At 42.3% G+C, this 144179-nt stretch overlaps 1 protein-coding gene across 2 annotated transcripts; it reads left to right on the forward strand.

Moving 5' to 3' along the window:
* Nucleotides 1–26818: 26818 nt before the first annotated feature.
* ST6GAL2 (ST6 beta-galactoside alpha-2,6-sialyltransferase 2) lies at nt 26819–107535 on the forward strand. 2 transcript variants are annotated; one of them, XM_059134311.1, is made up of 6 exons: nt 26819–27560; nt 68299–69303; nt 78918–79015; nt 80929–81030; nt 83558–83732; nt 102619–107535. In XM_059134311.1, exons 2-6 carry the CDS (start codon nt 68355–68357, stop codon nt 102888–102890), a joined length of 1596 nt encoding a protein of 531 aa, XP_058990294.1. In that variant the 5' UTR covers nt 26819–27560; nt 68299–68354; the 3' UTR covers nt 102891–107535. The 2 variants fall into 2 exon arrangements, with proteins under 2 accessions (XP_058990294.1, XP_058990293.1); XM_059134310.1 differs by lacking the exon at nt 26819–27560 and adding an exon at nt 27590–28234.
* Nucleotides 107536–144179: the final 36644 nt, after the last annotated feature.

Genomic DNA, 144179 nt, shown 5'->3' on the forward strand with positions numbered 1-144179 from the left:
AAAGCAGCCATCATAAAAATGCTTCAATGATCAAATATGAAAACCTGAAACAAAGTTAAAACATAGAAAATCTTGGAAAATATATAGAGGATATAAGAAGAATCAAATAAGAAGTTTAGAACTAAAAACTACAATAGTCAAAATGAAAAGCTGAGTGATGGGCTCAATATTAAAATGAAGAGGAAAGAAGAAAGAATAAGTGAACTTAAAACAAAAAAGCTTACCAAATCTGCAACACAGAGAAAAATATACACCGAAGAAGAAGGATATTGAATAGAGGCCCAGGAACATGTGGAATTATAACAAAAGATCAAACTTTTATGTCATTAAAATCCCAGAAAGAGATCAGAAAAGAGATGGGGATGGAAAAATATTTAAAGAAATAATGACGAAAAACTTGCTAAATTTGGCAAAAGTACAAAACTACAATTAAAGAAGTGAGCAATCTTCAAACAGCATAAAAACCAAAAAAAATTTATCTTAAGATACACAGGCAAATTTTGAAAACTAAAAACGGGGAAAAAAATCTTAAAAGCACTCAGAAAGAAATGACATATTATCAACAGGGGCAAACAATTCAAATGACAGAATTTCTTTTCTTTTTTTTTTTTTCAGATGACAGAATTTCTGATCAGAACCACGGAGGTCATAAGGACATGGCACAACAATTTTTCAAATGCTTTTTAAAAAGGAACTGTGAGTCTATAATTCTGTATCTAGTGAAACTATTCTTCAGGAATAAAGGGGACATCCAGACTTTCGCACAAAAATGAATGTTAAGAAAATTTGTCACCAGCATATTTACGCTGAAAAAAAAAATGCTAACAGAAGTTCTCCAAATGGAAAGAAAAATATTTAAACAAACAAGCAAACAAAGAAACAGAATCTTGAACATCAGGACAGACCAAAAAAAAAAACAAAAAACAAAAAACAAAAAACAGTAAAAGCAAAAATTAGGTTAACTACAATAGGATTTCTTTCTCTTCTTGAGGTTTCTAAACCATATTTGATAGGGGAAGCAAAAATTATAATCCTCCCTAGTGTGGTTTGCAATAGGTGTAAAGGAAATAGTTAAGACAATTATAAATGGGGAAATATATAGATGTAAAAGGAAGTAGTTTCTACACTTCACTTATACTAATAAAATACTGATACCAGTAGAATTTGATAAGTATGTACCTGTTATATAACATCTATAGCAAATACAAATTAAGTTATAAATGAGATAAACTCAAAAACACTATATGCAAATGAAAATAGAATTATTAAAAAGTGTTGATAGCTCACAGAAAGTAAAAGAGAACCAGAAGTGAAAAATAGAGATAATCAGTCAAAAACAAAATAGAAAATGTCAGACTTAAATTTTAACATGTAATCATTTCATTAAATGTAAATGACTTTTGAAAGTCAGAGATTGGCTGAGTGGATTAAAACATTACCCAAGAATATGCTTTCTTCAAGAAACTCATTTCAAATAGGATGGCATACATTGTTTGAAAGTAAATGGATGAAATATTATATACTTAATATAATAATACATAAAATAAAATATATATTATATTATATATAATAGTATAAATAAATATTATATGTGCAAATATTAATCAAAAGACAGGAAAGTTGGCTCTATTAATATCAGATGAGATAGCTTTCAGAGCAAAGAAAATAATCAGAAACTGAGAGGAATATCACATCATGAAAACAAGCTTAGTCCATCAAGAAGACATAACAATCCTAAATGTGTGTGAACCAAACAACAGAGCTACAAAATGTGTGTGAGGTAAAAGAAAGGAGAAACAGAGCAATCCACAGTTACAGTTGGTAACTTCAACACCTCTCTCTCCAACTGACAGAACAGCTAAGGAGAAAGTCAATAAGGACATTGAAGAAGTCAACTACTTCATCAACCAATAGAATCTAATTGATATTTCAAAACACTTTACCTGACAATAGCAAAACATTATTTTCAAACAGCCAAGGAACATATACCAAGGTATACCATATCCTGGAATATAAAACCAACTGCAACAAACCTAAAAGAATTAAGATCATGAAGACCAGGTTCTCTGACTACAATGGGATCAAACCAGAAATCAATATGAAGAAGATAACAGAGATATTATCAAAACATAGAAACTAAAAAACTGTTTTCCAAATAATCCATTAGTCAAGAGGAAATCTCAAGGGAAATAAAAAATATGCTGAACTGAATGAAAATGAATCTACAAAATACCAAAATTCATGACATGCAGCTAAAGCTGTGGCAAGAGTGAAAGATATACACTAACATAGAAAAGAGCAACATCCAAAAATCTGTTATATATCTATATATTAACAACAAACACATGGAAACTGATATTTTAAAAATGAATTTCTGAGTAATAACAACACTTGTATTGAAAACTACAAAATGTTGCATAAAGAAATGAAAAGAAGATATAAATAAATGGAGGGACATACCAGATTCATAGACTTACAGAAGTCTCAACATACTAAAGAAGTCAATTCCTCCCAAACTGGTGACCAGTTTTAACAAAATTCCCAAAATTTCAGAAAGAATCTTTTTTTAAAAAATATTTTATTTATTTTATTTGATAGACAGAGATTACAAGTAGGCAGAGAGGCAGGCAGAGAGAGAGAAAAAGAGGAGGAAGCAGGCTCCCTGCTGAGCAGAGAGCCCGATGCTCTCTGGGACTCGATCCCAGGACCCTGAGATCATGACCTGAGCCAAAGGCTGTGGCTTAACCCACTGAGCCACCCAGGCACCCCCAGAAAGAATCTTTAAGAGATGAGTAAGAGTATTCTAAAATTTACATGGGAGGGTAAAGTAACTAGATTAATTAAAATTATTCTGAAAATGAAAAATTAAGTTGGAAGAATTAACTCAAGTTTGAGAGTTATTATACAATACAGTAATCAAAATCATGTGGTATTAGAGTTGATAAAAACACATAGGTCAATGATTCTGATTTGATAGTCCAGAAATAGCCCTATACAATTATGACCAACTAATATTTCACAAAGACATGAAAACAATTTGATAGGAGAAGGGGGTAATTTTTTCAACAAATGTTCTGGAGTAACTGGGTAAATATGGGCAAAAACATGAACTTGGGCCCACCTCATGCTTTATACAAAAATTAAAATAGATTTAAGCATAAACCATAGGATTATTAAACTTTCAGAAGAAATGTGGGTAAAAATCTTCAGGACCTAGGGGTCAGTGAAAAGTTCTAATATGTTACACTAACAACATGATCCACCAAAGAGAAAAATGATAAATTTAAGTAAATCAAAATTTCAAAATTTGCTTGGCAAAGGACCCTGTTAAGATGACAGAGAGACAAGGTAATATTAGCATCACATGCCTGACAAAGGACTCGTCTAGATTATGCAAAGGACTCTCAAAAATCAACACTGAAAACAGAATAATCTGGTTAGAAAATGCATAAAGATGTGAGGAGAAAGATGGATGGCAAAGAAGCACACAAAGGCATATTCAAGATCATTTAACCATCGGGGCAGCTGGGTGGCTCAGTGGGTTAAGCCACTGCGTTTGGCTCAGGTCATGATCTCAGGGTCCTGGGATTGAGTCCCACATGTGGCTCTCTGCTCGGCGGTTAGCCTGCTTCCCTCTCTCTCTCTCTGCCTGCCTCTCTGCCTACTTGTGATCTCTCTCCTTCAAATAAATAAATAAAATCTTAAAAAAAAAAATCCTTTAACCATCCAGAAACCGTAAATTAAAACCAAAGTGTGATATCCCCACATGTGTATTAGAGCAACTAAAATTAAAAATTAAAAAATGGTCACAATCCTAATGCTGGAAAGGATGTAGAAAAACTGGATCACTCATGCATTGCCAGTGGGAATGGAAAAATGGTAGATCCATTCCCAAATACCATGTATTCCTTTGTTTCTGAACCATTTATTCAACCCTGTGTTTGTGAGACTTTTCCATATTGTTGCATGCAGCTACAGTTTGTTCAATTTCATTACTATATAATACTCCATAGTGAATAGACCATAATTTATGTGTGTTTTATGGTTGAAGGTCTTTGGAATGCTTCTAGATTGGGGAAATAGAAATGATACTGCCGGGGCACCTGGGTGGCTCAGGTCATGATCTCAGGTTCCTGGGATCGAGCCCGGCATCGGGCTCTCTGCTCAGCAGGGAGCCTGCTTCCTCCTCATTCTCTGCCTGCCTCTCTGCCTACTTGTGATCTCTGTCCGTCAAATAAATAAATAAAATCTTAAAAAAAAAAAAAAAGAAAGAAATGATACTGCCACACAAATTCTTTTTTTTGTTGGTATTGTCAGTCTTTTACAATGTTAGTTATTCTGGGGTAGAGAATAATTACAGATTTAAGATACATTTCTCTGATTACTGAGAAAGTTGAACTTGTTTTCAGATTTATTGGCCATTTGTATATTTCATTTTATGAAGCACCTGTTCAATTCTATTTTTTAATTTTCTACACATGCCTATCTATTTCTTGCTTATTTGTAAATGTTGCAAGTGTCTTCTCCCATTTTATGAATTTCTCTTTCATTCTCTTAATATCTCAGATAAAACTTTTTTAAAACAGAAATGTCCTATCCCAAGATTATAGAGAGGCCAATATGCTGTCTTGTTCCAAAGACAATGGCATCATTTGGGGAGAAGAAGGATGATGTCCCTAAGATAAGGGAAGGTGCTACCATGGGGCTTCCTTGGCACTGGCTGCTTGAGATAGCTAGTGCTCAGCAAGGGCTGAAACACAGAAAAGATTCATTTTTGAGCATAAATGAGATCCTTCCTTCATTCCTTCAAACCTAGGGAAACTGAAAATAAAATGGGAAAGACAGTGAGACAATTCAGTGTCTAGCAATGGAGAACTAGAAAAAGATCTGGCAAAATTCTATTTGTTACTATTGGCAAAATCAGGACTTCATAGCCTGAGGTGGGGAAAAAGACAAGGAATGAAATATTTTCCCAGATATCAGAGTTAGCGGTCTCATGACAGAGATGGATCCTTTGTACTGTGGAAAGTGGCATCACGACACCCCTTACTACTTGTGATATCAGAGCCAAAAGAGAAAGGGCCTGGTGCTAACTGAAGGCAGGGAAGAGTCAGTAAGAAGGGAGCACCAAGTTGGGATAAAAAAGACCAAATGACAATAACCTGAGAAGGGGAAAAGAAAACTAAAAAACCAATGTTCTCAAAATTTCTTAGTTTACAGTGCCCACAGTGTCTCAGACATTTTCTTTCTTTCTTTCTTTCTTTTTTTAAGATTTCATTTATTTGAGAGGGAGGGCACCTGTGCAGAGAGAGGAACAGAGTGGGAGGAAGAGGAACAAGCAGACCATGGTAAGTGCAGAGCACAACATGGGTCTCCATACCAGGACCCTGGAATCAAGACCTGAGCAGAAACCAAGAGCTAGCAGCTCACCCGACTCACCCACCCAGGGGCCTCTCAGAAAAATTTTCAAGATGCCTGTAGGCCAAAAGAAAAGTCTATCTGTTTTGATTCATGTATTCATTAATCAGGTACAAACAACTTTCAAAGTTTGTATAGTCTGACATCTTAGTCAATCCTCATTATTTGTGGCTTCCATATTTGCAAATTCATCTACTTGCTCAAATGTATTTGTCACCCCCAAATCGATACTCATGGCACTGTCATGGTCATTTGCAGACCTACACAGAGCAGTGAAAATTTTGAGTCAAAATTTGGATAATATGTTCCCTGTTTCAGTCAAACAAGGTGGCATTCTGCCTTCTTGTTTCAACTCTCATACTGTAAACAGGTGTCCTTATCATGGCCTATTAAGTACCATATTTCTCACAGTTCTGTGCTCTTTTTTTTTTTTTTTTTTTTTTTTTTTTTTTTGCTGCTAATATTGATGTTTAAAACACCCCAAGCATAGCACTAAAGTTCCTAAACAGAGGAAGGTTCTGAGGTACCTTGTGGAGAAAAGATGACGTGTGTTAGATAAACTTCCTTGGGCATATGTTATAATGTTGCCAGACGTGAGTTCAATGTTAAGGACTCAACAATGTATATTAAATAAGATTCCTTTAAACAAAAACACTAGTAAACAAGGTCATGAACTGGTCAGTTGATGAAAATGTTGTGATCAGGGGCAACCAACCCTGTATTTCTTCTTGGAAAAATGATCCAGTATTTGCTAATTCACTGTTTACAGACATTGTGGAACCACAGATAACAACAATAGCTATTTCAAAAGCAATTCATATAAATTGAAGGAAAAAACAAAAAAATTGTACTTCATTCTGAAATATCCAAAATTATTTAATAATGGGTATTCCTGTTGAGCACGACACAACTTCTCCCATCCAAGTACTAACCAGGCCAGACCCTGCTTAGCTTCCGAGATCAGGCGCATTCAGGGTGGTATGGCCGTAGACACAACTTCTCAAACTTAGAATCAGATTGAATGCTGCTGCTTTGGCTTCTAGTTCCACCTTAGTTTATACGTGGTACTTACCTTTTAGTCACAAGAAGTGCTGGAAACACTATTTCAAAGAGATGTGATATAGCAATAACAGTGTAGCACAATCTCATCCAGACTGCCAAATTGCATCATCCTACAGGTATCAAGTATTACTGTGCTTCCCCTGAAACTCTAAAATACCCTGCAACATCTCAGTGAGTTTGCTGTGGCATCCTGAGCAATTCTGCTCACATTTTGAGAACCATGGGTCTAATTAAAGAAAGACTAAAGACACAGTGAAAATGGAAATTTTTTTTGTCAGGAATATCCAACTTGGTTATTTTCCAGTATGTATAAAAATTGCATACTTGGGGTGCTTGGGTGGCTCAGTCATTAAAAGTCTACCTTCGGCTCATGTCATGATCCCAACAAACTGGGATCGAGTCCTGTATCAGGTTCCCTGCTCCACGGGAAGCTTGCTTCTCCCTCTTCCGTTTCCCCTGCCTGTATTCCCTCTCTATTTCTCTCTATATATCAAATAAATAAACAAAATCTTTTTAAAAAATGGCATACTTGTGAGAAATGATAGAAAATGAGGCTGGAAAATGAAATTTGAACTAGCAGAGGAAGACTGTGAACGCCACTTCAAAGTTCTTTAGCTGTTTATTCTCAAGGTATTAGAGAGTCAAAGATTTTAAAGAGGGCCAATTGGCAGATCTGTATATAGATATGTTTAAGTGATATGTAGCTATAGCTACGCATAGAGGTAGATGATTTCATATACATATATATGAAAGAAAGAGAGTGTGCGAGTGAGAGAGGAGGGGCAGGGACAGAGTGAGAGGGAGACCATACAGGACTTCATCTCACAACCCTGAGGTCATGACCTGAGCCAAAATCAAGGGTTGGATGCCCAATTGGCTGAGTCACCCAGGCTCCCCTCACATATATATTATACATACATATAGGGGAGCCTGGGTAGCTCAGTTGGTCAAGCATCTGACTCTTGGTTTCCGCTCAGGTCAAGATCTCATGGTTGTCTACATCAGGTTTTGTGCTTAGCAGGGAGTCTACTTGAGACTCTCTCTCCCTCTGTCTCTGCCATCCCACCCCCCACCACCACTGTCTGCTCTCTCTCTCTCTCTCTCTCTCTCTCATTTAAATAAATAAATAAATCTTCAAATATATATCTATGAAAAATATATTTTGTATGTATATATATGTAAAATTATAAAATTATATAAAATTCATGATACAAATAAATTAATATATCATATAGTTAACATAAATTATAAATATATTATAAATTAATGGATATATTTATATTTAATAAATATATATATATGAACACAATATGGTGACTATGAAGGATGGATTGAGCAGAGGAGAAATTGGAGGAGGAAAGACAAGACTGTAAACCTTTCAGCCCAAGAACATGAGAATCTGACCCAAAGCAACAGAAAAGGAAAGGAACACTTTAAGAGGTGATGCAAATTCAAGAGTTAGAGAAGTTAACTATTTATTAGGGATAAAGGTGTATGTGTGTTGTGTAACTTCCAGTTTCCTAGCTCAGGTCACCAAGCTATATTCAGATTGAGTTTGGAATTCTTTTGCCCACTGTTAGGTGAGAGGATGAATTAAAGCTCAGGTTTAGTCCATGTGCCAGGTATCTTGAACACTGCTGCTGGTCTCCATCACTGTTTCACTTTTCTGTCAATGTTAAATAGCAAGGACTGAGAGAAGGATCTACAAAGATTCCCGAAATAGCAGTGATTTCAGGAACAAGTGCTGGGGGAACCATGGTGGGCAGTGTGGGGGGCTGAAGGATGGAAGATAGTGAGGAAGAGACAGAGTTAGGACTGTTGATTCAGCATACACCTATTAGCTATTTGCAGAGAGCACTGAACACAACAGATGACATCTTGCTCTTATTTATTCAAACAGGGGGAAAAGACTGCACAGAAATTAGATTAACGGTGCTTTAAAACTGTATACTCACCTATAATATTTAGTAAATGAATAACATCTATTATTATAGTACTTGCTATTCCCTCTTCTAACCCTTCTGGTGCCTTCTCCAGATAGGTTTGCTCTTTCTCTTTCTCTGTGAGGCTTTTCCTGATCAGCTTTTTAAAAATAGCAACCCTCACACTCCCAGGATCCTCTATGTTCCTTCCCTGTTTTATTTTTCTCTAGAGCTCCTATTACCTGACATACTATATAAATGTATCTATTTATTTGCTTATGGCCTATCTCCTACCATTCTGCACCAGAACATAAGCTCCCCAAGTCCTGGGACTCCTTTTTATGGCTTTCACTGATTTGTGAAATACCAGGCCCTGGTATTGGATATTGCCATTGGATATTGGAAGACATTGGATAAATATTTGTCATATTTGAATGTGATTATAGTTTTGTTTTGTTATGTGCAACAGAATTAAATTACTATGTACTTTATGAATAAGTTTTTCCCAAGAAAATGAGATGGAAACTGAGATGTATAGGTTAGGAAGTGACCAAGCAAAGGCCTAGGGGCCAGAAGACCCCACAGGGAGGGAGCCAGGGAGCCATCTTGTGTTAGGAAGACAGATGTAGCTGGAAAAGTGGGTCATACAAGCCCTGAAGGACCAGCCCAATGTAGACCAGGCTGGGCCTCACCATATGTCAGAGCATTTTCATGGTCAAATATGTTTCAGTGCCCTAGCTTAGAAGTTCTCGACTCTTACATTTCAGGACTTCTTTCCACTCTTCACAATGACGGAGGGTCCCAAAGACCTTTTCTTTCCATGGATTATATCTATTGTATATTTACCAAAGTTAAAACAGAAATTTTTAAATATTGAATGTATTGAAAAGTAACAGTAATATAACTAAAATAAAAAACCCAAGAAACAAGTATTGACAAGGAAGTAGAGGAAAAGGAACCCTTGTGCACTGTTGGTGGGAATGCGAACTGGGGCAGCGACTGTGGAAGGCAGTTTGGAGCTTCCTCAGAAAGTGAAAATATAGAACTACCCTACTACCCAGCATTTGCTTCTTAAGTATTTACCCAAAGAAAAGAAGAAGAAGAAGAAAAAGAAGAAGAAGAAGAAGAAGAACCACATGCCTCACACTTTTGCAAACTGCTTTCATGTCTGACTGAATTCTCAGAGCTGCTTCTGCAGTCTACTGCAATATACTATGTCTTACAGCCTCTAGAAAACTCCATGGCACACTCATGATGGAATGAGAATAAGGGACAATAATATTTAGTATTACTAGGAAAATAGTTTTGACTTCAAGAGCCCTTTCTGAGAGGGTCTTGAGACCCTCAGACCTTGGGCCACACTTAGAGTAGGCTGCTCCCTCATTCAGGAAGAGGACTGTAGAAGGCAACCCAGCTGCCCCCAGGACAACCCCTGGTGAAGTCTTGGAACTCTTCCTTCAAGAGTGTTCTTAAATTATACATCCCCCCAAAAAAACGTAGAATTATGAATGTGCATTTTTTACTTTTGGCATATCTTGGTGAGTCCATAGATAGGAACATCTTTCAGGACCCATGAAAAGAAAGAAGGAAAGAAAGAAAGAAAGAAAGAAAGAAAGAAAGAAAGAAAGAAAGAAAGAAAGGGGGAGGGAAGGGAGGGAGGGAGGGAGAAAGAAGTCAAGATTTCAAAGAGCTAACCTTTTCAGAAGAATGAATTATTCATTGTATCTCATCAACAGCACAGCAACAGGGGGCACCTGGGTGGCTCAGTTAGTTTGGCAACTGCCTTTAGCTCAGGGCTCAGAATGGAGTCCAGCATCCAGCTTCATGGGGAGTCTGCTTCTCCCTCTGACCTTCCTCTTTCACTTTCTTTCTCTCTCTCAAATAAATAAATAAACAAAATCTTTAAAAAAAGAAATACTGCCACAGTAAGTTTCAACTGAATGAATAGGGCAAAGGAGTTTGATTGTGTCCCTCCAATATTTTTACATGTCATTGGATAATTGGTAATTGGTTCCCCTTAGCCAAGTCAGTCAAAAGTCCTTATAAAAATTATTTCCTGCAAGAGAGAGGATACAGTTTGCTTTGGTGATTCTTTTTACTTTTGTTGATTTTGGAATTGAGAAATGTAAGACTATCTAAAATTGTGCTATTTAATACATAACTGACAATCAGTCCTGGTCATGTGAGAATTCCTTTGGGAAGCACACATTGATTTTTAAACTGTGTTAGATGAGAAATATGTTAGAGAGAATAACTTGAACCAAACAAGAGAAATCTCAGACGACTTAGCACTTCTTTTGAAAAACTAACAGGTAGGTTTTTTAAAAGAAAAATTTGGTCCAAAGTTTCTACTTTGTATTCAAGCTTCTGATGCCTCTTAAATTAGTGCCATTATTATCCATTAGTTTCTATAGCTGAAGCTATTTTGTACCATTTCTAGCACTGACTGAAAAAAATGTAAATTGCAGTAGGATTTAGGCTCTGGAATGGAGTAGTGTTTTCACCTCTGTTGTAATTGTATGCCAGGACAGGCTGCCTCACCTTAAAATGATTCATGTTTTGAGAGAGATGTGTAACAAATTGCAAGGCTAATCAATGGGAAAATTACCCAGTAGTTGAGGTAGGTTTTAATTAATTATATTGCTAGTTTGTTACAAGAGAAGGCTTTGAACAGGTAATCAAAGAAACATCACATATGGGCATTTTGTTCCTGTATCACTATGTTTAAAAAGGAAGTTTTTTGTTACCTCCATATCCTGCCAAGGACAGGGAAAAGAATGAGGTGTCCTTCTGGCCACTGGCTGATGGGTCTTCTCTCTCCTTCTGTGGAAATAAATGAAGACCACTCAAATGAGAGCCCACAAATGCTATTTATTCAGAGCTGGCTCTAGTAAGAAAGTCAACCACCATCATATGCATTTGGCAGAGACTCCAAAGCAGACAGAGGAAGGGCAAAAGCTTTATGAAGGAACAGAGGGATGGTTTCAGGTGTGCCCTGAGAGAGACGGTTGGCGTAGAGAAGATGCAGGTGGCGTGTTTTCCTGCTAGGGCCACCGTAACAAGATCTCACAGTGTGGGTGGTTTAAACAACAGAAATTAATTAATTTTCTCACAGTTCTGGAGGCTGAAAGTCCCAGATGAAGGTGTTAGTAGCAGTGATTCTTTTGAGGCCTGTCTGTCTGGCCTGCAGGTGGCTGACTTATGACTGTGTTGTCATATGGTCTTTTCTCTGTGAGAAGGTACCCCAGCACCATGGTGTCTCTCTATGTGTCCTAACCTCTTCCTGGAGGACATCAGTCAGACTGGATTAGGACCCGCCCTAATGACTTCATTTTAATCTAATCACCCCCTGAAAGGCTCTATCTCCAAATACAGTCATATGCTGAGGTATGGGGTGTTAGGGTTTCAATATATGAATTTGGGGGGGACATAATTCAGCTGAAACCATGAGCTAACCATGTAATTGGTTAAGGGAGCATACCTAGCTTTCTACATATGGTAGTGAATTGTAAATGGGGACAAAATTTGAAGAAGCTGTCAAGCTATTACACCCTGACTGTTTGGGATGGATTGTACAAAGGGTTTCACTAACTGGTTTGGTTGCTGCTGATTGAGTCAGAGTTTCATTGTCATATAAAATCTGGCTATTGTTGGCTTATATGTTTAGTCTCACCTGGAAAAAGTAGAATGTAGTGAGAGCAGGCACCTGTTCTGCCATTGACATCTTTAGCCATAGCTCCTAGAATGGAGCCTAGTGGATAGCTAGCTCTCAAAAAATAGTGGCTGAAGGACTGGATTCAGGTCAGAATATTCTTTGGTAACAAGTATTTACACATTTCTTTACCCTTTATAACCAGATTTTCTTATCTACAAAATGGGGATACTCCCATCATTTTAATGATAGTTATTGTTTATCAAACAATTACTATATGTTCAATTGGGATAGACATTTTGAGGTCACCATCTCATTTAATTTTCTGACCAGCCCCATAATATGCTTTATTGTTTTAATTTTACAGATGAAGAAGGAGATCCAGAAACGCTATCTTGCGTGAGTGACAATTACTAGATGTGTGACATCAATCTGCTTCCCCTCTGTGATCTGTCATTTCCTCTTCTTTAGAAAGAAGGGGACAAAATATCCACATCAAAAGCTTGTTATAAAATCAATAAATAGGTAAAAGGAAAAGCTCTTCCTGTAGCAAAATGCCCATCACTAAGAGTAAAGAAAAAATGGCACCATCATCACACGTCAGAATACATACATGGCCTCATAGTATTTTCACACAAATCACTTTGTAATAAAGGAAGGAAGGTATCTTCACTGGAGAGAAAGGTGGTAGACACCACCTTAGCCAAGTAATGAAATTTAAGCCCACCACTATTGGAACAAAGGCACAGAATGTATAACTTCATAATGATGCTCTGAGAGAGACATAACACTCTGGTATTCCTGGCCAAAAGGGAAAAAAAAAAAAAAAAGCATACCTGAATCTAATCTGAATTTAATTGTGAGGAAACAATAGACAATCCTATACTGAGGGTATCTGAGGAAATAAATAGACTGAATTCTGCAAAATGTTAAGATTAAAAAAAAAATCTAAGGAAATGTTCCATATTAAAGAGACTAAAGAGACATAATAACTAAGTATAACAGATAATCCTAGATTGGATTCTGGGCATTATTATTATTATTATCATTATCATTCACTAACACCCTGCGTGAAGGAGGAGGAATACCTTGCCCCCTTCACAGGGAGTAAGAATTTCCTGTCCCTTTCAAGGTCCTTCTAGCAGGACAAAAAATAAAATCAATGAGAGACAGATTAACAGAAGAAAATCAAATGTAATAGACCTATGTATGGGGTATCAACATAAACATAGAAATTCTAAAGACAGTATAGCAAAATGAGAGATATATGTCATTCTGAATTAAGTAGAGGGGGACAGGGGTTTGGGATGTCAGAGAAAAGGAACATACTTCACAGGACAATAAGAAGGGCATATGTTTGGTAATTAGATGTTTGCCCTGTCATACAGATGGGTCCCTCACATAAAATTTATCTTTGCTAATAATCCTGTTTCTGGTAACATCCTCTAATTTAGATTCTTCTCTGTAGTTAAGGGAGGGGCAAAAGTTTCTTGGAGCCCATAGGATCTCCACTGTTTTAATAATCCACATGCCATAGTTTTACATTCTTGTGGGGGTGGGCCTGTCCTAAACCCCTTCACCTGTTATAAAAGATATTAACAGACAATGAGCAAAATGTGGATAAAATCTGAGATTAGAAAACAGTATTACAAATTTTATTATCCTAATTATGATAGCTCTACTCTGGTTATGTAAGAGAATATCCCTGTTCTTAGGAAAATAAAGGGGAGAGTTTGGGTGCAAAACAGCCATGTTGTACGCAATGTACTCTCCAACAGTTCAGAAAAAACAAATAGAAGGTGAGGGAACAATAACACAAACACAGTAAAGTGCCCATATGTAGGGAATGGTCGGGGGAAGGTATTATTTACCCAATTTTCCTGTAAGTCTGAAATTGTTTCAAAATACAAGGTTAAAAATGAAAAAAGGTTTTAAATCCCTTGCCATAAGGATTGCACGAGTTAATACTTCCAAAGAAGGTAGACCCTAAAATTTTAGTGACTACTTATTCTTATTATCACAGAATCAAGAAGTGATGGCCACTTCTCTGGGCACCTCCATACCTTCCATTCAGAGTTGTGGAGAATCCAATGAGATGATTGACAGGAAATCCTTTACATAAACTGTGAAGTGCTGTACCCTTGTGAAGGGCTCTAAGCTTGCAACGTGAGCTCCGAGTCTTGTGTGTAACTGTGAAATGGGTTAATCAGTCTTTTTCGTGAGGTAGTTGAGGTACAGAAATCTCAACCAACTTCACTAAGATGACAAGCTTGGAAGTCAAGGCCTGGCTTCCAGTCCTGCCCTTTAGATAGCAAGAAAAATTTAGGGAAAAAAAAAACTTTGCCACCCTGACATTTTTCATCCAGCTCTGAAAGGTACAGATTGGCTATGAGAGGTCAGGTTGCAACCCCTTAGCCCAGCCCTGAGGCCAACCCAGTCACCTTGCCTGGAGCCCAAGGATAGACTGGAAGTAGAGGGCACTGTGAATGGGGCAAGCCTAAGGGCAACCAATTGATTTGTATCCTCCCTTCTCTATCTGATGCTGAAAAGACACCTTTCTTAGCCTCTCAAAGATTTGGTTTTCTCTCCACCTGTAAATATTGAAGGAAAGTTTTGGGAGGGGGATAGAGGGGTACTCCTGCATATCCAGGATTCTGACCTCTATATGCATCCAAATACCCCAGGTTGTTTATACTGGTCTGTTTCCTTATTAACATTTTTTCTAAAGAGTAAATTAATTAAATTTATAAAGAAATCTAGGAGGAGGAGTCAAGATGGCAGAGGAGTAGCAGACTGAGATGACATCAGGTCACAGGAGTGCAGCTAGTTATAAAACCATTCCAAACACCTACAAACCCAATAGGAGTTCAAAGAGAAGCAGAGCAGAAATTCTAGAAACAGAAAATCACCAGTTTCTGAAAGGTGGGGCATACAGAGAAGTGAATACTAAGCGATGGGAAGATACACTGCGAGGGGAGGGGCCAGCTTCCAGCAACTGGTGGAGCAGTGGAACACAAAATCTGAACTTTTAGAAGTCTGCTCCTCTGAGGGACATCACTCCAGAGGATAAGCACAGGTGGAGCCCTCACGGGGACAGTGTCATCACAGGTCCCACGGGGTCACAGAAGGATCAGGGGTATCTGAGTGCAGCAGAGCTCTCAGGTGTCAGAGCAGGGAAGCCAACTACAGAGTCAGAGCCAAGGAGTGAGCTCTCAGCTTGGGGTTACCTTAAGGGGGGTTCCAAGGCACAGTGGGGCCACTGCTTTAAGAAGGGAGCCCACAACTGGCAGATCCAGGGAGACTCACCTTACTTCTCTGGAGGCAGGAATCTGCTGGGTTTGGAGACTCCAAACAGGACTGTCTACCAGAGATAGGAATGCTTGGTCACAGGCTAGGTAAGCTCGGAGTGCGGCTGGAGACCAGGGAGAGGGGAGTGATTGACTCCCTTTCTCTGAGGGCACACTGAGGAATGGGGCCCTGAGCTCTCAGCTTCTCTGGTTAGAGGCTGGGAGAATGCCATTATCATTCCCATCCTCCAGAGCTCTACAGAAAGCATTCAGGGAGCAAAACCTCCCCAGAGGAACCTGAGCAGATTACTTAGCTGGCCCCTGGGAAGGGTGGGGTAATTCTGGTCTGCAAAGACAATTGAGAATCACTGCAACAGGACCCTCCCCCAGAAGATAAGCAAGAACATCCAGCTAAGACCAAGCTCACTGATCAAGGAGAATAGCAGAATTCCAGAGGAGGGGAGGGCAAAGCATGGAATTCATGACTTTCTCCCCAAGATTCTTTAGTCTTGCAGTTAATATACTTTTTTTGTTTTTTCTTCTGCTAATTTTTTTAACTTTTACCTTTTCCTCTTTTAACATTTTTTCTTTTTTTAACTAGTTTATCTTAACAAAACCTTACCCCCCAAAATAATAATAATAATAATCTTTTTTGAACCTTCATTATTATATTCATATTTTATTCTCCATTAAATCTAACTATTTTTTGTATATACATATACTTTCTTTTTAAAATATTTTTTCCTTATTTGTTTTCTTTTCTTTTTTTTTTTTTTTTTTTTTCGTTTATCCCCTTTCTCCCTCCCACGATTTGGGAGTCTCTTCTGATTTGGTTAAAGCACATTTCCCTGGGGTCTTTGCCACCCTTTTAACATTGTATTTGTTCCTTTATGTATTCTTATCTGGACAAAATGACAAGGCGGAAAAACTCACCACAAAAAGAAGAACAAGAAGCAATAGAGAAGGCTAGGGACTTAATCAATACAGGCAGTGGTAATATGACAGATCTAGAGTTCAGAATGATGATTCTCAAGGTTCTAGCCGGGCTCAAAAAGGCATGGAAGATATTAGAGAAATCTTCATGAGAGAGATAAAAGCCCTTTCTGGAGAAATAAAGGAACTAAAATCTAACCAAATTGAAATTAAAAAAGCTATTAATAAGGTGCAATCAAAAATGGAAGCTCTTGGGGCAACTGGGTTGCTCAGTGGGGGGTTAAGCCTCTGCCTTCGGCCATGTCGTGATCTCAGGGTCCTGGGATTGAGCCCTGCGTCTGGCTCTTTGCTCAGCAGGGAGCCTGCTTCCCCCTCCTCTGCCTGCCTCTCTGCCTACTTGTGATCTCTCTCTCTCTGTCAAATAAATAAATAAAATCTTTAAAAAAATGGAAGCTCTTACTGCTTGGATAAATGAGACAGAAGAAAGAATTAGTGACATAGAAGACCAAATGACAGAGAATAAAGAAGCTGAGAAAAGAGAGACAAACAAATACTGGACCAAAAGGAGAGAATTTGAGAGATAAGTGACACCATAAGATGACACAATATTAGAATAATTGGGAATCCAGAAGAAGAAGAAAGAGAGAGGGGAGAAGAAGGTATGTTGGAGAGAATTATTATAGAGAATTTCCCTAATATGGCAAAGGGAACAAACAACAAAATCCAGGAGATGCAAAGAACACTTCAAAATCAATAAAAATAGGTCCACACCCCGTCACTTGATAGTAAAATTTACAAGTATTAGCGACAAAGAGAAAATCCTGAAAGCAGCCCAGAAAAAGAAGTCTGTAACATACATTAAAACATTAGACTGGCAACAGACTTATCCACAGAGACCTGGCAGGCCAGAAAGAGCTGGCATGATATATTCAGAGTACTAAACAAGAAAAACATGCAGCCAAGAAAACTATGTCCAGCTAAGCTATCATTAAAAATAGAAAGATAAATAAAAAGCTTCCAGGACAAACAAAAACTGAAAGAATTGCAAACACCAAACCAACTCTACAGGAAATATTGAAAGGGGTTCTCTAAGCAAAGAGGGACTCTAAAAGTAGTAGATCAGAAAGGAACAGAGACAATATATATTAACAGTCACCTTACAGCCAATACAATGGCACTAAATTCATATCTCTCAATAGCTACCCTGAATGTTAATGGGTTAAATGCCCCAATCAAAAGTCATGGGGGTATCAGATTGGGTAAAAAAACAAAACCCATCAATATGCTGCCTACAAGAAACTCATTTTAGACCCGAAGACAGCCCCAGATTTAAAGTGAGGGGGTTGAAAACAATGTACCATGCTAATGGACATCAGAAGAAAGCAGGGGTGGCAATCCTTATATCAGATCAATTAGATTTTAAGCCAAAGACTATTATAAGAGATGAGGAAGGACACTATATCATACTCAAACAGTCTGTTCAACAAGAAGACCTTACAATTTTAAATATCTATGCCCGCAACGTGGGAGCTGCCAACTATATAAACCAATTAATAACAAAATCAAAGAAACACATTGACAATAATAAAATAATAGTAGGGGATTTGCTCACTGAAATGGACAGATCATCCAAGCAAAAGATCAACAGGGAAATGAAGGCCTTGAATGATGCACTGGACCAGATGGACATCACAGATATATTCAGAACATTCCATCCCAAGGCAACAGAATACACATTCTTCTCTAGTGCACATGGAACATTCTCCAGAATAGACCACATCCTGGGTCATAAATCAGATCTCAACCGGTATCAAAAGATTGGGATCATTCCTTACATATTTTCAGACCACAATGCTCTGAAGCTGGAACTCAGTCACAAGAGGAAATGTGGAAAGAACCCAAATACATGGAGACTAAACAGCTTCCTTTTAAAGAAGAAATGGGTCAATCGGGAAATTAAAGAAGAATTGAAAAAATTCATGGAAACAAATGATAATGAAAACACAATGGTTCAAAATTTGTGGGACACAACAAAGGCAGTCCTGAGAGGAAAATATATAGTGATACAAGCCTTTCTCAAGAAACGGGAAAGGTCTCAAGTACACAACCTAACCCTACACCTAAAGGAGCTGGAGAAAGAACAACAAAGAAAGCCTAAACCCAGCAGGAGAAGAGAAATCATAAAGATCAGAGCAGAAATCAATGAAATAGAAACTAAAAAAACAATAGAACAAATCAACGAAACTAGGACATGGTCCTTTGAAAGAATTAATAAGATTGATAAGCCCCTGGCAGACTTATCAAAAAGAAAATAGAAAGTACCCAAATAAATAAAAGCATGAATGAAAGAGGAGAGATCGAAACCAACACCAAAGAAATACAATTATAAGAACATAGTATGAGCAACACTATGCGAACAAATTCGACAAACTGGAAGAAATGGATACATTTCTAGAAACATATAAACTATCACAACTGAACCAGGAAGAAATAGAAAACCTGAACATACCCATAACCAGTAAGGAGATTGAAACAGTCATCAAAAATCGCCAAACAAACAAAAGCCTGGGGCCAGATAGCTTCCCAGGGGAATTCTACCAAACATTTAAAGAAGAATTAATTCCTATTCTCCTGAAACTGTTTCAAAAAATAGAAATGAAAGGAAAACTTTCAAACTCATTTTATGAGACCAGCATCACCTTGATCCCAAAACCAGACAAGGATCCCACCAAAAAAGAGAATTATGGACCAATATCCTTGATGAACACAGATGTGAAAATTCTCACCAAAATACTAGACAATAGAATCCAACAGTACTTTAAAAGGATTATTCACTACAACAAAGTAGGATTTATTCCAGGGCTGCAAGTTTGGTTCAACAGCCACAAATCAATCAATGTGATACAATACATTAATAAAAGAAAGAATAAGAACCATACAATACTCTCAATAGATGCTGAAAAAGCATTTGACAAAGTACAGCATCCCTCCCTGATTAAAACTCTTAAAAGTGTAGGGATAGAGGGCACATACCTCAATATTATCAAAGCCATCTATGAAAATCCCATAGCAAATATCATTCTCAATGCAGAAAAACTGAAAGCTTTTCCACTAAGATCAAGACCACTGCAGGGATGTCCATAATCACCACTGCTATTCAACATAGTACCAGAAGTCCTAGCCTCAACAATCAGACAACAAAAAGAAACTAAAGGCATACAAATCAGCAAAGATGAAGTCAAACTCTCACTCTTCACAGATGATATGATACTATATGTGGAAAACCCAAAAGACTCCACTCCAAAACTGTTAGAACTTGTAGAGGAATTCAGTAAAGTGTCAAGTTATAAAGTCAATGCACAGAAATTAGTTGCATTTCTTTACACCAACAACAAGACAGAAGAAAGAAAAATTAAAGAGTTAATCTCATTTAAAATTGCACCCAAACCATAAGATACCTATGAATAAATCTAACCAAAGAGCCAAAGAATATGTTCTCAGAAAACTGTAGAGTACTCATGAAAGAAATTGAGGATGACACAAAAACATGGAAAAACATTCCATGCTCATGGATTGGAAGAACAAATATGTGAAAATGTCTATGATATCTAGAGCAATCTACACATTTAATGCAATTCTTTTCAAAATACCATCGACTTTTTTTCAAAGAAATTGAACAAATAATCTTAAAATTTCTATGGAACCAGAAAAGACCCCTAATAGCCAGAGGAATGGTGAAAAAGAAAACCAAAGTTGATGGCATCACAATTCCGGACTTCAAGCTCTATTACAAAACTGTCATCATCAAGACAGCATGGTACTGGCACAAAAACAGACACATAGATCAATGGAACAGAATAAAGAGCCCAGAGATAGACCCTCAACTCTATGGTCAACTAATCTTCGACAAAGCAGGAAAGAATGTCCAGTGGAAAAAAGACAGCCTCTTCAACAAATGGTGCTGGGAAAATTGGACACCATATGCAGAAAAATGAAATTGGACCATTTCCTTACACCACACGAAAATAGGCTCAAAATGGATGAAGAACCTGAATGTGATAAAGGAATCCATCAAAATCCTTGAGGAGAACACAGGCAGCAACCTCTTTGACTCAGCTGGAGCAACTTCTTCCTAGAAACATTGCCAAAAGCAAGGGAAGCAAGGGCAAAAATAAACTATTAGGACTTCACCAAGATCAAAAGCTTTTGCACAGCTAAGGAAACAGTTAACAAAACCAAAAGACAACTGACAGAATGGGAGAAGATATTTGCAAACGACATATAAGATAAAGGGCTAGTATCCAAAACCTATAAAAAACTTAGCAAACTCAGGACCCAAAGAACAAATAATCCAATCAAGAAATGGGCAGAGGTGGGGCGCCTGGGTGGCTCAGTGGGTTAAGCCGCTGCCTTCGGCTCGGGTCATGATCTCAGAGTCCTGGGATCGAGTCCCACATCGGGCTCTCTGCTTAGCAGGGAGCCTGCTTCCTCCTCTCTCTCTGCCTTCCTCTCTGCCTACTTGTGATCTCTGTCAAATAAATAAATAAAATATTTTTAAAAAAAAAAAGAAATGGGCAGAGGACATGAACAGACATTTCTGCAAAGGAGACATCCAGATGGCCAACAGACACATGAAAAAATGCTCCATCACTTGGTATCAGGGAAATACAAATCAAAACCACAATGAGATACCACCTCACACCAGTCAGAATGGCTAAAATCAACAAGTCAGGAAATGACAGATGCTGGCGAGGATGTGGAGAAAGGGGAACCCTCCTATACTGTTGGTGGGAATGCAAGCTGGTGCAGCCACTCTGGAAAACAGTGTGGATGTTCCTCAAAAAACTGAAAATAGAGCTACCCTATGTCCCAGTGATTGCACTGCTGGGTATATATCCTATATTATCGTGGTGCTCCAAAGTGGCACGTGCACTAAAATGTTTATGGCAGCAATGTCCACAATAGCCAAACTGTAGAAAGAACCTAGATATCTATCAACAGATAAATGGATAAAGAAGAAGTGGTATATATATACAATGGAATACTATGCAGCCATCAAAAGAAATGAAATCTTGCCATTTGTGATGATGTGGATGGAACTAGAGAGTATTATGCTTAGTGAGTGAGTCAGTCAGGGAAAGACAACTATCGTATGATGTTCCTGATATGAGAAAGTGGAGATGCAACATGGGGGGTTTGTGGGGGTAGGAAAAGAAAAAATGAAAGAAGATGGGATCGGGACAGAGACAAACTATAAAAGACTCAATCTCAAAAAAACAGACTGAGGGGTGCTGGGGGAGTGGAGACAGGATAGGGTGGTGGGGATATGGACATTGGGGAGGGTATTGCTATGATGAGTACTGTGAAATGTGTAAACCTGGCGAGTCACAGACCTGTACCCTGGGGGATAAAAACACATTATATGTTTATTTCAAAAATTTTTAAAAAGTAGAAATGAGACGAAAACTTCCAAACTCATTTTTATGAGGCCAGCATTACCTTGAATCCAAAACCAAAGACCGCTTCAAAAAAGAGAATTACGGACCAATATCCTTGATGAGACATGAAAATTCTCACCAAAATACTAGTCTATAGGATTCAACAGTACATTAAAATGATTATTCACCATGACAAACTGGGATTTATTCCAGGGCTGCTAGGTTGGTTCAAAGCCACATATCAATCAATGTGATACAATACATTAATAAAAGAAAAAACAAGAACCATATGATACTCTCAATAGATGCTGAAAAAGCATTTGACAAAGTACAGCATCTTTTCTTGATCAAAACTCTTCACGGTATAGGGATAGAGAGTACACACCCCAATATCATCAAAGCCATCTATGAAAAACCCACAGCAAATATCATTCTCAATGCAGAAAAACAGAACTTTTCCACTAAGGTCAGAAACATGGCAGGGATGTCCATTATCACCACTGCTATTCAATAGTACCAGAAGTCCTGGTACCAGAAGTCCTAGCCTGAGGCCAGCATTACAAAAAGACAACAAAAAGACAGACAGACAACAGACAGACAGACAACAAAAATAAATTAAAGGAATCCAAATCAGCAAAGAAGAAGTCAAACTCTCACTCTTTGCATATGATAGGATACTTCATGTGTAAAACCCAAAAGACTCTACTCCAAATCTGCCAGAACTCGTACAGGAATTTAGTAAAATGTCAGGGTATAAAATCAATGCACAGAAATAAGTTGCATTTCTTTACACCAACAACAAGACAGAAGAAAGAAATTAAGGAGTCAATCCCACTTAAAATTGCACCCAAACCATAAGATACCTATGAATAAATCTAACCAAAGAGCCAAAGAATATGTTCTCAGAAAACTGTAAAGTACTCATGAAAGAAATTGAGGATGACACAAAGAAATGGAAAAAACATTCCATGCTCATGGATTGGAAGAACAAATATGTGAAAATGTCTATGATATCTAGAGCAATCTACACATTTAATGCAATTCCTTTCAAAATACCATCAACTTTTTTTCAAAGAAATTGAACAAATAATCTTAAAATTTCTATGGAACCAGAAAAGACCCCTAATAGCCAGAGGAATGGTGAAAAAGAAAACTAAAGTTCATGGCATCACAATTCCAAACTTCAAGCTCTATTACAAAGCTGTCATCATCAAGACTGTATGATACTGGCACAAAAACAGACTAGAACAGAATAGACCCAGGGTCTAGACAACTAGACAACTTCTGGGTCTAGACAACCCGACAACTTCTGGGTCTAGACAACCCAGAAATGGACCCTCAACCCCATGGTCAACTAATCTTCGACAAAGCAGGAAAGAATATCCAATGGAAAAAAGACAGTCTCTTCAACCAATGGTGTTGGGAAAATAGGACAGCCACATGCCGAAAAATGAAACTGGACCATTTCCTTACACCACACACAAAAATATCCTCAAAATGGTTGAAAGTCCTCAATTTGAGAAAGGAATCCATCAAAATCCTTGAGGAGAACACCGGCAGCAACCTCTTTGACTCAGTTGGAGCAACTTCTTCCTAGAAACATCGCCAAAGGCAAGGGAAGCAAGGGCAAAAGTAAACTATTAGGACTTCACCAAGATCAAAAACTTTTGCACAGCAAAGGAAACAGAACCAAAAGCACTGACAAAATGGGAGAAAATAATCACAAATGACAGATCAGATGAAGGGCTAGTAACCAAAATCTAGAAAGAATGTATCAAACACAACACCCAAAGAACTAATAATCCAATCAAGAAATGGGCAGAGGGCATGAACAGACATTTCTGCAAAGAAGACATCTAGATGACCAACAGACACATGAAAAGTACTCCACATCACTCAGCATCAGGGAAATACAAATCAAAACCACAATGAGATACCACCTCACACCAGTCAGAATGGCTAAAATTAACAAGTCAGGAAATGACAGATGTTGGCAAGGATGTGGAGAAAGGGGAACCCTCCTACACTGTTGGTGGGAATGCAAGCTGGTGCAACTGCTCTGGGAAACAGCAGGAAGTTCCTCAAAACATTGAAAATAAATTTACCCTATGACCCAGCAATTGCACTACTGGGTATTTACCCTAAAGATACAAATGCATCTTTACCTTGAAGGGGTATGTGCACCCAAATGTTTATAGCAGCAATGTCCACAACAGCCAAACTATGGAAAGAATCTAGATGTCCATCAACAGATGAATGGATAAAGAAGATGAGGTATTTATATACAATGGAATACTATGCAGCCATTAAAAGAGATGAAACCTTGCCATTTGCAATGACCTGGATGGAACTAGAGTATTGTCCTGAGCGAAATAAGTCAATCAGAGAAAGACAATTATCATTTCATTTCCCTGATATGAGGAATTTGGAGAGGCAAAGTAGGATGTTTGGGGGTAGGGAAGGAAAAAATGAAACAAAATAAGATCAGGAGGGAGACTGGCCATAGGATACTCTTGATCTGACAGAACAAGCTGGGGGTTGCCGGGTGAAAGGGGGTGGGGAGAGGGTGGTTGGCTTGTGGATATTGGGAAGGGTGTGTGCTGTGGTCAGTGCTATGAAGTGTGTAGGCCTGAAAACTCACAGACCTGTGCCCCTAGAGCTAGTAATATATGTTAATTTTTAAAATTAGAAAAAAATAAAATAAGTAAGTAAATAAATAAATAGAAATCAATAGGTTGGGTAGAAAACAAATGTTTCTTCCTGATCTTAACATTGTATAATGGGTTCTAAACAAATGAGTACCTGAGATTCATTTTTAGCTGACTACATACAGATTTGTTTCACTGATTAAATATGAAGAACACATCTATAGGTGATGTTCCTCCCTGAGGGGCTCAATGCATTTTACAGAACGGCATCACAGGTAAGTCAAAACCAGAAGAGAAAATGTTTAGAGAAAACAGTCCTTAAAAAAAAAAAGTTAGCCTCTGTTTCCCCACTTGTAAAAGAATATGTGGGTTTATTGTCACAGCTGAATGGCAAAATAAACAGGAAGAAATATTTTCTATAAACAGTACTTAAGCGAAACAAATGCCCCAGATTCAGCAATGGTACCTTTAGGAAATATTTACTTTTTAGTTACCCCCCAAACTCAAATACTTCTCAACTGGGAGATTCACTGAGCCTCCTGATTTGAATGCTAACCAATAATGACTTCCTCACAGGAGTGTTTCTTGTGAAACAGCCCATCATGGAACAACAGTGGATGGGTCAGTGGGGGAGCCATGAGTTTAAAAACTGAAAAGAAAATTGAAGATGGTATGAGCAAATGGATAAGAGCAAGCAGGTTTCTGATGCAGGAATTTTCTTATTTGGAGAAGTAATTTTATTTTTATATATTTATTTGTTTGTTTGCTTTGGTCGTTGTGCTTTGTTTTGTTTAAGAAAAGGGATATAATGTGCCAGGACAGCACAGGAACGTCTTACAAATTCATAGATTAATAAAAAACATTAATAATCTGCTTCTATTTGATGTTCCTCTAAGCAATTAAACTAAAGGATGTCAAAATATCTTATTTACCATTACACTTCGAAAGAAATAAGCATCAATTGATAGCTTTATGTACATCAACTAGATTTCTGATTTCTTCAGGAAGCAATAGATTAAGCCACTCAGGTACCACTTCATTCACTAGCTCCAATCATAAATAATAAACTCCATCCACTTAAAATTTTACAACAGTGATTTGCATATTTGCCTTCAGGTGGTAATTTTTCTACAAGCATCGAGTTAATTGTTATTTGGCCACTCTTATTTAACTTCTCATTAAGATTTCTTTAATGTAGCCAACGTGTCAACTTTAGATCTTTCATGCAAAGAAACAAGAAGTATATAAAATACAAATACAAAACAAGTGTATATAAATTGTTTTTTTCCTTCACCATTGAAGTTCTTTAACACCATTATTTATTAATTACTATAATTTATTAAGCATCAGATTTCAGGCACTAAGGGAGACACTTTTAACTCGAGATCTCTACTTCTTAAAAGGAACCTTGAAGGTTGGTACTATTACAAACCCTACACAGAAGAGAAAAATCAAGGTCCACAGTGGCCTTTCAGCTGATAAGGGGGTTACTTTTCCCCTTGCACCCTTGCATTACTTCCTCCCCTTCTCCTCCCCTCCCGCAAGGCCACAGGACTCTATCCTGCCCCCCCACACACACACTTCTTTAAACTTACTTTTAGCCTCACTATAATATTTCGCAGTAGTGGAATACAGTGGTCATTGCTGTTAAATCCCGTGACACATTATCCCTTCATGCAGTTCTGGACAATTCTAGGTGTCAGAAACCATTAGCAAAACTGGGGAAATATTGAGTACGCTTTTTTAACCCATACTTTTGATTGAGTACAATGCATATTGCCCAGTCAGTTTTAGTTGAACTTCCGTGATGTTTTAAATTTCTGCAAACCTTTTGAGGGTAGGAAAGAGATTTTATTCACCTTTACTTGTCTGCTGCTGAACCCGGGGTCCCCAGCACACAGTAGGCAGTCCATAGTACTGAATGAATTGGGTATCTAGGCAATCGTTTTATTCTTAAAAAGCCTTAATTAGGTAATTGAACGTTATACAAATTTTTAAAATGGTATATTTAGTGGAGGCTTTGTGTCTTCAAAATGATTCTAGCCCCTTAAGGGACCTAAAATTGAGAGGACAGCGGGTAACTTGTCCCTCTGGGATGGATGGGCACTATGTGGTACTACTATCACCCACCTCAAGCTAGTTCTACTTGGGAGCTCCCCCACACCTGTACCGCTCTCAGTCAGGGAGAGGACCCCCGGGGGGACGGGGTAGGGGAGCGGGGACCCAGCGCCACCCCACGCACTCGGAAAGACACGTTGAAGTTCAAAGGAGCGTGTTTATCAGCAAACAAAGGGCGGCGCGGCCTTGGGACCAGCTGAGGCCTCCCGAGAAGGGCAAGAGGGCCGCGGTGACATATGGACATTCCGCACACGAGCAAAGGGACACTGGATCTGCGGCTCCCGGCGGCCCCACCCACCAGCTCCAGCTGCCGGGCCCAAGTCGCCGCCCGCTCCCGCGGCGGATTCTCCACGCGCGCAGAAGGCAGCCTCGGGCGCCACCGTCCCGAGAACTTTCCCATCCTTCCGGGATAGGGGCCGGCTGTAGGGAGGGGCGGGTAGGTGGGGGCCTCTACGGAATTCCTTCCCCGGACTTGGTGGGCGGCCCTTCGCAAGTGGAAGGTGGCTGGTCTTCAAGTCCAACCCCGACCCTAGGGCGCCCGGGAGAAGCTCCGGGGAGAGAGGACCAGGCGGCGGCGCGGGAGGAACAAAGGGAGCCAGCGGGCCGAGGAGGATGCTGCGCTCCCCTGTGCCCCACCCGGCTGGCCCGCAGGCGCTGCCTCCAGCGCAGGTAGCCCGGCCAGCGGCGCGGCGGGAGGGTGTGTTCAAGCGGGGAACACAAAGACTCACTTCCGCGGGGCCAGGCGCCCGGAATCCCCTGCCCGCCACTCACAGCCTGTTCACATTTCGCATCCCTGCCGCCCGCGGGACCTGCGTGCCCGCCGAACGCCCCGCGCGGTGCCGGTGCAGGTAACCCTGGTAGGAACTGGGGCTGGCTGCAGGCGGCGGCCGGGAAGAGGCATGCCTTTTTAGGCAACCGCGCCGCCCGCGCAGCCCCACGCAGCTCAAGTCTGCAGTCGCTCTCTGCCAGAGACAGGGTTCCGCGCGCAGTCGGGGAGCGCCCCGCCGTGCACCCCGACTGGCGGGCCAGGGGCGCGGGGAGCGGACTGTGCAACTTCCCAGCGCCCGACGCCCGGCCGCTAGGTGAGCCCAGGCCGGGAAGGGGCAGGACAGAGGCGCCGGCAATGGGAGGGGGACCCGAGGCGGGCGGAGGGGACGCGCGGAGCCCGGGGGCGGGGCGCGGCGCTAGCTCAGCTCCGGGGCCGGGAGCCACCGCCTAGCCGCGGGGCTCCGGGCCGCGGTCCCTCCCGCCGCCCGCGCCGCTGCCGCCGCCGCCGCCGCCGCGCTGCCGGGAACAATGAGGCGCGCGGCGCGGGGCTGAGCGCAGCGCGGCGCCGGCCCTGAGACCGAGCCACACGCCGCGCCTGCAGCTGCCGCCCGGCGCGGAGCGGCTCTGGCCCCGTGGAGGTGATCCCACAGGCCTCCCGGGACGCGGGCGCGGTCGTTCGGGGCCCCCGAGGTGGCGCGGGGAGGCTGCTCCGAGGAGGCGGGGGAGGCCACCAGCAGGAGGATCTTAGCCGCGCGCTCGGCGTCCGCAGACCCCAAGTTCCGCGGCGTGCGTCGGGCGCCCCCGGCCCGGGCTCCCGGCTCCTGGCTCCCGCGGGCGGCCGAGGGAGTATGGGAGCGCGTGGCGCGCGCGCCCGAGCGGCTGCCCGGGAATAAAATGTGACACGCGCGTCTTTGACTCTAGCGCTGAGCGGCCGGGGAGCGCCAAGCACCGCGGGGTCGGACGCTGAGAGGCGCGGCGTCCGGAGAAGGTTTGTCCAGGAGAGCTTGGGATCGGGCGGTAGGAATACGTCTGTCTCGGAGTCGCTGCAGGCTGTGCGCTGCCCTGTAGGGAGTTAGGCTCGGCGACCTGGAGCCAGACAGACCTTGAGAGGGGGAGGTTGAATGTTTTGGGGGAGAAGCAAGACATTCTTCGAGAGGGTGAGCGAACAGGAGGGCTTGTGCTTTGGGGACGGGCGGACACAGCTGTGCTCCTGCGGTTCAGTCAATAAAACGACAATCTTTTATTTTATTATTTTTTTTTAATTTGGCTCTGGGAAGGAATCGAGATTTTTAATTGCCTTTCTCCTCCCCACCCCCATGTAAAACTGCACTTCCTAAAGCTTGAAGTGTGTTCTATCGATCTCTAGTTTACTGTAGCTATATGTAGGGACAAAAGGGGTTCCTTAGAATCCCAAATACCCGGGTGTTCATTCTAGGCACTTGTACGGGGAAAACTCTTGCTTTTAAGTTGTACTTTTCTACGTGTATAGAGAAGATATTTGATGCATTCTTTTGGGTAAGCAACGTTAACACCCATTTCTTTAGGATTTGACGGTGCCAGGGAACCGAGCGAAGTTAAACTTGTGGCTCGCAGCAAGTGATGCCTTCCAACGAGAGCTGAATAGCTGTGTTTGGAGAAGCCCTGCTTTCCAGGAATTTAAATGAGACTTTTTGTGGTTGCCTTCCAGGTCTCTCCTCCTAGTACCATATTTGTTTTGTCAGGCTGAACTTTCAAAGCTGTTTTATAATCCGAGAAGCACTTGGGGAGAAAAGTTATGCTTGGCTGGTTTTTTGTGAACTTATTTTTACAGGGTCATGCTGAAAATTTGACGAAAAGCAAACCATATTTGGTTGAAATCTTTGTTTTCTGTGCCTTTTGCGTTCTAACAATGCAAGGGCTTGTTGATCCTCTGCACCGGGAACTGGCTGCTTGGGTGAGGGTATTGTTGGAGCACTTGCAACAGATTTGTCTTAAGCGCTTTGGGCATATTTAAAAAGCCTCATGCATGTTACTCGATAATTACTTTTTTTTGGGGGGGGGGGGATTTTGCTCAATATATTTGCCATTTTGAGATAATTGTGACCAATGAAGAATTTCAAAAATTGAAGTGCTGTGTATGTGATTGTATTGTTTGCAAACTTAGGGCTAACACTTCCTAAGAAAAAAAATGATGTGTGGCCTTGAACTTATTTTTACCCACTTTCCTTCTCCCATTATTTTTCTAAAACTGGCAGCCAGAGTTTTTGCAGCACTCCAAGGCTTGCTTTTCTACTAAAGCTTGAGAAAAAACTGTTGACAATGGTGAATGAGTATTATGATCAAAACAGAGAACAACCTAAAATAATAGGTGAATTGCCTTAAATTTTACAGTTACGTTAAAAGCAGGGGCACTCAGACATGTTGGAATCTTGATCCAGTTTTTATTGTGCTTGATGTAAATTTAGCATTTTACCTTTTGGCCTGGTGCAGTTGGACCTTCTGGAATTTTAAGTGAATTCTCTTGGCAAAATTGTGAGGTGAGCCTTGGCTCTTGGTGGAATTCTGAGCCCCACAGTTTAGACAGACAATAGAGACTGTTGGAGAGTGGTCAGAGCAAAGGCCAGCATTTGATGGGTTTCTTAGGTCGTGCAATCTATCTAGAAAGTAAAGATAATGAAATGAGGATGTGCAGACTGGAGGGTTCAAGGCCGAGATAATTTAATGTTTAAAATAAGTGAATGGGGGCACGTGGGTGGCACAGTGGGTTAAGTGTGTGCTTGACTTTGGCTCTGGTCATGATCTCAGGGTCCTGGGATGGATCTGCATTCACCGAGGAGTCTGCCTGTCGCTCTCCGTCTGCTCCTCTACCCACTCGTGCTCTTTCTCAGCCTCTAAAATAAATAAATAAATCTTCAAATTATATAGATAGATAGATAGATAGATAGATATGGACTTATTGGGCAGAGAAGGGCAATCAATCCACTACGCTCACTTTCTGGTGAGGAGAGTTAAGAAGAAAAGGAAGGGTTTATTTACTCTGGGAGTGAAGACTTAAGTTGGGGCTAAGGGTGGATTTGTGGTCAGCCAGTGAGATACAGGTTAAATAATGAAGGGGATGCTGAGAAAGCCCTGGAGGTGCTTGCTTCCAGAGCTTTTTTCCCAAGGTTCTCCTCTTTCCGAGATGATTCAAGTATGTCTCTGACCTATTGCTTATACTAACTGCAGTGGTATACTATAGGTCCAGAATGTACCCAAGCGTTTGTTTGCCAAGGGCTCCTTACTTCTTTCCTAAAATGACAAACTCATCCTGAGCTTTCTGTGTCTACTGCTAAGATCAATTAAATGCTGAGTTCCTTTCCACAAACTTGGAAGTATTTACCCTTTGAGAAACACTTGATTTTCGATTTAACGCCTCTTTCCCAATACTTCTGAATAAAAATATATTAGGCATCGATAATGAGTACAGTCTTTAAATATTCACCCTCTCTTCGTTTGTGATGTGTTTTTCCCCCTCTTGGATCTTTTCTTATATGATCTTAAATCTTGACTGATTAAGTTAAATAAAGTACTTCATCTGACTTGCTTAACTGTCTAAGCATAAAGTAGTACCCTCATGACAGGTGTTTAAGATTTTAAGCATTGAAAGCTCTTCCAAAAAGAACTATGGGATGAAGTTCACCACTGAGTGTAAAAGAAATAATTACATAGAATCAGATGCTAATTTTGGAATCAGGAAAGTGCAGGTGTACATTTACATAGCAATTTTCAATGTTCTCAACAGGTGGAGGTCAAGGTCAAGATTGAGTGTGCTGTGGAAGCTGACCAGCTACTGTTAGTGGATAAAGTCAGACTTTCAGTTTAATGTATCTGCATTTTTCTGAAAGCCCTCCTTCCTACTTTTGAGAGATTTGTCTGTAAATATAAGTAAGTACACAAGGCACAGACAGAAGTATCAGAGAAATATGGATTTGTTATGCCCCTTACCAAATCCCATCCTAATCTGCAATTCCAAGTCCAACCCCCTCCCCCCCACGCTGAATTGGTGGGAAACAGTTGCAGTGCTTGGAACCCACACCACCTGTGGGCGAAGTGGAGGCGATGCATTTCAAGGGTGTGAGGTGTGAACTGGACGTCATAAGGTCTTCCAGGCAGCGGTGGTTTGGTCCAGCACTAGCATAGGTCCTAGACCTGCTGCCGCTGTGTAAAAGCTGGTTACCAGCAGTTGCCTTTCCACTGTCTTCACTTGGCCACTGGCAGGTTCTGGGTCATCCCACAGTGAGTGCCGAGTCACTTCTGATTTGGGGAGGAATTGCTCTCTGGATGGAAATGATATCAGAGAAATGCACCTACACTCCTCGGGATTTCTCTGCCCAGAACTGTTCTTTGTCCCTTCTGGGTTCTGCTGCCCCCTGTAGTCTTCCCTAGGAAAGAATTCTGAATTCGAAGTAGACATGGGCTCTAACAAGGGGGTGCGTGGGTTGGTTTTGCAGTTCTTCCTCAGAGAGCGAAGAAACAGCAAGGAAATCTCTTGGCCAGTGCCCTCAAACCCGAGTCCTAGGGAGTACTGTCCCTGCAGAGCAGGTCTTGGAAGCAAGTCTGAGCTGGACCGGCTTCCAGGGCTGGGAAATGAAGCCATAAACAGATTAAATCCTCTCCAAGGTGGCTTCTCTTGCTGGGATTCCATGCAGTTGGAATTGTATACTCTCGCATACTTAACAACAAATTCCCATGCTCAGAGGCGAATCACCCTTTAGTTAACATGCTGGACATCCCTCCAAACACCATGTGGCCCCAAGAGAGACTAGTAACTCCAAGGATAATCACAGTGATTGCTCCAGATTGACTGTGAACCATACCCTGCCTCTTGCTCTGCCCAGCTTATCATAGTACACCTAGCCCCAACCCCGGGAGGTACAGCTATTCCCATTTTACAGGTGAACAGACTGAGCCTTACAAAGATGAGGTACCTTCCTCAAGTGTCCCCTAGTAGGAGAGTGGCAGAGCTGGGTTTGGGACCTGGGTTTGTGTGTTCGGAAGTCTGTGCGGTGAAGATTGAGCTCAGACTCCATGGAGAAGCAGGCATGACTCCTCTGGTGGTCATTGTCTTGGAGCCTGAGAAGGGCTGTGACCGTGAGATTTCATGTCTCAGACCATGACCGAGTTTGCTGGATGAGGAAAATTGTATAGGATGGAGGAGATGGCAGGGGCACTCATCCAGCAAAGCCTATGGATTCAACGGAATCTGGAAGCAGAAAGGGGCACAAAATGCAACCTAAAAATGGTCCCCATAGGTGAGACTATCTGGACAGTCAGTATTAGAATGAAAATTGGGCTTGTATGAAGGGTGTCTTAGCAAGTGAAATTTCCAAGCAAAATGTTAAGCTAAGATTTGAGAAAATTATCCCTACACTCTGAGTTATCAGGTCAGTGAAGAGAGCAAAGCTCAGAAAGTAGTCTCTCAGGACATTTAGAAGTACATTGGCTAAAGCATGAGACGATACTCTGTAAAGAAAAATCCTGTGATATCTTGATTAGAAACTGCTTTATTCGGAAGTTTATAATTCATACATTAAGTTCTATTCTAGGCTGTTCCTCGTATTTGAGCCTGAGAGGGAAATGCATTATTAAATTTAAAACAATTGGTTTTCCATGTTCAGATTATATAAATTTTTCAAGGAAAGGTTCTTGCGTGTTGGTAATTGTGGTTTCCAAAATGACTTAGCTTTCAATTAAATTGGGAAAAGGGTAAGTCTCTTAGATAATCTGAGAGCTTTCATTATTCAGAGATAAATTTGAGAAGTAGCTTCCTCGAAAGTGTAGTGATGACTTTTCTGAAAGATAAGTATGTTACTATGTGCTAAAAACCTGTGTTTGGGCCTCTGACCACAATCCAGTAGAAAAAGATATAGCTTATACTGCATTTGCTTCTTAAGTGATAGAGTCAACCCAGTTAAGCTATAGAAAGGGAAGCATGTGATTGAATGGATGAATTTAGTTGTACTATGAGAAGAGGGATCATGCTGTGTAAATTATATTTTAAAATTAGGAAAACTATAAAGAGGTCTGTCCTTAAAAAGAACATGTAACACACACACACACATGCACATGTATACACATACACGTGCAAATACAGGAGGAATACGTCCCTGCATTAACAAGGCTTGCCAGTCGTAATTAGGAGTGAGAACCTGAATTAAGATACTTATGCATTAATTTTTGGGATTCACAACCATCAAATAACTTAGAGTGAGTGGCTTAGAGTCCTGAACTTCTGACGGAGAAGAACATTCTTTTTCCTGTATTCATATCTCTGAGAGAATCGCATGTTCCAAATTATCAGTGGCTTGATCAAAGGTTATCAAAACATGCAGGGTTTCAACTTTACTTTTGATTTATTATTAATAGGATAGATATAGGAAAACACAATTTATGTGTGTGAGTGTGTGCATCTGTAACACAACAACAGCATCTTCAAGGTACTTTTAGGGGCTTGCAGAATTTTTTTTTTTTAAAGATTTTATTTATTTATTTGACAGACAGAGATCACATGTAGGCAGAGAGGCAGGCAGAGAGAAAGGAGGAAGCAGGCTCCCCAATGAGCAGAGAGCCCGATGCAGGGCTCGATCCCAGGACCCTGAGATCATGACCTGAGCCAAAGGCAGAGGCTTTAACCCACTGAGCCACCCAGGCGCCCCGCAGAACTTTTTTTTAATTAAAAATTTTTTTTAAAGATTTTATTTATTTATTTTACAGAGAGAAAGAGATCACAAGCAGGCAGAGAGGTAGGCAGAGGGGGGCGGGGGAAGGAGACTCCCCACTGTGCAGAGAGCCTGATGAGGGGCTGGATCCCAGGACCCTGGGATAACAACCCGAGCTAAAGGCAGAGGCTTAACCCACTGAGCCACCTAGGCACCCCACAGAATGTTTTTGACTGTTGACACTAACTCCCAAGGGAGGCCTCTCAGGCAGGGCAGCCAGGAGAACCCATGTGGGGCCCTATACATTAGTCAGCAATTCGATGGCCTGAAAGAAGTAGAGCTGTGTTAGGGGTTTCAGGTGGACCTGAAGTTGGCCTAACAGTGCATGTGACTTAGACTCCCTCTGAGAGAACAGGTAACTAGTTGAAGTTACCCTGAATTGTAATGTCTTCGATCTTTTTAAACTTTAGGTAAAATAATTAAGATAATAGCAAGCTCAAATGTTTGATTTGGGAAAAAAATATTGATACCATCTGGTGCTCAAGATATTTTGGGGGAACAATTGATGAATAATGGGAAGCTGACCAGTGCGACATCATTACTTTATATTATTATGTGTGTATCAGTGTGTATGTAATAAGTATGTAGGTATCTGATTTACGTTTTTCAAAGGGCAGTTTTCTTCCTTGGAATCACAGTGTAGTTAAAAACTATAGTCCTCTGCCCTATGTTCAAAATTTGTAGCTGAGAGAGTTGAACCAATTAAGTAATTTGCCCAACTAAATCCTTGATACTTTATAATAACATTCAGAGAATGCCATTAAATAGATTGATTGCTTCATTAACTATTTGAGGCAGGAGAGTTTCAGAAACTGACTTGATAGTAGTAGGAAAACGTCTACAGTGTGACTGGAAAATAATGGGAGTGCTTCCATGACTTAAACCCAAACATGTCTCTACTGGCTATACTCTGTAATTTTCACATAATTAAAACGTATCATTAATGTATTATAATCATACCCCAGAAATGCCCCACATATCGCTGTGTAATACATACACAGAAAGAGCAGAATTAATTTCTTTAAATTGTATTTAAAAAATGTGCTTCATGAGGGGTAGTCAAAAAACTCCTGGAACAGGGAATCCTTATTGTTCCTAGTGGTATGTATAACCCAAGGATAACATGGAACTCTTGTGAGTATGATCAGATAGAGGATAGACAGGTTTTACAGGCAAAACTAAACTCCGCTGACCCCAGAGAGCCCCCAGTGGGTCCCTGCCTCTCAGTTGCCCAAATTAGATGTATCTTGAACTCACGATATTGTATTGGAAATGAAAGGGGAGTTTATAATATACAAAATTATCCTGCATTATGGCCCACACGTTTGGTCTGGCAATTGCCGTATCAATGTAGAGCCTACCAGGAACCCTGGATGCTTAGTGTATTGGGGCAGCTTGCAGCCAAGGGCGAGGGTTGCCCTCCACCAAGTTCAACCTAGAAGGTGGCAGCCTGGTAGGAAGGCCATTTCTTAGAGCCATTCCTTATTGAACTGAAAGACATCCATAGATTAATTAATTGGCTTTCCAGAGTACATATTTTCTATGAACACACATAGTCTTTTCTCTCAGGGAAAAAATTCAAGTTCTGCATGTGAGGAAAGGTAGACAGAGAATGGAATCATAGGGAAAAGGTCATGTACATTTTTGTTTGTTTGCTTTATTGTGTGCGTTTTTTTGTTTTGTTTTGCTTTTGTTTTCTTATGTTGTGGCTAGAAAACAGGATTGATCGTTGCAACTATGTATTTAAACATTCCCCTTGTTTGTTCTTTGTAGTTGCTAAGCAAATCTTTTTTTCCGAGATAAGGGGAAGTCCCTTGGACTGTTCACTTAGGTGTGTACTTCAAAATGCCGTTTCCTTCGCTTGGACCTGATGGTTTGTAGAGAGAGAAAAAGTAGTGACTGGGTCAAGGACTCCATTTCTGGCATTGGTAGAATGGGAGATACATGTTCACGTTTTACTAAGAGAAGCTGATGCCATAAGCATTTTTTCAACTCGGGGATCTTGGAGTGACATCATTGAACAAAACAAGTCCAGAGCGTATCTTTTTTTTTTCCCCCAATTCATGGGACTACATTTGCTTTCATGTGACACTATTCTTGTCACCTCCCCTCATGCTCACAAATCAGATTTCATCAACCTTAAATACAATAGAGGTAGAACAATGCCACTAAACCTCCTTCTAGGATCTCAAGAGGATACAGAGAAGCAAACTTAGCCATTCCCTTGCAAATCAAATAGGTCCTCAGAGATTGGGCTAAAACATCCAGGGTTGGAAGACACTAATCAGTAAGAACTGGCTCATGTCATGTTCATCTTGAAAACAGAAATGGATGGCATCAGATGGAATCTGGGAGGAGAAAAGAAATACACAGAAACCTGCCATTTCCACCCCCCACCCCACGCCACTTACTTATTCCTCCAGAGAGGTCCTTTATCCTATCTTCTTCATTTTCTAAGCGTGTTCTTGTGCGGCACGTGCTTCTGGTGTCTGTGCAATGTGGGAGGCAGTGTCATTTCTCCAAGCTCAGTTTTACTCTGGCTTTTGGGCAACAACTTTACCTGTCTTGAGTTCTTCCGCTGTATTCCTAACCCGGGAATTGCTGCAAAGACAAATAATTATTGAATCTTTAGCCCGTGTCAACTGTGCGCAGATCGTAAGCGAAAAGTTTGATGAGTTTTCATAAACCGAATACTCCCACAGAACCAGCTAGCTCAAGAATCAAATATTACCAGTATCCTGAAGCTTCCAAATTCTCCTTCTGGTCACTGTCTTGCAGAAGGTAAACACTATTCAGATTTCTCACAGGACAGATTAGTTTTGTGTCATCTGCTTATGTTCAATTTTAAAGAAAATAACATTTTAACAATTCAGTATATATATTTTTTAGGGTAAGAGCAGCGTTACCCAGCAATGAAATACAAGCTGTGTTTTAAACTAGAGAAGTTTAATATTTGTTCCAGTCACTGAAACTTCCATGTTGCATAAAATGCATTTTGTTATTAACAATCAGTTGTTAATAACATTAGCGCTTAGTTTTGCCATTTGTTGGATACTATAGTTCTTCCTTTCCGTTTGTTGCATGACAGGATCAGAAATAAATTTTAAACTGTATTAAAGGCTAATAACCTTATGTTCTAAATCTCAAAATACATTTTAATATATTTCAGTTTATTAGACATAAAACTGAACATATGACAGTTCTATGGGAAAAAACCTTCAAAATGAAACTTCCTTTACTAATTGAATTTAATTTCATTTGGCAACTCTCGGCCCCCCTAGCTTGTGGATTGGCATACTTCAGTACTGCAAGTGGATGCTGAAAAATGGATAGTTCTAGGAGATATTTTACATAATATAGCTAGACTTTCTTAAGAGATGTTTTTTAAGGAACTAGCTCAGAAAAATTCAGCAAGACATGGACGGTTAAAGTCACATAGATTTCTTAGAGTTTTTGTCTTCATAGAGATATTCTACATCACAATTTGGAAATAATAAAAAAATCCATAAACTAAACAAACAAACAAACAAACAAAAACCAAAAAAATCTAGGGGTGCCTAGGGTGGCTTGATCATTACGCATCTGCCTTTGGCTCAGGTCATGATTCTGGAGTCTCAGGATAGAGCCCCGCATCAGGCTCCCTGCTCAGCGGGGAGTCTGTTCTCCCTCTGCCCTTTACCCTGCTCCTGTGTTCTTTCTCTCTCTCTCTCTCTCAAATGAATAAATAAAGTCTTAAAAAAAAAAATCTGAAAACTCAGTTCCAGGCTATCCCTTGCCTGGTCTGTACTTGCAGTGGGCACTGACCAACTTGGGGAGAGGTTTTCATTACACCAAGCAACTAATGTTCAAAGGGATATAAAGAAAAGGTAGAATGGTATCTCAAAGTTTACCAAAAAGGAAAAGAGTAAAAATTGGAAATGTGATTTAAAAGCAAAAATGTTAACAGGCAGATTGCTTCATAATGATCCAATGTCCTCAGATTATATTGTATCAATTCAGGATTTTCCCAAAGCCAGAAAAATTGGCTTAAACCCAAAGCCAGATGCTGATGGAACCAGTGGATAGAGAGCAGGGTATTTTGGCCGCCAAGCTCACACGGCATAAGGAGTCTGGTGATTTGGTTTCTGTCTCCTGAAAAGGAAGCTGGATCTCTTACCTGCCTGTGAAAATGCAGCTTTTGTTCAGCACGCCCTTGGGCATTTGCTACTTAAGTGGCTCGAGAGACTTGGTGATTGTACTTCATGTGACCGTCCAGAGTCTCTCTCCTGACATTGACTGTTTCTGGAAGGCAAAGTGTTTTCTCTCCTGACATTGACTGTTTCTGGAAGGCAAAGTGTTTTTTGGGTGTAAGCTTCTATCGTTTATCGTGTTCCTCACAGAAAAAAAAATGGAGGGATGCCCTGCCCGATTAGCTCAAGGAGCATTTTATAAGAGGAATTCATTTTACAGATGGCTCTATTCCCTCTTGCTCACCTCCTGAACCCCCGTTCATTGTCCATATTGGCAGAGTCTTCTTTCCTAACCCTAACCTTGATCATGTGACTCCTCTCCTTTCCTTAGATGCTCAAGTGCTGACCCCCTAATCCAGCCTACCCCCCACATTGCATAAAGGACACAGCCTGGGATTTTTAGAATATCATGTGCTTCTGGATTGAGCCCCCCTGTTTTGGTCTACGCTTTCCCACTACTAAGTTCTCTCTGACCGTTTTGGACTGTGTCTAAGGATGGACCTGCTTCTTTTTCTTTCTGTCTCTGTCTCTGTCACACACGTGCATACACGCATGCACGGATGGTGCGTGGTGTCCTGCGCTACAACACCATCTCTCCTTGTTGTACTTATTACCCCACATTATAATTAACCTTTCCTTTCTCTCTCCCCTGCTTAACTGTAATGTCCTTGCAGGCTGCCCTGTGGCGCTCTGACCCCAGTTCCTTAGCACATCTCAAGGTATTGAGCCCAGTAGGTGCATGATCAATGTTTGCTGAATGAGTGGAGCTATAAGTATTACTAGATTTGAAAGGATTACTGACTGCTCTTAGTAAACATGATTTCTAAAACTGAAGGGGAGAAACTAGGATCTTTTCTGCCTTTTTTTTTTTTTTTCAAGCTGAATCCCCATGTATATAGCTCCCCCAATTCTAGCCATGCATTTATAAAGAGGACATTCTGAAGACAAGGAACCATGGACCAGGTGGACTGTTCTGTACATGCATGATCTTTAGAGTTACTATTAATCACTCTGGAAAAAATAAACATTTACTTCCAATGTTAGGAAATCAGAGTTAAACCATTCAACCTTCTAATTTTTATGCCTCTTGTGAATCTCACAGAGAAAACTGGAAATTCACATTTCTTTTCATAAGTGTTACAAATGTGGTTGGGCATCTTTGTTCCCCTCTTTAACAAAGCATTCAGAAGTACAGGACACGTATAATTGGTAAGTGATTAGTAAATAAATTGGGTAGGAACTGCCCAGGGAGGTTTTATAAAAGCTCTTTGTCTAGGATTCATAAATGTTGTATCAAATTCTAACAATTAGAACTACATACATTATCAGCACCTGGTGTGATAATAAAGGTTGGTCTGGAGCGAATGGGCTCAGCAGCATTTTGTTATTGTGCTACCTTATTTTCTGGCTGCCCATGAATCATCTACGAATAGGTATTAAAACTTGGAAATGTGGGACGCCTGGGTGGCTCAGTTGGTTAAGCAGCTGCCTTCGGCTCAGGTCATGATCCCAGCGTCCTGGGATCGAGTCCCACATCGGGCTCCTTGCTCGGCAGGGAGCCTGCTTCTCCCTCTGTCTCTGCCTGCCATTCTGTCTGCCTGTGCTCCCTCTCTCTCCCTCTCTCTCTCTGAAAAATAAATAAAATCTTTAAAAAAAAAAAAAAAAAACTTGGAAATGTACTGCTCAGCTATCCATTAGGAATTATAAATGCAATCCCCCCATCCTGAGATCAGCCCAGCCGAGTGCAAGTAGAAAGGTATGCACACTTTCAGCTGAAATTCTGGGGAAGACACTGTGCAGTGTTCTTCCTGTGTCTGTCACATGCGTGGCCCTGACCTTGTTCTGCCAGCTCTCCCTGTGGGAGGCAGCCCCAGGGCTGAGGAGTGCCTTCCCAGGACAGAGGGTCAGTGTGCAGCCGAGGTCATTAAAGTTTTATGTAATGTAGTGTATCTTCACAGTAGCTTCCCAGATGCCTGTCCTCTTGAGTACCAAGCACTGTACATTTCTCTTCCCACTAAGTAAGAGAGTTTTGTTTTAAAGTTTGCAGTCTCCCAAAGTGTTGAGTTAGAGCTAGGCATGCCTGGGATGAGTCATTTAATTAAAGGGACTCTTTCCCTGACTCCAAATCCATACTAGAATTAAAATTAAATGTTACCAGTGGTTGAAGTTAGGGACCTCTGGCAGTTCTTGGTGATAGATAGAACATTGCAGGCATAATAACAAAAGCACAGAGAATTAAAAAAAAAAAATGCATGGGACATATGAATAAACTGTTTCCCTGCTCCAGTTACATATGCTTAAGATACAAGGGACCACTTGGGAGTAAAGAAAGAAGAACCTAACTGTGGATTTCTTCTCACCCATGGAAATAGCTTTAAATAACTTTCATAGTCAAGTTAAGTGGATTTTAATGACTTCGTGTATGTTGGCTATTAGCAGTTGTTGGTGCTACTGACTGTGGCAGTTCATTCTGGAGACCCCATCGCCACCCTTGGCTGTGGGTAAATCTCTGCATCATCTGCGCAGACTCACATCTGTCCCTGTGTTCACACACCAGGCAAAGGAAGCTGTTCAAGTAAGAAGTACTTGTATCCTGATAGATAGTGTGGTTTAGGTCCCAGAGTATCTGGCCATTGCTGTTATTTAAAGTAATATATTCAAATATCTGTGGAAATTATTTCATTTTTCCTTAATGACCTTAGATCTCTACACACCCCCAAGACCTTTTAATTTTCCTTATGAGTCGTGTTATGCCAGCTTAATAAGGCTGCTAGGCCAGCGGGTTTCCCTGCACTTTTTAATTATGTCGTTGTCCCGGACATGGTTTTCGCTAACTGGATGTGGTTAGAAAATTCTCTTACTGTGCTCTATTACTTCCTGGTGCCAGCCGGGAAGGCCTACCCCCACCGTAAAACCAATCCACCAACTTTGGTTGAACCCTCATAATCACTGGATATTGGAACTCTTTTCAAATGGATCCCAGGTTTTTGGGGGAGGCGGTGAACATGGCCTGCATCTTCAGTGTTGAGTTTGGTGGTGTTTTGCTTATTTATTGGTTTGGTTTTCTTTTCTTTCTTTCTTTCTTTTTTTTTTTCCCCCCTAGCTGCTTTAGACTCCTTGATAGGGTTTACTCTCTGGCAGAAAGCCTCAAAGTAAACACAGTTTTGTTGGCTTTCTAGAAATCGCCAGTTTTCATAATATGAATCTAATAAGTATTGCATTCACCATGCTTTCATTTCATGCAGATCTGAAATAATTCAAAATTTCAACTTTTCAGGCCCTCTTAGGGAATTACTATTAAACATTCCATTTGCACACCAAAATAATGGTCTTTATTATTTTTTAATTAATTAATTTTTTTTTTTTTTTTGAAAGCCGCCTCCCGGGAAGGGAAGATTAGCATCCTGCAGGGGGATCTCATTGAGGCCTCCAGCTCTCTCTGCCGAGGGAAAGGTGGAGATGTGACTATGTAGTGATCGGAAGGATTCCTGGTCCGAGCAGTGGCAGAGTACAGGGCTCCCCAGGTGACTGCCACACAGACCTGGCTCTCCCCACGTTCCCCTCTGGCCATCTTGTGGATGGGTCCCTAGCAGTCCCCAGGGATGCATCACATTATCTGCAGTAGGTAACGTGGAACGAGACTGGACACAGAGGTCAGCTCCCTGAGGGCCTTCACAAACAGCTGGGCCCTCTTTTCGGTCCTGCCATTACTCAGGAAGGTGTGAGGCACAGGTGTGAGGGGGAGCCGGGACCCCCACGGAGCTGGGGGAGGGGGCTTCAGCCCTGCATCCTTGCATGGCTGGACCCCTACCTGGCTGGACTCCAAGGGCAGCCTCAGCTATCAGTTAATGAGAAGGGCTTAAAAGCAAACAAATCCTTTCTTCCTTCCCCAGGGTTCTTGAGTGTTCTGAAAGGGTCTGACTGACAGCTTTGAAGACCCCACTCCTGCCCAGAGAAGGGAGGCAGCGGGAGGGCTTCTGCACGGTGTCACCTCTCAGCCTCTCCCCTCCCTAACCCAGGAAACAGGCAGGAAAAGGGTACCTCCAAGCCCCCCTTCTTGGGCAGGCTTCAAGGTTATCCTGAAGTTCAAAGGGCAACTGCTGTTTGGGGGTTTCTGGAGAACAAGGTGAAGAAATGAGACGAAATATGTTTTCTGTCTGCAGAAGGAAATTACCAAAGTTGTCTGGGGTTGGTATTTCCTGGAATATGTGAGTAGAAGACGTAGGTTCTGTAGAGGAGGGAAGCTTCCAGAGATCCAAACTGTACTCTCCCTCCCTCAGGGGCTGCACCCCCCTGCCCAAGAGGAGACTTTGCAGTCCCTGATGTCCCCTGAGGCATGACTCCCTCCCCCGGGTAGGTTCTGTACAGGAGGGGAGCTTCCAGAGATCCAAACTGTACTCTCCCTCCCTCAGGGGTCGCACCTGCCTGCCAAAGAGGAGCCTTTGCAGTCCCTGATGTCCCCTGAGGCACGATTCCCCTCCCCCTGGACTTTCTCAGCTGCTTCCGTCTCCTGCGGTGGCTGTCATCCTGGGCTTCTGGTTACCACCCACACACCTTCACACATCTCCCCAAAGGTAAGGTTTTTCTCACTTACCTTTGTGTCACAGGGGCTAGCCAATTCCTTCTAGACAGGTGTGTATAAACTAAGTTTCTGTCATGCTAGACACAGCCTTGTTGCCCTCTACCAATGGATCACTCACAATCCACTTTTTATCTCACGACAAATCCCAGGACGGAATGTGTGTGATGGCGTTCTTTCCACGAACAATGTATTTAAATTTTTTTTTTCTTTTGCACTCCCTAATTCATGCTCTTCGGTCATAATGAACACAAATGGGGACCGAAATTTATAGAAGAAAAGTACATTCTGAGGTTAGAAATTTCCTTCCTAAAAACAGAAACCCGTTGGTTTATTCTGACTGTCTCTCAAGCCCCCACCTCCACACTGATGATAGATCAATAATTTTTTTGCCTGTGGGATTCTCTCCCCACCTCTCCTCAGCTTCTGGGCTCCCATCTCTTTGTGGGGCACGTGATTTCAGGACTTGCGCATTAACAGCAAGCGCTACTGAACCATGGCTGGAGGTTTTCGGGACAGTTATCATTGCTCTGGGACTTGTACACAGATATTTCGTTTATTATGGCAGGTTCTAAAAATTTATGACCTGTGAAAAGTTTATTTTCGGTGTAACTGAGGTCAGGATTGGATATTTAATCCAAAACCCATATGGTGCTGAGTTACGCACTGTGCGAAAGTGCTTTGTAAACCATAGAGGGTGGCCTGAGGAGAGAGATGGGCCTGAACTCAACTGACCAAGCCTCAGATTCCAGGACCTCCACTTTGCTGGCGCTGGGGTGGGTGGGTGGGGGGACAGTGGGTGAGAGGGGTTGTAGGAATTATTCTCTTTTCTTTTATTTCTACATTTTTGACATTAAGACCTCCAGAGCAGTTTAGGTTTATAGAACACAGAGATCCCCCCACCAGCCCCCCTACCCCTGCAAGTAGACAACCTTCCCCACCAGCAGTCCCCACAGTTGGTCAACCCACACTGACATATACTGTCACCCCAAATTTGTGGTTCACATTGGGGAACACTCCTGGGGTAGTACCTTCTGGGGGTTTGGACACATGTGTGTTCCTGTGAACCCACTGTTGGAGGACCACACAGAGTATTTGTTCTGCCTTAAATATCCTCCCCCAACTAGCACAACCACTGATCTACTGTTTCTATAGTTTTGCCTTTTTCAGAATGTCATATCATTGGAATCATACAGTTTGTAACCTGTTCAGACTGGTTTCTTTCATTAGTAGTTAGAGCATTGAAGATTACTCCTTGTCCTTCTATGCGTTGAGAGTTCCTTTCTTTTTAGTGCTGAATAACAGTCCTTTGTCTGGTTACCACAGTTTATCTGTCCATATTATCCAATAGATTATTCACCCATTTAGCCAATGAGGGACAACTTGGTGGCTCCGGAGTTTGGGCAATTGTGATGGAAACTGCTATAAACATTCCTGTGCGGGTTTTTGCGTGGACGTGAGTTTTCAGTTCCTTCCAATAAATACCAAGGGACATGATTTCCAGAGTACATGGGAAGAGTATGTTTAGTTTTCAAAGAAACGGACAAACTGTCTTCCAAGGTGGCTGTCCAGCTTTTGCATTCCTGCCAGCGATGAAGGAGAGCTCATGTTGCTCCTCACCCTTGGAGACGTCAGTGTTCCAGCAGTTCTGATAGGTTGTTTATGGGTATCTCGCGGTGGTTTTAACTTGCGTGTCTGTAAGGACTGAGGGCTTGAGCATCTTTGCATACACTTACTTGGCATCTGTATATCTTCCTTGATGAGTTGTCTGTTGAGGTTGTTCACTTATCTTTTAATCAGGTGTTTTACTTTCTTACCATTGAGTTTGAAGAATTCTTTGTCTAATTTTGATCACAGTCCTTCATCAAGTATGACTTTTGCAAATATTTCCTCGCAGTCTGTGGCTTGGCTTCTCATCCTCTTGCGATCGTCTTTCAGGGAGCCGTAGCTGTTTGTTTTAATGAAGTTCAGCTTATCAGCTCTTCCTTTCTTAGATGGTGCCTTCCATGTTGTATTTAACAAGTCCTTTCCATCCCCAAGGTTGTCACGGTTTTCTGTGTTATCTTTTAGGCATTTTATAGTTTTGCATTTTGGGTTTAGGTCTGTGGGTTCTTCTGCTTCTTGTTCCTAAGTTTCTTCCCTTGTAAAATGAGAGTAAATCATCTGGGTCTTTTTTGACATATCTCTCCTGGACTCAAAGGCATCACCTGTGGCTGTTATTAGTAGAACCACAACACCATAGTCAAAGGCCATGGGCTTGCTGCAGGTCTAGCAAATTTTTTTGGCGCTTGCTTAATGAGCCTTCATAAAGGTTTGGGGGTTTTTGTTGTTGCGGTGGTGGTTTTGCTATTGCATTTCCTTCTTCTATAATATAATACCTTATTCTTTGAAGTAGGTTTTGGCTGAGGGAACTTAAATCCAATAAGTGGTTTTGTGGGGTGGGGGGGTGGTTTAAGATCCTGGGGTGGAAATTCCCTGACTTTGAGTTTACCGTGAGACTCGGGCACACAAAATTTTAGTCTGCTGCTTCTCATCTACATTTGGTGTTCAACCCAACATGCTGTCTCTGCACTAGAATGCCTGTTCAGTAGCAAGTGCTCATTTCGGACCCTCCTCCTTCCTAACCAGCCCAGTCCCCTAAAGGATTGCACTTGCCATAAAATGCAGCCTCTGGTTATGGAGGTAATTAAGTACTGGGGAAAAGAAGCAGAAGGACTTTGAAGTTACATAAAACTCCTCATTTATTTGTTTTTATTAAGGTTCTTAGAAATGACTTCGCCCTCTTTGTCTCTAAAATTGTGGAGACTCTGTTGGATAATAGTTACGTGTTCCTGGCTCAGAGTGAATACAATACTTGCCTAGTGAATGGAGAAAATACAGCCTAAATGATTGAGAGAAAACAAGAAGAAAAAAAGAAAAGCCAACGGGAATAAACAATTAATTGTCAGATATCCAGATTGCTACCAATGGAATAATGACAAAAATATTCTGAAACTGTGGGAACCCTGTTGCTTTTAATGAGAGGCTGACTGAGACACTGTCAAAGCGCAGAGCTCTGGAGTCAGCCCAGGTTCAGATCCTGACCTGCCACATCTTACACACTACCACACTACGTGACCCCCACAGCTGGCTGAGGGACTCCATGTGACATTTAAATGTGGCTGCGGGGGGTGGGGTGGGGGCAGCAAATGCCCTTAACAGGATCAAAACAAAACACTTTTTCCTTTCCTTCCCTTTTTTCCTCTGTCTTGACTTGTCATGGTGTGTCTAATCTTTTTTTTTTTTTTACGATTTTATTTATTTATTTGACACACAGAGAGAGAAATCACAAGTAGGCAGAGAGGCAGGCAGAGAGAGAGGAGAAAGCAGGCTCCCTGCAAGCAGACAGCCCGATGTGGGGCTCAATTCCAGGACCCCGAGATCATGACCTGAGTCAAAGGCAGAGGCTTAACCCACTGAGCCACCCAGGCGCCCCTGTTTCTAATCTTCTAAGTAAAGAAAAATTAAAATGTAGTGATCAGCACAAATTTTACCATTCATCTTTCTGTTGCACAAAGCCAGTCTTAAATGCCAACGTGAGAGCATTCAGCACCCGTGCAGAATCGCCAAGATCACATAAGGTACAGTCCTTGGTGACACGTGCTTATGTGTTTCGTTCTTACCGGAACAATGGAAACAAAGCTCAGAACGACCTGAGCTGTTTTCATTTCACCTCATGACCCACATCCATTCTACCCACTTCAGCTTTCCAGCAAGGAAGGAAGGGCTTTTCTATACCCATCATTTTTAGCATAGATAGATGGTTCATCCAAGGAAGTAAGAAAGGACATGATAGGGCCCTTGGTCCACTGTGTTTCTTATTTTTGCTTCTGAAGCCAGTTCTGGCTCTAGCAAAGCATGGCCGCTTGGGGCTGCCTGATTCCCCTACTTAATCACAGAGGTAACACGCTTACCGTGTCCTAACTGTGAGTCGCGCTAAACTCCTGTGCATTGTGGGCTCACGGGGCATCACGCATGCTGTGTGTGAGTGGCATGGGAAGGCAGGGTGGACACTCGTATCACACGCATTTTATCCCTACCTGCTCTGCTCACACACATGCTCCTGTTGTCCTATCGTCCCCTGTTCCCATCAGTTTTTACTTGAAATACACAGACTCAAAAGACAAATTTATTTATTTATTTTTTTAAGATTTTATTTATTTATCTGACAGACAGGAGATCACAAGTAGGCAGAGAGGCAGACAGAGAGAGAGGAGGAAGCAGACTCCCCGCTGAGCAGAGAGCCCGATGTGGGGCTTGATCCCAGGACCCTGGGATCATGACCTGAGCCGAAGGCAGAGGCTTTAACCCACTGAGCCACCCAGGCGCCCCAAAAGATAAATTTATTATTAAGAACTTTAAGACCGTGGCAGGAGAATGTGAATGCAGACCCGGTCCTTCAGAACATGGAGACCTATTGCACGGCACTAGTCACATGCCTGGGAGCCTGGCCCTGGTGGCTGACATCCAATGGATTTTTCACCTCAAGGAACCTGTTTCTCATGATAAAATCAAGCAATAATATGACCCAACTCATAGGCTGTATTCATGTTTCAATGTTTATGAAGTACCACACTTGGTGCATGGTATGCCTTTACTAAAAGCTCATTCTTAAGCCACTTCGCCCCATCTTCAAACAGGACAGTTCTGTTGTTGGAGAGATAAGCTAGTGAGGAGGCAAGCTGGAGTCATGAAACAACACTTCTAGAATTGAGCAGGCGGGAAAAAATATTATAAGTCACAAATACATTTTATTATCTCTTTGAAATGATTCAGTGTCTGTACAGATGCCTAAGAAAATAAAATGTGCCTTGACGGCTTTGAAGAGCAAAGTGGTTTTATAAAACCATGAAACACGGCTTCCAGCCCCACACCTCTGTCCCTGTGGGCAGCATGCTTCCTTTCTCTATGCCTGCGCTTTGTGCTGGGTAAAGTGAGTGTCAGACATCCGACACAGATACTAAAACTTGTCGTGGTGCGGTGTCTTAAACAGAAGAGACAGAAGGTAAAAACAGAGACTTGCAAATGTGTATAATAAGGACATGATGGAAAGAAGAGTGATAATAAAGCCGTTTTGTTATTACCAGCATGCTGGCCGGGTGCTGGCCGTGCACAGGACACTGTCAGCTTTCTTTCCCGACAGGCTTGTCTGGCGGAACTCATGCACCAGCACGATATCAGCCCCATACAGATGTGCACTGTTCTGTAGCCATATGTCACCTTTGAAACTCTAAGCATACCCTTGCCACATCTCTTTGAAGGGTCTTGCATAATTAAGCCTTCTAGGGGCTCCTGAGTGGGCCAGTGAGTTAGGAATCCAACTTGATTCTAACTCAAGATCCCAACATCAAGCCCCATTGCTGGCTCCCCACTCAGCGCGGAGTCTGTCTGCTGGAGATTCTCTCTCTCTCTCTCCTGCTGCCCCTCCCCCACCATGCATGCACACGCATGCTCTCTCTCAAATAAATAAATAAATAAATCATTAAAAATGAATTAATTAAATAAAGCCCTTTCTATAATCTGAAAAACCTAGTGCCCTGGAATTAATACCCCCAGAGTCCACTTTTTCTTGATGAGGTAAGATACAGTGTATGAGAGCTGGCTCCTGAATATTCAGGAATTTTGTGAGCCAATTTTTTGTTGTTGTTGTTGTTAGAGATTTTATTTATTTATTTGGCAGAGATCACAAACAGCCAAAGAGGCAGGCGGAGAGAGAGGAAGGGAAACAGGCTCCCCACTGAGCAGAGAGCCCAATGTGGGGTTTGATCCCAGGACCCTGAGATCATAATCGGAGCTGAAGGCAGAGGCTTTAACCCACTGAGCCCTCCGGGCACCCCATTGTGAGCCAATTGTTAAACTACGTTGAAAACAAAAGTAGTCCGTTCTCAACACTCATCGTTTCCTAATTATTTCTATTTCCTATCACCTCTGCTCTCGAAGTTGTTTACATCTGCTGTGTCTGGATGGTGCCTATACTAGCCCACGATGAGCTACTGTGCATCTCTTCCCAGCTCTATGTTTGTTGATGTCACCTTAGTAGTTTAAAACTGGCCACGGCGGAGGTATGTCCACCAAGGAAATGGGCAGTTGCCGAAAACCTGCTGTCCACTTACCATTTCTCTTTCCCAAGAGCCAACTTTTAGACATTTATTGGCACATTACTAAGTAGAAATGAAATTGGCATAGAAGTTTCTTTCAGAAATTTGTTACGAGCTGTGTAGGCTACTATAGACCACTGCAGAACCAATTAGAAAGTGTGCAAAAGGAAAAAGGGAAGGGAGAATCATTCTTGAATCGCCCATGCCCCGCAGTACATTAACTGATTTTCACATAGAAGTCAATTAAAATCCTCCTAAAGGCTGGCTAAGCTATAAGATGTTACCTTAGTCTTGCAATTGAAGAAACTGGTCCGGGGTTTAATAACTTAACCCACATTGATATGGTTAATAGCAGAAGAAACATATTGGAGAAGTATTTGAATGTAGTTCATTATCTTTTCCCTATAGAATGGAAATTCCAATGCCTTTTGTAAAAGGAAATAGTGTTGCTAATTATATGGTAATATTTTTGTAACTGTAATGAATCCATATTTTTTTCTTTGTTCATTCGTGTGCACATCAAGCGTTAAAGTCAGCTATTGGTCACGATAAGGTTCTTTTTTTTTTTTTTTAATGTTGTTCGTCACCATACCATACAGCATTGGTTTTTGACGTACTATTCCAAGATCATTGTTTGCATATAACACCCAGTGCTCCCTGCAATACGTCACTCCTTAATACCCATCACTGATCCAGCCCATCCCCCCACCCCTCTCCCCTCTAAAACCCTCCGTTTGTTTCTCAGAGCCCACAGTCCTTCATGGTTCATCTCCCTCTCCGATTTACACCCTTTCATTTTCCCCTTCCTTCTCCTAATGTCCTCCTTGCTATTCCTTATGTTCTACAAGTAAGTGAAACCATATGATAATTGTCTTTCTCTGTTTGACTTATTTTACTCAGCATGATCTCCTCCAGTCCCATCCATGTTGATACAGAAGTTGGGTATTCATCCTTTCTGATGGCTGAGTAGTATTCCAGTGTATATATGGACCATATCTTCTTTATCCCTCCGTCTGTTGACGTCTCTCTCTACTCTTTCCACAGTTTGGCTATTGTGGACATTGCTGCTGTGAACTTTGGGGTATACATGACCCTTCTTTTCACTATATCTGTATCTTTGGGGTAAATACCCAGTGGTACAATTGCTGGGTCACAGGGTAGCTCTATTTTTAACTTTTTGAGAAACCTCCACACTGTTTTCCAAAGTGACTGAACCATCTTGCATTCCCACCAACAGTGTGAGAGGGTTCCCTTTTCTCCACACCCTCTCCAACATTTGTTATTTCCTGTCTTGTTAATTTTGTCCATTCTAACTGGTGTAAAGTGGTATCTCAATGTAATTTTGATTTGAATTTCCCTGGCTAATGATGATGAACATTTTTTCCATGAGTCAGTTAGCCATTTGTATGTCTTCTTTGGAGAAGTATCTGTTCATGTCTTCTGCCCATTTTTTGACTTGATTATTTGTTTGTTGGGTGTTGAGTTTGAGAAGTTCTTTACAGATACATGAAGAGGTTCCGCCCGAGGGAGGAATGGATATGTACAAAATCCTGGGGAAGCGCAGGGAATGAGGGAATGTCAGAGAGGAAGGCCAAAGCTGGTTCTGAAAAGGTGAGGCTCTTCAAACACCTGTAGATGAATGTGCGTGACCCCTGGGTCTAACGTGTCATGCAGGTTGGCTTTGTTTGGTGTGACAGAATTAGGAGATTGTGGTCAGACCAGTCTCTGCAAGGAACCCAGAGAATTTCTACCAGACTGCCTCCTGCAGCACCCCTGGAATGCAGAACCTGCACTTCCCAGTCTCCCCAGCTTCTGCTCACTCACCACCCAATGCCCACTCACTGCATCCCTGGCACCACCAAGAGCAAGGACGAGTAGCCTCAGGGAATGCATCTACAATGCCAGCTCCAAAGCCCTGCCGGCTGATTTTGGTTCAGCAGGTCGGCAGTGGAACCTGGGAAGTTTCCCCTGTAAAATGCAGCCCTAGAGACTCCGAGGCTGCCCCGGCATTCGTTCTGTAGTTCCTGTGCTGTCCCCACCAGGAAGAAGGCTCACAGACGTGATGATAATAACAGCCCTTCTGGCTTCCCGTTTCTCTCATACCCAGTCTCTGCCTATCCCCACATTCACCCTATGAGGTGTTCAGAGCAGTTGATTGCTCTTCTTGGAATAGAGTTTTGAGAAGTGAGAATGGCAGAGGTTAATCGAGCACTGCGGGGTCCCACCATCAGCAAACTGAGGACCCAGACTTCGTGGGACTTGCCAGTGTATCTCCCTTGGGAGCACAGAGCCCGTGGGGGGCCCAGGGGTGACCTTGTGCTCACCCGCTCTGCAGCCCACCTCAGAAATGTGCCTTTCATGGGGGACCACCTGTGCTCTCCAGAGTATTTTGGACTCCATTGGAACAATTCCACAGACATTTACAATGTAGTCATTTTATTCTCCAGATTCCTTTCTTGATTTCTGCAGCGTTCTGTTCGGGTGTAAACTTTAAAATGTTCTAGAAGTAAAATCCGTGATCTGATCTAGTCAGTATCATTAGATGACAAGGAATGTATTGTGAGTAGTTTGCCTCCAGCTAGCTTGGCAACACAATGCACTTCATTTCACCATACCGTGAGTTCCTCCTTGGTGAAAAGAGAAAGTTGGCATCTTTGTAAGGCATGTCCCAGTTCTTATGAAAGCACTCGAGTCTCCAGCATGGAGCGAGGAAATGTCACCACTGATTTCATGTTCTTTGGCTTTCCCAAGACTAATAACATTGACATGGTGAGCTATGAACTCATGATTCTATTATTGTAGTTGCTCATTGTGCGGTTGGGGGAAAACAGAAATGCATTTTATGTGTCGCATTAATTAGGTTTAAAATAGCTCAAATATTTGTTTACTCTAACGTGCAGTCACTTTTCTTGACTGCCCTGTCTCCATCTAGAAATGCGGTTTTCTTATATGTCTTGCCTCTTTTTAAAGCCTGCGCCATAAAGCAGGGTGAAATTACACTCTTTGGCACATGCCTCTCCAATGTTTCTACAGAGAGCTGATATTTCATTCGCTTATAGAATCGGGACTGCAATTCTTACTAAAATGAGAGGAGCATCCAAGTCACAAATGCTTTCATAGCACACAATGTGATGTAGACCTACGTCGCCCACATGGCTTGACGTGAACTTCACATTCTGAGACCCAGATCCTACTTTAGGGTATATTCTTTCCTTTTAAATCAAAGTAATCATTCCACACTGTTCAGAAATGAATTCGTGCTATAGATTTTTATCGAACACATCTGACATTTTAAATAAATTTTAGACTGATGAATTCAGTGTTTCTGTGACAGAGATCATAAACATTTTCCTTTTTCCAAAGCAATGTGAAGCGCGTATATTTGTACTATAGTTAATGCTGTTAAGTCAGTGGAATATAGTTGCTGCAAACATTTGTAGAGCAAAGGAAAAAAAGCCTTTATTTAAATCTTGCCAAGAGCAGAGATAAAATGAGCAAATGCACAGTGGAGTGAAGGAAAACATAAAGATCCATACGGCTTTATTGCTGTGGTACCCTGGTGTGAGCATCTTATTTAAGCCTCGTGGAATATATGGTACCGTCACTAATAATTTCATGTCTGAATGTGTACCTTATAAGAGATGTTTGTTGAGTGAATAAGTGTTGGATCAGTCTTTCTTTTTTTTCCCCCCCGTTACGGAGCTTTCATTTCCTCAGCATGGAAATTAGATACAGACACCCTAAGTGTAGTACTGTTTGTATATTTTCATAAGAGTAAGAAATAAAATAAGCAAACATAAATTCTCTTTAATGGTGAAATGCTCTTGGCTAACACAGGTACCCTGAAGACAACTTTAGTAGTTATTTCCATTAAATTATAGAATCATGAAGGAGAAGACTGAGTTTCATTGTTCTTTTAATCTCTACCACATAACACAGTATCTGAACATACAATAAAGGTTTAACACATGCATTTTGTGTGTGTGTGTGTGTGTGTGTGTGTGTGTGTCCCCACCAAGGGCAGGTGAGAAGCCACCTAGCCATGACTTATTTACAAATTAGATAAAAGGGCTTTTTGAAGACCAGAGAAGAATTAGAGCCAGAAGGAAAAGAGGCTGGGGAGGATGCGGGGCGGTGTTAGATAACAGGGCACTGTTTAGCATAGATATTGGGCTCTAGAATTCATCAGAATGATTTATGATTCATGGTGCCAACCCAGAGACACACAGTCTTCAGATAGCCTCCTTCATCGGCTTTGATGCACTGTGGTCCTGTGTCATCCTGGTCGCTTTGAGGTCACGTTCTGATGATTCCACCATGACTCTGGATTCACCCTTCCGTCCCTCCTTCCTTTACTGTCCCTGACATTTCAGGAGTGGGACCTGGCCCCTCTACAGGGAAGGTCTGAGTTTCCAGCATTGGCAGTGGTTCCTCATTAGTGGTCCTAATGAGGCCTTTCCAAAGTTTTGTGCGATCCCTCAAGCCTGGGTGGATGTGGGCATATTATTATTTCCATGTTTCTCTCTTCTTCCTACCTAGTTCCATCCGTCACAAAGTAAACTTCCAGAACCCATATCCAACTGCATGTGGTTGAGTCTCAGCTAAAACTGTCTGTGAAAGAAGGTTTTTACGGAGCTCTCATGGGGAGGCTGAAACCCACTGCTTTTTATTTATGTCATTATGTGTGATAAAGACATTAAAATTATAGTGTTTCTCACACGTTCTGGATAGTATATTTTATAGAAGCCAGCATTTCCGTCTCACGGTGTGTTTGCAGATTAAGTAACAAGTGGTTTGATCTTTGTAAAGAGGATCTATTGTACATTTATGCACTCAGCCAAATTACAGTACAGATGTGCAAATTCCCACCTGCTCTATTGCTCCCAGCTCCTGTCCCTCCTCTTGAAAGGCGCCCAGCCCCCCAGTACGTAACTTCTCACTGTCCGTTTCTTTTCAGTTTAAATGTCCCTGCCTCCACATGACCTGCCCAGTCTCCTCAGCCTAAATTATGCCCCAAAGTCTTGTGTCTTACAGTCCCTCAATTCCTTCCCCATCTCGTTCCTGGAATGGCCAAGCCCTGACTATGTGCCAGGTACTATCTAAGGTCTGAGGAAAGATGGGTCCTCCTCCTGGAGCTTAGGGGCTGTTGGAGAAGAAAAGCACTAAACATACAACATATCAAGCAGTGAGGTGTACCAGAAGTGAAGATAAAGGCAGCTGAGTGAAGTCAAGGGAGTTTTGCAGGGAAAGCCCTTCTGAATAGAGCTGAGACCTTAATAAAGCCAGGAGGGCGACAGTCAGATTCTAGAGGATGGTCCCAGGCAGCAGGAAGGGCCTGGACACAGGCCCTACAGCAGGTGGAAGCTGAGCGAACAGGATGTCCCAGGGACCATGGGGAGGGAGGAAGGCGAAGGACCAGTGGTAGGAAATGAGGTAGCGAGATAAGTGGGGACACACCAGGTACGTGAAGGGAAGAGAAAATTGACAACAGGGACCCAGCAAGTCTGTGGGAATTAATTCCCCCTCAAAGAGTTTCACTCAGCCTCCTGGAGCATCCACAGAGAGCAGGCAGGGTGGAAGCAGGAAGACGGGTCCCAGGGTCGTTGCACTGGTGCTGGTGACAGGTGGCTTGGACCACTTTGGGGCAGTAGGGAAGGCAACTGCTTGTGCGAGTGTAGGTATTTTTTAGGGTTATGGCTGTCTATGTCAGGTTAGGGCTGGTGGTTGGAACTGGGTATAGGTTTAAGTAGAAAGAAGCAGCAAAAATAACACCAAATTCTTTGACTTAAGCACCTGGGGAAAGGCCTGCCATTTACTGGATGGAGAAAGGCTAAGGGATGAAAAGGGAGTAATGAGTGTCTGGCTTGGCCCCGTGAAGTCTGAGATTGCTAGGAAAACTGAAAGGGAGCTGTCACACAAGTAGTTGGTTGCATGGGTTTGCAGTTCAGAGACGTCAACATGATGATATAACTGTGGGCAGCATCGGGAGGGAGAAAATGTAGCACGCTTCTAGCTTATGTAGCAGGTGTCTACTCTCAGTCCACATCCAGAAGTGTTCCAGAAATGCAACTTATCTCAATTCAACTTAAGCTGTATTTTGAGACCTTATACCACTCAGCGTTGGAAAAATCTAACTGCCGATTTAACTAACCTTTTCTAGTTAATTAAATTAACCAAAGTTGACGTTAACAAAGGTTCTTAATTTAGGGCCCTCCCTCCACGACTTAGCTTCCTGACCTCAGGGAAACCGTCTAGTCCTTAGCATCCAGGTTCATGCATTTTGGCCTGGGCACTGAATTAGCTGCCTGGCCTTCTGCCTTATAGTTCATTACAGGACGGTGCTCTCTATTGTCCCCCTTTGTCCCCCTGCCCATGCTACATGTCCCCTCTGTGTCTGTGGATTCGCTTTACTTTGGGGGACACAGAGGGTTTTTTTCCTGCCATTCTGGGTGCAGAAAACTCGGGTTCCCACAGCCATCCCTGTGCTACCTCCACAGCCTGAGGTTGGAGGTAAGAGTGCGGGAAGATCTCTTCTACAAACTAACCTTGAGCTCTGCTGTCTTCTTCCTCTTAGCATTGACATTAGAACCATCTTCAGGGCCCTGGCCAGTGGCCAGTTGCTCTGTTTCAGTTCCCACTCTCCTTTTCCATCAGCCAGGAGATCTTTTCATTCTCCCTTTGGGCAAGAAAAAACTGGGTCAGCAAGTATTCTTCCCAGTTTTTGTCCTGCCCTCCCCACCCGTTGAAATATAGCTTTGGAACTTTATATTTTATTTATTTACTTATTTATTATTAATTATTTATTTTAGAGAGAGAGCATGGGGAGGGGCAGAGGGACAGAGAGAAGCTTAAGCAGGCTCCATGCCTGAGCAGAAATCAAGAGTCACAGGCTTAACTGAATGAGCCACCCAGGTGCCCCATGTTTTTGAACTTTAAAGGCAAGAATTGACATCACCGCCTCTGGTTCCTTTTCAACAGTTTTCCTTTAGACCTGGGAGGTCTTCTCTGTATCTTGGTGAATGGAGGAAGGTCGTGGGGTAAAAGGGAATGTGGTTAAAAAAAAAAAATCCAGTTAAGACTGCACAACATAGTACAAGACTGGTATACCTGACTTTTGTCCTTCCCATACGGTAAGCTCGATGGGGGTCAGGCAATATTTGATTTGCTCCGCATAGTAGACACAGTAGAAGGTAGTAGATGCTCAGTTATCTATGGAATGTATGAATGAGTGCAGTGACGGAAGACCAGGGCTGTGCGCCTACATGCGCAGGCTCATAGGTACAGAATGCATCTGTGCTGCTGTTCGCAGGGGAACCGTGATTTAGTGGTTGTGACTGCGGTGTTCTGGCTCTTCGAGCATATTCTAAGGGTGAACCAAACCTCATAATTAGAAACCTCAGAAATCATTTCATAATATGGAAATTTTCTACAGACTTAAAAAAATGCAACTAGAGAAGCATACTAGAGAGGAAACATTTGAACTTTTCCTAGGTTAGTCTTCAGGGCGCTGGGGCCCTTACGTGCCCATTTCATCCCAGCAGCTCAGATCTTACCTTTAAGGGAACAGGCAATCAAGCTTCAGAAGTTCAGAGGACAGTGTTGAAAGCTCCGCACCGAGAAATTTCTTTGAAGTCTCATGTTTTCTATTAAATCTTCAAGTTGATTTTGTATTTGACTCCATAATGGGTACATGTATGTGTTTTAATATAAAAGTTCATGCATTTTGAGGACAGTCTGCCTTATCCTCTTACTCTGGTGGAAAATGCGTCCCATCGTTAGGAACTTGGTGTTTGGGTATTAACAATTTGGCACTTTCTCTTAATAACGTTTTAAAAGTTCCATTCTTAAAGCCAAATTTCAACAGTGTTAAGGCCGCATTAGTAAAGCCACTAAATAGCCTTACAAAGCAAACTATTGGAAAAATAGTCACCATCTACAATTTTCCCTGGCAGGGTGATTTTTTTTTTTTTAATATATATAATGGAATCATCTTTTTGATTTACACAATTTTATGGGACAAAAAAATCATCTAAGATAACTTTGATATAATAATGGAATCTATAGGGATGCCTGGGTGGCTAAGTTGGTTAAGCGGCTGCATTCAGCTCAGGTCATGATCCCCGCGTCCCGATCGAGTCCCACATCGGGCTCCTTGCTTGGCAGGGAACCTGCTTCTCCCTCTGCTTCTGCCTGCCACTCTGCCTGTGATCGCTTGCTCCCTCTCTCTTCCTCTCTCTCCCTGAAAAATAAATAAATAAAATCTTTAAAAAAAAATAATGGAATCTATATATTCATAATTATATCATGAAAACAATGAATTTGTAGGACATCTAATTTTAAGGATCCTACTAACGCATTTTTCTTGAGTATTTTTTATAACCCTGGCAGGTAAGGAGAGCAACCATTATCCTCATGTCCTCATTTGGACGGCCTACAATTTAACCAGGTACTGTCCTGACTCCAACACATGCTAACAGTGGGACTTTTAAGTAACTTCAGTGTGATTCATATCTCTCATCCATATAACGGGATTCACCAGGTCATAAGTTTGAGACATACAAATTATAACTGTTCCGTGCTTTAGAAGATATCACGAATGTCAGACAAATTGGAGGTTAAATTATTATGGGCATTACTGAGAGCCATGTGTAATTTGTGACCTTGGTGTGGAGAATACTTTGAATTATCAATCCCCCACCTTTCTTCCCAACACTACCAAATCTAGACTTAAGGCCAACTCAGTTTGACCTACAGAGATTCATACCATGACCCCTATTTCTCAGTAGGCTGAGAACTCCTTCTATGTGGGAAAATCAAGAGGGGAAGCAGAGATCAGAGATGTTGTTCTGGAGATGTCCCTCAGCTTAACCGACACAGGACTCAGAGACAGTCAGTAAGATGGCACCCATCAGTGCTTAACACAGAGCCTGGGGCCACATGGAATAGCTATTTTTAGGTACTACTTAATGGTAACAACAATTGAAACTTTGTTGGCATTTTCTCATTAAGATATATTATTCTGTATCAACCTGTTAAAGTTGGGATTATTTTCAGCTTCATATGATGAAGCTGAGAATCCAAAAGGTAAAGTAACTTGCCCCAAATGACATACCTGGAAAGAGTGAGGGCTAGAATCTCAGTGCTTTTCTGTGCTTTCATAAATCACTCTAACTGTAAGTTATTCTTTTCTGGATTGATGATAGTGTCACATGAGAGTCTTAACCAAGCTGGAATCCAGTTGTAGAATCTAAATGTTAGATTTATATTTTGTGTGAAGAGAGTAAGCAGGAATTATTAGCCAAAGAGATTAGGAAATAGAGATGTAAATATAAACACAGTTAATGATTTCTCTTTCTTATTTTTACAAGTCTTTTAACAACGTCTATTTTTCAACATTCATTACGTGTAAAATTGCTATGTTTAAATCTGTTCAGAGAGAGAGAGAGACAATACAGGCGCACCTGGGTGGCTCAGCTGCTTAAGCATCCGACTCTTGGTTGCAGCTCAGGTCATGATCTCAGGGTCATGAGATCAAGCCCTGTTTTGGGCTCTGCACTGGGTGTGGAATCTGCTGGAGATTTTCTGCCTCTCTCTCTCCAGCTGCCCCTCCCCATCCCTGTGCACGCTAGCTCCCCTCTCTTTCTCTCTCTCTTGCTCTCGCTCTCTCCCAGATAAATAAAATCTTTTAAAAAAACACAGAGAATACATAAGAAGTGAGTTTATATACTCGGATTTAGTATTTATTAATATTCTGCCCTACTACTTTGGATCTTTTCATTATAAGAAAGGACATTTTTGAGCAACGATGCGAGTGTTCTCTGTCCCTCCCACTCCTCCAAATCTCGGTCCTTCTTCCTCAGAGGTAGCTGCTAGCTGAGGTTGTACGGGCATTTTAAAATCTCTCGTGAGTTGGCTTCGGGAGCTTCTGTGTTTTCCCCCCAACTTTCCACTTGAGATCTCCTGGTGCTGATCTATGGAGATGGATCTAAAGCAGTTAGCCTTTTTTATTTTTGTGATTTGTTAAGATGTGGCTCTTGCCACAGAAAACACTTTATTTCCCCTGATGGGCAAAACAAGTGCCCCGCGGGGCCTTTGAAGTTTTCTGAAAGGGGGTTTCTTCTAAGCGCTCTTTCTTCCTGGGCTCTTGTGAGAGCCAGCCCCATTGTCTGGACTGAAGAGACATGTTGGACTTTGAATCTACTCCATGCTTTTGAGGTTCAAGAATTTAAATCTTACTTTCCCCAAGAACTTCATCCAGTTCCCCCAAGGCCCAAGTATCATAAGTTATATAGTCAGCCTGACATTAGGTCTATAAATATTCATTGAATTATAGCAATGGAAATTAAAATAAGGTAACACGATGAACCATTAGAAGATAATTCTCGGGCATCCGGTCCCTAACTGAATGGGACTGAGACAGCAGAGAGAGGTCTCTGTGGAGACTGGGTTTATTCCGTTCTTATTAGCTTGAATCAGGTGCTGGTGTTGATCAAAACAAGGGCACGTCCATTTGGGACCATGTAAAGAGAGGGTTGCCTACCGGTGAGTTTCAAGTGTATACTCATGAGGCCAATACTCATACAGTGAAGTCCATGCTGGTTATACCACTTTTTTACTTTTACAGACTCTAAGAGCCGGGATTGAAAAATCATATTTGTGTGGCTTTCATTTCGGGCCAGGCACGGGGCCAGTCACTTCGCACGCAGAGCCTTACTCATTCATTTCACAGAGCTGTGAGCATCTCAGCAGTGTGATGACTCAGATTGGATGAGGAACTGAGGCTCAAAGGGTTGAACTGGAATAACACAGCTGGCAAAGCATCTGAACAGGCTGTCAGACTGCAGGGCTTCCAGGTCAACCGTACATCGCCTGCCTTCCTCATGGGTAGAGCTGTCAGTATCACCCTGCAACACTGGGTAAGCCGGAGATGGTGGCTGACTTGTCCCCTGAGTGGTGTCGGCTCTCCCTTGCCATCACACACGCGTCCCCTGCCAGCCCACACTGAAGCTCTGGCCCCTCTCGGGCTGGGTCGTACCGAAGTCCCCTATAAGAACCACCTGCGGACCACCTACACTTTTACCTGGAAGCCCACTTTATGTTTGTGGGAACAGGGTAGAACTTTCAAATCTCAGTGGCAGGTAGGCAATATCTCATCTTTGTGACTATTAAACATCACTGCTGAAGCCAATTTACAGCTTCAATCATGAGCCTTGGCATATTATTGGTGTAAAGTGTAAATATTTGAATGTTAATTATCGTAAAACAAACAGGCCACTGTGTCCAAAGCAGATGAATGCTGTTTCAGGAAGCCAGCAGACCCTCGCTAGTAGGCAGCTTGTGTTGTCTCTGTAGGACCAATAATAGACGTCTGGAATCATTTCCACCTCCCTCTGCCCCAACAGCACCTGCCACCTCATTCCAGAAAGTTCTGAAAGCTAAAAGCTGCCCAGAGTGGCTCACATATGTGCATCCTTGCCTTTTAAACTATTTCCCATCTGCCCTACTACTTGAGGAAAAATCTCTGTTGCTGAAATGATTCACCCAGAAAGAGAATACGATAGTCTTCCTGAGCCATTCCTGTTTACCTGACTTTGCACCCTGCAAATTCCCACCCCAGGCACACTTAACCCAGTTGTGCCACTGTTGGAAATGACTAAGTCCCTTTCATACCCATGTGGGCTTCAGTGTCCAACCCTCGTCCCCCTCCTCTTTAAAGTAACCTATGATTACTTTCATCTGTATCGCTCCTCTGTACAGCCACCTGTCCTGGGACAGAGAACCATGCAGTCAGAATTATGGTCTTCCTACCAAGATGACAGATTCCTTGAGATCCTGGACCTTCACACCTGTGGCCTCACTGGAAATGTTAGTGAATTGGCACCCTATTCTGACTGGGCAAAATCCACTCAGTTGGCCCGCCAAGGCTAAGCTGTCTCTGGTGACTGCCCAGCAGGTGAATTCTGGGGAGGTGTGGATTCCAAGGCCTAACTGGGAAGATCAATTTCTCCAGCGTTAAAAAACATGTTAGGGAAGATGGGATGTTAGGGGATCGTGCTGCCGAGTCAGAGTAGGGAGCTAGCCCGAAATTTGGCATAGTACTTTATGGCCGAAAGAAAAAGAATCTCATTAAAATCTCCAGCACTGGGTGTGGTACGTAAGCATTGACTGCTGGAGCACTGAAGAATAAAATCAAATAAAAAATTTCAAGCACGGTGCAGCGTCCCCTGGTTTTGTGATCTAGTTAGTACAAAAAGACGGGGGTTCTGGAACAAGGTGCATGAAGCGGACCACTTAGAGCTTCCGTTTCTCCATATACTGAAGGAGAATAATAACATTTACTAGGGAGTTTAAGGTAAAGATTACACTGGGAATGCAGAATTAACAATGAGACTGCACAGAGGAGGCACTTGGTATAGTGCCTGGCGTGGGGCAGGCATCTGAAACCGCTGCTGCTGGTTCATTCCATCTCCCCGACTGCTCCTGACTGCTGTTCCTTGAGATAACCTAACCATATGACCACTGCTTACATTTGCTGCACCTCTCCACACACACACACCCCCGCTGGCCTGGGAAGGCTCGCAAGCCGTGCATCCCCTCCCTTTGAGCCCAGCCAGGAGCCCTCTCCAGGCAGTCTCACTTATTTTGTTTTATGAATTGTAGTCATTCATTTCATTTATTTAAAATATTCGTCGGGATCCTTCCATGGAACCACCTCCACTGTTTGCTGGGAACACAGGCTGAAAGTGATATGGTCCCACCCTCAACTAGCCCCCGCTGTTCCCAAGATTATTCAAGCTTCCAAATTTGACATTCAACAAGAAGCCACGCCACTGGTGTTTTAAACTCAGGCCTTGGCCAAGCAAGCTCATGTGAGTTGGCCAGCCCTCACGGAACAGTGTCCCTCTTCGCACAGCGGATGGCTACCCCTGTTCCGGTCATGAGGAGATGTTGCCTGAGCCAGGCCACCTTGCCCTCGGGGCTCCCAGTGCTCTCTTCTGGGACAATGAAGCCACCGATCCTCCAGGACCCATTAAAAGGCCGGGCAGCCCTCCACCACCCAGCCCTACTGACTGGGCTGACCTCCTTCTTTCTGTTCTTCTGGACATTAGCTTAAGAATGGGCTGAAACCAATCCCGGAGAGAATTAAGGCGGGAGGGGGGCATCTTGGAGTTCTGCACACGGCAGCCTGGATGCTAGCTCACTAGCTCACATTCACAGAAAATGAGAAAAGGAAAGAAAAGGGATTATTTGTGAAAGGAGCTGATGGGGCTGTGAAGAGACAGAGAGGCATTCCAGCTGGGGACGTCCCCTCCCTCTTCTGAAGGATGAAGAGTGTTTTCTTGGGTGTGTGACAAAAACTAATTTTAGAAAAATGAATCTGGGGAGAAAATGACTCCTGAAGTCTATTAAGACACATGAATGTCTCACTATAGCTCACAGACTAAATCTTCTTTATTATATCAATGTTCAAGTAAATACTTAGATTTAAGATCCTTTAGACAACTTCTACACCAAAAAAGAGACACGAGCGTTTCTCAGACCAACAGAAAACCCCGGCCAGATGGCAGCTGTAACACACACATCCATCAAAGTGGGTTAAAAAAAAATACTCTCCATTCAGGAAAACCAGGGAGCCAGCCTGTGAACCTCCAGGCATAAGAGGGACGTCGTTCAAGTGGCAGAGGCCAGAATCAACTTCTCTTTCCCCTTGAACAAAATGAGACACTGGTGTATTAACCCTTTGCTGCACTGTCGTCAGGTTCTCCTGTGGCTTACACTTTGCAATTCCACCTGACGACTTGTAATAAATGGTACCTTTTGGAAAATGTGATGTCTCTCTGAACAATTTCAAGGAGAGTTAACACTCTTTTGTATTATTTTGGACATCCATGCAGAAAAGTGACTCATTCATTTGAGAATTAATATCTAAGAGGCACTGAAATTCCTTAGCAAGTAGGACAATCAAAATAATTTCAGAAGATAAATTCTGAAATAATTTATTTCAAAATAATTTCTGGCCGTGGGTCATTTTTTCATTGCATCAGGGTTCATCGCTTTAGTGTTCCCATATAGGTTTCCTAGAGGCATGGCTCGAAAGGCCACAGAAAATGGGACAGAAGTGGGAATAGACAAACAGTAGTTCAAGGAGGCAGAAAATATCCATCTGCTTAGAATGCAAACCTTAGCACGGCCAGGTACTAGTGTTAGCATCGCCGTGGAGAGAAGAGAAGGCCACATCACACACACAGACTGTGGTTATAATCTTGCCAGTTGTCTTCCCAGGGGAAAACTGGCAAGCACTCCACTGCCCCAGTCACTTAAACTAGCCCCGACAAAGCATACATGAACATGAGATCAGGGAGCACATTGTCATTGGCATCTGGGGACAGGTGACTCACCTGATGCATGTCTTATGTCTCCCTGATGCAATTTATATCACACAGCTAACGATGAAATAGAACAATGAGCTTAAACTGGATCATTATAATATTTCAGATACACCACATTAGAGGGGGAAAATGTGTTTTTTTTTTTTTTTCTTTTTCTGTTTCTTAGCTGAACATCTCTTCTTATTAGGCTATCTGGTTCTTTTAAGGACAAGAATGACCAATGGATCTGACACTGACCATATCCTCCATTTCTCTCTCTAACCTGAGTTTTTGTAAAGATGCCGATGACGGGACCAATGATACGTAAAATGATTTCTGTAGCATTTTGCTGGCAGAGGATTTGCTCTCGCCTTGTGTTTAATCATTTTGGAGAATGTTCCCTTAATTGGCAGCAGAAGGTTTGCAGCGACGGAAGTTGCGGGGAAGGCTTCTGGATTATTAGAAGTTCAGCTTAATCATAATTGAGACAGGGATCCCACTCCTTTCTATTATTACTGTGCATCAAAAGCCACAAAATCTTACCTAATGAAAAATCCTCATTATTGCTTTTGGGATCCCTATTGCTTTCACAGTGCTCAGAGGGTTTCACAGATCCCAGCCTTCTAATCCCCAAAAAAGTGGGCAGAGAGAACCAAATCTGCCCTAGACTCCTGGCCCCATTGCAGCTCCTCTCCTGCTTTTCCTTTTAGGCTTTCCTTTTCTCCAGACTGCCTCACTCCCTCCCATTCAAGTCTGTCATCTCCCCACAGAAAAACAAGTCTTCGGCTGCTTCCATTGGGAACTAGGCATTTCTGTATAATGGGGTCTGTATGTCTGATGTTTCCACTCTGTTGCTTTGAAACAGCCAAGTGTCATCTGTCATCTGGCGGTTGGGGCTGCAGGGGAAGGTCAGAACTCTCAGTTCTGATCCCAAAGGCCAGAGGTTTCCAGGTCATCCGCCAAGGATCCAGGCTTCCTCTTCATCGTCGCACCCCCAGCAACCTGGTACACACCCCTTTCCTCCTGACTCTGCATTTTAAAAATAGTCCCTCCAGCAAATGCCCCACAAAGAACCTCCACTCCCCATTCTTTAATAATCCACCAAGTAAGCACCCAGAGCTGTTGCTCAGTATGGAGCAACCAAGTAATAAGGATTTCTAGCCAGAAGCAAAAAGACTGCCTTTTAAATTAGCAACTACAGCCTTGCTGGTATAATCATTTCTCTGGTCTTTGTCCTCAGTTCCTGGCAGGAGCTTTTAAAACTCTGGTCATTTCCTGAGTGACATGAGTGTTTTTGTTATGTTCATGAGGTGACTCTTGGTGGGTCTCTGCTTGGCTTCAGGATGGGGACTGATCCCCAGAATGGTCACCAGAAAGGCCCAGACTGGGGACTGAAGTCATCACATGGTTAAATCAGTGATTTAATCAGTCATGCCTAGCAAATGGAACCCCAGGAAAAGCTCTGAATGCCAAGGTTGGGTGGAGATTGTGTTTCATGAACACAGGGATGTTCGGGAGAGGGGGAAGTTCCCTGCCACCGAAGACAGAGGGCAGAGATTCTCTGTTTGGGACCCACCCCCCGAGACCTCAAACTACCTGTATACCTTCCTGAAAACCCAGTAGTCATTAGTGTAGGGCATTTCTGAGTTCATCCTGGCTGATTATGGAACCCGGGAGCATCCCAGATTGCTAGCCAAATGCTCATAAGAGCAGGGAGCTCATAAGCCTCCTCCTTAAGGCTGCCGTCTGAAGCAGAGGCAGTCTTCTGGGCCTGAGTCCTTAACTCCTGAGCACCATACTAACTTCAGAGGTTGGCGTCAGAGTTGTATTCAGTGTGCTCAGTTGGGGCGATGACAGAAAAGCGGTCATTGAGGGTGGTTTTCTAATTTCTAATAGAAATGTCGAATCCTGGAACTAGGCTCTAGATCTACAGAGTGGGCATCACAGTTTGAAGCATGTGCTCCGGGATAGGACTAGAAAGATCACTTAGTGGATTCTTCCTCAAAGTGTGGTCCTGAGTCTATGCATATCTGCACATGGTTCATTACCAGGTACTGATGAGATGTGTATGGAACTAGCTGGTCAGCATTTAGCATCTCTTACAGCAATCAGGCTTTGCCCAGATGCTTGGGAATGGAAATATAAAAGTATCAGGTTGTGACAGTTTGGAGGAAAAAAAATGATCCTTCCCCTACAGATAGTATACTTCAGAATGGAGTCAGAAGTTAACGTTAAAAGTATGAGTCTTAGAGTCAAGCAGATGGGTCGGTACGCAGTCTCTGCTGTTTGCTGTCTTTGAGACTTTGGGCAAGTTACTCAATCTCTCTGAGCTTTTGTTTCCGCATTTATAAAATGGAGAGAGCAGTCTTTCCTAGGAGCAAGTGAGGAGAAAGAGTGCTAAGCGTGGGGTGTGGCACAGGTTAACGGCTGGCATCATTTCTTCTTTGTAAATTTCATTTCTTCTTTGTAAATTTCATGGCATCAGCGTGTCTGGCTTGGCGAATGCATGTTCTGTCTATGTGTGTTTGCTTTTGACTATAAATGAAACCAACAGCCTTGCCTTTATGTGATTATATGGTAAAGCAAACATTTTTAAAAGTTACAACATATACTTGTAAATGAATATTGCTTTTCAAATCGTCTCTGAGAGGCTAGACCCTCATTTCAAGGATGCCCCAGTGTTGGAAGATTCGGGGCTCTTCTCATTTCACATTTCTGTTAGCGCCTGTCCCAGTGAGCTGTTGTTATGTAACAAATAGCTTCAAAACCTAGTGGCTTAGAACCACAATCTATCACTATCACTCTGGCTCTGTGGCTAGACCAGGCTCTGCCAGGTTCTCACTTGAGGTCTTCCCTGCAGTTACCGTCAGAGGTTGGCCAGGGCTGGACCATCTGAAAGCTCAACGCACCTGGGCATGCAACATGGTGTCTTCACTCTTCATGTCTCTTGTGGGGCCTGGACCACTGGAATAGCTTGAGGGTGTCTGGGCATTGCTGAGTTTGTGTGGCCTTTCCCCATGGCTAGCTTGGGTTTCCTGGCTGCATGGTGGACTTAGGTCCAAGAGATATCTTTGTTCGTGGCTAGCCTCCTCCTGAAGGGGTGTCTTAAGAAGCAAGAAGCAGAAGCTGCTGGACCTGAGCTGGGTAACTGATCAGAGCAGCTACAAAGCCCCTCCCAGAATGCGAGGACAGGAGCCATAGACTCCAGCTCTCCATGGGAGAAGGTCAACAAATCTATGTCCATATTTAATTGGCTACAGAGCCACAAAGTAAATGTGGTTTTCTTACATTGGCAGATCTTTTTAACCACCAAAGACAGTGTGTAGCTTCCACGGTAACTACAGATATGTAGGTATCATTCACATTGATAGGACTTATCTGAGTACAAACCCCAAATGCTGCATTTTGGTCACACCTCACGTGCCTTGGATTTTTAGTAACATCCATCAGCCTATGCCAGGGAAGGAGACCCCCCCCTCTGAGCTCCTCCCTCTCTACTTTGAGTGTCTGATTTCTATTAATGACCCCCTTGAACCCCACATGGCCCCCCTTCACACCTCCCTGTCCCCCTTACCTGCTATATAGAAATCTGAAAGCCAATGCAACCAGCATGGCATACCCCCTTGCTCAGAAAACTTCACTCCTCCCCATTTCTCACAGAGCCTGTGGCTCTGGCATCCACATAGGTCTTCGAGGTCTCCCATGCCTGGATGGGTATCACTATTCAGTTAAGTTTTTCCTACTTCCAACCCCATCACCCAGACATACAGCACCCCCCCACACACACACACACACGCAGACTCATGTTATTCTTTTTTTTTTTTTTTCTTTTGTTTATTTGGCAGACAGAAATCACAAGTAGGCAGAGAGGCAGGCCGGGGGTGGCGGGGGAAGCAAGCTCCCTGAGTCTGATGTGGGGCTCAATCCCGGGATCCTGGGATCATGACCTCACCCGAAGGCAGGGGCTTTAACCCACTGAGATACCCAGGTGCCCCACTCATGTCATTCTTTTAGCCATTATTACTCAGTGTCTCCCTCTGTTGGGCCCTGTGTTCATTGTTAGGCTCCAGTAGGCTCCAGTATTATTACATATGCCTTGTGTTTTTTTCCCTTTGGGGGGCTTTGCTTACATTCCTGAAGGCTCAGTGCATTTCTTAGTACCGTCTTATCCCACACAGCAATGTCACAATACACACGGATTGCGGTACTGTATGAAGGAGAGGTTCCTTCTGCCTTACATTTTATCTTACACTTTTCATCTCCACCTCCTTTGTCACCCTTTCCCTGTTGGAGGCTCATCGACAAACAGCAAGCTCTCTCCTCATCTCCTCCTTTATTTGAAATGTTAACGCACCTCCCTCCTAGTCCATCAGAGATTCATGATGGGGATGAAGTAGGAGGGCGTTTCTCGGGGTGCATTTTTGAAGTCTACAGGTGCTATGGTATAACATTGGCCCAGGGCCACAGTCTCTGAAGCATTGCTTATTCAGGACCATAGGTGGACTTCTGGTATATTCCAGGAAGCCTCCAGAGCCTGGGGGAGACTATGAAGACTCTGATATGACTGTCAGTCCTTAGAAACTGAGCCTTTGGTGTTCTGATAAAGCAGGGAAGAGAGGGCCGACTCTACTTCTTAATTCAGCTGCTTTGCTTTACCAAATGGAATTCTGTAAAGGCAGTTGCAGGGAGAGGTTGTTGGGATTGGCCCCGATCGGCCCCAGGGTGGGGAGGTGGCTATACCACCAGAATTTTCCCAATATACAGCCACTCCTCCCCTCTCTCCCAAGATTCTCAATGAGACCCCTTGTCTTGCAGAGGTCCGGTCTGTGAAACGGGGATGTGACACTGGAATTTAGCCAAAATTCTCAGATGATTCTGGTTTCTAATGCCTCCTTTTAACTCTCCCCTACAGAAACGTTGCTTAGGCCAGATTGTCCCCAGTGCCCCTGCAGGGGAGCAGGTGTCTTCGGGTGGCTAACCGTAGACCTGGCTGTTTTTCAGGTTCATTTGGCTTACCACCGCTTTAAGACACAAGGTGCTGACCCCAGAGACCTGCCATGAAACCACACTTGAAGCAATGGAGACAACGAATGCTTTGCGGGATATTCGCCTGGGGCCTCCTCTTCGTGGTGATTTTTATTTACTTCACCGACAGCAACCCAGCTGAGCCTGCGCCCAGCTCTTTCTCCTTCCTGGAGACCAGGAGGCTCCTGCCTATGCAGGGGAAGCAGAGGGCCATCATGGGCGCGGTGCAGGAGCCCTCCTTGCCAGAGAGCCTAGGTACACACAAGGGGCTAATGAACCGACGCCCGCCTGGCCCCTTCCACGCGGGGCTGGAAGATCTACCGCAGTGGGCCCAGGTGCAGGACGGGTTCAAAAATGACGAAGAGTTCTTTTCATCCCAGATCGGGAGAAAATCGCAAAGCGCTTTCTACCCGGAGGACGACGACTACTTTTTTGCCGCGGGTCAGCCAGGATTGCGCCGCCACACTCAGGGCACGCCGGGACCCCCCTCCTCCCACGGGGACCAAGGCCGGCTGGAGGGGGCTCCACCAGCCCGCCAGGCGCCAAGAAGGCGGGCGAGGAAGAGGCAGCGGAAACCCGGCGGGGGCCTGGTGCTGGAGGACGGCGAGGACGGGGACAGACTGTACTCATCCATGTCCAGGGCCTTCCTCCACCGGCTCTGGAAGGGAAACGTCTCGTCCAAGATGCTCAACCCGCGGCTGCAGAAGGCCATGCAGGACTACCTCAGCGCCAACAAGCACGGCGTGCGCTTTCGCGGGCGGCGGGCGGCCGGGCTGAGCCGCGCGGAGCTGCTGTGCGCGCTGCGGAGTCGGGTGCGGGTGCGCACGCTGGACGGCAAGGAGGCGCCCTTCTCCGCGCTGGGCTGGCAGAAACTGGTCCCCGCCGTGCCGCTGAGCCAGCTGCACCCGCGCGGCCTCCGGAGCTGCGCCGTTGTCATGTCTGCCGGCGCCATCCTCAACTCCTCCCTGGGCGAGGAGATAGGTGGGTCCCGCCGCGGTGCGCACTCGGGCTGACCCTCTGCATCATCCCTCCCTGGGGCAAAATGAGCCTGGTGGAGAGGCCAACAGAGGTCTTTTGGGGGGCGATTTTAAACCAGAAGTGTTTCTCCACTAGTTGGGTGTTAGGGGCGTAGGAGGCCGGTGCCCTGGCCCTTCCAGGTGCTCAGAATTCGTCTCCTACAGACCCTGTGTTCTGCGTGGACAGGCTCCCAGCATTGCCCACAGTAGGCCTGATGAACCCATACATGGTAGAATCATGGGAGGAGAGAGAGAGGACCAGAGAGGAAAGCAGAACTCCCACGGGGGCAGCGACAGTTAGGGATGTCGCCTCCAAAAAGAAGTATAAATGACGGTAATTTTAGTTAACCCCGGGACTAAATGGGTGTTGTGGGCTCGGGGGAGAGCACTTCTGATGAGAACAGGGAGTTCGGACCTCACAAAGCTTGGCGCACATCCAACGGTTGGGTGATGGCCAGTACACCTAGCAAGGCCCTTCTCCAAGATGGTTACTCACAGGAGCACACCTGGGTCGTCCATCTTTACTTCTGAACTCTGCCTTCAGAGCTATGTCAGGAGCCCAGGAGCACATCTAGGTCACAGTTCCTCTATTCGGCCTCTCCGGAGAAACAGACTGATGGGATGGAGAGAGAGAGAGAGAGAGAAAGAGAGATTTATCTTCTTTTAACAACTTGCCCCTGCAGTTGTGGGGACTGGCAAGTCCGAGATTTGTAGGTCAAGTGAGTAGCCTGGAAACTCACTTAAGAGCTGAGATTGCAGTCTGGAGCCTGAAGCCTGTTAGGCAGGCCAGCATGTGGGAAACTGAGGCAGTGTCTCTGTTGCATTGCAAACAGAATTCCTTTTCCCTGGGAAATGTCAGTCTTTGCTGTAAAGCCTTAGACGTCCCTCTGCGCCCAGGTTCATTCCATTGCCACGCCAGTGAGGGAGCATTTTGATCCTTCAGACTCAGTCGCTCATTTAAGAAACATGTGCTTAGTCCCTACTGTATGCAGGCTTCTGTACCAGGTGCCAAGGAAGAAAACTGTGAGTCAGACACAGCCTTGGCCTCAAGTCCCAGTGTAAAACATCTGTGTCTGCTACATTCTAACTGTAGGTGGTATTAGTTATAGCTCATAACTCACTTAGAAGTGACAGTTAAGGGGCATTGCCCACTTGTTACAAAGGAATAACCATTGTTTCTTGGGTCCGTTAGTGTTCTGTGTTCCTGAGGAATGATTTGAAATGCCATTGTAATCAGGCTTCACAACCCAGACCTCCCTCAGACGTTCTTGGGAATGAAGCTGAATGTGAAATTTTTAAAAAGTTAAAAAAAAGAAAAATAGTAGGCAGGAGTACGGGCTTGAGGTCTAGGGTCCCAGGGCCCCTGTGCTGACATTACAGCCGGCTCATAATAACAGTGTCCGCGTGCCACATGCTGCCTGAGTTGGAGCGGAGCAGTCTGCAATTGATTAGGGAGGAACAGTGGTTTAAAGCTCCCTGGGGTGAAGTTCTTCCCTGTTTCCGAGGACCATTATTAATAATGTAAGAAGGAATTTAAGTGTTATGCTTTAAAGCAGGCGGCAACTTGCTTCTGGTTTGGTTTTGCTTTATTTTAAACACCTCTGCACAGTCGCTGCATATTTGGATTGCTCGTGGCATGTCACGGAGATTTCTCTTGCTCTTTCTTCTGGCATCAATATCCCTGACCAGAGTCTTGGAAACGCTCTTCAGAATTTGGAAGAGAGCGTGAAAGACACCAGGAATTACACATTTCCGGGGAACGGGAAATGTCACTTACATCTTTGTCAGTTTCTAGCATCCAAATTTAATTTATATTGTCTGCACTTACATGAAGCTCCGTGATTAGAATTATAGACTCAAAGAACACACTCAGAAATGAAGAACATAACTCAGAAATTTTAAGAAATTCTCTCTATTGTTTTGTCTTGGTTCCTTTGAATCCAACCGCATACTACCATTTTATGAATGCTTAATCGGGGGCACCTGAGTGGCTTAATCGGTTAAGCAGTCAGTTCTCAATTTCAAATCAGGTCATGATCTTAGGGTGCTGAGATTGAGCCCCGCTCTGGCTCTGTGCTCAATGGGGAGTTGGCTTCAGGATTCTATTTCTCTCTCCCTCTGCCCCTTCCTCACTCGTGTGCTCTATCTCTCTCTTTAAAGTAAAGATTTAAAAAAATCCATAATCAGAGCATAGTTCAATGTTTAAAAACAACAACAAAAATCTTTCCTTTTTATAAGCTAGTGTGTCTCTTAGTCTCAGCATTTGTGCATGCCAGGTGCTGACATTTCTCCTTCCTACTCCCCTGATATATACGTGCTTCTTAACACAGAGTTGTTAATGGTACTCCTGATAAAAACACATTCATGCCATGGATTCCTTCAGGCGACTTGGGATATTGGGGCGTGTTCTGCTAGTCAGCGAAAATCATGGCCCTTAGATTTCGTGGCCCTTAGATTTCAACTTGTGAAACTGGCTAAGGGAAGATCAGAAAACTTACAGAAAGCCATGGTGTCATGAAAAACTGACGAAGAAGCTAAGAAAGTACCGGAGGCTAGCTCCACGTCATCCCTGCCAGGAGGCCCCTCCAGGCTGACCCTCGGCGGGCGCGGCCACCCCGGGGTTCCGAAAGGGAGACCCCGTTGCGCCTCAGGTTTGCTTATCGGCTGCCCTCTAGCTCCCCCTGCTGGTTGCTCCGCGGGCGATGCAGTCCTGTTTCCCTGCTCTGCTAATCTGAGTCTTACCGTGTTCATTGTTTTTGAGAATGATGCAGCAGTTGTAAACACCTCCACTTTGAATATGTTATTGAAAAGCAAACGGAACTGTTTTGGAAACATGGAACAATCTTTCCTGGAACCGAGAGATGATTTTTTTTTTCAGCCGTACATATAAACAGTAATAATTTGGTAGTGAGTACCAGCAGTCTTGTGCAGACTCCCAACAGAGGAGAAATGTCCAACAGTAGTAGCCTTGGTATGGGAAATCAGGATCTGTGTGCTTGAAACTCAAATTCTGAGAAGTGTGTGGAGGGAGGGGCATGGGAGGGTGCAGAGGTCTGTAAGAAGAGGGGCATATAGTACTTGGTGGTTAAGAGGTTGGGGTTTGACATATCCTGATATCTTAAAAGGTGAGAGCGCAGATCATATAGTCATTGAACAGGCATCGATTATTTATTGATCCCCAACTCACCAAGGCCTGATTCTATGTTGGGCAATAGTGATGCAAAGATGAGTAAGGCACAGAGCTAGAGCTTAAATCCTCGGCAGTCTAGTGGGGGAGACTGAATGTAATGGGCAGTTCCAGTCCCATGACTGGAAGAACAGAGAGATATGCAAACTGACAGGGAAGAAATGACAACAGAACCATGAGCCACCATGAGAGCTGATGGCCGGTAGGTAGAGGAGGTTAGCAAGGACTGCCCAGAAGAGGGAAATCCAGGACAAAGGCCAGGGTAACAAGCGAGACAATGTGAGGAGTTCTAGGAGTGGGGTGGGGGTACACAGAGGGCACCGGGGTAGGGGAGCTGTGGGGCTGGTGAGACCTCCAGCAAGCACAAGGGGCCTGGAGTGGGGAGGGACCTAAGCCAACAAGCAGGCAAGCGGGCAGCTCATGATGTTCTCACGCATCTCACTCCAGAAATTAGACTTCACATAATAATTGTAATAAAAGGTGCCCCTTCTAGGTGTCTACTGCTGCAAAGTCCTCTTCTAAATGCTCTTCCGTTCCCTGTTGCAAGCCAAGGATACAATGATTCCTGCTTTATGGAGGCACCTAGAGGCACAGGGGGTGGAACCTGGACTCCATTAAGCCCCACTCTCCCTCTCCAGAAACTCCCAACTCTGACCCTGTGCTCCTGGTGCAGAGAGAGGCCTTGTGATCTTTGAAGCAGGGAAGTGATGGGTCAGCTTTTCATAGGAAAGAGAGTGTTCCAGAGCCTGGATCACAGGGCACAAAGAAAGTCAGTCACTGTGGCAGTCCCAGGGAGAGGTGAGACAGGCCAGGCGGTGGAGTCTTGAGAGGGATGAGTCATCGCTGGCAGGCCCTCCCCTAAAGACTGAAGGCTTTTGCTCCCTTGCTGGTTCAGATTTTGTGTTCTGGAGGAGCATAGAAAAGGAGGAGGAGATGAGGGAGCCCAGTACCCAAGGCAGGGCAGTGACTTAGTGCTCCTGCACCTCCGGACTGGCTGCTCCTTAAAGGGTTTTGATTTTTTTTTTTTTTTTTTTTTTTTTATCTTTGTTCAGTGAATGCCTGCAGCCTGGCTTGGTTCTCAAGGTCAACACGAAATGGCTCTACCCTGGAAATGCCTTCTTCAGCAATGAGGCTTTACTTTATTCCCCGTGTGCTTGCTGTCTGATCCATTCCTCCTTGCGTAAATATGAATGGACAGCTTAGTTTTTCAGGCACACTATCAAGGAGACGCATAGCTGGGCAGAGGTTTACAAAACATGTCTGCCTGATAGACACACTCTGGGCTTGCCCCGCTCACCCGCACCTGCTTCCCCCTCCCATCCTGCTCCTGCTGGCAGCTCTGGGGAGGTTGTATCTCCATCCATAGCAGCCTCCCTCTGTCTCTACCTCCCTGCCTCCTCCCCGAAAAGTGACCTTTTAACTCATTCCACTCCCACCACTTCCAAAGGAACAAAGCCAGCTTCCGTTTCCATGCCCCGTGCTGTTCCTGGAAGGCTTAACACACCCCAGTGTAGAATCCTGGCATTTCTTTTAATTTTTTTCTTTTTCTTTTTCTTTGTTTTTTTTTTTTTTTGAAGATTTTATTATTTATTTGATAGACATAGTGAAAGAGAACGCATAAGCAGGGGGAGTGAGAGAGGGAGAAGCAGGCTTCCCGCAGAGCAGGGAGCCTGATGCGGAGCTGGATCCCAGGACCCAGGGATCATGACCTGAGCTGAAGGCAGACGCTAAGGACTGAGCCATCCAGGCATCCCAGAATCCTGGCATTTCAAAGCTGCGACACTTTCGGGGGCCCTCCAGGGAATTTGGAGCATCCACTTCATTAATTTGCAGTACCCGGCCCCAGCTCAGGAGCCTTGGCTTGTTCACCTTGGCTTTAGACAGAGTCCGTGTCCAAGGGCGGCATGGTTTAGCGGGAGGGCTGTGGCTCAGATGTGCTGGCCTCACGCTTCTCGTCCTTGTGTTGTCCTGGTTATCTTCATTCCTGAAGGTCACCTCACGTCTGGAGTCTCTCGTCCCTCAGAGAAGGTCGCCCCAGATCAGCAGTTCATGTAGTGTGTGTGGTTCTCATTTGGGGTCCCCAAGACCATTTCAGGAACTCATAGAGTGAAAACTATTTCTTATAATAATGCACCGGGGTCTTCTGAACTGTTGGACCTTCACTGGTGATGTAGAGAGGCAGAGGTAGGTAAAACTCCTGGTTAGGGTAGTTTTAGGCAGTCGTATCCAACATTACTTACTAGTCATGCTGGTTTTCACAGCCACGCTCCGTGGGGAAGGAAGAGAGTGCCCGTTTCACTTACAAATGTCCTTGATGAAGTAGGAAAAAATGAAAAAAAAAAGTTTGTTTTATTAAATATCAATCATTGACTCATGTATTTTTAAGACAAAGTGGGCAAAAAAATGAAAACACACTTCCGCATACCAGCGCACAGCAGAGAAGCCCTTGTGTGGTTCAAGTTATGAGCGGCAGTAGCCACTTTCGTCATGAAACACAGTTTTTACTTGAAACCCATGACTGATTGGCATACTTTATTCAGACCTGCCTATTTGGTAGATAATTTCTCAAAAAGGAATTGAGTAAGCCTGTCACTTTTAGGAAAAGAGCTGACAGTATTTTTTGCCAGTGATAAACCTCAAGCTTTCAACCATGAACTTGGAACTGAACCCAAGTTCCTCTACCCGATGCACCGCAAAGCCGATCCCTGAGACATCAGGCATGCAGCAAGGGAATGGTTTATTTAACGCAGCCAAACCAGGACACAAGAGGACAAGCCTCAAATCTGCCTCCCCAAAGGGGGAGAGAAAGAGTTATTTATAATCACGGGTTGAAATTGCATACATATGGATGAAAAGGGCAGCGAAACTTATGACAGCTCATGAAGAAAGATGGAATATGTACACTGAGCAAACGTACATGTAACATACATCCTGTGTTCACTGGGGCAGAGACTTCACATCAGAACGAGGCAGCATTCAGCCCCTGACGTCAGGATGTTATCTTCAGACAAGGAGGAGGGGCTGTGGGTTTGCTCCAAGAACCATTTTAAACTGGATGGGGCCTTGGCCTTGTTATCTTGGGTAAGGAATGCGGGACCTCGTTTGTTCCCAGGCTGGAGGCATATCAGTTGACCTTGAGTCCAGGCTTCTGCAGAGACAGCCAGTGGGCTTGTTAGAGGGGTCTGAAAAGACACAATAGCTGATTAGGTGGAAACAGTTTTCTGAAAAACAAGCTTTAAACTTTCTCCTGGCTTCAGCCTCATCAACCGTAAGACACATGGTTTCAAACTTGGAAGCTTCCCATACTTAAAACTGATGAGATGTGTGGTAATTTAACTGATGTGATTTGGGGGGATACTTTGTAATGAAATGCATCAATATTTGGAAGATCTGCATTATCGGTCGAACTCATAGCTCCAAATGATCATTGTGCAATGCTACAAAATCATGCCTGGGTGAATAATCCATTTTAAGAGCAAGATGAGGTCTTTGGATGGATTTCAGTGGAATAGAGCATGGAACATTCATTTACATTGTTTCACATTCCGTATTACAGAAGTTTTTCTTGTTTGTTTGTGTTTTTTTAAGAAACCAGCACTTGTCAAGTTTTGATGAAGAATCAAAGAAGGATATTTCCCATAATCTGGGAAGACTTAAAGTACTCCTTACATTTTCAACAATATATCTGAGCCTTGACATAATTCAACTAAATCAATACATTGCAGCAGATAGAATGCAGAAGCAGATAAGAAAAATCAGCTGTCTTTTGAAAAGCCAGGCGTTAGAGAGATTTGCAAACATTTAAATCAGTGCCAGTCTTCTCACTATTTTTTGAAAATATGGTTATTTTTTATAAAAATATTTTATTTTAAAATAAATAATAATACATAGATAATAAAATAAATAAATAAATGTCTTCTGATTTTACTTCCTAAGGTGGCATACACTGAAAAATATAATCCAAATAAACAAAAGGACTTTGGGTTTTTGATAATTTTCAAGAGTGTGAAAGTGTTCCAAGACCCCCAAAGTGAGAACCACTGGTTTGGGAAATCTAATTTTTCCTTAAATATCATTTGAATTTTTGTGACAAAGTACTATTCAATAAAAATAAATAATAAAACAATTCATTACAAAAGATGTGCAAACAAGTACTTATAAAGAAAATAGAAGTGTTCATGTTTTTTGACATCGTTTATGCAAAGCAATGGATCACCTAGAACATCAAGATTGGCAAACCTCTTTTGTTTTCTTTTTATTTTTTAATAAGAGCCAGGAAGTAAATATTTTTGGCTTTGGGAGTCATGGGTCACCGTCACCACTCACCTCTGCCATTAACAGACAGTAGATAAACAAATGAGTGTGCCTGTGTCATGGTACAGCTTTAGTTACTAAAACAGGTGGCTGGTCATAGCTTGCTGACCCCTGGGACATTTCCCCTGAAAGGACACTGTAGAACTTTTTTTAAAAAATATTTTATTTATTTAACAGAGAGATAAAGAGAACGTGCACAACCGGGGTGGGCAGCAGGAAGAGGGAGAAGCAGACTCCTTGCTGAGCAGAGAGCCTGATGTGGGACTCGATCCCAGGACCCAAGATCATGACCTGATCTGAAGGCAGACACCTAACTGACTGAGACATCCATGTGCCCCAACACAGTAGAATTTTTTAAATGGCATAGCCAGGAATCTTTTATGCATTCTTTGTGTTCTATTTAATTCTGGTGCTTGAAACTGGAATACAAATTCTTTCGAGCTCAGAGCTCAGAAGCTCAAGAAAGGTACCTAAAGTAACACTGTTTTGATGGTGACATGTGTGCCCAAGGAGTCTCTACTAAGGGAACAGGAAGGTCTCTCCCAAGGAGACTGCTCGGGAGGGGTAGCAGGACTCAAGTGAAGAAAATGGGCTGCTTTAGCGACTTGCCTGGGGTATGGTCACAGTAAATGCAGTAAACACAGGGTACCTCCAAAGGTTTTTCGGCAAATCAGAAATATGTAATCTTACCGTTCTCTCTCTTTCTCTCACACACATGGCATTGTTGCTGCTCTAACCAAGTTAAACTTGAAATGTGCGTGGAATTTTTGAAGCTAAAGATAGTCCATAGAAATTCCCTTATTGCTGATTAACTCTGGTTTCTGGGCAACACAGTAGCTGGCTCAGGAAATTTCCAGATATAGGTATGCATATAGACTCCTTTGTGGGAAGGGAACATATCCCCATTCCCATCCCTTAATCGGGTGAGCTCACTCTCCTCTGCCTCTAGCTGTTTGTGTCCCTGTCGGCCTGCAGGAGATGGGAGCTTTGTTTTCACCCAGGACCTCTAGGAACTTGAAAAAAAATCTGTCCTGTTGAATGGAGAGAGACATAGATTTATGTTGTACTTGAGGCTCGGTGAACCAAAGTGTGCCCTTACGGAGTGCAAAGTACCCTGGCAGCCAGTACCATTGGTGGGGCTTCCGGTCCTCCAGGGCTGCGGCAGGAAGTCACACCATTGCTGGGGATGCAGAATGCGCGTGATTGTTCTCACCTGGGTCCTCTGGGCATCAGCAACAGTATGTGAAACACGGAAGCCATGACTGGTTTTGTTTTGTTTTGTTTCTAACTTTTCAGTTTTAATTCCAGCATAGTTAACATATGGTGTTATATAGGGCTGTGGTTTTGGATTTTTTTTTTAAGATTTTTATTTGTTTATTCAGGAGAGATGGAGAGATAGAGAGAGAGAGAGAGAGGGGCAGAGAGAGGAGAAGCAGGCTTCCCATGGAGCAGGGAGCCTGACATGGGACTTGATCCCAGGACCCCAGGACCATGACCCGCCTCAGAGGCAGACACTTAACTGACTGAGCCACTCAGGCACCCGAGGGCTGGTTTTCTTTTTAAGTACAAATCGGTACCCTAAGGAATGGAAGTTGCATTAAAGGCTGTGGCTCTTCCTCTGTGAGAGACGCCCTTGGTCTCATTGCAGGCAGCGACATTAGTGGAACTGTGGGAAGCTTCCATGCTCCCAGCAGTAAGAACCACACAGGCAGCCCCTGTCCGCAGCATCCTTCCCTGCTCCCACAGACTCCATTTTTGAAATATTCTACAATCGTTCAGAGAAAGGCTGCATAGAGCAGGTTACCTTTAAAGAATGTGAACACATAAGGAGTATCTAAATATAGCTTCATATATAGATGATATAGGACCACCTGTCATGGATTCATATGTTTCCATATGTCCCCAAGCTTGGGACCCCATCCTATAAACACACTATACTGAGAAATATGTGTATAGGTAGCTTAATTGGCTGTTTCTTATTAGCTTCAGGTATTGAAAATTTTGCTTTAATGCTTTTTCTAAATTACGTTGATTTGACAGCAAAAAATACAGTTAGTTTGTCACTTATGTACCCTTAGATTCTCATGATGCAGTTTTGAGATTCAACTCTGCTCCTACACGCGGCTACGAGAAAGATGTTGGAAATAAAACCACCGTGCGCATCATTAATTCCCAGGTAAGATGGATGGGGTGTCTTCATGGATGTACATCTTACTGGGTGAGTGAAGAGAAACTACCCAGTTTTCATGGACCGTGGTCTTGCTTATTTCTATGGGTCTTGTAATTAAAAGAATTGAGAAAAAATACAGATAAATAGGAACTTCTGTGTGACATGAATAGGAAGATGTGAGTAAATAAGGTTAAAAGCAAGATTGGAAGAGATTATGAGATTGGAAGAGATTATGCTGAGTGAACTAAGTCAAGCAGAGAGAGTCATTTATCATATGGTTTTGCTTATTTGTTGAGCATAAGGAATAACACAGAGGACATGGGGAGATGGAGAAGAGAAGTGGGTTGGGGGAAACTGGAGGGAGAGACAACCACGAGAGACTGTGGACTCCGAGAAACAAACTGAGGGTTTTGGAGGGGAGGCGGGTGGGGGGTTGGGTGAGCCTGGTGGTGGGTATTATGGAGGGCACGTATTGCATGGAACACTGGGTGTGGTGCATAAACAATGAATTCTGGAACACTGAAAAGATTTTTTTTTTAAAAAGGAAAGATCAACATACATGTAAAACTGTATGTGTATATGCATACACACGTGTATGTACATAATCATAGACTTAGCATATTGCATTTTAGGAATGGAGGAAAAGACAGTTAAATTTAAAAGAAATCACAGCTATGAGAAAGGCTGGCGATAAAGGTGAGAAAACCAAGGGTTACAAAATCCAAGGGTCAATAGTGTGGCTTGCAAACTTTAGTCCGTCATTTGAAAAATTTTAAAAAGTAAATGAATTGTTTTGTTAAAAACGGGAGTATTTTTTTTTTCCTGGTGTTCTCCATAAGAATGTTTTCCAAATTCAAAGCAAAATTATTCTGAAAACCACAGCAGTTCCCAGAGTTTCAAACTATAGAGAAAGAACATGAGATGATGGATGATTTATGACAGGTTGCTTGCAGGAGGAAAGATTAGCTTTCTGCGTGGTACCCTGAGCCAGGCAGCCTGCAGCAAAGGAAGAAACAATCGCTATATTTCCTCACTTCTTAGATGCCATCGATCGTAGGAGCCACCATTCACTGAATCACAGCTTCCCAGCTTTTCAGCGTTAGCTACCCCACCGAAGGAAAATATGTGTCCCCTGTAAGATACACCCTGGCTTGAGAAAACTTCAAATGTGAAGAAAGAAAGTATATCTCGAGAACTGAAAACTGACGACAACCAATCCTTTTTTTCCCCCTCTAAAATTGTGGTTAAAAAAAGATGATTGGTAGGTGAGATCAAAGGACTCCTCCAGGACCGGATAAGGCCACAGAGGGAGGAAGTCACATGGTAGCTGCCATCCACCAGCTGGCCCATCATAAGACGAGTCATCCAAAATGGCACCTGCCTCCCCAGTCACTTGTGAAAATAACTGGAGAAGACGTTGCAGGTGCTGATTTAGCTAGGGCATTGCATCTTTTGGGAGCTGATGATACGGGCTATGAGTACAGTGCTGGTGAAAATAGAGGTGCTGGGGGATTTTATTTTTAACCTTCATTTCCCCCAGACATTTTTTTTTTAAAGATTTTATTTATTTATTTGACAGACAGAGATCACAAGTAGGCAGAGAGAAAGGAAGAAGCAGGCTCCCCACCAGGCAGAGAGCTTGATGTGGGGCTCGATCCTAGGACCCTGGAATCATGACCTGAGCCAAAGGCAGAGGCTTTAACCCACTGAGCCACCCAGGCATCCCTCCCCAAAGACATGTCTTTACTCACATTAACATGCGACGCTCACCTCTCCATCCTGCAGAGGAAAAGACAAAGTCTGAACAGCTTCCTTCTTTTCTTGCTCTGATTCATTTTTTAAATTTTCATTTTATTTTTAAGATGTGATTCTGAAGAACAAAACACTTGTTTTGAAATGCCTTTCATTTGTATTTGCAGATTCTGACCAACCCCAACCATCACTTCATTGACAGCTCATTGTATAAAGATGTCATTTTGGTAGCCTGGGACCCTGCTCCTTATTCTGCAAATCTTAATCTGGTAAGTGTTTTCATTAGGGTAAGTGCCCCTATCCTAGCAGTCAGACAGTGCCACTGACTGATTAATAATGGGAGCAGGTCAGGGATTAAACTTTCACAGAAGGAAGCCAATCATGGGAGCTACTTAAATACATGCGTATCACACCGTTTTGATACCAAGTTCCCAGCGCATACTTGGTGAACATGGTCTATCTAATGAAAAAAGGGCTTTTGCTCTCAAGGATTTAAAAACAAAAACAAATGACAGTGTCACAATGTTCAGATATTCCTAGTTACCCTAGAGGCTGGGCCAGGTAAACTCAGATTGTATCCATTGTGATAGGGTTACTTCACCTTGCTAGTTATAAGATCTTCTGAAGTAAATTCAAAGTGCTTGGCAAGAGAATTTAAACTTTGTGACGCAGCAGCTTATTATTCTTTAAGTGGAACCTATTACAGGCTTTTTTGGAGTGTGCCACTCTTTGGCTTCTGCCTCTAAACCTTTTTTAATTTTACATGGTATAGTGTAAACAAGATTATTACTAGGCATCAAAATATAAGCGAGTTACATTCATGGCATTCTGGCAAATCATTGCCCATCTAAATGAGCAGCTAGTTACTTTTGGCCAAAACTTGGATGAAAAGCCAGTGCACTTGTTTTTTAAGGAGGGCTGGGAAAGATGTAGGACAGTTTAGTTTCATGAAAGATGCTGTGAGCTGTGCCAAAAAAAAAGCATCTTTCAACTCGTTCTGCCATGACCTAAGAGAATGCATCCTTCCTTAAGATGAAAGTGGAGGAACAGATCTTGGCTCCCCCAAGAGGTAACTTTCCAACAGACCAGTTGTCCAAGGTCAAATGGGTCCCTCTGGGGATATTCTGTCACTGTGCATCTTGAGACTGAGGCTGGACATTTACCTAGCATGATTGCTAACTGGTTCTTAACTCGGAGTATGAACTACAATCATCTGGAGAGTATTTTCCAGATGTATCTGTCAGAGCCCCATTTCCAGATATGTAGCCTGCAGACTGAGTGGGTATTTTTTGAGAAAGCTCTCCAGCTGGTTCTCACAGGTACTGTCTACCAAGAATCAAACATGAAATTCATGTTGGAACTCTTCAGCTTCCTTTCCAGACTGAAGTTCCCTGGCTTTAAGTTCTGACCAATTTCTTACTGTTTGGGACAGACTGAGAGCCCTAACCATGGGACCTTATTTCTTCCTCCTTTGGAAGAAACCAAGCCCAGGGCACAGTGCTGTCCAACCCAATGGCATGATAGTGCCAAAATCCAGGTGACAGGGCTACTTTCTGTGTGTTCTGTGCTCTGGAGGGGGAGAGGGGTACAGAAACTGAGACCCATACTCCTCTTGCTTCCCCTTGCTGTATCTTGGCCTTGGGGCAACGTTTACTAAAGATGATTGGGCCAAGCCCTTCTCAAAAATTGTTGAAGCCACAGAACCCATACAATCAGGGAATATTACTTTGGGTCTTAATATATACCTACTAATCTCCCCAAGGTGTCTATTCGAAGGGATAATGGGGTCCTCAGAGCCTTATGATCTAAGTCTCTCCCCCACATACCTCCAAATCCCATTTCATGATGGCACCTGAGACATTCTAAAGACATTTAAAAAACAATCAACATTATTGTGCATTTTTTCATACCATAATGTATGTATAATCAGTAGAAGTATACATTTTTATGAGTATTAGCAAATTTATATAGTCATGTATCTATCACCACAGTTAGGAAATGGAGTATTTTCATCACTCTAAAGAGTTCTGGGCACCTGGGTGGCTCAGTCGGTTGAGCGTCTACCTTTGGCTCAGGTCATGATCCCAGGTTCCTGGGATTGAGTTCCGCATTGGGCTCCCTGCTCCATAGGGAGCCTGCTTCTCCCTCCCCCATTGCCTGCTGCTCCGCCTGCTTGTATTCTCTCTTTTTCTATCAAATAAATAAATACAATCTAAAAAAATTTAAAAAAAAATCAAGAGTTCCTGATGTTCCACCTGTCAGTCTTCCCAGTCCCACCCCAGACCTAGGGAATAACTGGCATGCTTTTCTCACTGCACATTAGATATGGAGCACATGTTTTTGAAATACACTGATGGATCCCAGGAGTCAACCAAATATGGCCCTTTATAAATAAAGTTTTATTGGGACACAGTAATGCCCATTTGTGCTCTATCGGCTGTGACTTTTCAGTACAATGGAAGAATTGACTAGTTGAAGAAGATTGTGTGGCTCACAATGCCTAAAGTGTTTAGTGACTATTTACAGAAGAGTCCGGCACCCCTGCCCTACCTTACTTCCCATATTTCACTAAAGAACAAAGCATCCGTCCTCCAGAGCTAGAACCCTATCTCTCTTTGTTCTGGTTTCCTTGTCCAGTGAGGCAGCATCTGAGGAAGTGACAGTCATCACCTCCCCATCCTGTTCCCTCAGCCTGGAAGTAGCTTTCACTTCCTCCCACCCCAGATGCTGCCCAGTTTCCTTTTCACAGTGTGAGGCTCTATACTTGATTGTGTTGATTTTTTTTTTTTTTTTTAGTGGTACAAGAAGCCAGATTACAACCTGTTCACTCCCTATGTTCAGCACCGTCAGAGAAATCCAAATCAGCCATTCTACATTCTTCATCCAAAATTTATATGGCAGCTTTGGGACATTATCCAGGAGAACACCAAGGAGAAGATTCAGCCCAATCCACCATCTTCTGGCTTCATTGGTAAGTGTATATAAAAATGGATAATCAGGCTGGCAGGGTTAGACTTAATATTTAGTGAATGTACAGTTGCATTATTTAATCGGAGAGGGGTACAGAAACTGAGACCCATACTCCTCTTGCTTCCCCTTGCTGTGTCTTGGCCTGGGGGCAACGTTTAGGAGCAATTAGAAGGTGGTTTTAGAGGAAGTATAGATTAGCTGAAGATAGTAGAAATACTCTGTTCTGATTATCTCTTGGGCATAACAAAGTACCCCCCAAATTTCAAGGTGTAAAGCAAGAACTGTTTTATTTTCTGTCATGATTTTGTGGGTCAGGAAGGGCTTGGCTGGGTGATTCTTCTGTTCCACCGGCACCAGACGGAGTCACTTGTTGGTATCCAACTGCTTCCTGTGATGTCTTCCCTCCCATGGTTGAACCCCTTGGTGTGGATGGCTGGGAGGGTGGGCTCAACTGGAACTGTTGACTCTGTGCCTACATGTGGTCTCTTGCATGGTGGTCTCAAGGTACTTGGACCTCTTAAATGGATGCCTGGGTCTCCCAGCAAGTTTCTTAGGGCTGAGGCCTAGAGACATACACAGGATCACTTGCACTGTATTCTGTGGGTCAGAGTAGTCAGGGGCCCATGGGATTCAAGGGGAGGACACACAGACCCCACCTGGGTCATCTCTGACCTACCACCCACTCACCCATTCACTTTGTCCACGTGATGCCAGAGTAAGGAGCTGAATTTGTGAAGGTACAACAGTGTCATGTGCTGTAAGACAGTAGGTGCAGGCTCTGGTGAGAATAATTCTAGGACCTTCTACAGCTCTTGCTACCAGAGTGCACTAGCTCTAATTTTAAAAATGGATTGTTTTATCTAACAGGATCATCACACTTGGCTTATTATATATATATTTTTTGCAGCCAGACTTTGATCCTCAAAATGTGTGGTCTTAAACCCCATTTCTTTACCTATGTTTCAGCTAATCATCCCATTATCTTTTTGATTTTACCCAAGTAGGGTGATATCAAGGAATATCTCTGATCCCTTTGGCAATATGATAGCTGCAACAGAACCAAAAGATATTAGTTTATCCACAAAAAACTGTGATGCTCTCCACCCTAATTTCAACGAATTTCTAACCCTATATCTTAACTTGGGCCACACAGTGGGTCCCTGTGAATAAAGGAGAGATTTATGGAGATGACAGTGGTTTAGTTATGGATACAAGAATTTCAGGTGGATTTTGGAGTGAGTTTCTGTTATTACAATAATGTGAAATATTTTACATAGAATTCAAGACAGAATTTACGATATGACTCTGCAGATTATTCTCCTTAGGCATAGCTAACCCCCCTTCTAATGTCATGGCTTCGACACTCTATTTCCAAATCAGTCCTGAAATGCTAAGTACTTTATCTTTTGTGCAATTTCATGGGATCCTGTTGATTTAGGAAAGAAAGTATAATCTCATTTGTCAGCAAAGGTTAAGTCGGATAGAATCATGCTTAGACAGCATAATAGGATGTGGCAGAAGTTTAATAAAATCTTTTTCATATTGTTGCCTTCTCATGAATTCATGGGGCTATCTCTTGCTTGGAGCAAAAGTTTTCAAGCACAGTGAGGGCTGTCAAATACGCTTACCACGATGTGTAGTTCGAAAAATTCAAGTTAGAGCCTCATAGCTGTAGAGAAACCTTTTTCCATGTGTTTTTGTTGAAAGGAATCCTGCCACATATGGATAGCTTCCTTTCATAGCTCTTTACTGAGAATTTGGAGTTTTCAGAGGCTGACACTTGCCTTTGAGACTTCTTTGACTTGAAGAAGGGGAAACACACTTCGGTGGCATTGCAGGAGTGCTGACTGAGTCTGGAGAGGTGACGTGTGAATTGTTCTCTGCCATTTAGTACCTTTTTGATCATGGGCGGGTCTCTTCCTCCTGCAAGCCTCCCTGTGCTCACTTCGATGGCATTGCAGGAGTGCTGACTGAGTCTGGAGAGGTGACGTGTGAATTGTTCTCTGCCATTTAGTACCTTTTTGATCATGGGCGGGTCTCTTCCTCCTGCAAGCCTCCCTGTGCTCTTAGAGGAAATGAGAATGATAAAAATCTTCCTCGAGGTGAGTTGGTGCATGGATTTACGGATTTATGAGGATTCCCGTTTTCTACCACTGTCCTGTCCAGAGTGGCAGCCAACCACCACCACCATGTGGCTATTTACATGTAAATTAATTAGGATTAAACAAAAGGGAAGATTTGGTTCCTCAAGCCCCGATTTCCTTTCAAGTTCTAAACAGCCCCGTGTTCTGGCAACTGCTGGCCTTGGTAGGCAGTGCAGAGGGGGAACATCTCCATCGTCACACAGAGTTGTACAGGACAGCACTGCGAGTTCTGCTAATCCTGGAAAAATGAGAAAGAGCAACCAGGTAATTACAGAAGTCTTAAATTCCCACTGGGCGAGCTGTGCTGGGTGACTGGGGATACCAGTGTCTCAGAAGACCTGGCCAGCCATCATCACATTCAATTGCTGTTCTTGTTCCCAGACAGATTTTAGTGCGAGCCCTCATGAAGAATGGGCAGGAGAGGCAGCCCGGGCGAGATGTGCCCAGCAGGGCACTGTTCGCCCTCTGAAGACCCTGCAGATGTTGCCATTGGCCTGCCTCCTCTTTGATCTTGCTCAGAAATATGCTAAGAGCCAGAGTCTGTTTGATAAATTCTCTGATGTTCCTAAGTATTGGTAAAATGATGTCACTCACATCTCCAACTTTCTGCCACAAGAATTTTTAAAAATCCATGAGTTGTTTTCTGTTCTAAAAAGTATTCTCCATGGGCGCCCGAGTGGCTCAGTAAGTTAAGCACTTGATTCTTGATCTCGGCTCAGGTCGCCATCTTAGGGTCATGGGTTCAAACCCTGCCCTGGGCTCCACACAAGGTGTAGAGCCTGCATTTAAAACAAACAAACAAACAAAAACCATTCTCCAAATACTCCTTCATGTTCTAAAGTGACATTGAAAAAAATTATTGACTTCCTAATCTCACAACCTTAGCATTTCCAGACACTAACCTCTCCTGTCCCTTGCTGTACAGAAGAAACCATAATAGAGACAGTCAGTGAGATCAGGACGTTTCTGGGTGCACAGTGGAGGGTTCTACGGAAGTTTGGGGGTCAGTAGGATGTCCTTTCTCAGAGATGAACAATTTCCTGATATTCTGCTTTCCTCATTAGCACAGGGCTCCACCTGGAGGTAAAGCAAGATGAGTCCCTGTACTTTATTGATGTGATCATCCATACGGGAAAATAGTCTCACATTTAATTACTTATATTTCTAAACCCACTGCATATATTTCCCTTGTTTGTGTTTATGAATCTGCTTGTGTAATATAGACAGGCTCTAAAAATTGACTGTTTTGAACATACAAGACATTTCTTTCCATGGAAATTTATAGCCAATGGCCATGCACTTCCCACAGGATCACACCTTAAATGCCTTAAATGTCTTGTTATTGGTTGCTGTTCCTGGGGCCTCAGTTCATCCTATTGGAGGAAGATGGAAAAGAAAAGGCCACCCACCAAGTGGATGGGTACCTCCCATGTAGGCACCTCCCATGTAGCAGGTGCAGGACTAGGCACAGGCAGGGATAGAGGGAAGGAAGCCAGGCAAAGGTCCTGATCACCACAAACTCAGGGTGCAGTGGGTGACCCACCTAAGTGTGTGTTCCCTAAATAAAATAAAATCACAAACTATGCAATAAAGGAAAAGAACAGGGTGCATCGAGGGCTGGAATGTGTCTGTTTTGTCCATCATGTTCATGCTCTAACCTAGCACATAGGAAATATGAGAAATAATTATTTGGAGAATGAATGGATGTTTTAGTTCAGTGGTTCTCAAGTTCAGCATGTATCGGAATCACTGGAGGGTTTGTATATTAGTTACCTAAGGCAACAAAGAAAATTACCCCAAAACTCACCTCTTGGAAGGAATTGGCTTTTATTACTCTGTACAGTTTCTGTAGTCAGTATCACGGGAGCACATTAGCAGAATGGCTCACCGTGCTGTCGTTCATGAGGTTGCATTCCACTGTCTGGACATAATTTGGCTGATCTGTTTTCTAGATGGCTCACTCACAAGTGAGTGATGACCGGTTACCTCAATTCCTTACCACAGGGACCTCTATAGGTGTACTTGGAAGTCCTCACAACATAGCAGCCAGCTTCCCTACAGGAAGCGATCCAAGAGAGGGCAAACACGAGGCCACAGTACTTTTTATGGTGTCCTACACTATCACTGTGCTATTTTCTGTTTGTTCCATCAGTCAGTGCCATTATTGTGGGATCGAGCTACCCAAAGTTGTGAACACTAGGTAAGGCACCATGCTGAAGGCTCACTACCACACCTTTCTAAAACACAGACACCTGGGCCCACCCTAGAGTTTCTGAGGAGAAGGAAGTGGCAAGATTTTGCATTTCTAATGCGTTTGCAAGTGATGCTAATGCTTCTGGTCCTCGTTCTATGCTTTGAGAACCACCCTTCTAGCATTTTGAATCTTGAAGTTAGAAGGAACTTCAGGAGTCTAGTCCGCAGATCCTGTATGGATAGATGTGCCATCAAAGTGATAAGCATTTGGCTCAGTAGGAGAACAGAGGATGTGACCAACTCATTATTCTTTTTGTTTCTTTGAGGACGTAGCTAAAAAATTTACTCTTATCTTTACTGATGGACGTCTTTCATGTCTTGAAAACTCGCAAAATGTCATATTTAATAGCTGGCTGTAAATGTCTTCTTAAAAGTGGATTTTTGTTTGGTTGATTGGTTGATTCTATCATCTTGGGACCCAGATTCTTTAGATATACTGATTGTTTGGGTATAAGTTTTGGCACCAATAAGCAAGGTCCCAACTCTCACTGATTGCAGGAAACCATCCCCAGTAACATTCAGGCAGATGGTTCAGCCAACATCTCCCATTCTAGAAGCAAGAAATCATTTTTGGACCTTCCTTAGGAACCCCTAACCCTGAGCCAGGCATCTCCTGGATGGCATGTAAATCATGAAGGTTTGCCTGGTAGATAGGAGCTGTGGTGGGAATGTGTGCTTCTTGCAGGGAAAAGAGAAGCAATAAATACATATCCTCCCCCTTATCTGCAGAGGATACATTCCAAGACCCCCAGTGGATGCCTCAAAGCTTAGATAGTGCCAAACCCTATTTAGACTGTGTTTTGACCTATACATACATACTGATGAGGAAGTTGAGTTCATAGATTGGGCACAGTAAGAGATGAAGAACAATAACTGATAATAAAATAGAACAGTTATAACAATCTATCACAAGAAAAGTTATGCGAATACTGTCTACCAAACTCTGTTATTGTACTGTACTCACCTTTCTTCTTGTGATGGTGTGAGATATGATAAAATGCCCATGTGATGAAGTGAAGGGATGATGTGGCCATTGGGACTTGGTGTTTGTTAGGCCACTTACTGACCCTCTGATGATATGTCAGAGGATCTGCTTCCAGACTCCAGGTGACTGTGAGTTGCTGAACCTGCAGGGTAAGGGGAGACTACAGTGTTGATGGGAAGAAGAGTCTAGAAGCTTCTGTCCACTGCACCCCTCTGAATGTTCCTTAGAGCAGGCTTGGAAATATTTCTGCATCAGTGTTGTCTTTGATCACAGTACCCAAGTACACATTGTACTTTTTCCTGAGTTTTGTGGGATCTGTGTATTATCAGCTCCTATGGAGAAATTTTCTTATGGGCAAGATGTCCTAGTAAGATGAGATTAGGGCACAGATATTGAACTTGGACCTAAATAAATTCTTTTTGTTTTATCTACAAATAACAGGAACTGCCTTTTCTGATTTTAAAGACAAAGAAGTAAGTTGTAAGACTTGATGAACACATTGACCTAGCATTGAAGAAAACAAACTCTGAGAGTGTCTTGACTGAAACTCATTTTATTGCTGGAAAAACATCCCAGAAGTTTCTTTTGTTTGTTTGTTTTTTAAAGATTTATTTATTTTAGAGAGAGAGAGTGAAAATGGAAGGAGGGACAGAGGAAGAGGGAGAGAGAGAATCTCAAACAGTCTCCCCACTGAGCATGGAGCACGATGGGGGGCCTGATCTCAGGACCCTGAGAGTATGACCTGAACTGAAACCAAGAGGCAGACACTCAACTGACTGAGCCACCCAGTCATCCCCAGAAATTTCTAATTCACATACCTGAAGGACTTACCAAAGCTAATAATTTTAATATGCTTTCTTTATAATTAAACTAAATTAGAGAACATATGTGAATAAATTCTATAATAGTGACACAGTGTCAATACATTTTAAGATCAAGTAAATTAAACTATACTTTCATTATAAGCTTTATTTAATAAGATACTTATTAAAGATTTAATATCTATGATACACTGAAGCTAGTCCTCTCAAGTTTCTAAAGGAATGTTTTTAAACTATGATTTCTCCTTTTTTTATAACATTAATCTGATATTATGACCAAACTACTCTTTCAAACAAAATGTTTTGAAGAGTCACTGCTGAAGAGATAAATATTCACTGTAATTAAACATGAAAACTAACTCAAAGTTGGACATTGATTAGCGGTAATTGTCTTTCAAAATATTTTAGTATAACTGCGAAAATATATTCTGACTTTTGTTAACAAGATAATTATGTGAAAATCAGTGAAAACTTAACTAAATTCTTTTTTTTAAAGATTTTATTTATTTATTTGACAGAGATCACAAGTAGGCAGAGAGGCAGGCAGAGAGAGACAGAGAAGCAGGCTCGCTGCTGAGCAGAGAGCCCGATGCGGGACTTGATCCCAGGACCCGGGATCATGACCTGAGCCGAAGGCAGAGGCTTTAACCCACTGAGCCACCCAGGCACCCCCGAAAACTTAACTAAATTCTTAAGAAATCTCATTATTAACATATGTAAATCCAAGGAGATTTAGGGATTATTTGCCCCAACATAGATATTGGTCCAAAGCTTTCAACAAACTTTAAGGAAGAGACTCACTGTCTTGCTGTATAAGATTTTCTTTTATAACTAAATATTTAAACATTTTTTTAAAACAGCAAATAATCCCACCACTAGTACTCCAGGACTGCCATCTAAATGTATTTTAGTCTAATAGTCTTCCAAATCTGGACCACAGAGTTTTGTTTTCTTAACACTGTTGCACTGTTGCAGTGAGGAGCACCTGGGAGGCTCAGTTAATTAACATCTGACTCTTGGTTTTGGCTTGGGTCATGATCTCAGGGTCATGGGATCAAGCCCCCCATTCTCCACACTCAACAAGGAGTCTGCTTAAGATTCTCTCTCTCCCTCTCCTTCTGAACCTCCCTCTGCTGGTGTGCACTCTCTCTCTCAAATAAATAAATAAATCTTAAAAAAAAAAAAAAAAAGTTGTAATGAATGAGCTTCCAGCAGTGTGGGACACTTTGTAACAGGTTCACAATAAATGTTTGCTGAATGAATGAAGGAATGAACAAATGAATGGGAAGTTGTGATTTATGGTGCCCACCTCCTCCCATACCACTCCATGTGTTTGCTGTATGCTGTGGTTAAGACCCTGGGCTCTACAGAGACCAAAACAAACCTTGGTTCTACCAGTCAACTAAATATGTGATCTTGAGCAAGTTACTCCAAACCTCCAGGCCTCAGTTCTTTCAATGAGAAAATGAAGATCCCAATAGCACCTTTATGTTTGAATTCTCATGTGTAAATTATCATGTGCTTAGCACAATAGCTAGTGTTTACTATTCACTGTTACTGCGATGCTTCTCATCTAAAACTTCACGCTCAGTCAAATAAGACCATATTCGCAACTATAAAAAACACTGTTCTTTCATTACGATACATAAATCAAACAAATAAGCTTGTTCTTTTTGATATTACAGAGGCCATATCTGTACATCAAATAAGAATATCCTAACTTATGCCTCTCTTTAGTTATTAAGTATTTGGGTTGTTTCAGAGTATTTGATATTCTCAAACAATTACATTGATGAGTCATCCTTCTCTCTATGTACAAAAAATACTAGGGTTTATTCTGTATGTGAATATGTGACTTTTCTTCCCTTAAATCATTTCTTAAGCTAGAGTCCCAGCATATTAGTGCCGAACAAAGGGTATGTATGACATTTTGATGATGTTGGTTAAATGTTGACATACCGCTTTGTCTTTGACTTTCTGATTGGAGCCGTCTTTGTCCTTACAGTTCCCAGAAAGAGGCACACTAGTAAATACACTGGAAATGTGCGACATGTACCACCCTCTTCTCTAGAGAAGCAGTAGAGGGATTCTTGCACCTGGTGGACTGCACATGCATTTTTTAAATTAAAAGGAAGTAACATGGATCAAGGTAATTTTGATGATCCATAAAGACTTCTCCGGAACAACTTTTTCATCTAATTAGGTTCCTTACCCTCAGCCCACTGGTGGGGGGCTATTCGTGCACACATGAATAGCATTTCTCTCTTTTCATCCCTACTTGGATGCTAGATATTTATCTTGTTATTTGGCACTTTGAAGTCATTTTGACTGTATTTTAGCCTGATTGAAGATAAGGAATAATTTACTTGGAATCCCGTGGCTTCCATTTTGTTCTCATAAAGACAGGTATTTTTGTAGAGAAGGTCTGTGAACTCCCCTGGGGGTCATTAAGCATGGCAGGATTGGTTTGTCACTTACATGCAATAGGGCATTCAGCCAAGCCAGGAGGCACCAGCTTCACCATCCCTGGCTCATAGCCAGGACCAGCAGGTAGCCCGGGTCCCAACCAGTAGCACACAGAGGCGATGCTCTAGTTAAATCTATAATTGACCAAATGACAGTATTTTTTTTTTTTTTGCAGAAACCACCAACACATCTTGCCACTTCTTAAAAGGCAACCACTACTGATTACATTATAACTAATATTTCTGGAATTCATAAATGCAGACACTATAATTTCAGGTTATTTAAATATGCACAAGAATAATAGGCTGAAAAGCAAGCCATAGCTTTTTTTTTCCATTTTGTATTGTTTTGGGGGGGTTCTAATTTCCCAGTATATCACCCACACTTAGATGTTTAGCAAAAAATAGTCACTTAACATTTATATTTATGATTTTGTAAAAATGTCACAATTTTATGGATTAGGTGCATTTCCTCATGAATAGTGAATCCTGAATGTGTATTACCATCATATAATACAATATAAATCAGGGAAAATTTGGTCTTCAAGTATTACCCTTGCATTATATGATTTTATCTAATAAGGTAGATGCTTCTTTAACTATTGTTATATTACAATAAGTTTAAGTCTCCAAATCACCTTTTAGTTACAAATATTTTCTGGAATTCTCCCTTGAAGAGTTGCTTTTGATCTTAAATAATCCTAAGTATGATTCTCATGATTTCCTATTTCATGATGAATTTATGGGGGAACCTGATAGAGCTGCTAGATTTCTATTAGGCTGGCATATTCCATACCCTCAGGTTTCCTTTCACTCTAACCACTCCTTCAGAAATATGTTTTGCAGTGTTGTGTTGATCATTCTCAGAAACTCCTACTTTACCTTATGTATGACTGACATCCAAATGTTAACTGGAACTGAGGTCAGCCAGTATTTTGCCCGTTGCTTGTATTGTGCTATTTCTATCCATAGCTCTGTGTCATGTGTTGAAGGGATACATACATTCATTAAGGAGAAAATTCTGGATGATTTTGGATGTTACTTTAAATCTTTTGCCAGGGGAAAGCAAGATAAGTTTAATCACAGTTAGGGGTGCCTGGGTGGCTCAGTGGGTTAAAGCCTCTGCCTTCAGCTTAGGTCATGATCCCAAGGTCCTGGGATCGAGGCCCACATCAGGCTCTCTTTTCAGTGGGGAACCTGCTTCCCTTCCTCTCTCTTTGTCTGCCTCTCTGCCTACTTGTGATCTCTCTCTGTCAAATAAATAAATAAAATCTTTTTTAAAAAAAAGATTTAATCACAATTAAAGTCAAGGCTATAAATGATTATACTAGATCTGAAAACACATCAAATCCAAAGCTAGAGATGCAAAGTAGAGTTTTATAGGGAAAACCTCATTCATTCAGAATTTGTGATACCCTGTACATGGGTTGCGGTTTACATTTTATTCTGGTTTTGGAGCAAATAAATAAGTGTATATATTGCTAGTATGCTGAGTCATATAATGTGACATTTTATTAAGACTGGTTGAAATGCTTTTTAATTGGGTTTGATAATTACATTGCATTATACAATACTTAAGGACATGTAATTTGGCAAATGAATGCTTTTTGAGTCATAATTGCCTGGAAAAATGTGCACCTTTTTTTTTTTTCTTTAAATAAATCCCTAGTATGGACTCATTTATAAAAACTGGCCAAAGAAACTGAATGTTAATTGAATTATATTTAAAGATTTTAAAAACCTGGCTACATGCCCATCTGATTGGCTTAGAAAAATACATTAAGAAGTGTCTGAATACTAATCTGCCTATCTAAAAGTCTGGCTTCACAGTGAAAGCAGAAATTTTTTTAATTGAGGTTTAATTGATATACAACATTATATTAGTTTCAGGTGTAGACCTTGATGATTAGGAATTTGTTTCTATTGCAAAATGATCACCACAGTAAATTTGATTAATGCCTGTCACCATGCTTGGTTTGCAGAAATTTCTCTTATGATGAGAATTTTTAAGATCTATGTTCTTAATAGCTTTCCAATATGTAATAGAGTGTTATTAACTATAGTCTCGAGGCTGTATGTTACATCCCATGACATATTTATTGCATAACTGGAAGTTTGTATCTTTTGGCCCCCTTCACCTGTTTTGTCCACCACCACTCCTGCCATCCCCGCCTGCCCACCACCTTTGGCATCCACCAGTCTGTTCTCTCTATCTGTGAGGGTGTTTTTTGTTTCTTGTTGTTGTTTCTCTCTTTTTATTCCACATATAAATGAGATCACATGATATTTGTCTTTCTCTAACTTATTTCATGTAGCATTATACCTTCTAGGTCTACCTTTCTTCTCTTAGCAATGCCTTCAAGGACTTTTAGGCTGTTTCCACATCTTGGCTATTGTAAATAATGCTGCAGTGAACACAGGGGTGCTCATATTTTTCTAGGTGGTTTCTTTTTCTTTGGGTAAATACTGAGAAGTTGAATTTCTGGATCATAAGGTAATTCTATTTTTAATTTTTTGAGGAATCACTGCAGTGTTTTCTGTAGTGGGGCTGCACCAATTTACATTCCTACCAACAGTGCACAAGGGTTTCTTTTTCTCCAAATCCGTACCAAAGCTTGTTATTTCTTGCCTTTTTGATGATAGACATTCTAACAGGTGTGACATTGCATCTCATTATAGTTTTAAGTTGCATTTCCCTGATGATGAGTGATGTTGAGCATCCTTTCGTGTACCTCTTGGCCATCTGTATGTTTTCTTTAGAAAAATATCTATTCGGTCTTCTGCCCACTTTTTAATTGGATTGTTGGGGTTTTTTCCTATTGAGTTATATGAGTTCTTTATGTATTTTGAATATTAATTCCTTATCAGGCATGTGATTTACAAATGTTTTCTCCTATTCCATAGGTTGTCTTTTCCTTTTGTTGATGGTTTCCTTTGCTTTGAATAAGTTTTTTAGTTTGATGTGTCCTACTTGTTTTTGTTCTGGTGTCAAATCCAAAGATTCATTGCCAAGATCTGTGTGAAGGAGCTCACACCTGTGTTTTATTCTAGAAATTTTATGGGTTCAGGTTTTACATTTAAGTCTTTAATCTATTTTGAGTTAATTTTTCGGTACGGTATATGATGGAACTCCAATTTCATCTTTGGTACGTGGCTGTCCAGTTTTCCCAGGGCCGTTTATTGAAGAGACTGTCCTTCCTCCATCACATATTCTTGGCTCTGTTGTTGGAACTTGATTGACCATTTAAGTTTGGGTTTATTTCTGGGCTTCCTTTTCTGTTCCATTGTGTCTGGTTTTATGCCAGTACCTTACTGTTTTGATTACTACAACTTTGTAACATAGTTTGAAATCAGGGAAGGTGTTGCCTCCAGCTCTGGTCTTCTTTTTCAAAATCGTTTCAGCTATTTGGGGTTTTTTGTGGCTCCATACAAATTTTTAGAATTGTTTGCTCTGTTTCTGTGGGGGAAAATGCTATCGGGAATTTGGTAGGGACTGCATTGAATCTGTAGATTGCTTTTGGTAGTATGGATATTTTAACAATATTAGTTCTTCCAATCCATGAGCATGGACTGTCTTCCCATTTATTTGTGTCTTCTTTGGTTTCTTTCATCAATATAGTTTTTCATCAGTATAGTTTTGAGTGTGCAGATCTTTCACCTTCTTAGTTAAATTTATTCCTAGGTATTTTATTGTTTATAATGTAATTGTAAATAGGATTGTTATCTTAATTTTTCTTTCTGATAGCTTGTTATTAGTGTAGAGAAACAAAACACATTTTTTGTATATTGATTTTATATCCTGCAACTTTACTGAATTCTTTTATTAATTCTAACAGGTTTTGGTCTAGCCTTCAGAGTTTTGTATATCTAGTATCATGTCATCTGCAAATAGTGAGTTTTATTTCTTCCTTTCCCATCCAAATGCCTTTTATTTCTTTCTCTTGCCTAATTGCTCTAAGACTTCATACTATGCTGGATTAAAGTGGCAAACGTGGACATCCTTGTCTTGTTCCTGATCTCAAAGGGAAAACTTTCAGCCTTTCATCATTGGGTATGATGTAGCTGTGGGCTAGTCATATATGGCCTTCATTATGTTGAGGTTCATTTCCTTTATACCCATTTTGTTGAGAACTTGTACCATAAATGGATGTTGAATTTTGTCATATGCTCTCCTACATCTACTGTGATGATCATATGACATTTTTTCCTTCATTTTGTTAAAGTGGTCTCTCACATTGATTGATTTATTGATGCTAATTCATCCTTACATCCCTGTAACAAATCCCACTTGATTGTAGTGTATGGTCCTTTTAATGCACTGTTGAATTTGGTTTGCTGATATTTTGTTGAGCATGTTTTTACCTATGGTCATCAGGGATATGGGCCTGTGATTTTCTTTCATTGCAGCATCCTTGTCTGGTTTTGGTATCAGGGTAATGTTGGCCTCGTAAAATGAATTTGGAAGTGCTCCCATCTCCTCTGTGTTTTGGAAGAATTTGAGAAGGATTGGTATTAATTCTCTTTTGAATGCTGGGTGAAACCAGTAAAATTTTATTAGTGATGAAAGCAGTTACTTTTTGGTAGTCTACTTAACATTAAAGTTTAAGTGATTTTTTAGAAATTCTTTACTGAATAGCATAGTATTAAATTATTTGTATTCTTTTTGATTTTTAGGTAACCCTGAGCAGTCCTAAGAGAGGAAATGAAAAAAAGAATAAAAACATTTTTAGCATAACCAGATGTGAATTCCCCATATTGGTCTGACATGGAGAATTGATTATAAAGTAACATGATACTTTGAATTTATCCATATATGGTCTCTTTGCAGAAAAGATTTAACCTGGCAGGCTTGATTGCTGATCTTTAGGAAGGCATGCTTACAAAGTTGGCCTTTGGCTGGCATCTGGGATCTTTGATTTGGGAAGGTTCTCAATCCCATAACTGATAAGAATAGTTCATTGTGCCCAGACTGTTTATGTAAGCAGTATGGTTTATGCAAAATACCTGCTTTCATTCTGGAAGTCTGGAATTTGGGTATGTGCCAGGCAGAGATGGCCTCCACGACCAGTTCCCAGTAAAAACCTTGAGCACTGAGTCTTGCAAAAATTTCCCTGATTGGGGAGCTTGGGAGGTTTAGTGTGTTAAGCCTCTGCCTTTGGCTGAGGTCCTGATCTCAGGGTCCCATAACTGAGTCCCGCACTGGGCTCTCTGCTCAGCAGGGAGCTTGCTTTCCCCTCTCTCTGCCTGCCTCTCTGCCTACTTGTGATCTCTCTCTGTGTGTTAAATAAATAAATAAAATCTTAAAAAAAAAAACAACAACTTCTCTGATTGACATTTCACATGTGTTGCTAGGGGTATTAAGCAAATCCGGTGTGACTAACATTGGTAGTAGAAATTTGGCCTTAATTTCCCCTAGACTTTGGCTGATTTCACTTTGTATCCTTTTGCTTTAATGAATTATAGTTGAGTATCACTGAATATTAGGTCCTGTGGGTCCTCCTAGTGAATCATCACACCTGGGGCTGGGCTGGAGACCCTCAACATGGTACTCTACTGATAGTAATTCAGAGGACATCTAAGAACCATGTGTTGTTGGTATTTACATCATTTGTGGGTAATAGGGCTCAACCTCACAATACTTTCAGAAGCAATGCTGGTAGTAGGACTCAAATATTCTTTCCCAGTGTATTCTGTAAAACACTCTCTTCAAGTCATCCAAAGAATTGTAGGTCATGGGCTCTCTACCTCTTTTCAAATTTAAAGGTTAGTTCTATAATTTACTTTCTTTCCTTAAAGAAACTTTCTCTTAATCCCCATTGATTAGCACTGTGCCCAGTTTAATAAATGTTGGATTTAATTGAAGAGGTCACCAGCAGAACATGAAGGCTTTGATCTTTCCCAGCCCTGTCCCAGCCCTGCCTCCCTGTGGTGTCTACACTCACACGCCCTGTTCCCTGATACACACCCTGTGAGCTGTGCCAGGGCTGTTACAGAACTCCAAATACCAGTGTCTACGTCATTCCTTTTCACAAAACAAGAAGAAATTTTGTCTTCAGGATTTTGTGTGTTGCTAAGTGCCATTGACTCATAGGATAACTGATGTGTAGATCTGACCACACTTAGTAATAGTGATTTTCAGTATTTATTATATGACAGAGTCTGAATCTAAACTCAAAACAATGCGTAATAATGGACTTAATAAATTGAAATGCAGAGTATGCATATGCCGAATGAATTGACATGGTGTATGAAAGAAGTTCGAAATAAGAAAAGTATTCTCCGGTTTTGGTTCCCTCAATCTTGTCCACCTTTCACATGTACCCAACAAATTGTAAATTACTTTTTCCCTTCCCTTTGAAGGGGTTGCCTTACCTATTGTAATATCAGCATTACAACTGGCTGTGGTTTAAATGGATAGAACAGATTCTGCCATTAAGTTTTAGGGTGCTCTAGGCTCTTGGATACTGGAAGCCACAAGTTCATATGAGTGCACGATGGGATGGACAGCTGCTTTTGTTCGTCTGTCTCATATAAGGAAAGATCAGAGGAATTGTGCAGATAACTCAAGGCAAGAACCCCCACTTTCTTAACCTGTATTGGCCTCCATTTTAAACTATCATGAACTAACTGCCAAGTTCCTGCATTTTTGAAGTTCTAGAAGTTCTTTTTAAAATACAAGGGGTTTATATTAGAGAACACTAAAATGTACCTATTTACTTGCAATGAAACTAACTTCTTGCCTAGTCTTCTGACAAAATCCATATTGTAATCTAGCAAATGCATGATTAAGATGTAAAAATTAACCAGCAGCAGAAGTGAAAATTTTCTCTATGAAACTTTCTAGAAAAAAGAAATTAAATTCAAAGATCTTAATAGATTTTTTTTTTTAAGAGCATGAACAAGGAGGAGCAGAGGGAGAGGGAGAGATAGATAATCTCTTAAGTAGGTTTCATGCCTAGCACGGAGCCTGATGCGGGGCTTGCCCTCACTATCCTGAAATCATGTTCTAAGTCAAAATCAAGAGTTAAGACGCTAACCAGCTGAGCTACCCAGGTGCCCCTTAGTAGATGACTTTTGAGACTAAGACGTATCAAGGACTAGAGAAACTACCCAAGGATCTTCTCTCTTGGGTGTGGATAGCAGCTCAGCTCTAGATTTAATCTAACATGTAGAATGTCTAGCTGCTTAGGACACAATATGGGAATCCCTTATAAGCAGACTTTTTCAAAGAATATGTGTGTCAGAGCAGCATGGTCCTCAAAGTATGGGAAGTGGAATGATTTGGTCCAGAAACATTAGTCATTGTTCTATAAATAGATGACTATAGAAATTGAACATATTTACAACTTCTGTAGCAACTTGACATAGCATGGCATCCAAATGTGTAGTAATTTTTCTAGTAAGTCATTGTACTGTATTTTACAGAAGTAATAGTCTGTCATAGATTAAGCTCCACTCCCCCATGGCCCTTCACCACAAATAGCTTAAGTACATTGGTTAAAAGCTAGTTTCCTGGACCCCAACATAAACCAGTAGAATCCAAATCTCTGAAAATGGGGACTGGTCCCAGGAATGGGCATTTAGCAAGCTGCCCCAGTCGTTCTTTATCATGCCAAAATTTGAGAACTGCTTTAGGAAACGGACCAATAATGTGGCTAATACATTTCCTAAGTATAATGTTAACTTTTGAAAGCCATCCACTGTAAGGACCAGAGTGGCAAAGGTGACAACTCATACACGTTTGACTTCAGGGAAGATGCTGTGTCATTGGCCCACAACACACCACAGCTAATAGGGCCCTGTGATTTCTAGGTACAGTTCTGTTGCTAGTTTTTGAGATGCCTTTGTGCAAGACACCATCAAAGCTTCTTCACTGCAGGAAAATGGTTTTATTAATTGTACTAATGGAAAGCATCTAGGTATGTGAGGGAGGTCTAGGATCCTTTGATGTGGTTCCTTCTGCACAGCTGGTAGGGCCCCACACCATGCCCAGGGGAGGGCGATGTAGCACAAGACCCTGTTCCATAGCTCCTGATCAGAAAACACTGATGCCTGCCTCAGCTCTGTAGACACAGGCCCTGTGACACTCATCAGGAGAGAACATACACATCAGAGGAGTTCTTGTTTGTTTCAGGTGTAAAGTAACCAGGATCAAAGGGGGAATTTAATGCTCCCTGGGCACATGGCTTTCTCATTCACCATGTCAATCAATAGACCAGTTTATAAAGAGGAAGAAAAAAATATTTCTAGAGCAGTAATTGCTCATCAGAAGGGAGAGACTTCTTTGTCACCTCGGTGACTTCAGGCGGGAGGTGCTGCTCCTTGGCTCCCCCTGAATCACTGTCACTCATGCAGCCATCCCAAGGAAGGAGCCACAACCTAGCAATAGGGCAACCTATGAAGAGGAGGAGGAAATGGGTTGTGGGATGAAAAGGAAAGAAACAGAATAGTAACTTGAAGTTTTGTTTTGTTTTGTTTTGTTTTCACTTCATTTTATTTTATTTCTTTTCAGTGTTCCAGAATCCATCATTTATGCACCACACCCAGTGCTTCATGCCATACGTGCCCTCCATAATACCCTCCATCAGGCTCACCCAACCCCCCACCCCCACTCCTCCAAAACCCTCAGTTTGTTTCTCAGAGTCCACGGTCTCTCATGGTTCATCTCCCCCTCCAATTTCCCCCAATTCTCTTCTCCTCTTCTTCTCCCAATGTCCTCCATGTTATTCCTTATGCTCCACAAGTAAGTGAAACCTTATGATAATTGACTCTCTCTCTTTGACTTATCTGACTCAGCATAGTTTTCTCCAGTCCTGTCTATGTTGATGCAGAAGTTGGGTATTCATCCTTTCTGATGGAGGCATAATGCTCCTTGTATACATGGACCAGATCTTCCTTATCCATTCGTCTGTTGAAGGGCATCTTGGTTCTTTCCACAGTGTGGCGATTGTGGCCATGAACATTGGGGTACATCTGGCCCTTCTTTTCACTACATCAGTATGTTTGGGGTAAATACCCAGTAGTGCAGTTGCAGGGTCATAGAGTAGCTCTATTTTTAATTGTTTTGACAGAGCTTTTGAGGACATTTTTGCTTCTTAGAATTTGAACTGATTCTCTGTTAGGAATCGGTTTTATTCTCTGCCACAATCCTGTGCCCTGGCTCTCAAGACTTTAAAGGCTTCTAAACAGGATGCCATTGTCATTTGTGGACCAGCACTCTTACTCCTGCTTCTCTTCCTCCCCTTGTCTGCCATGCAGCCTGGGAGGTTCAGTCTCACCTCCTTGAGGAGTTCCTCTGGACCCGGACAAAATTCTGCCCCTTCTCTCTCCTCTCCCTGTGGCCCTTATGCATGATATTCTCTGATTGTGAGGATTGTCATGGTTGATTAATAAGAAATACAATTGTCCCCTGCAGATAGATGTTGCCATTTAACAGGAACTAACCATTGTGACTGTTTTTTTTCATTAGAAAGGATCGCTCTTTCATAAAAGGGATGTGTGTGTGTGTGTGTGTGTGTGTGTGTGTGTGTATAGTTAAAGGATATTAACAAAGATGGTGGTGGTGCTGGGGAAAAAGAAAGCCTTTTAGCCCTTCTAGATCAAGAACTAGATTTGCCCAGGGAGGATAAAGTTTGATAGCTCTCTATTTGAAACATTAAAAAAAAGAAAGAAAGAAATTAAAGCGACTTTAGTACTGACAGTTGCAGGGAGATCAATAATTTTGGTAATAGGAATCTTCAACTCTGCGTCTCCACTTCCATCTCTTTCTTTTCAAACAACTATCTTAGAATCAGTTACAATCAAGCAACTATTTTATAGTCAGTCTTTTTCTAGCCATTTCTTCGGCAACTACTCTTGCAAATAAGGACAGGTTGTGTGTGTGGACCGTGACACAAGATACTTTAACTTGGGGAATGCAAATCTGTTACTAGACTGTCCTCTTGTTCAGTTCAGTGCCGTTGTCTCCTCCTCCTCTCTCGCCGCCCCGCCCACAATAATCAGCCAGACGCCAGAATGTGCGCCTGTCACATCTCCGGAGGTGCCCCATGAGCCACAGACAGGCCACTTGCTGGCGGTCCTAACACTGCAAATGTGTAAGTGACAAGAAACAAGTGCAGACCAAGTGGGCATCCCACAGTCACTCCCACCACCGCGCTCCGACACATTCTCCCTCCCGCCCCGAGTTGTTCAAGAGTTTCTGATTTTCTTTCCGTGGCAGGGATCCTCATCATGATGTCCCTGTGCGGCGAAGTGCACGTGTACGAGTACATCCCGTCCATCCGGCAGACGGAGCTGTGCCACTACCACGAGCTGTACTATGACGCGGCGTGCACGCTTGGCGCCTACCACCCACTGCTCTACGAGAAGCTGCTGGTGCAGAGGCTGAACACCGGCGCCCAGGGCGACCTGCACCGCAAGGGAAAGGTGGTTCTGCCTGGGCTCCGGGCCGTGCGCTGCCCCGCGCCCAACCCCGCTGGTCCCCCGTCTTGAAGAGGGGCTCTTGAGAATCGATGTGCAATAAGGTACTACTGTTGTCCTCTGAGTCACAGGAGAATACTTGAAGATGTATTTTAGGCAATGTAGTCTTCAGTCCTTTAGACTGTCACTTAGCGGTGGCCACAAGAATTCTTCTTTTTCTAAGCCATGGAGTATTTATGACTGCTTTGAATACAGGAATGGAATTTAAAAGGAAAAGAAGCTCAAGAAAGATGCAAAAAAAAAAAAAAAAAGAAGCAAACATATGACAAATGTGTATTATACCTCCAGAAATATTAACCTTTTCTTAAGCCGTGGGCACCCCTGTGAGGCTTGGTTTCCGCTACAGTTTTCAGTGATGTACTTGATATTATGAAATGGTTTAGACACCCATGTTGGGGTACAGTATCTGTAGCACCTAGTGTGTCACTCACACATTTGTTCATTATTAAGATCCTAGCATTTATGACAAGCATCTGAATCAGCACTCAGATGTGTTTATCTTAACAATAAAATTCCCCCATATGTGTTGAGAGATGGCAAACTTGCTTGCTGGCAAGCTGTGGCATTTCCCTGCTCTATTTCCCAGTGCCCGCCCAAGCTTGCTCTTTGTGTATCAGGACAGATTTCTAAAACCAGAAAACACCCCTTTCGAGCAGTCCAAGGAAAAAGTCAACCCTGGGATAGCACTACAGAGGAGACGCTTTGTTTTCCCGCAGTATTTTCTTACTTTGACAAATAAATACACAATCACCTGGCTGCAGGGTGGCCCAGGGCCAGAATCCTCCCAGCTTTCCTGCATGGTACATCCTCAGCTGCCAGTCCTCCTCACAGCCCTTACACTGTTACACCCACAGACACTTGTGACCCCCTGCCACCGTGGGGAGGACCCTGTCAGAAGGAGGGGATATGGAGCCTTCACTCTGTGCTTCTGGGGATGCACACCTGTCTCTTTCATGGAGATTTCTTTCAGGCCAATAGCAGCTGCTGGAACCCCAGCAATGATGTACTAGATGTTCACCAATTGTCCCTGCAAATAGATATTGAAGAACCCTGTCCCTGTTTTCACAGATATATTTTATGTCAGCAACATACAAGCCATATAATTAAATAAAATTGTGTGAAAACATTGTTCTTTAACAAGGAAAATACGTATATGCTTGAGAAGCAAAGGTACTGGGGGAAGAAGTTGTCACCCCAATATGTTAGCTATATTCAGATATGTTTTATTTTGTTTTTAATCTCAACTTTTACCACTGATACATTGCTATAATGTAGTGAAACAGAAACATTTTGGAATACATTAATTGAACATGCTGTCTCTCGATGTAACCAAAACATAGCACAAGAGGTAAGACTTTTTAAATTAAATACATTCTCCCTTGCAAGTCTATGAATGTCAGGACAGTTTAGTGGGAAAGTTTTTTCTGTTCCAGGATTGGTTTTTCCCTGAGTGCTCTCCAAACTACTTTCTTGAGCAAGAATGGTTTATAGAAATCGACAGCTTCTGTTTGGTGAGTCTAACTCCCCAGAAATCAGGTTGGGTAATGGGCATCTCTCTCCTATGGCTTATTATAACAGTGAACTAGAGGAGTAATAGAAAAATTTCAGTTATGACAGCATCCACTAGAAGCCCATTTTGAGAGCTTTCTTTCCAGGTCTGTGAGAAGACATCAATCATTTTGTCCTACACAGTAGCTTATGTGTAAGCTAATGTGGTCAAGCCGCTTTTCTCTCTGGTTTCCTGAGAGACCTTAGTCTTGTCCCCATGTGTAGTGAGTACGGAGTTCAGATTGTGAGGTTGCTCTGAGTATAGTGAGCCGTCCTTCCATGGTCTTGGTTCTCCCTAGACCTCCCAGCTCTGCCTTCAAATGTCCATGACACTGAAGTTCCTTTGATAGTCTTCCTGGTAGATTTCCTTCAGATCTTATTACCCAGGACAGCCCCCTTTGGTGATATAAGAGGCTGGTTAGAGAAAGATTCATTGGGGGTCACTATAAATATTCAAGTTCAAAAACCCCAGAAAGTACTTCAAACACTTCAAAGATTTTTAAATAGCATTTTGTTGTAATGCATGTACTTTTAAAAGGTCCTTTCAGTCTCACTGACATTACAAGAAAGACTGAAGAGCATAAAGGAAATCCAATTAAATTTTTTTAATTTATTATGGCCTTGAAGACTCTTGGAAATCAGGGTCTGCGAAACATTCAGAAAATGTGGTACACATATTAATATAGTGTGACTGGGCATTCTTCTATTTGAAAGTTTAGTTTAGCTTCCCAAAAATATCATGCAGTTAGAGTTAACACGACTGCGTCTAGTATTAGCTAAATTGGCCCTAAGTGCCAGTATTTTGCCAGACATTGATTAAGTCCTTCTAGGCTACATTTCCTGAACTGCTGTAAACATACAGCTCTTCCGTGGAGTAGTTAACGATAAATGCTGTCCTAGTACATTTCTTCCAGGCTCTGCCCCTCCCAAGACGCTCCAACTGCTTCTGGAAGGGATGTCTATATGATCTTTAAGGTGCAACCAGAAAGCATTAGCTGTCCCAAAATAATTTCACAACCCCTTTTGTGACGGTTGTTGTTATCGCAAAGAAACGAATTTTGGCCAAGAATGACAACTCACCTTTATCTAGGTTTTCACTGACTTGTTTCCCCAGTCCCTCTCCCAGGTATGCGGGTAGGGTTTAACAGGTGTCCGACGCTCACTGTCCACGGGGAATACCTGTGTACCTGACCTTCCCCGCTAAGTTCTTACAGGGCTGCTTTTATCAAGAACTTTGTGCAGAGGCCAAGAGAAGCTCCATTAAAAGTTGCATATATGCATCGTGCAACATCAAGGGCATACATTAAGTTAAGCCATGTGAGCGACTTTTGCCCATGTTTCAATTACTGGGGCCTTCCTTTTCGCCTAGACGCAGAGCTCGGAGAGCCCTGCTTCAGTCATAGCCCTTCAAGCGTCTTGTGTCCTCAGTCTCTAAGCCAGACATTTAATCAATCCTGAACTCACCAGTAATCATCTGTCATTGTAGCCATAGCGTCTGGACAAAGCGAGGCTGAAATGATCATTAGCATTTACAAAACTGGGAAATAAAAGTAGCTGTTTAAAGCTACCACGGGGTTGTTCCATTACGTGTTTATGAGCCAGTTCATTCTGGTGGAACAGATTAATACCTTATGTTGCTGGCTGACCCTTCCGGGCGGGAGCACTTGCAGCCACTGAATTAATTAGGTCCTGTTTGGCTGCGTTAAGTGGGATCAGTCTCACGTGAGTAATGGCACACATTGGAGGTGTTCTCCGGGCACAAATGACATAATGAAGGTTCTCTCTCCAGCCTCTCTCAGAGATCAACACACCGCACGTGTTTGAGGCTGGTGGGCAAAGTGACCTGGTCTCATTTCTGTTTAGCTATAGGAAGAGACAGAGGGAGGAAGGGGGGAGTTATCAAGAAATCCATGACTGGCCAAGTTGTTTCTGTATTCTGTCATTGTCTGATTCGACTTCCTACTTTCTGATAGCTTAGAGCTCTCTACTCGGTTGTTAACAGCCCATTCAGGCAGTGCGTTTAGAAATTAATTGCTTAGGTAAAACGTGCCTGAGTTCCAACTTGTTTTTTTATATTCTGGACATTTCCATTGTGAAAATACTCTGCATGTTCTTGTCACTTGGGCATTACTTACACAACTGGTAAACGAAAGGTATCGCTCCGGGAATTCAAGGATAAAATGTAAGTTCTGATTTTTGTTTTATTAAGTGAATGAAGCCTTTTAGTAAGAAACAATAATCCAGCATATTCTTCTACAAGCTTGGAATGATAGAATTTAAAGAATTAAAGACATTGCTATAGTTCTTACTTTTGTTATGAGAGTGTGCATGTAGATATAGTTATATAATTGTATATATACATATCTACACACATGGTCGGTCTTATATTGTCTTTTTTCATCAAACTTTATTCCTGAAACCTTTACAATAAATTTTATTTTAATTATGCAAATGCCAATTTTTTAGTAGAAGAAAGCAAGTGTTATATGTACTTCTATTAAAAAAATAAATGCCGTCTTCCCACACACTGATATTCTACACACCCTGGGCGTGTTTGAAAATATGGCAGAAAATTTTTTTAATGGCAGAAATATTTAAAAGGCACTATGTAGGTAGAACCATTACCGAACATCGTAACCTCATCGGAAATCTAATGGAACATTGAACATTGATGAGAAGGTTACTTATTATAGCTCATGGCTTTTACAAAGATAGTGGGGAAAACTGAATATTGGTTCTGTGGAAAACAGTATTCTTACCAGGTAGGTTTCAAACAAATTAACTGCACTGGTAATGCTAAAAACCTAACATTTATGATACCATACATCCTGTTGTACGCTAGCTAAAATCTTACGAAATTTTTCCGGTGGGAACCAGTGAACTTTTTTAACAGCTTTGGGAATTTTTTTGTATGATAATTTTTAAACTGAAATGTGTACTCTTCAAATTAAGTAAGGCCTGAGCTTTTTCCAGGAGTCACATTTGAAAAAAGTGTTTGTATACATTTTAACACCTTTGATATTTTCTATTTTGGTTTTGTATATTTTTATGTATACACAGTGTACAGACCTTTTTCTTGTAAATAAAAACATGTTTTCATTTGTCTAGACGTTTCTCTGTTTTCATTTGTAAAAGTTGCAGATAAAAATGAGTGAGGGGCAGAAGAAAGAGGCATCCCTAGAAGAACCCGGCAAAAAGCCGAAAGCTAATTAGAAAATTGGCAAATGGGGTACCAGCAGCAGGCTCTGGAACTGTGAGTAGGGACACTGCCTGGGCCGAGACCAGAGGCAGGCTCTGTCTTCTTCACCCAAGGGCTCACTGCCAAATATGAAGATCTACAGTGGCAAAAACAAGCAGGAATTTTTTAGGCGACCACATCCGGATGTCGAGTTAGTAGCCCAGCATTTTGGTTAATGGATTGCCTTGGAAGACCCATCCCCCGCTGGCCAGGGCTTTGGGTCTTAGAAAATATGCCTAAGTTATCAGAGGAAGGCCTTGGGCTGGAGAAATCATGTTAAGCTGCCTCCATGTCCCACTCACCGTGGGATCTTTGTGCTGGCTGTGGCGGGAAAATCGGTTCAGTAGGCTGCTCGAAAGAAGTTCCCGGTCATTTGTGCTTTCTGGGCACAGTGCAAAGGAAGCGTTGAAGGGAGGCACTCAGGTGTTTGATGTCAGGACTGATGTGAGCAGCTGGGGAATTCGGGAGCCATAAATCACGGCTCCACATCTGGGCTGCATCAGAGAAGACTCCTACCACCTCTGTGTTACTGTCAGTTTTCTTGCCCCCACAAGATGACTGCCTGCTTCCAGATAATTGAAACGCAGACCTGGCTCCAAAGGTCCTGATTAAAAGACTGCTCCCCCCAGACTCAGAGAGCAGCTGCGGAGGGGCCGGCCTTGCCGCAGAGATGCCTCCTTGGGGGACTGGCTGGTGGCCTCTCGGATCCGGTCGCTCCTGGGAGGACCGAGGGGGGAAGACCAGGAAGGACTGTCAAGTAGCTGACACAGGGATGAAGGAGGAGCAGGGAGACGTGGATGAGGGTGAGGGACAGGGAGGAGTAAAGGGAGAGGGAGGGAAATCTAAGTGCCTGGAGCGTCAACGATTTGCATAACAAAGGCATCCATTCAGAACCAAAGCTACCTCTTGGCTGAAGGCTCCAAGGGTTAAGGGAGCTCTAGGCCTAAAATATTAGAAACCCTGGAGCATAGAATGCTTCAGGAGGAGGGCTGGCCCCTCCAGGAAGCTGGGATTGGCAAACTGCCTATTGTTGTAAATAAAGTTTTATTGGCACACAGCCATACTCCCGTGTTCAGGTATTATCTAGGCTGCCACATATAAAGAGAACTTATCGTCCACCTGCCAAGCCTAAACATGAATTATCTGGCCCTTTATAGAAAAGGGGTTTGCCCACCTTTCATTATAAATACAGTGGCCCCCAGGCTTATCCCTGGTTTTGCTACCCATGGTTCAGTTACCCAAGGTCAGCCGCCAGATGATCCTCCGGAACCAGATGACCCTCCTTCTGACCTGTCAGCAGGAGGTCAATAGTGGTGTAAGGCTATGTCGCAGCACCTACACCATTCAGCTCAATTTCATCTCATCATATAGGCATCTTATCATCTCACATCATCACAAGAGGAAGGGTGAGTAGAGCACAATCATATACTCAGACCACATTCATATAACATTTATTGCTGTATATTGTTACAATTGTTCTATGTTGTCATTAATCTCTACTGTGCCTAATTTATACATTAAGGTTTATCATAGGTATGTATAAAAATATAGTATATATAGGATTAAGTACTATCTTTGGTTCTAGGCATCCACTGGGGTCTTGGACTATCTCCGCCAGAGATCCGGGAGACCACTGCACAATTTACCAAGAGCTATTTAGGCAAGCCTTGGGGTAGATGGTTGCATTTAGGCTTCACAAAATCACCTTCTAAGGTAGCTATTTTATTAGACCCAGAAAGCTGGGACTCAAGTTTACTCATCGACCTATAATCACATGGCCAGGAAATGCCAGGGGCTGGCTTGCAATCCTCGTCTGACTTCAAAGCTCATGCTTGGAACCATTACGGTAGGCTTTTTAAAGCAGCCTCTAGTATCTAGATATACTGCTTGAATACTCAACTAACCCATACCCAAATACTCCAAGTTTTGGAGGACAATTATAATTTGAATATTTTGAGAAACTATGCTATGAAAGTTATGGAGATTAACAGAGGATCCGGTTTTTCAAGTTCTCTAAATCCCCAGAATACTAAAATGCATCTGAACTACATGAGTCAGTCAAGTACAATTTTTATTTTGTTATTAGAAGCCAGACTCTATGTGGGTCCCACTCAGGGTGTAGAGTGCCTCTCACATGATATAGAGAAAGCAGGCATAGAGCACTGGCATTTCATCCACTATTCCCAGCTACTGTCCTAAATTGCATCACACTGGAGAAACAAACAGTACTTAACCTGAAAAATGAGATGCCACCTGAGAAGCTGATCACAAAAGTAAAATAAAAGAAAAATCAATGACTTTGAAAAATACTTTCCTGTCATTGCTGACTTCCTGATCCTCACAAGGGGGGAGAAAAAAGAGGATTAGAACAACAGCATGCCCCTTGGCGATTTAAAAAAATAATAATAATAATGCTGGCCTGAAGCCACTGGGGAGGGTTCTTTTTGAACCACACCTCTTCACATTTGTGAAGCCTGTTTGAGGGAGCCCTGTGCAAAGCCTCTAAGGGAAGACCAGCCGGGACCTTGGCAGCCATGTTGGGCGGCAGGAATGAAGAACCGCAACCATGATACCGAAATTACCTTTCCAGAGGGGCTCTGAGAGGTGGCCTCAGCTGGCCTAGGAATCCCGAGACAACAGTGGTGTTGCAGACAGCTCTCGTCTAACCTACATGACAGGTGTATATAACGTAACTGTTTTTTCCATCACTAAACTTAATTTCTGTCTTGAATCCCCTTCCCAGTTCAAGGTAAAAATTACCATATTTCATCTCATCAAAGACATCCTTAAGTATAAGAAGCACCACTACAGAGAAAAATGCTGTAATTAAAGTAGTGAGATCTCAAGTATGTGCTGACGAACACAGCAGCCACAAGCCACATAAGGATATTGAACAGCTGAAATGGGGCTCATGAGATTTGAGATGTAAAGTAGAAAATACACCTCGGGTTTCTAAAACTTACTGTGAGAAGATGAATATAAACTATTTCAATCATTGTGTTATATTAATGATACTGAAGTGATATTTCAGACAGTTGGGGTTAAATAAAAATATATGAAAATTAATTTTACTTGTTCCTTTTTGTCTTTTTAACATGCTTACTAGAAGATTTGCAGTATTTATGCTCATGTTCTAGCTCTGCTAAACAATATTTTGAACTTGTAAGTTGGTTGGAAAGGCTTTTAAGCTTATTTAGACAAATTTTGCGTTCCATCATCATGCTTGGATATACAGAAAAGCTAAATATAAGTGAAATAGATTATTTAAGATATTCCTTTTTCTTAAAAGATTTTATGTATTTTACAGAGAGAGAGAGAGCAGGAGAATACAAGCAGGGGGAGAGGCAGAGGGAGAAGCAGGCTCCCCACCAAGCAGAGAACCCAGTATGGGGCTTGATTCCAGGACCCTGGGATCAGGACCTGAGCTGAAGGCATGATGCTTAATAGACTGAGCCACCCAGGCACCCTTATTTAAGGTATTATTAAAGCATTAATATTCAGAGGCTCTCTTCTGAATCACTTTTTGAATAAGAGTCACTAATTTCTATAATTTTCTGACCCACAGCTGTTCTCTGCACCATCAGAAGCAATGGGATACCTGGGTGGCTCAGTTAGGTAAGCATCTATCTTTTGCTCAGGTCATGATATTGGAGTCCTGGGATTGAGCCCGCATCAGGCTCCCTGCTTAGCAGGGAGATTGCTTCTCTCTCTCCCTCTGCCTGCTGCTCTCCCTGCTTGTACTCTCTTTGTCAAATAAATAAATAAAATCTTTAAAAAAAATAAAAATGAAGGGTGCTCTACTATCATCTTCAGGATTTCCTTTTGAACTACTGATACATTCTGCAATTTTAATCTCACAAGGAGACAAGAACAAATTCTTAAAACTACTGACTAGCAAATAGTGATGGCAAACTGCATTTCAACTTCTGGGATGTTAAAATATGAGGGAAAAAAATCTTGGTATTATGAAAAATGATATTTCTAGCCAACTGAGATGCTCAGGTGCCCCGAAAAATGATATTTCTAACCTAGCTTGGATTTAATCCCATTCTTACCCCAAGGTTGTGTTTAAATACTGGACTACAGAAGAGCACTTCTAATATGGCAGTGTGAAATCCACTCCCTCCATGAAAGCAATAAGAACACTGGAAGAAATCATTGGAATCAAGTTTTTCAGACATTAGGACAATAACTAGGGGCTGACCACAATCCAAAGAGTGTTCATTCATGAAGAATATCTAAATCTCAATAAGAACAGTGAGCTTTGTGGCATTTTTAACTTGCCATATTCTCTTTCCTTCCTCTCCAGCTCCCAGAGAGTCTTGAACAACAGCCTCACAACTATGATAGGTGTGAAAACCAGAATGCTAGCAGCCACTGGAGGGTCAGAACAGCTTTTGAGCTTCCCAAAAGCCCTAGAAAACTAGCACTACTTGGCCTCTCTTACAACTCACTGCAAAACACCTTTCTCAGAGATTGTAGTTCTTTTCCTGATTCAGAGCCATCTGGGGCTAACAGCCCTATCACTAGGGTGTTTGCTAAAAACAACCGGCAGCATTCTTTAACATTGCAGCTATCTGAGGCAGTGATACCAGTTAGAGGTAACAAGAGGCTGACCAAAGTCTTATAATAAAAAACTGGGAATGAGATATCTGTGGCAGTCTTTGAAAAACCTTTGACATCTCTGCATATGACAAGCAAGTCATATGCAGAGATGTGTGTATGCCCAGAAAAAACCTGAGATTCAAGTCTTCAAGACATGCTTCAGTATACACATAGACCCCTTGGCAAAGGCTAGGTAACTTATTGGTTCAAGGCATTGAAGAAAATCACTCTCCAATCACTAGCTAAACGCTGAAACTGAGCAAAGACCTCAGTGACTGAATACAACAAGGAATACAGAATTTACATAATTAGTCCAGAGGGTCACTAACAAATAGCAAAATAAATAACCATGGAGAAGGGAAGAGAATCCAATTTCCAGAATTGCCATAGTAAATAATGCAAAATGTCAAGTTTTTAACAAATGATTATGAGACATACGACAAACAAGAAAATATAGCCCAAAGATGGAAAAAAAAAAATCTATGAGGAAGATAGATGTTGAATTTACTAGATAAAAACTTTAAATCAGCTATTATAATTATGTTCAAAGAACAAAAGATAACCATGTCTAAATAATTTTTTAAACGTGTAAGAGCAGTGGTTCATATAACAGAGACTATCAATAAAGTTATAGATATTATAAAAATAATGAAATAGAAATTTTAGAGTTGGAAAGTATGATCTCTGAAATTAAAATTTTGCTAAAGGGGCCTAAAAGCAGATTTTAACAAGCCGAAGAAATAATTAATGAATTTGAAGGTATATAAACTGGACTGCACCACAGTAAAAACCTTTGTGCTTCAAAGGGTACCATTAAGAAAGTGAAAGGACAAGTCACAAAATGAGAGAAAATATTTACAAATCATATATCTGATAAAGGTCTAGTATCTAGAATATATAAAGAGCTTCTACAACTACCCAATAAAAAAGCATAGAAATCCAATTAAATGGAAAAAGGATTTGAAGAGATATCTCTATGCAAAAGATGTACAAATGGACATGAACCCCATGAAAATGTATATCAAAACCACGTGATACCACTTGACACACACAAGCATGTCAATAATCAAAAACGAGACATGGCAAGTATTGGTAAGAGGGTAGAGAAATTGGAACACACTTACTTTGCTAGTGAAGATGTAAAATGGTGTGTCTGCTAAGGAAAACAGTTTGACAGGTCTTCAAAAAAAATAGAGATTCAGTGATCAAACATCTTAGCAAGCCCATCCTAATCTCTGGATCCTGTGAATATGTTATGTTACATGGCAAATGGTATTGTGGTGCTTGACTGGCTCAGTCAGGAGAATATGCAACACCTGATCTCGTGGTTGTGAGTTCAAACCCCACTTGGGCATAGAGTTTAAATTTTTTTTGAAAAGTAAACAACAACAAAGAATTCCCACATGGCAAAAGATAGTAAGATCTCAAATAGGAATTAATTAGCTGACCTATTAATCAATAGGGAGATTATTCTGGATAATTAAGGTGGACCCAATGTAATCTTAAAAGTAATGAAAGAATTGGAAGAAGATATGAATAAGGAGAACCAAAGAGATAGCAATGTGCTATCTCTACCCCAAGCATCTGTCTTTGGTGATGAAAAAAGAAAGCCACGAGCCAAAGACTGTGGGCAACCTCTTGAAGCTGAGAAGGGCAAGGAAGGGAGCCTCCAAGAGGGAATGAAGCTCTGCTGACACCTTGATTTTAGTCCAATGAGATGAATTTCAGACTTCTAAATTACAGAACTATAAGATAATAAATTTTTGTTATAAGCCATTATACTTTGTACTTTGTTATAATAGCCATAGAAAATAAATGCAAAGCTCAAAAAGTTATAAACATATATATCCACACAAAAATTTACACATGAATATCCATAGCAGCCTAATTCATGATAGCAAAAAGTAGAAAAAATTCAAGTATCCATATTGATGAATGGATAAAGAAAATGTGGTATGTCCATACAAAAGAATGTTTGAAACTAAAAACATTTTATCAAGTGAAAGAAGTTAGTCACAGAAAGACAAATATTTTATGTTTCCTTTCATATGAAATGTCCTGAATTAGGCAAATCCATACAAACAGAAAGTAGACTAGTGTTTCCTGGAGATTGGGGTGAGGGGAGAGTAGAGAGTGACTGTAGATGCATATGGGGTTTCTTTCTTGGGTGATGGAATGTTCTAGAATTAGACAATAGTAATGGTTACATGAACCTGTGAATATGCTCAAAACTACTGAATTATACCCTTTAAAAGGTGAAGTGTGTGGTATGTGAACTATATCTCAACAAAGGAAAAATAAATTTCCTTTTTATTTATACTCAAATGTATTTATACTCAAAAATAAAACTCAAGTTTCATTGAAGTGAAATTCATAACTGTGTGAGGGAGCAGCTGTTCGTGGCATGAAGCCCTGGAGGACAAGTCTGATTCTCAGCCACCATCCATCCATCCATCCATCATCACTGTGTGTATCGTGGTTGTGATTGGTCTAGCGTCCAACCACAGCCAAGCAGATCTACCACCTCTCCTCTTCCTGCAGTCTCAAGGCCTCTGGAGATAAACTGGTCCTCTCACAGGCTACTCCTTTACCACTTTGGGTAGGCTCACAAATCACAGCTGTGTCTTGTGAAGTGATGGGACACCCAGGAGTCTCTTTGGCTTATTGTTTATAGAGTCCATTTGCTATCCTATGCCATCCTGGTTGCAGGGGTTGCCTTACATCTTGCTTCCTCCCACGGTTCCCCAGGACAAGCAAGTCATGTGTTCTCTCTCTTTGGTGATCTTCAAACCCACCTTGGGATTCTTTTACTGCCCTGATCTTGGACTCAGCCTAGGGTTGGAGGAGCAGGGAAATGGCTCCTGGTTCTAGGCCACCAGTGTCTACCTTTCTTTGTTCTACTCTAGCTTCTCTGTCACCCACACTTTAGAGAACCTTTAGCCAACTGGATACAGATAATAACTAGTTCCTCCTATGGCATGGTCTTCTGAATCTTCTGTCTTAAAACCAACTTGGCTAAAGAAAATCAGAAGCCAAATATCTGACTCTTCATTTCTCTATATTTTACAGTTATATTCCATCTTTGAGGAATGATAGTAACATGCCTTAACCTCCTGAGCTGGAGAAAGAGCCACGGATTAGGAATTATAGGGGGGAGAACCTTAAATTACTGTTCCATGCTATTATCACCACATACCAAATTTGCAAAATGGCCAAGTTCTGAATGAATAAATCAAAAATAGCCATGGTTCATGGACTTGGTCCCTATTTAGGGCGTGCTTTAACTGAATGATTCTACCACACCTGAAGGTTTTTGTGAAACTTTCAAATATCAATATGTACGCTCATCTGACATACTAAAAAAGCCTTCTTTCTGCAGAAAATTTGTCTCTCTTAGGTATTCAATACGAAATTATAACTACAATCATACCTGAAGAACAATAAAACAAATTGCTGAGTAATGAATGAAAACGGATACTTTAGGTTTATAATTTATCTTCCTTTCCTTCCTGTTTGTTTGCTTATCTGATGGCATCATTAGCAAACGGGAAATACTTGGTGCCAAAGATTGAAGAAAAAGAACATGGAGAGAAGCAGGAACCATTCCTTCCCTCTTCCTCCCTGCCTCCTCTGCAAATTAGGTCTGACTGCTCTATTTATTACGGAAGCAACTCCCAATATCAAATTTGAATTTTGCCTAGGTGAAAGTCCAGCAGGCTGACATCCTTCCTCGTGGTGGAGGGGACCCAGGCTACTCTGACTTGAAGCTCTTCCATTGTTGACGGCTTTGAAGCACTCCACAGGTTCTCTCCATGGCCCCACAGGATGAGAGAACACAATGCTGGCAGGATGTCATGGGACATTTTAGGGGTCTCAGCATGGTGTGTCTTACTTCTGCCCACAGTCCCCACACCCTGAATCAATCACATGCCCCATGCCTAATTTCAGGCACTGGGGATGTAATCTAGCTGTGTGCTCCCAGGGAGACAGAGGCCTTATAATATCTTTGGCTTGGCAGCTGTTAATTCAGTTGGTATGAGTATTTTAAAGGATGTAATTTGATAAACTACTTACTCCAGAGTGCTAACCACACCAGACAGAAAAGAAACTATAAAAATTTATTGGAACTAGGAAAGCCAATAGAAATGGGCACCAAATAGGAAGTTCTGGATCAAAAGAAGGTTCTGGAAAAACCTTAGGTAGAGATGCTACCTAAGGTTTCAATGCTATACTAGCATTGAAAATGCAGCACCATGTGCCAGTCAAACAGGTCAGTGAATAATTGCCACCATGACAAACACCAGGGACATGAGGTCAAAGGGCAGTATTTCTTGTATTTTTCACATGGAGAAGGTACAGAGCACTCATAAAGAAAACAATTCCCTTGGATTCCCACCATCAGTTCAATCATTTTTAGTATAATAATGCTGTGATGTGTGTCAATATAAAACTAGGCAAATTTCTGTGTTTGTAGCTTTCATACAACTATACACTAAAAACATTTTTTAGTTAAATAGAAATAAGCTATTAAATTAATTAAATCCCTATCAATAGCATTGATGTGACATAATATTGTTTTGTTAAAGCTGGATCACACAAATTGGATATGGACTGCGATAGAGAAGATTCCTTTAAAATTCCTGCATCTAAAAAAAATTAAATAAATAAATAAACAAAATAAAATTCCTGCATCTATCCTATAGACCAAGTCTCTTGACACTTTCTTCTATGTAAAATGTATTTATATAGTGTATTTTTACATCGTCTAGCATCAAATTGCATTCTTGTCTCAATAACCCACATTTCATTTAATGCTACATGATGCCAATTTGAATGCATTAAATTGCATTCTTTTCTCTTTGAATATTAAAATAAAAAATAAATGAATTTTAAAAAAGAAGAAAAAAGAGCAAACACTGAAATATGACAGTGCTTGACCAGCAAACAATGTTCTGCAGCTAACTCCAGCTTGCTGTCAGTTTTTGTAAATAAACTTTTATTGGTACATAGCCAGGCTCATTCGTTTGCATATCCCCTATGGCTGCTTTAATGACACAATAGCAGAATTGGATAATTATATCAGAGACTCTATGTCCCTCAAAGTCTAAAATATTTGCTAGCTTTGTGCTTACCAAAAATGTTTGTAGATCTAGATTGAGATTATTTGGAATAAATGTGTACTACTGGGCTAGTTATCTATTTAGCTGCCTAAAAATTAACTTCTAGGGAGTTAAGCAACAGCCATTTTATTCAATCTCCTAATTTTGTCCTTCACAAATTCGTGCAGCACTTGGCTGAAGGTTCTTGGCTCTGTGTACTCAGCTTGCGGATGGGCTGCTCCAAGGGCTCCAAGGTGACTTCGTTCACCGACCAGGCACTTTGCAAGGATGGTGGGAAGGGTCTTAATGGGGGTGTCTCCCCAGCAGTCTCAGGGTTGGCCAACTTCATCAAAGGCCGCCCACAGCCCCTGGAGAGAATACACCAAGAGGGCAGGGCTGGAAAGTGAGGACCTCTAATGCTTATCTCCAGAAGCCTCAGAAAATTCTGCTGCATTCTACTGGTCAAGCAAGTCACTAATGCAGCTTCAAGGCCAGGAGAATTAGACCCCATCCCTCAACGGGAAGAACGGCAGAGAATTTGCAGCCACCTTCTATTGAGCACCCCTATTTCTTGGCTATCACGGAAATGAAAGCATACAACCTAAAATACACATACAGCAAACACAAAACCTACAGATACGTCTGAGGAGGCTGATGAGTCCGTGATCCCGGTTTGAAAAAAACTGTACAAGATTGTAGGCAAAAGACAAGAAGATGGGGCACCTGGGTGGCTCAGTGGGTTAAAGCCTCTGCCTTCGGCTCAGGTCATGATCCCGGGGTCCTGGGATTGAGCCCCGCATCGGGCTCTCTGCTCAGCAGGGAGCCTGCTTCCTCCTCTCTCTCTCTGCCTGCCTCTCTGTCCACTTGTGATCTCTGTCAAATAAATAAAATCTTAAAAAAAAAAAAAAGACAGGAAGATAAGAGTGAGGGAATCTAAGCAGTTGCTTTAATTTTCAAACCAGATAGTCTTCCCATGCATATATATCTGTATATATATGTATAAATGTACACATATGTATGCATGCATATTTATATTAGGTGTGTTCTAGTGCAAAGAGCATAGGTTTCATAGTGTGGGTAGTGAGAAAGGAAGAATCCACATCCTGCATTTTGTTTCTTCATTTATATGATCCAAGTGTGATGGAAATTAGAGCCCCCAAATATTCACAGCCATACAGGCCAGCACGGCACCCCGCTCTCCAGCAAGGTCCCCAGCAACAACAGCCATGCCTTGTGTCAAGCACCTGGAATCACATTATTGATTAGAAAGGCAAGGTTCAGTCCCTGCCTCCCTCACTGGCTAGGTGACCTTGCGTAAATTATTTACTCTCTCCGAAGTTCAGTTCCCTCACGTGTAAAATAGAGATAACAATACCTACTCATTGAATTATTGCGGTTATTAATTTAGACAGTGCATGTAAATTATTTAGCACAGAGACTTACACCTAGTGAATATGAATGGGTAGTGGTGGTATTATTATTATATTTCGATCTCTTCAGTCTAATACATCTAAATAATTAATGGAAGAGGACACGGACACTAGACATTGAAGACAGCTACCTTTTCAGAGAGATTTCATGTGTTTAAATTGCAAAAGTAGGAATAAAGCTAAGTCTTTGTGGTGAGGATTTATTTTCAAGGTGATCTAAACAAAATTTCAGGACTCCTCTTTCATGAAAGGGGAAAATACAAGTCAATATGGTTTTTTTCTTTTTTCTTTCTTCTTGGTATCCAACCAGCCCCCTGGTCATCCTGGAGAAGGGAGGGATGTAGGATCCATCATTGGAATCCTCCTCTCAAGGAATACAGATTTGCACTCCCTGTTGCAGTCGTCTGCCAGTGTCTCTGCCCGTGAAATTTTAAAACCCTCATCTGCTGTCTAACTGATGCAGGCTAGCTGGCTGGGTTGGAAGGCCCGGAGTGACATCCCAAAGGACCAGCCAAGAGGGTTTTTGGCTTCTCACTGTATAGAAATCAAACACCAGCAGAGAGGAAGTAAGAATGGAGTTTATTAAAGATACAAGGTGAGTGCAGATACAGACAGAGCATCTGAGAGACTCAGAAAGGAAAGGAGAGTGAGTTTCGTTTTTGCTTGGGTTTGGGGAGGTTTATTGAGGACAGTGGTCTGGCACTGATACACATCTTCCAAGTAGTCGGTGTCCTCTGTATGTCACTCATGCCCTGGAGCCAAGGGTCTTGATGAGTTGGAGGATCTTGGAAAATATTCATGCAACCCCACCTGATCACTTCTTAGATGTTTCTATTGTGCTGGAAGACTCCCAAGAAATCATTAACTCCTTGACCTTTTCAAGGAAGGCATACATTATATGTTCTATAAGGTGTGTGTAAGGCAGGGGTGTAGGTCCTAGCAACAATAGTAGCAGGAAAAGGAGCGAAAAACACAGTTTTTCACGGGGTCCTTTTAGTTTCTCTGTCTCAATACCACTTCACAAGACAAGGCTTCAGACCAGGTAACTCATTTTATGGGCAGGAAGTACGGTGATAGCTTACATGCAGAATCCTTTTGCTTCACCATATTCCCCGTCTGCAGATGGCAACATCAGCAAGGTAACAGCAATGTGGCATATGCTCTGTCCCATAATTGGCACAGGTGGGTCAAGGAACCCTTCATAAACCACAAGCAAAATACTGGCTCCTCCTTTCCAGCTCATTGACTACAGGCTTTAGTCACATGACTCACTTAGACCAATGGAACATGAATGTATTTGTCCAAGATATGCATTTTCCCAACCTCATTTCTTTGATTAGAGCAATTCTGCTTTTAAAACCTAGGCAAGAATTTAAATTCTTATTACTGAAAAGTAACTCTCGTATCCAAAAGAAGCATAGATGGTTTACTCAAATCTGTGCTGGGATTTGATGTTCTCTCCTTAGATTAAGATCTTGGCAGCGGCCCTGGCATGTCACTGAGAAATAACTTCAAGTCTTTCCAGGCTGATGACCACAACCCATACCTTGTCCATGTTCTTTTCCTCTCCAGCTCTCTCACAGGAACTCCCAAGTGCATAGCCTGCCATGATTCCATGCTAAAACATTTATTGTACTCAATTAAATGCTTATCAAGAATGATGGAGGTATTAATGGGATGTGCATGGAGGATCAGACCTTGACATTTTGATTTATCTCTTGCTGGCTTGACACAATGGTGGGAGGAGGAGTTTGTTCTAGGAGGTTAAAGAGTTCAGTATGCCACCATAGCTCCCAGCGAGGTCATTGGGACAGTGACACTGCCAACTGACCAGGAAGTTTCCAAAAGGCAGCACTTGGGATTTAAAGAATTCTTGTCAAATTTATCATTCCTTTCCCAAAGGAGAGGATTGATGGTTTATGAAGCACCCCACCCCCGCGCAGTTTGCGGTGCAGGCAGCACGGGGGAATACTAAGTACATGTGAACATGTGAGGAGCCTCTGGAGAGAAAAAATTCCTCTCCCAGCCCTCACCCCACAAAGCCAAAAACTAAAACATTACCCCAAAGCTCTAGGGAGATCAAAAGTTGCTCATATGATAGCCTGAAGTTTATCCAAAGGTGGGGAGAACAAGCTTCTTTTTCTAGTTGCAGCAGACATCATTAGATGTTCTCCAAAAGCCACATTCTTCTCTTTTCTAGGCATTTACAAAATTTACTCTGAGACTAAAAGACGAACTTCAGTCTTTATCTGTCAGGTGAGAAGGAGCTGCTCTGGTCCCTGCTATGCTGTACTGTGCAGAGGGGAGCACATGTGGCCAGGGCACTCAGGGTCAGGGAAGTCAGAGCCCACATGCAGCTTCCCATGTCTGTGGCCACAGCTTGAGTTTGCATCCATTAGGGACAGCCAAGTTTGACCTAAATTCTACCACCGGAGGAGGACAATCTCCTCAGGGTAAAAGGTGGTCAGATTCAGATGTTAGTGGGTTGAGTGGGAAGTCACTGGGCATGAGTCATTTTCCAGGGGCCCTGACACAGAGTGCTGGGCTAACCTTCATCTCCCAATGCCCCTGGCATTTGTGTGCGGTCACAGGATGGAAGGTAGACAAAGGCATGTAGACAAGGTGATGGCAATGCCCACCACACCCCAGCCTAGTCATTACAGGTCTCCCATAAGCACTCCTCCTTCTCCTTCTACAACCAGCTAGAGAAGGCCTGTAAAAACAGTCCAAATCCCATCAGCCTGAGCTCTACAACAGTATAGATCCTGCAGGTTCAAGACAAAACATTTGGTAAAACTGTTTCCTAACAAGACTTGACAAAGTTGGCTGAGGACTTATAAAGCCTGTGACCCTATGGAAAGTGGTGGGAAAGAACTAGAAGACTCATGTGGGCTGCTTGTTTCTTGATGCATTTAGCAATGTGCTGCAAGAAAGAGATCAATTTAGAAAAGTCTGACCAGTTTGCAAGCAGAAATGAAAAAGAGGAGCGTATGTGAATAAACATAGGGTCTCATCAGGGTGAAAAACAGCTGATAACATCTAGACTCCAAACTTTTAGAAGAAAGACCAAGAAATGCTTTGAGCAATAATAATTCATTAAGATTAGATAAATAAAGTGAGTCATCCCCGTGGCAAGTATCAGATCAAGGATGTGGCCTGGCCCCAAGTGATTGCTTCAATGGCCTTGCCTTGACATTGAAAGAGGTATAGAACCCAGAAAGAAAAAACAAAACAATGCAGAATGATACCTAGAAAATGTCCTGGGGCTCCTGATATGTCGAACAAAGTGGGCTCACACAGATTATAAGGATTGGAAGAATTGCCCTGCCAAGGAGAATAGACAAAATAACAAAACTCCCAAACCCAAACCCTCTGAACCTTAAGGAAATCTTGGCCTCCCAATTTGCAGAAAGTGGGCCAGGGAATCTCACAGTCCCCTTGAAAGACACTAGAACATGCAGCCTCCAAATATGCCATTGTGATATAAGAATTGTTTGAGTTCAAGGCAATAAAGAAGCAGTGACTACAGAAAAAAGATCTCTGTCGCTTCTCTGTCTGCTTCACATAGGACATAAATTTCCATTTGTGAAGGGGTTTCTCCTCCTCTTCTGTACCAGGAAGAGAACAACCACCACCGTCCCTGGAGACAAAAAGCTGGCCCAGAGTTAGATCTGATGGAAAACTCTCCTAAAATAATCTTCACCTTCCATTAGTTTCACCCATTTCCATCTTCCCACAGTGTACCATCCCTTAGGACCCAAACCCCTTTCCTTTGTATTGTCACTTCTCCAGACTTTATCGCTCTTTGATAAAATGGCATATAAGCCCCGGGCCTGACTTCTTCTTTGAGTCCACACTTCTTTTCTACGAAAGCCTCGGCATGCATACAAAATAGACCCTTCTTCGTCTTAATCTGTGTCCTGTTAGTGTTTAATTTATGGGCCCCAGTCACTGAAAGATAAAAAAGAAGAAGAAAAAGTATTATTTTCCTCCCCTCCAATGTCTGTTACCCTAAAGTTCCCTTCCATGGTTAACGTGTGAAATAGGGAACAAGAAAAACCCACCCAGAAGCAGAATCACCGAAGTCGGGGGACAAGGCAGTTCCTTCTAGACCAGAGAGGAGAAATGGTGTTGCATCAAGGAAATTTGCACCATGCTGGAACAGAGGGACCTTGTAATGCCTTTCTAAAAGGATCTATTTCATCATTTCAGCAACTGCTATCTGTATCAGATTTTTCCCTTTTCCAAATGGGACATCTTCGTTGTGGTTATCTCATCCTTCCTTCAGCATTGGGAGTGAGGGTGGCAAGGGTGACAAGAAATAGGAAGAATCTTTAAGTCTGTCAAATCATATGGAACTACATTCAGATCTGCTGGAGTAGGCTGGATACACCCTGAGAACTTGAACTTTAAGCCTGACACAGCGACAGGATAGGACTTACATGGTCTCCATTAGAGAGCAGAAGAGGTGTGTTCTACAGAAGAACAAGATATGAACAATATCTGGGGAGTAGAAAGAGGGACGGGGACAGAGAGAGCTAGCTTCACACTTAACTTGTCCTGTGCTGCCTTTTGGATATTCAGTCAGTCAAGATGTGCCAGTTTTCCTTTACAACTGGGTAGGGCAATGTGCCTGTGTTCCAGCCAATGGGATAAGATAGGCAGTGATGGGACCCACTTCCTGGGCTGGCCCCACACATCTCTTGTGTGATGCTCCACATTCCGTCCTCTTCCCATGACTGGATAGAGATGATCAGGGCAATCTTGTAAGTTGAAGGAAGCAGAGCCACACTCAGCCTGAGTGCCTGAGTGGCTGCATGGAGCCAAGCTTGATGGTGACCAGAACCACTCAGAACCAGAGTGTGAGCAAGAAATAGACCCAGGTTATTGTAAGCCATTATGTATCATGGGAGTTGATTTTTAAATTCCAGCTAGCACTACCTTAAATAATATACTGATTGCCTCTTATGCTTTCCTGACTTCCTGGACCACTAATCAAGGTCGAACTTACAATAGACATGACAATTTTGCTGACCCTCAGAAGGCTTCCTCTGCTTCCAGATAGCCCCCTTGTGTTCCAGTGCCTAAAACTGCTCTTCTGGAGGCATTTTCTTCAGGTTGCTACTTCCTTGACTTTGGACAAAGCAATGAAAGTCTCTGAACCTCAAAGCCATTACTTGTAATGTGGGGATGGTGACTGAGCTACCTCCCGTGGCCATGGAAGAAGAAGATGTTACAAGGTAACATCACAGTGCCTGATGCAGGGGGTGCTCAGTAAATGCTCACATTAATGTCGTTGCTATTCTATTTATACTATTATAATACTATTATCTTAAAGAGATCCACGTTCCTCTGAAAATCTTTTTGATCGGCACTCTTCAAACACCTTCTAAGAGAGAAAGGAGGGTGTAATCCCTAGTGCCTGAATGGAGTCTCTTAGCACTAGTTGAGAGACTGGGAAGGTAGGAGAGCTTTGCACAAGGGAGTATGCTACGAGCTGAAACTGTGACCCCTAAGGGGCCCGGGGATACCACAAGTGAGGACAACTGGGTTGTCCCATTGCTGCCTGGGCCAGCTGGGATCCCATTGCTGCCTGGGCCAGCCGTGAGGCGACCGTCACTCCTGACAGTCCGACTTAACATAAGGCAAACAGCTGGCAGTGGAAGGAATAAGGATACTAGGTTTTGAAATAGAAGGAGCCTTGAAGGAGTAGGGGAAGAAGCAGCAGTTCGTGAAATAGAAACTATGCTGAGGGCACCTGGAGAATCAGGAGCTAGTCTCTTGCAGCAAGACCACAGTAAATTCAGTTAATGGCTGTGGGGGGACAAAGTGCTTTCCCTAATATTTCTGGCCACCCACATCATAATTAGGTTCCCAGACCATCTTGCTGGACCACCTGTGGAGGCAGAGCCCAGGAATCTGGACTATTTAAAAGTCTCTGTGTGGGGCTTCTGGGTGGCTCCGTGGGTTAAAGCCTCTGCCTTCTCCTCAGGTCATGATCTCAGGGTCCTGGAATGGAGCCCTGCATTGGGCTCTCTGCTCAGCAGGGAGCCTGCCCCCCCCCCTCTGCCTGCCTCTCTGCCTATTTGTGATCTCTGTCTGTCAAGTAAATAAATAAAATCTTAAAAAAAATAAGTCTCTGTGTGATCCTTATCCCTAACATTCAGGAGCTAGTAGTTGCTCAGTAAATGTTAATTTTCTTTCTTCATGTTGGAAAAGGACATTGAAAATATCCTTGCGCCTGGAAAATTATCTCCCAGCTCCCACAAAGCTGCATATCAGAAAGAAATTAAAATTGATTATTTGCATAGAAATACTTCAGACCGGGTTGTGTTTCAAAAGATCCATGTTCGGTTATCTCTGTTCTTTTATGTAACCATGATCTGTAAATAATGTTGGAAAGTGTAAGGTCTAAGCACCCTGAGGGTTTTATTCACAGTGTTATTGACTGTATCTCCAGAGCCCAGCACACAAAAGGTCCATAGTGAGTGCTTATTGTAGTGTATTGAATTTTAAAATAAGACTCAAACTAGAAGCTCAGCTTAGTTTCTTGGTAACATTCTATTCGCATTATTCATCAGCAGTTCTCTAGTGAAAGCTAAGCAGCTTTATTCTTTATTATGAAATAGCATTGTTCTTGATGTTCTTTCCATGCATTTCATTAATCATGATAGCTCAGTAATACGTAATTATAAGGCCAAGCTTTGTACTCCTTGTAGCCCTAGCTGCATATATGCATAATTATTAAGAAATGCCACAATTTATAACAATAGGTAAAATATTAAAATTATTGGCAAGGCGTTATTTACTGTTGTTTAGGAAATGTGCCCCAATTAAGACCTCTGGTCTTGAATTCATTTTTGATCATTTCACTCTTCCCACAGTCTTTTGAGAAAAAGAAATCCTTGAATAGAATGCTGATTTTCATCATCTCACCAAAAAGAAAAGGAAAAGAATCATCAGCATTGAACAGACCAAAAAATTTCAAGTGCATTTTTGTGTAATGTGTTCATACAAGAAAAAGAGTATTAAGCAAACACTGTGTACCAGATATTATTCTAGCTGATAGAGAAGAGGAACACACAGTTACTCCCCTCTGGAGATGTTACAGGAGAAATATGAGTGTGTATAAACAAAAAGTTGCTCAGAGCACACCATCTCTCACTTCCTCACTCCCTCCAGTGAATCCAGTAGGAGGGCACGGTGCATACAGCCTTCTGCAGAGTAGTCTGGAGAAGAGGCAGGTTGGTAGATAGAAACTGGCCATCATGCTCTCAGGGAACACGCTCTCCAGAGAGGTAAGGATGGCAAAGCTGTAGGAGATCCCTTGGAAAGGACAGTCCATGCACGTGGCAATGCAAAGGGGCGGGATGCCTGGCCAGTGCCTGGTTCCCCATTAGGGAAAGTGGCTTCCCCCAGCCCTAGAATGAGTGCCAGAAGTCCCATGACTTCTAGAAGCTGACAGTCCAGTTGAAGAACAAAACAAATGTCCAATTATACAGCATGTAAGGACCAGCCTGCTGTGATTCTGAGTTTACTCTCTGGACCTGGCAACCTTGTCTACACCCGCACCACCACCAGCATCCCATCAGCAGATAAATTGTGTAATCCCTCCTCCCTCTCTTTTTCTGCAGTCAGGATATACCATGATACGACCTTGGGGATGGTTGTGTTCGATGATCACCTCTGGGTAGGGTGCTCAGAAGATAGCTCCATACGCATGCATGTTCAACAGGCAAGAGCTGTCCTGACCAGAGCCCACGGAGCATCTGCTCTACCCAACACAAAGCAGAAAGTGTCCTGAACAGTGTTCACTTCACCCTGCACAGGAAAGATGATGGTTTTTAGAAGGAGCAGAAATGAGTGATGACTGTACACAGAAGCATCCTCACCTCTTAATTGGAAGCAGGGCAGGAAAGTGGGGGAAGGCGGCAGCTGCCCGTCCACAGGTGTGGGCTGGCCAACATGACACCATCTTTTCTGAGATTAGTGGCAAAGGTACAGCCCCCAAGAAGTTTTATTTCTTCTCAGATGAGAGACTCCCAGCTCATTCCCATGAAATCTGCACTTTAGTAGCAGGTCAGTTGAATTAAGGACATTCCAAGCCTTGATTTGAAGAGAAAACAAGGTTTGCCACAGTAATTAACCAAAAAAGAGACAAGACATCTTAGAAGGAGATTCAAATTATTCCAAAGCTGAAGTTAATAGGAATGCTTTTTTGTTTCTCTCCCTAGAGGTTATGTTGATCTGGCAAATTAGCAGCTGCCTCAGCTCATTGCTATTTCTCACTGAGAACTACCACTGTGGAATAAAAGGGGACTATAGAAATAAGACCCTACAGGGCTGCTTCCCCAGAGCTGTTCTAGGGGTTCTCTGACTTCCTCACCCCTCTCTTTCTCAGCCTGGTGATTCTGAGCATGCATGCGTGGATTCCTATCATGAAAGAAAATGAGACTGCAGGATTTATTTCATACCATGAATAAGAAAAACAAGGAGTTCACATCCTAAGACATGGTTGTAAATAGCTAAGAAAAAAAAAAAAAAACAGTAAAGAAGTGTGAGGAAGACCCAGGCAACCCATCCTTGTCTCTGGGAAACCTGACTGCCTCTCTACCAAGCCTCCATACATCCATACATCCATACATCCATCCATACATTCATTCACTTGTCAGATATTGATGGGCGTTGACTATGTTTTGGGGACTCTGTGATACTTGGAGGTACAGCATAAATGAGATGATTGTTGTGTGTCTTTGGGTTAGATATGTCCCGGCTCTAGCTCTAGTCTTCTACAAATCTGCTCACCTCTCTCAGGAACACAATTATAAATTCTATCTTTATTGTTCCTTGGGTAGTGATTTTCTGAGGTGATATGCCTTTCCATTTCAATTGGACCAACTTAACAGGCATTTCAAATATTAAACTGAATAACTTTGTTAGGTAACATATCCAGTCTCACAGCTTGAAATACTACCTGAACATCGATAACCCCCAGAGCAATCCTTCAGCACTTGGGTTTTAGACTTGTATATCCAAATGCTGTCTTGACATCTCTACTTGGACGTCTCGTGGAGTTCTCAAAGTTAACATGTTCAACATGAGCTCTCCATCTTTTCCTGAATACCTCTCCCCCAAACCCACATCTTGATAAATAGAATCTCCTTTCTTCTACTGCCCAGCATTAGAACAACAAACTCTTCCTTGACTCCTCTTTCCCTCACACCCCATAACTAATTCATGAGCAAATGATGCTGTTCTCCCTTTGTAAGATCCGAAAATCATCCTCTCTTCTGAAGAACGCTTCGGAGCCTTCTGCCTGGTCTTCCTGCTCACCTTCTTGCCTCCCTTCTGTTTAACAACTTGGACAATAACTGCCCTTTTGTTTATTGAATGAAGAATGCTGGACATCTCTCATAATTCAGCAGGCATCATGCATTTCAGGTGACTTAGGACACTGGTGCTGCATCAACTGGGTTCTTTCTTTCCTGGATTTCAATATATGATAGTTCAGCAAAGAAAACCACATCACAATTTGTACTTAAATATTGCAGAGCTCCACTACACATTTATTAACTCTGTCTTCTGTGTTCCTTCCTTAAATAAGTGGGACTGCTCCCCTCAAAAGGGGACAGTTCCAAGCAGTGACAACACCCACTCCCCAGAGTGGAAGCTGTTCTGTCACTCACTACGCTGGCACAGACATCTACCCAGCTAAGACCCCTACTCTGTGGATGCTCACACCTGCCCCTGCTGCAGACTGATTGACAAGCAACCTCCCCTGTCTGTTTTCTGGCTCCTTGATTCTCCCATCTAATTTTAAATCCCAATTGAATATCATCTATGTCTTGCCTAGGATTCTTTTCCTGCCTCCATGTTGGTGTTTGAGTGTTATCATTATCACCTAATCCAGTGGCGGAACTTCAGGAGGGGCTCAAGACAAAACAAACAATTCTGAAGGATGCTATAATGTGTATTTTTATTGCTGCCATTACCTTCAGATCAAGAGGGAACTGTTTTTAAGGGATTAGCAAGTCATGTTGAGAATTCAGGAAAGTTAATAAGTACATGTGATTTGCTTTCTGTTAGAATTTATAGCTTATAGGAATAACACTTGTCTACTTTATGTAAGGACACAGAAGAAAAAGAAAGAAGGAAATCATTTACAGGCTTTCCAAGAGCAGATTCACAAGATTTTTTTTTTTTTACAACATTCTTTCTTCAAATAAAGGATCGAAAGAAATTTAGTTAAGACTTTAATATCTTTAATAAAATGCATACCCTTAAAATCTACTGCATTCCATTGTCTTTTTTAAAAATTTTATCTTTACTTTCGTTTATTCAATTTCAAGAGCTTGTCATTTCTCTGTGTGAATCCACATTTCTTTTTCTTTCTTTAATTTTTTCAGTGTTCCAAGATTCATTGCTGCATTCCATTGTCTTTGATGAGACTTCTAGAATGAGAAAAAAGTAATAGATTTCTAAGAAGGCATATCTTCAGTATATGCATAAGTTACTGCCCATCCGTATTCATTCATATTCCGATTAAAGCCTTGTGGATATGGAAAGTAGCATTTTTTAAAAAATTTTTGTAACTATCAGAGCATTGAAAATCATTTAATAATGTATGCCTACTATGTTCCAGGAGCACTATTGAGAATTAGGAGTCAATGACCCCACCAAACCACACGTGGCAAAAAATCATGGCAGCCCAAAACTCAGCAGAGTGCTTCATGCCGTGTGGTCAAGTGCGAGCCAAGTGCTCATTCCCCAGTTTTGCACGGTGGGAGACGGCTTGTTGAAGTCCGACAGGCGTTCGCACTGACTACCCAACTTTGGTCATCCTCGTCCGTGCTTGGGGCCTCTTCCCAGGGAGCCCAAGCTAGTTCCCTTGCTTTACATTTTCCGAGCATCTGAACTGCTCTTCCATACCACTTGGTCCGCTTAAAAATCAACCAGTCAAGATTTACATAGTCAGAGACCGTATTTGTCTATTTTTTAAAGATTTTTATTTTCTTATTTACTTATTTGAGAAAGATAGAGTGGTCAAGCACAGAGGCAGAGGGAGAGGCAGAAGCAGACTCCCCGCTGAGCAGGGAGTCTGACTCGGGGCTCAATCTCAGGACCCCAAGATCATGACCTGAGCCAAAGGCAACCATCTAACCAACTGAGCCACCCAAGCACCCCAAGGACCATATTTGTCTTATTCAGCATTTCCATAGCATGGTAATCATAGGAGTCCCATGATAAATATCTATTAACTGGCATATTGACGAAAGTCATAATAAAACTCTAGCAAATCTATAGAGGGGCAATCAAATGATCAAGGGAATGGAGGGTTGAAATGTTTCCATTCTGAAAGAGGCAAGTTGAGAGAGGATCATGGGTCTATACCATTCATATCGCTTGGGAGGTTTTGGGCAAAGTATATTTCCATTTTTAGAATATTAGATGAAGGGGCAGGTTTTCTATAAAGTTCTAGCCAGCACTGAGGATAATAAACTTCTGAAATTATATAAAAATATGATAAAAATAAAGTACATAAAGAAGCATCACAGTATGTTTATGGTTGAGGAATTTATAAAATATCCTCAAAAGGAATACATGATGTTTGGGTGTTCGTGTACTTTAAATACCTTTGGAAGTGAGATTACAGAGGCCACAGATATTTCTTAGAACTCTAGAGTGCAAAAGAGTTTTCCTCTCTTCTCTTGAGGTCTGTGGCTGGCCTGCAAAACACTGGAACAAAAGACAGAGAAACAGGAGAAAATATATGAATCACATTGACTTGAGGTTTGTGCGTGAACATGGAAGCCACCGTATATAAGAAATGAAAATTAAAAAAAAAATAGATAGGCTAAAGAGTTCACATGCCTTTTTTTTTTACAAAGAATGGTAACTGTGCAAATATGCCACAACAAAGGGAAAAGGTGTTTGATGTAAGGGTGTCAAGTTGTAGGAAAGTGACTAGGAAATATACAGGGAAACTAATGAAAAGTACTGTAATTTTAGTAGGTTTTTTTGGTACAGATTCACCTCTATTCGACTTTGTTCTCAGTGATAAGAATTTTCTCCTTGGGGCACTTGGGTGGCTCAGGGGTTTTAGCCGCTGCCTTCGGCTCTGGTCATGGTCTCAGGGTCCTGGGATCGAGTCCCACATCGGGCTCTCTGCTCGGTAGGGAGCCTGCTTCCCTCTCACTCTCTGCCTGCCTCTCTGCCTACTTGTGATCTCTGTCAAATAAATAAATAAAATCTTTTTAAAAAATAAATAAATAAAAAGTATAAAAAAAAAAAAAAAAAAAAGAATGTTCTCCTTTACCTGGTGTGGGGAAGGCACGTTTCTTGGGGAAAAGGTATACCATGCTTTTAGGTAGAAAGGAAGATGTTAGAAAGCCATCCCTTTAACTGCTTTTCCTTAGTCTCCTTCAGCTTAAAGTAAGTATTATGACAAAGTAGCATATTTGGGGGTCTAAGTACTGTTATCAATGTCAGTAACATACTGTTGGGTACAAAGGACTATGGTGATATCCATATCTTTATGTTAAATTCTATAGTTCAGGGCGCCTGGGTGGCTCAGTGGGTTAAGCCGCTGCCTTCGGCTCAGGTCATGGTCTCGGGGTCCTGGGATCGAGTCCTGCATCGGGCTCTCTGCTCAGCAGGGAGCCTGCTTACCTTCCTCTCTCTCTGCCTGCCTCTCTGCTTGCTTGTGATCTCTCTCTCTGTCAAATGAATAAATTAAAAAAAAATCTTAAAAAAAAAATTCCATAGTTCATGCTTAGTATGGTAGAAGTAAAACTGTTTGGGCTTGTTTTAGTGACAGAAGCTGCCTTAGAATGCTGTGTTTTGTGACAATATGGATGAATCTCAAAATTTTTCCTGGGTAAAAGTAGTCTTATCAAAATAGTATGCACTGAGGGCACCTGGGAGGCTCAGATGGTTAAGCGTCTGCCTTCAGTTCAGGTCATGATCCCAGGGTCCTGGGATCAAGTCCCACATCAGGCTCCCTGCTCAGTGGTGAGCTTGCTTCTCCTTCTGCTTCTGCCTCTCTCTCTCTCTCAATCATGAATAAATACATAAAATCTTGAAAAGATAGTATGCACTGTATCATTCCATTTACATAAGGTTCTGGAAAGGACAAAACTAATCTATGGTCAGAAAAAACATGAAAGGTAGTTGTTTCTAGAGGATGGGGGTGAGGATTGACAGGGAAAGGGTGTGAGAGACATTCTGGGAGATGCAATTTCCCATATATTAATAAGGATATGTATTATACAGGTATATATTTTTGTCAAAACTATGAATTTGTTGTATGTAAATTTCACCTTATATTGAACCCCTGTTAATGATATTTGTGAGAGAGGAAACGTTTTTCCTCTACCTTCTTAGGTTCTGAGATGGAGGCCAGCAAATTAAACTGACAAAAGACAGACTAACTGGGGGTGGAAAATACACATTGTATTAACATTTTACACATAAGAAAATAAGTGAAACTCAAAAAAGCAGTTAGACGCAGGGACTTATATACCTTTTTTAAAAAGAAAGAGAGTTTTGGGTTTGAAGGATGATAGATTATAAGAAATTATTAGGAAACAGTTGGGAGAAACTAATGGAAATTAAGGGCTATTTTGGTAAGGTCTGTTTACGCAGACTTATCTTAGTTCCTACTCTTCATCTCTGGTGATAAATGCTGATCCTTTTCTCCTTGTAGGGGAGAGTCACCCTAGGAAAAGGAAATTTGTGCCTTGCTTTTAGGCAGAAAAGGCGAGAGACGAGAACTCTTCATACATTTCTTGATTCTCAGTTGCCTTCAGCTCAAAACAATCCTTATTCCAAAGTGGCATATTTGGGAGTGATATATTCTGATCTACTTCAATACACATCCTGAAGCATTTAAAGGGAAGTATACAGATAAGTGAAGTTTACTTTGAAATATATCAAAAATAAGATGGATTGGGAGTTATATGAAGGATTAGATAGTCAAATGGATATGTAATTTTTTTAAGTATAATGAAATGGTAATGGTAGAATCTAGGTAGTAGGTATATGAGTGTTCATTTGTAAAATTATTTCAACTTTGCCAAATACTTTCAAATTTTCATCAAAGTGTCAGAAATCATGTTGTGTCCTCTACTAGAGGCTCTGCTATCCAGGGAATGCCATCTCACTGGACTCCTTTGTAAGACTGCCCTGCTGGCAAGACCCACAAGCCAGTCCCGAGACTTCTCTGAGTCCAGTTGTGTCTCCAGGGATTCCGTGCTTTTCTGGAGACTCAAATGGTCCTTTGTGGTCTCTGACTTGGACTTGCTGCTTCTGATGAATTCCCATCTCTACTTCATAACCTGTGGCTTTGTACCTTCACTTTACCCCCCCCCCAGAGAGCTGGAACTAGCTCCTTGCCCTCGGCTTTCCTTGAAAGCCCCCTGAGCAGAAACTTCACTGAAAGTCAGGAGGGACAGAGAAGGTTTGCATCACTAAGTTGCAAACAGTGCCATTGAATATTAGGAATTCCTGCTCTTAGAAAACTCCTCTGCTCTTTCTGCCATGTCAGTCTCCTGCCTCCGGCCCCGCTGTTTGCTCATCTAACCCTGGCACCTTTCATCTGACCGCCAAGGGTCATCAAAATAATTTGCCTAACAAAAACTGTTCTTTCCCCAGAGTAGCTCTGTTCAGTGCTCAGTCCAGAACGTGAGCCACATCTGTAATTTCAAATTTTCCCTTAGCCACATTAAAAATATAACAAGAAATTCTGCTGTTTGGGACAGCATGGATGAACCTGGAGGACATTGTACTGACCAAGATAAGTAAACACAGAAGAATCAATACTATATAATCCCACTTCTATAAGGAAAGGAATATGAGTAGAAGTAGAGTAAAAAAGGCAGTTGCCAGGTGCTGAGGGTAGGGGAAATGGGGAGGTACTAGCAAAGGTTACCATGTTACAGTTATGAGGGATGAACAAGTCCTAGAATCCACTGTTCAGCCCAGTACCTGTATTGACAGTAGTTCCCCCTTATCCACTGTCTTGCTTTCCACATTACCGACAATCAGCTGGATCCAGAAGCAGGTGAAGCTTTTTCTGACTTATTGTCAGAAGGACAATAGTAGCCTGACTCCGTGTCCCAACACCTACATCATTCCCTTCTCTTTATCTCACCATGCGGACATCTTATCATCTCCCATTTTCACAAGAAGAGGGGTGAGTAGAGCACAAGAAGGTATTTTGTGTGAGAGAGACCACATCTTTTACTATAATATATTATTGTAATTGTTCCATTCTATTGTTATTTTGTGAATCTCTTACTGTGCCTAATTTAAAAATTAAACTTTATTGTAAATATGTATGTCTAGGAAAAAACATAGTACATATAACATTTGGTACTATCCGTGGTTTCAGGCATGCACTGGGGGTCTTATTTCCAAATAAGGGGTGACTGCTGTATACTCAAAAATTTGCTGGGGTGCCTGGGTGACTCAGTTGGTTAAACGTTGACTCTTCATTTCAACTCAGGTTTTGATCTTAGGGTGGTGAGTTTTTTTTTGGGCTCCACCAAAAAAAAAAAAATTGCTAAGAAAGTAGTTCTTATGTTAAGTGTTATTACCATTAAATAAATAAAAACAATGGGAGGAAACTTGTGAAGGCAAAGGGTATGCTTATGGCATTGATTGTGACAGTAGTTTCATGGGTGTATACTTACCTAAAATTCATCAAGTTCTCAGCATTAAATATGAACAGATTTTCACATGTCAATCATACCTCAATGAGGTGGTTTTAAATTAAAAAGAAGTAGAGAAACGGGAAAGAAATTTTCATAATATACTTTATTTAACCCGAAGTATAGGAAATTTCCACAGGAAAACAATATAAAAATTATGAACAAGATATTCTACAGTGTTCTAAAAATTCTTTTTGCCATCTTAGTAAGTCTTTAAACCAGTGTGGATTTGACAGCTATAGCTCATCTCGATTCTAAGTGGCCACATTTCAAGTGCTTGTTGGCACATGATAGCGGCTACCAAATTATAAAGCACAAATCTAGAAGAATCCTGCCTCTGGCTTTTAGAGAGAGAGAGAGCTAGAAAAGGTGCCCATGTGTTTCCTGTGACATGTACTTACAGAATAAGTTGACAGCTATTGTCCAGGGAGCAAAAGTAACTAGGCTTCCTTTTGGTTTTAGGAAGAATTCCCTTCATAGCTCAGTTCACAGCTTCCTGGGAGGGGGTACATATGTCCACGCAGAAGCCTCCTGGGGGGGGCTCAATATTGTCATCATGCTTCTGATGGACTGAGATGACTTGGTTTTAGAAATCTGGCCTGCGAGGACACCAGGAGCCCTCAAAGTCCCATATAGCACAGGATAAGGAAAGTCTAGAATGTTCCTTGCTTCAACCTGGAGCCTAGATTGTGAAGAAAAAAGACTCCTGCTCACAGCACTTGATGTTGGAGACGCAACCAGCGTGAGCTTCTGTTGAGGGAAGTGTGTGTGTGTGTGTGTGTGTGTGTGTGTGCTCACGCACGCAAATGTGCATGTGTGCGTGCACTGAAGATGCCATATAGCTATAAAGACGGGGAGTGGGAGATGACATCCTCGGTGTTATTGAGTGACAGCAGCACTGTGGGCCAGAAGCGTTCTTGAACAAAGCCTTGAGGAACTGCTGACAGGCCAGTGGCAGCAGCACAGAGCTCAGCCACCTGGACAGAAACCCCCATGGACGGCAAAGGCCCCAGAGTGCCGGGAAGCTGGGTGTTGACACAGGGATGCCCATCCTGCCAGGACAGGAACCTCTAGGTTTGCCGCTCTGAGTGTGCTCTGCAGAGCAGCACACGGCTGTCCCCAGGAGCCTGTCAGCTGTGCTATGTCCCGGGTCTCACTCACACCTGCATTCCAGTCAAGTTTTAGGTGCTTCCCAGGCATGGAAGTTGAAGAGATTCTGCTTGGTGCATTTTCCACTTTTTTCTAGAAGATTCTCACCTCTGGGTTTCATTGAACACCCAAGGATCAGGGAAAGAAAAGTTCTTTTGGGTTTGACACACAAAGGGGGTGGGGACTCTTAGGGGGTAAATTTGATGAGTAAAAGTAATGTAATCTAATGTACACGCTAATCCAATGAGGTGGGTTATCTCTGTTATAATACCAGCAATTATATGGTTTTATTTAATTTACTTAATCCAAAATATTAATAGTCAGAATGCTGAAGATCAAAAATGTATGTCAACATATATTTATATCATATCTATTCTCTATATTATCAGAGACAGCTGGTTGTCCATCGCCCCACAGATAGCCATGGCTTGGGTATTCAGGCAGAACCCTGGGTGTGAATGGCGAGCATTGAAGGACAGACACAATGAAAGGGGCAGAGTGATGAAGGGGAAGAGGAACAGTAGATCAGCAGCAAAGGCCCTGGGTCACAGAGGGAGTCCTCAGAATCATGCGGCCACCTGCCCAACAGACTCTGTGTTTGTCCCTTACAGACACCCCAGAGCCTATACCTTGGGGGGGTAAAAGAAGCATTAGGTTCACACCAAAGGGAGATAAAAATGCCTCCATTCAGTTCTTCGTTCAAAACCTACTATGAGCGCAGTGCAGGGAGAGGTCTTATGTAGGCAGGCAGAAGCTAGAAAGTGCTGGATTCCCTCTGTCCTATGAGAGTTTGCAACCCAGTGCTGAGGTCAAACTCCAGGTAAAGCAACATTGAACAGGTGTGGAAGGCCCTCATAAGTGACGGAGGTATGGGTACCACAGGAACATTTCAGGAGACATCCATGAGGTACACCATTAGAATGGAGACCCACCTACTATATCCAGGAAGAAAAAGAAATGTAACCATCTTTTTTCATATATTCACTGTTTCTTCCTCAGGCATGCAATTACCCGTGCAGCAGAAATGCGTGATTATCATTGCTATCAACATCGAGCTCACATTAAATGTCAAGTGTAGATTAATTAAGAAAAAAGATCACAAGGCTGTCAAGATGTGTCTCTCTCCAAAGACAGAAGTGAAAGCAATCTCTCCCATGAGGTGTCTTTCCTGGAGGAGAACAAGACCTGTAGCCAGCAGTTTGGCTTAGAAGTTTGAGAAAGATCTTCTTCGGACCCAGAAGGGACTCTAAAATTGACTTGGTCTTGCTAAGCTCAGGTCCCTGTTCATGTTTGGGAGGAAAGATTTATCAACAATACATTATAGCATTGTTGCCACTTTGCCTACAGTCCCATCGAAGCTCAACCATACATGATTTCAGTGACCTGAAGTTTAGATCCTAAAACCCTCAGGATGGAGATGGTGACCAGATATGATTATCAGGTCAGGGTTTTCTCTTCTAGCTAACATGTCTCTGAGGGTTGGGTCAAGGCTGCACTCTCTATAGGCATGGAGACATTTTCCTTGTCCCTGACCATGGCTTGGGAGCCCCCGTCCTCCCAGTAAGGGACAGTCAGGCCCTTGGTCCTGCGACCAGGACGGCTCTGCCCAGGCTCTTCTCAGTTTCCTTTGTGCTGCCCTGTGCATGCATGGAAACGTGTTGTCTGCCCACCCTGCTTCTTAACCTCCCAACCACATACCCAGTGAGGTCCCTGTGCTTCTTTCTTCCTAAAGATATCACATGAGCTCAGGGTGGGACAGAAGCCTCCACTGCCTGAATGTGCTGCTATTTCTAAAAGACTTGTTTTATACCCAAGAAGCCAAATACATATGAAGCGTTCTAGTTTTCTGAATGCAATTATAAAAGCTCATGTATACTCTTGATCATGCCACCTTAAACACCCCTCAGTTATCAAAGGGCTGATTGTTCCTCAAATGGGAACCATTCCTTTGTGTCCTTTTGGGCCATGGGATTACAAACAAATAAGAGATTAAATTTAAGTCAAGCTGGAATGGTGACAGAGGAATGGCCATCTAAAAAGGTGCATAATAAAGCAAGAACAGGAGGAACACGGTGATGGGCATATGGCTCAAATAAATTTCCTAGTGCCACCATATGGGGTACCACAAACAAGGTGTCTTTAAAAGAGCAGACATTTGTTCTCTCACAGCTCTGGAGACTGAAAGTGCGAGATGAAGCTGACAGCAGAATTCACTGCTTCTGAGGACTGGGAAAGAAGGATTGATTCCAGACCTCTGTCCTTAGTTCTAGATGGCTGTCTTCTCCTATGTCTTCCCTCTGGATCTCCCTGTGTCCAAACTTCCTCTTCTTATAAGGACACCAGTCAGACTGGATTAGGGCCCATGCTCGTGACCTCATTTAACTTAATTATCCCTTTAAGACCCTCTCTCCAAATACAGCCACATTCTGTGATGACTGAGGGTTAGAAGTTCATCATGTGATTTTAACAAGACACATTCGGTCCATTTAGTTTACTCTAAAGTTCTTCCAACTTTGCTATGTGTTTCCACTTTTTCATAATAAAATGTCAAAAAAACATTTAAATCGAGCAAATACATTTTTTGTTTACAGCTCTTCTGAGCAGTCTGGCCAAGGGGACCATAATCCCTAAAACAAGAGAAGTGTGAGGTCCATAGATTAACATGCTGCATGTCAGCCCTTTTCCCTGGGCAGAGATTAGAGGACGGGCTGCAGCATTTCATTTACAATGGGTGCTAAAAACCTCATAACACTTGGCTAAGTGTCTTAATATCTCTGGATGATAAACACCGACAGTATCGATCGCCATCGTAGCCTGGGACCTCATGCCTTAATCTATGGTGAAAAGTCTTTAATACGTTTCAACTCACTCTCAAACCTCCAACAACAGTCACCAACAGTGCAGGACAGGAGACGTCTACAAATGGAAAGACTGGAGGGAAGAGTGTGCCACTAAGTGGCGGTAATTCACCTGCAACAGCCAAGGCAGGGGCATGAAGAGGGACCATCAATCTCCTAAAGATGAGCCAGTGGGACTTCTGTCCTGTATCGCCTCTGCAAAAATAGAAACAAACCCTGGGCCCTCCCAAGGAGTAGAGACAATCAGCTTTTAGCAAAATCACATGGATGCAGGTTAGGATCCAATTAGCATCCAGAGCACTCCATAAGTAATACAATTGACACATAGGAGTTTTAAGTGGAAATTTTAAATTTATGGACATTCTAAAGTTATGGCAGGAGTGGAGGAGCTGGAGCAGGGGAGAGAGAGGAGCTTCTGCCTCAAATGTCTCAGCAGGCTGCTCAGTGCTCCCATTGACTTTCGACACCAGCACGTCCAATGAGTAGAGTCAGGTGTCCTTCGATCTGTTTCAACTCCTCAACAGAGAGTGAAGGGGATGGAAGTGTAGTTTTGCTTTCTTTTTCCCTATAGCTCACCCCAGACACTAATGATAGCAGGCACAGAGTGGACACACTCCACAGTTACTGCAGAAGTCTGAGAAAGTGATGGGGAATGCAGTGAGTCAGAGCCTGACTGCCGCCCCAGTCCTCAACTGGTAGTGACCTTGAGAAAGTCACTCATTCTGCTGTAGCTGGCTTCTCTGCTAATTGAAGGTGACAGTTTTAATCTATGTTCCAGGAGCACTGAGAGGGAGGAAAGGCTCAAAACATCCTGCTTGTCACTATTTATGGCATCCCAAGCAATGAGGTCCATGGGCTACACCAGGCACGGATGACCTTCCTGGAAAAAAATAAAAAAACAAAAAAGAAGTGGTAACAGAACTTTTAACACATGGAAGTTTAACACACCACTTAGGGGACTTTGAGACAAGATGGCATTACCTTAGCCTCACACTCAGCCGTTTGATTTGGTTTGGATGAAGTACATTAAAAACACAAACCAGTGAGCATTCTGGGTCCACAGGTGTGCCAACTTCGAGCTGATCAGTTCCTAGCAGGAAACAGATGTCACACTCAAATCGTGTCACTGAAGAAGTTTGGTAAAACCATTGTTTGTAAAGAGGTGGCATGGTGTGGAGGATTGCACCGGATAGAACAGCTCCTGGGAGAAAGTTGGGGACTGAAGGAGCAAGAAAAGAGAGTAGCGGGGCCAACAGAGAGAAGCTGGGGCATGGTCCAGGCTCACAGACCAGTCAGAGGTGACACCGGTCAGAATAAATGTCCCAGCCCCTCTGTCTCCTATCCCATCTCCTACTGATGCCCATGGCCCAAATCAATAGGGGGACAAGAAACCCAGTGACACCATCCCTTCAGGTCTGCCTCATGGGCAAGGAAGGAAGGCTCCGTAGTCAGCGCCACAGTGATGTCCACGGTGTGATAAAAACATTCAAGTTGTGCAGTCGGACTGCCTACAACTACTCTTGGATTCTCCACTTCCACGAGTTACGTGAGTTACGCAAAACTTTCTGTCAACTGCTGATCATAATTTGATAGAGTGAGACAAAAATAATTGAACATTTCCAAAAATTGTTCCTCAGCAATTAGGAGGGAGGGAGGAGTTGACGCTACTGGCCTGGAATCCATTCACTCACTTGGCGGAGATGCCCTGGCCGAAGCTTCTCATCAGCTAAACAAATGGGTGAAAACACTAATGGTTTCTGCTAGGAGGAAGGGGATTTATTTAGTGGATGCCATTAGCGGGCATCCACTGACTCATGATAACTTTTTGTAAATAAGCCCAGAATCTCTGAAGCCAGGCTTCCTGGAGAGAGTGTCACATAAGCTCAACTCTCTGGGGCATAACATGGGACGTTTTTGCATTGAAATCCTCCCCACTGTGTGGATCCCCACAGAACTTGCTGTGGAGCCCATCTATTATCCTGTGCCAGACAGCATGGGTCTGACAAGGGAAGAAAGCCCCTGGGAGCTCCATGGGGTGTTCCAGATTTCCCTCTGCTTCATTAGAGGGGTTGGGTTGTCTGTAGCCCAGAAATTACTGATAAAGCTTAGTACAAGGTAGGATCTCTCCTTCGGGTGAGGCTGATCAGAGCCAGGGAGGAGAGGTAAGGAGGTGAAGCGAGGTGACGGGAAGGCCTGAGGGAGGCATCTCCCCATCTCTGTGCACATAGAGGTCAGCCCCTGGAGTGAGGACATTCTTCAGTTTTGCCTCCCAGCACCTATCTGACCCCTGCCTCCTGCCACCCTAGCCTGTCCTCAGGGCTAGTCAGTTAGTTGTGCGATCCTGCAAATGCTCAGGAGGGCCCCTTGTGTGATGAAACTCACATCAAGCCCATTTTCTGGTTCTCTAGTGGTTCAAGTGTGCTATGAAGAGGAGTGGTGGCCACTCTACCTGCAAAGCCCCAGGCCCTACCTCAGACCAGCCAATTCGTTATCTACATCTTAACAGCATCGCAAGGTGAGCTGGGTAGAGAAGAAAGCCAGAGACTGTCTGTTGTGATTCCCTGTGAACTTGCATGTCACAACACGGTTCGTGGTTGAAAAGGCAGCAATGTTTTGGTTCCTTGTCTGAAAGCTGGCCAGGGGGTAATATATAGTCCAGGGTACACATCGGGTACTTTTGAGCATTCTCATATAGGAGCTGGTTTCCAAGAAATATGTGCTTCAAAGCGCTCAATCCTCTATGTACATCTGTGTACCTAACCCATGGGGTTGTTACGGACATCAGGGTGAACAGATGCAGGACTCTCGGTGTGGTACCTGGTGCTTGGAAAGCAAGAAGTGTTACCTCTCACTATCCTATGTGAGTCCTACACAGGTATTTTTTTTAATTTTTTATTTTTTATAAACATATATTTTTATCCCCAGGGGTACAGGTCTGTGAATAACCAGGTTTACACACTTCACAGCACTCACCAAAGCACATACCCTCCCCAATGTCCATAATCCCACCCCCTTCTCCCAAACCCCCTCCCCCAGCAACCCTCAGTTTGTTTTGTGAGATTAAGAGTCACTTATGGTTTGTCTCCCTCCCAATCCCATCTTGTTTCATTGATTCTTCTCCTACCCACTTAAGCCCCCATGTTGCATCACCACTTCCTCATATCAGGGAGATCATATGATAGTTGTCTTTCTCTGCTTGACTTATTTCGCTAAGCATGATACGCTCTAGTTCCATCCATGTTGTCGCAAATGGCAAGATTTCATTTCTTTTGATGGCTGCATAGTATTCCATTGTGTATATATACCACATCTTCTTGATCCATTCATCTGTTGATGGACATCTAGTTTCTTTCCATAGTTTGGCTATTGTGGACATTGATGCTATAAACATTCGGGTGCACGTGCCCCTTTGGATCACTACGTTTGTATCTTTAGGATAAATACCCAATAGTGCAATTGCTGGATCATAGGGCAGTTCTATTTTCAACATTTTGAGGAACCTCCATGCTGTTTTCCAGAGTGGCTGCACCAGCTTGCATTCCCACCAACCATGTAGGAGGGTTCCCCTTTCTCCGCATCCTCGCCAGCATCTGTCATTTCCTGACTTGTTTATTTTAGCCATTCTGACTGGTGTGAGGTGATATCTCATTGTGGTTTTGATTTGTATTTCCCTGATGCCGAGTGATATGGAACACTTTTTCATGTGTCTGTTTGCCATCTGGATGTCTTCTTTGCAGAAATGTCTGTTCATGTCCTCTGCCCATTTCTTGATTGGATTATTTGTTCTTTGGGTGTTGAGTTTGCTAAGTTCTTTATAGATTCTGGACACTAGTCCTTTATCTGATATGTCATTTGCAAATATCTTCTCCCATTCTGTCAGTTGTCTTTTGGTTTTGTTAACTGTTTCCTTTGCTGTGCAAAAGCTTTTGATCTTGATGAAATCCCAATAGTTCATTTTTGCCCTTGCTTCCCTTGCCTTTGGCGTTGTTCCTAGGAACATGTTGCTATGGCTGAGGTCGAAGAGGTTGCTGCCTGTGTTCTCCTCAAGGATTTTGATGGATTACTTTCTCACATTGAGGTCCTTCATCCATTTTGAGTCTATTTTCGTGTGTGGTGTAAGGAAATGGTCCAATTTCATTTTTCTGCATGTGGCTGTCCAATTTTCCCAGCACCATTTATTGAAGAGGCTTTCTTTTTTCCATTGGACATTCTTTCCTGCTTTGTCGAAGAGTTCAGGGTCTATTTCTGGGCTCTCTATTCTCTTCCATTGATCTATGTGTCTGTTTTTGTGCCAGTACCATGCTGTCTTGATGATGACAGCTTTGTAATAGAGCTTGAAGTCCAGAATTGTGATGCCACCAACGTTGGCTTTCTTTTTCAATATCCCTTTGGCTATTCGAGGTCTTCTCTGGTTCCATATAAATTTTAGAATTAGTTGTTCCATTTCTTTGAAAAAGATGGATGGTACTTTGATAGGAATTGCATTAAATGTGTAGATTGCTTTAGGTAGCATAGACATTTTCACAATATTTATTCTTCCAATCCAGGAGCATGGAACATTTTTCCATTTCTTTGTGTCTTCCTCAATTTCTTTCATGAGTACTTTATAGTTTTCGGAGTATAGATTCTGTGCCTCTTTGGTTAGGTTTATTCCTAGGTATCTTATGGTTTTAGGTGCAATTGTAAATGGGATGGACTCCTTAATTTCTCTTTCTTCTGTCTTGCTGTTGGTGTAGAGAAATGCAACTGATTTCTGTGCATTGATTTTATATCCTGACACTTTACTGAATTCCTGTATAAGTTCTAGCAGTTTTGGAGTGGAGTCTTTTGGGTTTTCCACATATAGTATCATATCATCTGCGAAGAGTGATAATTTGACTTCTTCTTTGCCGATTTGGATGCCTTTAATTTCCTTTTGTTGTCTGATTGCTGAGGCTAGGACCTCTAGTACTATGTTGAATAGCAGTGGTGATAATGGACATCCCTGCCGTGTTCCTGACCTTAGCAGAAAAGCTTTCAGTTTTTCTCCATTGAGAATGATATTTGCGGTGGGTTTTTCATAGATGGCTTTGATGATATTGAGGTATGTGCCCTCTATCCCTACACTTTGAAGAGTTTTGATCAGGAAGGGATGCTGTACTTTGTCAAATGCTTTTTCAGCATCTATTGAGAGTATCATATGGTTCTTGTTCTCTCTTTTATTGATGTGTTGTATCACATTGACTGATTTGCAGATGTTGAACCAACCTTGCAGCCCTGAAATAAATCCCACTTGGTCGTGGTGAATAATCCTTTTAATGTACTGTTGAATCCTATTGGCTAGTATTTTGTTGAGTATTTTCGCATCTGTGTTCATCAAGGATATTGGTCTATAGCTCTCTTTTTTGATGGGATCCTTGTCTGGTTTTGGGATCAAGGTGATGCTGGCCTCATAAAATGAGTTTGGAAGTTTTCCTTCCATTTCTATTTTTTGGAACATTTTCAGGAGTATTGGAATTAGTTCTTCTTTAAATGTTTGGTAGAATTCCCCCGGGAAGCCGTCTGGCCCTGTGCTTTTGTTTGTTTGGAGATTTTTAATGACTGTTTCAATCTCCTTACTGGTTATGGGTCTGTTCAGGCTTTCTATTTCTTCCTGGTTCAATAGTGGTAGTTTATATGTTTCTA

Source organism: Mustela lutreola, chromosome 9 (assembly GCF_030435805.1).
Source record: "Mustela lutreola isolate mMusLut2 chromosome 9, mMusLut2.pri, whole genome shotgun sequence".
NCBI lineage: Eukaryota > Metazoa > Chordata > Mammalia > Carnivora > Mustelidae > Mustela > Mustela lutreola.

Bases quoted from the DNA above. Each gene is read 5' to 3' on its own strand.
- ST6GAL2 (XM_059134311.1), top strand. From the start codon at position 68,355: ATGAAACCACACTTGAAGCAATGGAGACAACGAATGCTTTGCGGGATA. The intron at 79,016-80,928 runs GTAAGATGGATG...TTGTATTTGCAG, and splicing joins TGCGCATCATTAATTCCCAG to ATTCTGACCAACCCCAACCA. The intron at 83,733-102,618 runs GTAAGTGTATAT...TTTCCGTGGCAG, and splicing joins ACCATCTTCTGGCTTCATTG to GGATCCTCATCATGATGTCC.